Consider the following 108,172-nt stretch of genomic DNA (forward strand, 5'->3'; position numbering starts at 1 on the left):
GACGATGAAAAAAGCATTGGCCTCGATCGGAAAAGCGCTCCCGAGAGCGGCACTATGTCTGGAAAAGCGTAGGACGCAGCGACGTTTCACCGAAATGTCTAAATCTAAATATGATTTCCGGTGTTTGTTTGCGTTTCGGCGAAAGCTCCAACTACACGCTTGCCTTTGGATGCCAAACATCGTCAAATGCAATCGAAATCAACATCTCGTTTCGGAGCAAACGGAGCTGGTGAGACCAAAGACAGTATTCGTGTGACCCCGGCTAGGAACCGGGTTTGACGGCTGCATGGATCGACGTGGCGGAGGCACATTAAGACGTTCGGGAAATCGTTTCGAAGCGGAAATTTATTGTTTCGAATTCGATTATTTATTTATCCGCATTCGCAAGCTCGAAGAAAATAACAAACAAACAACGAAGAAACAACTCCACCAACACCAAGTCCAAGCTTTCGGCCGGCGTGCTATAAAGCATCACTTTTCCATCGCTTGTCCCAGGCGGGCCGAGCTGGAAGGGGCAACATTTCCGCTTCCGAAAAGGCTGGAGCTAAAACTCGTCCGCAGGAAGTCGCAAACACACGGCGAGGAACAGGGAAAACAAAATGAACCAGCAAAGTGGCGGTGTTCTTGAGCGAACATTTTTTACTTTTATTTTCGCCCGCTTCACTGAGTTTGCGTCCCGATTCGAACATGCTACCGTTGGTGCTGCTGATTTTTAGTTTTATTTCGATGCCCAATCCAATCCCACATCGGCTCTACGGAGCGTAATCGAATTGCCCGAATGTCGAGTGAATGAGAAATAAATATGTTATGCCGTTCGTCACGATCCAAGCTACCGAAAGGTAAAAGCCAAGCTGCTAAATGATGCGCTTACTGTTGATGGTAACTGGCTTATGGTGCTGTTGTGCTGGCAAAATGTTGGAGAACTGTACATAAATCCAAAAGTACTTTAACGTAAGCTTTTATTGCAATTAATTAAAAATAAAAGGGGATAACAAAAGGATGAATGAATAATGCAAGTTGCATAAATCATACTGCAATAGGTTTTGTGCAGCAACTATTGATTTTGGATTAAATCGGGGCATTGTGACATGTAATTTTTTCCAAAGTTGAACGCCATAAATGACGACCAATTACTTTCTGGTCGCGTCATTTTTCAAAGTGAAATGATGTGAAACATTTTAACGCACCCTCACAAAGAACATGGGAAAAGGATTTACTTAGGCATTCCATAGAAATCGCAAAATTAAATCGACCATTAAAATGCCACGGAACATAAAGGCTTGATGATGTGTACGTACGGCCGGCGAAGCGGAAGTGTAATCCACGCGATCAAACATTACCTGCACTCGGCGCAACAACCGAAGACAAAGCGCTCGTCGGGTTGCTTCAGTCAGCGCTTTTCGTGCACTTAAACAAACGGCAAATTAACACGGGGATCCTTGAGAGCCGCGTTGTGAAAAATGGTGCTCGGAAGTGGAAAGGATTAAGAACAAGAACCAAAAAAAAAAACCGAGCTGATATCGGTGGTCTTGAATCTTCGCTGCAGCCGAACAAAGCGACCTTTTCTCGCAAGCGGCTGGGCAACTCCCAAATTAGTATTGGTGAAGAAAAATAGATGCCAGGGCGTGATTTATCCTCTTCGTAATGTAACGGATTTTCGGCCGGGGAAATTGCAATCCTACCGGGAAAACCGGGCCAACGAACGAAGCTTCTCGGAAAGGCAGCTGCTATGGGGGGGACGCTACACGAGGGACGCTATTTCCCAGGCTCAGATTCATTAATTTTGGCTCCCACCATTAGGCAGGCAGGCAGGCAGGTTAATTTACCCGCCGTCTCCCGTGGGAAGCCTTCACTTACCGTCCCTTCTCAGCCCCCAAACTGGGCTTTTGCCGGAGCCCGAAAAAGGCAGATCGTCTTCAAGTGGGTCAAATCCGGGCTCAGTACGTCGGAGATAAAGTGAACACCTTGGGGAAAGTGTGCGGAGAATGGTGGCAAAGACAGAAAAGTAGTCTCCATATTCCTTCGGAAAGGAGTTACTTTTTTTTGCTGGTCGGTCCCTTTTCCAACCGGCTTCTTCTCACGGCGAGTCTTACAAAGCAACAGATGCACAGTGCCCCACTCTCTCAATGAGGTAATTAAGTGCCAAAAGTACGACCTCTCGAGGGTCCCCATCGTGATCTTATCCGACAGCGCCGGCATACCCATTGTCCGGCTGGGTCGGGGGTTTTTGATCCTTGTTTTAACGGCACGATAAGATGAGCCCCATTGAACTGCGGAGTCAAGCGGAGGGGTGGCCTCCAAAGCGCGTTCAAGCTGTTGCACAGAGTCGATAAAATCTTTCTCCCTTTCCGGGGGGGCAAGTGTTTGTTTGGGTCCGTGGCAAAAGCCGCCATCCTCAAGCCAATCTAGGCGGTTCCGTATCGATGGTGGTTCCGTGTTTGATGTTGGCGATAGAGATCGCATCCTGTGTGGGACCGAAAAACCGAGCGCGCTGAAATAAAGAAAGTTGATGGATGATCAATAGGAAGAGCAAAATGAAGTCATTAAAGGCAAATCAATACGGATACCACCCTTGAGGATGCACAGTCCGAGCCGGGCCGAGCATAATCAGCAACAACGAAGGCACTTCAATTATTGCAACGCTTACGTTGAGCATGCGGATCGAATGATTGGCCTTACGCCATAAATAGAATTGATAGGCCTTAACGTTGATCCCGACCAAGCGAAAAGGAAGCGAAATGAAAGATGGATAGTATCCCAACGGCCAGGCGGGGGTTACGTTTTCGCCCAAGAATGTAATAATCAGTTGGAGTCGTAAACTACGCGCCAGCTCCCAGGGGTAAGAAAAAAACGGAACACACTACAGAATGCTTCCAGACGATGGTTTGGCCAAGGACGGACGAAGTGACACCCACCCAAAAACCAACACCAGCCCTGTGAGGTTACGGTCGTCATTGTGTCGGCTTTTATGAGGCCCCAAAACGTTCGATTTAATGAGCCGTAGGTTGGGGAAGCCGCTCGCACGTCGGACCACATCACGACCCCCGGATTAGCCAAAGGGTGCGCAACCAAAACCGAACCCAGAACTCCCCGAGTCGGTGTGCGTGCGGGAAAGGCATGGAGTGGAAGAGCCTATGTCGGTTGGCCGTGATTGATGACCGGCTACGGCTAAGCCTTCCTCTTAGCGCTCGTCTTTCTCGCTTGTGTCTTTGCTTGAGACACACGCGGGGTGTTGTGTACGGCCGAAAGCTTTTAGCCGGTGTGAAGTTACTTCCGTTGGCCGACGGGGTTGGGGGCACCCTGGTCGCCCATGCTCGTGGGCGCGTTCGCTTTCACCGCAACGAACGGAAACCGGATTTATTTGATTGGAGAAGAAGATGTCGCTTCGGAGACGGAAACCTCCGACCTGATGCGATACCGATATCGGGGGGGCGAAAACGAATCCCGGTGGGAAAAGGGACAAAAGAAACGGGATGTGGTCAACGGGTTGGGGAGGGAAAATGTATTTCCTGTTGAACGAGCCGTATCACGTTGTGCCGTGCTCGGCCGTGAGGATTTCTTTCCCATGTTGTTGATTTTCTATCGAATCGTGTTTTTTACGGCCAATTCCCGGACCTTCATCTTTTAAAGTGTCCATTAAAGATGGCCATTTGCGATGGACGGGCAGATGCGTCACATCACACATTGGAACTTTTTAATTACAAATTGATGATCAAAATGATCAACTGGTCGATTCAATTACGATGGACCGGCTTTATGTACATACGGTTCCGTGATTTCGTACAAACAGTCAATTATGCGATCCAATCTCGTTGATAAACACAAATAATATCTGAACGAGCTCAACAACGTGTATTCCGGATAATTGTAAAACAAGTCCAGTGATGTATTGCTGAGGAAAAACTTTGGCAAAATCGGGTATGATTGTTTTAAATAGTTTCATGTTCAAATGCGCAGCATGAATTCTGTTAGATTTGAGTGAAGGGATTGTCAAAAACATTACGGATGGCATTCCCAAACAGTATCCTAACAAATTTGATAACATATAACAATTAATACATGCGAATTAATATTCAAGAAAAGTTACTAAAATCAACGTTTGACTCAAGCTTTTGTACAACAATTTGTACAAGTAGGAAACCCCTGGTGAGATTTCTACCTGATTCGATACATCACTTAATAGCTTTTAATGTGACGTGAAAAGCCCGCATTGATGTCTTCCATATTTTTACACCCGAGGTTTATGAGAATTCAATACATAAATGACAAAATGAAAAGTATTGACAAAACCAGCCGGATGAAAAACATTGGGGTTTATCAAAGCTATGCTTTAAATCCGTTCGCAATCCGGAATTCCGATGTTTTTTCAATCTCCCATACTGCGTATGTGTGTGTTTATGAGAAGGTGATTGCAGACCAGGTACCAAACCAGATGGTTATCGTTTCAAGGACAATTGGTCTTATTTCCAACGCCTGCCAAGACCGGTTCCTTCAAAATACGTTGGAATGCGAAGCGCTTGAAGGAAGAAATACTCGCCAACTAGGATGAATGATAATAATGGCCCGAAATGAAAGCATTTTTTTCTCTAGGACGAATTTGGGAAAACCACCACGCAACGAAACGCTTACTACTGTATGGAATGTAGAACAAAAAGAAATCGTGAGAATCAACCACATCATCATCGTCATCCTCGGAACCTACCTGAGAATTCTGTGTTCTGCTTCAGGTCCTCCAGCACCTCCGGCTTCAGTTTGCTGTTTTGCTTGCCCATTTTATGTTTGTGTGTGTGGGGGGGCTGGAAATTCGGGGGACGGGGTAATCGGAGGCGAAAGGTGTACCACGTTCACGCTGAGCACGAGTAAGCCGCGTCCTTGTTCGTCTTCGGTTGGATGCAGGAAGAGAGAAAATAAAGAAACAGCCGACCGGACCGCTGGCTTGGCTGGCCCAACAATCACCTCGAGACTGTTGCTGCTGCCCGCCCTAATCTAATACAGCACAAATAAAAATGATTAGAGCACCCGGAGCACGGTTCAGATGCGTTCTGCGGCTAGCGTCCTTGCGCTGGGTTGGTGCTCCAGTTTGTCCGGTTTTGCCTCTCGTAGGTTGTTGTCTTTCAACGAAGTTTATGCGTTTGCACTGGTTGTTTTGGAGTTGCCCGTGCGTCTTCTTTCTCTCTGCCTTACGCTGACGGAACCAACGTTACACTTTTTAATTTCTTAATTAGAACAGAGCTGGATGGGGCTTATCTCGTCCGCTCGTCCTTCCAGTTCTGCTTCCAGTCGGTTGTGTGTGTGTTCGGAAGCGCTTCTTGGTTCGCCTTCCACCAATCTCCCGATTGTATCGCCGTGCGATGTGTAGCGTAGATGTGGAGTTAATCCGCGTCACGGGCTAGCAGCTTCTCGTAATCGTTTCCAGCAATTTCCTCGCTGCTTGAGTTTAGCCGACAATGATGGCCGACGTTCCGCCGAGCAATGACCGGAAGCGGTAGAAAACGAAGAAAATAAAACGAGGAAACGGGAAGAAAGAAACGAAATAAGGATAAGAAAGCTTGCTTGATTGGTACTTTTCTGTTATTATACTGGTTATTAATGATTTTCTTTATATCCACTGGCAGCTCTTTATTAGTGGGTTTTTTTTCTCCGTTGCTGGATCCTTGGAAAAATAAAAACTCCATCTCCAGTCCTTGGCGAACAACGGTTTTGAACAGGTTTATATTTTGCCCTTCCCCGTTGGTACTCATTACGTTCAACGCGTTCGATTCGGTTCGGTTTGACCTCGTTCCCTCTCCCTCAACCCACCCACGCGAACCGAGTGGCATGATTGCTGATTTTCTTTCATCGTCCATTTGGCTTGTCCGGGAAGCTTCCGTGAGCTTCACGTACTTTACACATCCACTGGCAGAGGAGCTGTCGGTAATTGACCTTTTCGCGTTTAATCATCGTTCGTTTGCGAGATAATGGTTTTTCGAGGAGTGCTCTCCGAGCCACACGAATCCAGCTGGCAACGGGACGCGGGGGTCGGGCTAACGATTTGATTCGGACGATAAGAAAGAGCCAGAAGAGGAGCTAGAGTTCAGGAGTGAATTCAGTGGAAATTATTTCCGTTTAATCTTTAAAGTTGTAACGCTTGCCGGAAAGTAGAAGGCGGAAACGCTTGAATCATTCGAGTACTAAATAACATGGAACAACGGGGAAACTAGAAAAATCCATTAAAGCTACTTCCACGTGCTTTAATGAGACCCTCGCCAGAAGCTTATGACACCATTCCGGTGAACCAGTTTCTAAAGCCACTCTAGCTGCATCAGACGAGAAGTATCTTGGAATGAAAAAGTGTGGAATAAGTATGTATATATTCTGTCATTTCTCATCATCTTCTCCATCATCCCCATGGTTCGGTCCATCAGGAGGACAAAAACAATGACTAGAGCAGGAACAGGAAAATGTCATCAGTTCCTCACCCTCTCTCCCACGATCCACCGTTCCCTGCATTACGCAGACAGCGACCGATGATGGATCGGATGTCGCATCCGTTCGCCGGAGGTGTCGTGGTTGTATGGAATCGCTCCCTACATCATCCGGCGCCCCGCAGGGAAACATGACGGATGCTGTGCGTTTCCTGCACTCTCGCCATCTTGGCCCCGTCATTCCGATTTCCGGTCCCGGGGCTAATATCTCTCCCTAGGCATGCGGCTGCCGATGGGTAGGTTAATTGAATCTTCGCTACAATTCTCTCCCCCCGCCACGGGGAGTACTGACACTCCACCTCAGCTTGTTTGCCCCCCCCTTTGCCCGGGAACCCATCCAACTATCCACCGGTGGGAAGTGCAGCATCACAAATAGCTTCGGTGGGCCTTTCCCTACCCAGGAACGTACACAAAACAAAATCAAAGACCTTTTCTCTCTCCCTCCCTATTGGCCGTTCATTAGGTTAGTAGTGGGCCGGGCTTTGAGCTTTGTGCAGTTGAAATTCAATTTCCACTAATAACAAGGGACACCTCAACCGGGGGGGAGGCACCCAATCAATTGCTAATGCACCCACCCGGGGGAGAGTTGGTGGTGGGCTTAAGGGAAATGGTCGTCCATTCTTTGCTGCTTCAAAGCCCGGCCTTGATGGGAACAACAAAGTTTCGCAGTTGAGTCTACAGTGAGGTACGAACTAGGTGGTAGGGGATAAACTCGGGCACTCGACAAAAGAACAGAAAATGGTAACCTGGCAACTCCCCTTTGGCCGTTAGGCAAAGCAAATCCTTTTAAAAATCAATTATTTTACCACCACCCCCGCGGGAGGGGCGGGAGTTTCACCCGGGATAAACTGATAAACAAACACACGACGAGCCGGCGCGTACAGGTTGTCATTCGATACTGACTACATGTATTTCTCCTCATAAGCCATAAACAGTCGGGGTGTGTCCATTTGGTTTGTTTCCTTGTTTGTTGGTTTGATTAGTTTGTTTTGATGCTTGCCTGCAACTCCAGCGCCCGGGGCGGACAAGAGGGTTTAAGCTTTTATCGCCCCTGCTTTCAACCGGTGAACGATACGATTGATTAGATTTAGTGTTCGCTTTTCATCGCGCGCCCCCCGTGTAGCACCTTTTCGTCGGCATGCCTACCTTTTGCCGTCAACTAGGCTTTCCTCCTATCCTTCCTGGTTGTTTCTTGTTTTTCATTATCCTCCTAGCTTGCCCCATCCCTTACTAATTGGTTTGTATTGGTTTTCGTTTGTCGTAATTTAAATAAAGCATAGCATTACTCAAAGTTTTCGTTAACTATTGGGTGTTATTGTATAACTTATTGTTTGCTCTTAAACGTTTGCCACAGTTCCCGGTCACCATTTAAAAAGAATGGATTACTTTTGCCTGAACATTTTCTTCGATTGCAAATCAAATCGATACAAAACAAACACCATAAAACATGTCATTATATCCCTCTTCCCAGGAAAACAAAATGTAAAACTATGGAAAAACAATCTAATGTGTAAAGATTAAATTGTCTCGTATGTTCTTGTTTTTTTTAGTTAAAACATGTACTTTATTTCGAAAAACGATTGAAAACAGGCATTTATTCGGAAAAATTTGTGGGGAAGGGGAAAGGGATGTCCGTACAGGCGTACAGTAACGAGTAAGTTCCGGAGCGTAGGAATGCTGTATGATTCGAAAACGCTTCATTACATTTCTTTATTTTTTTTTGCGGTTCCTGTTGCTGTTGTGCTGCTTTTTTTCGGGCAGGCGCGAGTTTGCGTTTTTGGTTGGTTAATTACAAGAAAAAGAAAAGAGAGAAGACAACACAGCCAGTAGAAAAATGTAGAAATCCAGCGAAAGCGCGCTTTGTTTTAGGAAAGACTTTCCTTACCATTTTAAGCTTGTTTGCTTAGTTGTATGATTTTGTATGTTTTTTGTTTGTTTGTTTAATGTTCTTCTTTTACTAATGCTTGAAGTTTGTTTCGTTTGTGTACCTGAATGCAGTAATGCTCTGTTCTTAATAGAAAATGAAAACATTCCACGAACGAGTGACAAATCTTTTTTTTTGCTCGCTTATCGCAGGTTATGCACTCTATTTATGATTTTAGTTCACAAAAGGGACTCCGGTGGAGTTTTGGATGCGATTAGTTGTCTCTGGTTTTTTTTTGTTTGTTTGTTACTTCTTTTGGTTTTGCATATTCGCGGTTGACGCTAGCGGTTTACTATTTAGTTACGTTCACACTCCCACACTGCTTACACATACCAACACTAGCAAAATGTTTCGTTTGTTTATCCCTCCTCACACGAAGCTCCACAGTACAATCTCGAATGGAATTTTACACATTTAGAGTGAAGAGAGTGTTTTTCGTTATAGCTGTATGGGTGTGTGCTTTTTTTTTTGTTTAGCTGGGTTTTTTTCTTTTCCAGGAAATGTATCCTGCTGATGCCGGCGTGTTTTCGCTCTGCTAAGTGCTGCCAACTATCGCACCGTCAAATGACTTGCCCTGTCTCAAACGGGAATAAGGGAAATGTTTATCTTTTTTTTTTCTTCTTTTTGCCAGCATCGGGAAAAGGGTATACTGGGGGAAAATATGTTTGCAGTTGCTGCTGCCGCACGCTCATATTATGTTTCTTTGTGCTAGTAGACACCAGTTAAACTTGTGCAAAAATGAATATTTTGTCTTCTCTTGTTTTTTTTCTTTCGTTTACCTTAGTATGAGTTTGCTCTCGAATTTGACATCTAGTATTATCTTTTCATTGTTTCTTTACTGCTTTGTTTTGCTTTCGTACGTGAGTGCATATTTTCCACCGCAGCGTTGTTTTCTAATTGCGTTTTCGCTCGTGACTGTAGGTCGTTTTTTTTCTCTTCTCATTCCATCTCCGGCTGCCTCTCATCCAGCTTTACACTCTATGTTTACACTCTACTTTTTTTCTGCTTAATATAAATGTATCAACAGTAGTGCTCTTAGTTTCAATCTTCGTCCTCCTCTCTGGTGCAGGTTTCTGTTGTTGTTGATGATTACCGTTGGATCTGACTACAATGTTACTTATAAACGTCGGGTGGCTGCTGTTGGATGAGGTGGATGTATTTTAAATGTGGTTATTCGTTTTCGTTTCCATGGGTTTCATTCGGTTTCTACAAAGCTCTATGCGCGGTCGCGGCGGTCCATTTCTCATATCATTGGGGGAACAAATGCACCTTTCGTAAACGAGCGAAGGGAACGGACCGAAATCGAAGCAAATGGTAGTAGTACGCAGCCACAGGCAGCTCTTACATGATACAAAAGTTAGACTAGATTAATGTATTAAACAATCAAACGATCTTGCTTGGAGCATGGCGCTCATTGCTGAAAAAATATTTACATCAAACAAGTGGACTCAAATAATGCTATACACTTGGACTAGTACACCGGCAACTTCCAAGCGCCGAATTACGGGCGCACGGTTCAAAACAATGTCATTGTCAAAACCCAACGTAGTCATTGGGGGTTTAAAACGAAAATTAAACATTACCCACACGCCAAAGGTCGGTATTTCTTGTTTGATTTTTTCTTTCTTTGATGAGGGGCGCGCAAAAATTGGACGTTAATTTTATAACTTCGTCATCACTCAATCATCGCCGTCGACCAAAGCTCGTTAACTTCTCCGTTAGTCCAGAGAGAGAAGAGGGATGGAACCCTGCGAACGATGTGTATGCATATTTCTTTTTAAAAAAATATGAAACACACTATGGAAAATGGAACAATCAAATCAGCTTTTCTTAAGCTCTTCTCGACGTGCACCACCACAAGGGTATTCGCACCGACAGGATCGACGGCCAAGTGGCCACAATTTACAAAATGGCCACCATAATCCGATTACAGTTAACTGCTCTGGGCGAATAAAGAAAAAATCCATTTGGTATGTTCCGCTCTTCAATCTTCTGCGGTGTGGTGAAGTCTTTTTTACAGAGTTATTATTATGAGTAAAATCAATGGCAATCAACAAAATGTAGCAGAAAAGGAGCCGTTCCTCACAGATGTTTACCCTCGCGAAAAAAAAAACTGGCACCCATCGGAAGGAAGGCCCGATTCCATGGGGGGAGGAACGCGCTTGGCAAATAATCACGGTCCATTTTCGCAGTTCCGCTGATTCATGACGATGATATACTTCGGCGGTGCGGTCTTATGCGCCGGGTGGTTCGGAGGGTGGGAGGCCAAAAGTGCGCAATGATGGCTATCGTCCGTCGTCGTAAGGATACTTTCGCATTTCGCGCGATGATTTGTTTGGTTCGCTTCATTGCGCTTGATTGGGTGCGCTCGCGTATTATTTTGCTTCGGCGAAATGACGGGGCCGTTTTATTTTCCTAAACAGCGAGCGCCAACCACATCCTCCCCCTTACCCTCACGATGGGTAGAATTTCTGAGTTAGGGGTTGTTTTTTTGTTTCGAAGAAGTACTCACTCCGAAAGTCGGGCTGCGTTTTCATGCGCTGACAAAACAAACGCCAAAAACCATACATGCTTTTCTAGGCAATTTTCTACTTTTTGGGATATTCTAAGGAGCCAGCATTGTTCATAACGATTTACATTTAAAACATGTTTTAAGAAAAGAAAAACATATTATTTGTATGTAACATTCGTAAAATAATGAAATGAAACAAACAAAAATACAAGTGTACTTTACACAATAGCATACAGATCAGAGTATGGAAATTTTGGCATTTTTATGTCAATGCTCCGTTTACGAATATATAAATATTAATGAACTACGTCCTTCAGGCCGCGCGGAACGAGACAGATAAAAAGTACACAATTATTATTCCCCAGTCACGATCGCCACACACACACACACAGAATTCCGAGCGCCAAAACGAAATGACTTTCTTTTCTCCGGGGCCCAAGAAAACACCCACGCTGCTTCGAAAGGAGTCATTTTGTTTAGCAAGCAGTCACTGTGGCAGAACGCATGCCGTTTCTTTTGTACCTCGAAATATATTGACAGCGAGTGTGCGACAGTCTGGAGCGCCGTGGTGGCGGAATAAAGCAATTGTATATGATTTTCCACCATTTTCCTCCCGTTGGGTGCGTGTGGATGCGGTACATTTGCGCTTATTTTCTCCCAACCGAAGATATTTTCTTCCCATTGCTACCGCAGCTGGAAAAGGAAAACAAAAATTTGGTCTTTATTTTTCCATTGAAATGATTCGAATTCTTAGAATCCTTTTTACGTCCTTCGGTTCTGTTCGTCCGATTAATCGAGATAACAGCCGCTGGCAGGCTTTTGCCGACAGCCTACACACTGCTACGTGGAATGTGTTTTTCACGGCCTTCTGGCCATCACTTGGCGGTGCAGCCCAAAACACTTTTCCTTTCGTGTGGCTGGCACCCGTCCAAACAAGTACCGACTCACGGAGAGCGAAAAGAGGATAGGGAAAACATATGTTTTCACCCTGGGACGACAGTTTGGTCTGGTATTGATGTTCTTCATTCGCTCATTACATGTAATGCCACGATTATCACCACGTTTCGCCGCTGATAAATATCATTCTGATCGATAACGGAGCAATCGGATACCATGGTGCCATTATTTTGTTCCTTTTTCTTCCTTCGCAGGATCCACCCCTCGCCTTCCAACTCACGCAACTAAAGCGATGCTTCGACGAGATGCTTTAAAAGTTTCGATCCTTCATTTAATTCTTCGACACGAAAAGGAAAAACACGTCCACGGTAGGCCCCTTATCGTGTGGCTCGTCCCAGAAACAATTGCGTTCTTTTGTTGATGCCGTTCGAACGTTTACCCTAGATAAGATCATAGCTCTTGTAGAGAGGCATTTTATACCTTTCGATTGACGTACGCTGAAATGTTGTGTACGTGCGTCTGTGATGTTGAATGTGGTGAAGATGTGGAGGGAACAAATTTGTTGTCCTTTCCCCACCATCGACGCACAAACACGCACATACACATAGTTAGTCAGTTTTCTGTATCAAATTCTCATCAATATATCATTACACCGTTGCTCTATCGCCATCATCGTCATCATCATCGTCATGAGCAGCAGCAGCTTTTGGTTGGTTGGTTGGTTGAACGCTTGCTGGGGCAGGAGACGAAAGGTGCCATGACAGCGAAATGGTACGCATAAACTCCCTAACGGACGTCTAACGTCTTCAGCCACCGACCACGGTTTCTCTCTCCTTCCACCCGAAACTTAACGGCCATCAAGGGGTAACGGTTGCATATCAAATGCTTGCGTGTATGTGTGTGCCATGCGCGTCTCCGCGTAGAACACCGAGCGTATAAGCAGTACGGCAAAATTGTACCAATTTTACAATCCCCATCCTCCATCCCGGTGTACATGGGGGGGGGGAGGATTTTTACCCTAATAGCTTATAAGGAATCAGATTGTGTGCAGTTAAATGTTTCTTTCTCCCCCCCCCCCCCCCCCCCCCCATGCTCCTCTTCCCTCTATCGATCGCTCGTCGTCGTTTCGTAGCAGCAGGTTATGCGAGGAGGGATAAAGCAGCAGCAGGATCGCCGCACACAGGGCAGGGATAAGACAAGAGGGAACGATTCTAAGCATCTAAGAGAACAGTATCCGCTCCCGCACGTTGATCGGTTGTTTCGGACGCATTTCTGAGTGTTTGAGTTCTCGCGACGCCCACCCAGCAGTTTCGGCCCATTGTCGTAGGCATTCCTTCTGGTGCGAGTCGCGCGCACTGGTCTATCATTTTGTATGATGTTCGATCGTTTTGCTTCGCTAATTTCTTCTAAATATATATATATATGTGTGTGTGTATATATATCTATCTTTTATATATAGTACTTCATCTCTTCTTTTAATTATGCTTTGCTTCGCCTCGTCGCATTTCATCATTTCACAATAATCTATCGTTTTGCTCCTGGATTGTTTTACTTTTTCCCGACTCTTCTTCATCCCTTATATTTATTTCTTGTTCTTTCTTCACTTTTTTCCGCTTAGCCAGTGCTGTATGCCACCGAGAATGAATGTTGCTTCACTGTACGAATTTCTCCGCATTGTATGTTTCTGTCCGCTCGTTTGATCGTGTTTCGTGCGCTACGATGTGTTGTTGTGTGCAACGACAATTGAAAAACAAAAAAAACAAGAATGATTGTATGGTGTCTTATGTATGGCAATGATGGGTCCGGTACGCAAACGGCCCGCCTTAGGGTGCCAGCATCTTGGAAAGTTCCTCATCCTGCAGGCAACCCTTGAGGAACTCGTCCTGCGTCAGCTGACCGTCGTTATTTTCATCCATCTTGGCGAAGATGTTTTTCGCGCGCTCCTCCGCCGAGTCGGCCGGTTTGTTCGACGAACACGCGCCCAGCATGTCATATATTGCCTGTGGTGAGGGAGAACAAAAACACAGAGAAAGAAGGGGAGAAGGAAAACGTTAGAACATTAGCTTTGTTGTTGTTTTTCGTTGTATGTTTATGACATCATCTAAAAATTTGCTTTTGAAAGGACCATTTCCATAAGAGACGTTGGCGTAAGGTTTTACTTCTGCTTCGAATGCTGCCGCTATCAATCAACTTCCAACTTTTGAATTCGCCCAAACGGTGTTGACCTTTGCGCGGCTAAAGCCGCCCGTTACGGCGACCGAAAGTCAAATGTTCGACATCGAAAACACTATCAGCCCGGTGTTCGCCGATCATCAATCATGGTCGCCATTCGTTCGGTCGTAAGGCAAAATGCTTGGAAGTCATCGAACTGAGCACCCTCTTGTCCTACGGTCGGTCAAGCCTATGGGATGGTAGTCGTGGCGTTCGCGAAACTTTTCTTAACCATTCAACCGCAACCAGTTTCCAGTTGATCCTCCCGGCCCAAAGTCGCGAAAAGTGATGAAAATGAAAGCAAGCGTGCGCAGTACATCATCATCTCCCACCGCTCTCGAATGGCATGTCGGAAAATGTTGCCAAAAGTTTTCCCTAACATCCATAACGTTCACCCGACTGCACTTGACGTTGGCGCCCGTGTCTGAGAAGATGATGCCTTGGGACGTTCCGTGTGAAGCAAGGGAAAAGTATGACTCGATATCGAAGCGTAAGCCCAAAGTGCATTCGTTTGGAGCGGATTTAAAGTGATTTTGAGTAGCAAAAAAGGAGAAATGATGAACGTAGCAAGGAAGCTTATATGTCGTCTCTTGATATGCCCCTCTTATCAGAGGATAACCAATATAATATAGTTCAAGTGAATGGAACTAAAGCCACCAATTGTAGGCAGCCGGGTATAACATTCCTCGCGTGGAAACACGGAAAACCACCGACATGCAGGAAGCACAATTTGATTCGTTGCTAACGGTGCCGATTACCAGCCGGAATGTCGACTTACACGCAGATTATCCCTGCCGGGATAACCACGTAGGGTACCATCGTACACCAATCGATTGGTCGCGTCGTCGTCGTCGTCGCGAGTTGATGGTTTGACATAAAGCATATCCAAACTGGCATAATATCGCGTTCCGTGATTCCCACGGCGTGAGATTCCAAAAATAGGGAAAAGGTATTGATTTTTTGAAATTATTTTTACGCCCTAAGGTAACCAGCGGGCATGTTTTAACGTGTCCAAAATAAACCGAACCCCCCTCCAAAATCCTTTCCGGCAAAAAAAAAAACAAAAACAATGGGATCACTTTCACGAATCATTCACGGAAAACGCTCAAGATTCCGTACATGTGCGCAAAAAACCAGGTCGATATGTGCTGATGTGTGCAAGTTGCACGGAAAATATTGAGGGGCGCTGGAGGATAGGAGGTGGCCGGGTTCCGGGCACGCCAAAACGAGAACCATGATTTATGATCGCTGTTTGTCTTAATTACAGCGCTGCGAAGTGGGGCTATAAGCGAGTGGCAGGCAACCGGTAGTGGGGAACGCCCCACTCGACGTTCATGCCGCTACAATACTTGCATATGTTGTACTTTATAAAAGGGCTTTTTGCAATAAATTTTCATCGTCTTCATCGATACACGTCTTTGCGGGGGGGAAACGGAAGGAGACTGTGACGTACCGGAACAGTGTGGGTTTGCTAAAATGAAGTACATGCTACGAATGTTCCTTCCCGAAGGGAGGTTTCACTTTCCGGAGCCAGCCCGAACTACTGCGGCAAACGAAAAGAGGAGCACGATGTTACAAACCTCCCCTTTTGAGGTCTACAACGCTGAGGGAACAACGCTGGTGGAAGGCGCATTGCTCTAACAACACACAAATAAGTTCTGAGGTTAAATTACAAGCCATTAAAATGTTCGCCGTTCGGAGATTCATCCCTTGAGAGTGCCGACAGATAGACGAATGGATAGGGACCTACACACGTGCGCGTAATGATGACGAACGGGAATACGAGCTGCAGGGCAATGCAACGGACTGGGAGGACACTTTGAAGTGTGCGGGAATGCGATCAGTTTCTTCTCAGAAGACATGCTCACTGACGCTCAAGGCCTATGTACAGTTGGTGATGTCAGAATTCGCTATAACTAAGTTAAATAACGACTGATCATAATTCAAAGACACTCCACAAAAATTCCAAGTAAATGAAGATATCATAAAGGCATTTAAAATCTTGATTTGTTTGCGTGCTTTTGTGCAGTATTTCATCGGTTGGAAAACACGTACCAGGCATGCATTGGACCTACCCTCCGCATTCCACTAATTGGATGAGATGGCACACAGTTAGCAAGAACCACGAGGCAAACGTAAGTAAAGTGCTTTTATTTGACTACCAGCCTCATTCGTTTTAAAAAGTAATTTCCTACGCTCGTTTGCTCGAAAGCATTTATGTACGGCCAGTCACGCAACCGAGCGTGCAAAATCCGGGAGAGTACTTGCCGATTGATCGTATGGATTAAGTTGTTGTCCTCAGTGGTGATAATAGATTTCAACGGTCTTCCCTTTCCGTTGAGGGTAACATTTATTATCAAATTATTATTTCAGTAAGCTGATAACGAATCAACAACACTAACTTATGGATCTCCTGAACGTTCTGAGGAGAAGATGGTATCAAACATCTAGACAATCAGGTGAATCTATAAATCAAAACACACTCCCAAGAAAAAGGCGCCATTTTGTTTTCTATTCCATGATGGGGTTAATAGTGCCAACAAGGCGTGTGTTTGTGTTTTCTTCCAAAGGCCAACCGCAATTTAATGAGTTTCTGAACATCCGGCTAGCGTCACAGTGTGAGTAACGATTGATTTTATTTCTCATTCTAGCTAACTATTCCGATATACCTAAGGTGTTAATGGTGATACGATCGTTAATGGTAAACGATAAAAGACAGATGAGTACAGTCAGCACCAAGCGCCAACGTATGTCATTGGACCATTCTACAGGGATTAATTTACATTTGATAAAGATCGCAGTTCGTGAGACGTCATAAAATGAACAGTCCTTTTCCAATTGAAAATAACGACTTTGTCAACCCGTGTGACGGCAGAAGCGCCATATTACGCGTGGAAAAACAAACCCCAAAAAAGTTTTCATTCCCTTCGAAAAGGGATAGATTCGTTCCGCACAAGCACGTAGAGAATACTCCGCCGGTTGAACCAATCATGGTGGTGCTGTCGTGAAATTCTCCTTCAACCCATCCCCTCTAGGGCCACCGTGCAGAATTGGCCTCAGAAGGGTCCACTCAGTGGCGAAGCTTTTTTTTTCGACAGTTCACAGTTGATTTTATTCCATACTCTCATTTTACCATTTCCTGGTAGGTGATCCGGAGGAGGAGGACCGCCGGAACGGAGGCAACAGAAATGGGACCCCGACATGCCGACATGCTATCTCGCATGGCCGGTGCAATTACAGCCCGTTAGCCTCGGGGTTTTGGTTCTCGGTCCATTTTGCGAATGAGAGTTGTAGCGGATGCCCCCGCCATCCACCGGACCGGCAACGGCGGATCGCCCTCCGATTGAACGAATGTCTCCGTAGTCGAAACTGAAAAATTGAGGTTAGCCCACAGAAGAAACGATCGGGAGAAGTGGGAGGACTGGCGGTTGTGGAGTTTTCGAAAGGGATAAACCCTCACGCCCTTAGGGCAATCTGTGTTTGTTCGCAGTTCAACGAGTTCATGTATGTGTCCAGCGATAGGAGGTTGATGATTTCGGTAAGATGTTCGAAGATTTCCTCTCATCCCGTCTTAAACCGAACCAAAAGTTGCCGGATGGTTTAGAAGAATACATTTGAGTCGCTTTCAAAGTTCATTAATTCCTTGAAACACTCTAAAATAATATTGAAACTTTGAAATAAGATGATCTCAAAAATATATACATGTTGCAAACAGTAAGCTACAAAAAGTAAGCGACCTGTTCAAGAGTGAAACACGTAAAATTATGTATGAAAAATGTTTACCAGCCTCTAGCAGATACCATTACGTAAATTGGCAACAATCAATACATATCCCCACAAGTTCAACGATCTTGCAGAAGAAACAAGATATCGGACCTTTTTCCCATCGGCTTTGTCCCGTCAATCTGTGTATCTTTCCAATACTGGAAGCATATTAAAAGTAATGTTGTTCCCCATAAGAAGCATAAGCTCTCGACAAAAAGTTATGTGGAATGTGGAAAAATGTTTACACAAAAAATACCGAGTAACGAAAGGGTTTGGGTTCTGTTTATTTAGTACCCGGTAGCCTGTGGCTATACATCGGTGCGTATTTTATTTATCAATATTGATTTTGTTTTTCCTTTCAACATGCAACAGGACGACTGATTTGACAGAATTATATGGTATTGTAAACATTTTCTCGAACATTTCACGGGAAATATAATTTCAAGCCGAACATAACAATATTTAATTCAATCTCCGTGTCCGCTCGCTACAAATGACCAGGCTTTGAAGAGAATTTAATTCCAGCATTCCCTCAAAATCTCTGCACAAAACCCGGGACCCATACGCAATAACCTTTCCCGCGTTCGTTGAAGGTCAACAATAAAAGATTCCATCAACGGAAAGGTAGCAAATGCTTCTTTTTCCAAATCGACAACCCCGAGATGCCGGCACAATAATGCCGGAATGAAATTATCCTTTCCTGCCGGGGGTTGAATTCCGCCGAAAACATTTCTATCCCCGCAGCAAACCACCACCCTGAGTAATGGGTGGAAAGTGAAATCCGCAGAAAATGAATTTCTTTCCCTTACCTGGACAAAGGAATAGGAAGGAAGTTTGTTAGTGCGGCGAAATGAATAGTCCTGGCCCGGGTACGACGAGCCGCAGTCACCCGCGAAGCGATGAATTTCAATGAATCCCATTCGATAACGACCGCGTTCGATTCTGCGTTCGTCAGCAGATGCAGTTAATGGTGAAAAAGTAATAAACTAATGAATATTGTACGATTCCAATCGCGTTCTACTTGGATCTTCGAACGACAGAGCCATCGATCGGACTGAGAATTCTGGTCGTTTGCTTGCTTTAAAAATAAATCTATCACCAACCGTCTGACAAACTGCCAGCTGATGTTTCTTCTTTTCTTTTTACGGCAGCCATGTCTAAAGCAACGAAACCTTTAGGGCCCACACGGAGCAGTGGAAAGTGCTTACATCCGCTTTTCCGCACCAACTTTCCATTTTCCATCGCCTCCAGTCACTAGCTGCTCGGTTTTTCACCGGTCGAGGTGAATAAAAATTTACTTCCCTAGATTCTAGATTTATTTTTTTTCTCTCTTTCCCCTTTCTCCTCTGACCAGCCAGTGAATCTCGTATCTTCTTTCACATCGGCACTCTACAAGGCAACGTCTCGCCTCGGGAAAGCAATCACACAGGACTTACGGAGCGGAAGAAAATTCAATAAAACCCATTTTCTCGCCGTTCATTGCTCATGCTAATGTTATGCTAAAAAGTGCATTCTAGCGTACTCGGAAAGTCGCGCTCAATCCGGGAGCTGGGCCTTACTGCCTGCCACTTGGGGCACGCATTCTTTGTGCAGGCCCTTTAGCCGTGATTGCTTGGGGCTCCCCAGTCCGCGGATCGTGCCCTACGTACTACATTTACAATCGTGCGCTCAAGAAACGAATGCATAAATTTTGTAGCATAATTTTGCACGCTGAAGAAAAACGCGAAAAGGGAAATAGGAATGCATTTCTCCACAAAAAGTTCCTTGGGGGATTGGGAACATAATAACTCTTCTCATCGCTTTCACTCCGAAGCTCATATAGGAAGTGAACAAAGGTGAACAAAAGGTACGAACAATTGTTCGTACTAAAGAAGAAAAAGTAACATGCAACAAAGCATAAACAATTATGTCCAGCAGTTGATTGGGTTTCACCTATTATTCGTTCGTAAAAAAATGTTAAGATGAATATTCCCACTCTTTATTAGGGATACAACAACAACGAAAACAAATCATCGATTGGTGCCAAAGTGTTTCCTCGACTATGTTTGTTAACAACTTTTTTGTTCAGTTCTAATCCCTAACGATCGCATGGCTCCAGGTACCATTCTTGATCGCTTGTTAACTTTTGGAAGTGGTCCTTGAGCAAAACAAAATAGATTGCGGCGTTAACATGCTTACCTGTACTATTTTAGTCATTTCTTGGATGTCTATTACGCCGTTACCGTCCACATCGTACATTCTAAATGCCCATTTTAGCTTCTCTTCCGGTGTGCCGCTTGAGGTTACATCAATAGCTAACAAAAATTCCTGCAAGAAAAATGGAGAAAGAGGTTAATGATGAAGAGAACATTTTGCTATCCGTTTCTTAAATTAATTAGTCGCCAAGTAACGAATCCATCCAGGCGAACATACATCACAACGTTCGCGAGTTGTAAACAAAAACCCCTGGAGGGGGTTGAAAAATAATCCACAGAGAAATGAAAGAATGATTTTAATGTATAATCAGGAGAGAGAAATCCAATTAAACGAATTCGCTTTCCGTTAATTAGAGGCAACCACTCAATTATGCAAATGTTACATCTTCGTTTTGTATCTCTGATTGCTGTTTTCGCACAACGCTACGATGGGGCGAAAAGTGGAAACATCGCTTTGCATACTACTTGGGCCGCTTATGGCCTGCATAATGCGCGAGTCGATTTGTTGTTTGTCAAAAACCAAGCCCGTCCAATTCTTAAGCAACGTTTAAAGCATGCAAACCGAGTGGGTGTGATTCATTTAACCCCTCAACTCCTCGTTCTGGCATCTCTCCGATGGTTGGGCGGAGTGTTGTTTGAAAATCGTTGGCAAGCACAATCGAGCAACGAATCTGTGCAAACACAAACTCCACGACCAAACACTCCGGACGAGCATCAAAGAAGATTTGGAAACGTTCTTCCCGGACGACGTAGCATGGCTTCATCCTTAGCCGAGAGGATCGCCCGTTCTTGCCAGAACGCTCGTTGGTTTTCCACCAGACACACGAAGAAACGTTGATTCGAACACGAATCATCCGTCTGTTGTTTGCCATCGAGGTAATGGGCGGCTTGCGGTTGGTTCCCGGCTGCGACGAAAGGCAACTCAGCGAACCGGAGCGCACCAATGGCCCCTTTCATTTGGTTTTCTTAAATTTTCCGCCTTTCTTCATTCACTCAACCAGGCGTAGCGGTGCCCGCAGTGGTTGTCTGTGTGTCACTTCTTCAATATGCTAATGTGAATGTGCTTTTCTCCCGCATCTCCTCCCCCCACCCACCCGGTGCGGGAACGGAGGATAGTCTTGGCTTTCGTCGTAGATCGACTTTTATTCTCCGAATCCTCGCAATGGGGTAATGTCACGGCCATTCGGAAGCATATTCCAACCGATTGAGATATTTGTATGGGGGGGGGGGGGGGGGGGTGGAGAGGTCGAAAGATCGAGCAAATTTGATGTCAAAGACTGTCGTAGAGAAGAGCTTCGACGTCGTTGCATTGCTGGTTCGGGTTTTCTTTCCGCCGAACCATCGCGCGGTGGTGGAAGATAGATTTTTCCAATTTCCGAACAAAGCGTCATTGAGGGCGAAGCGAACGAGGTAAAGTGAGTTTTCGATGAGATTCGATGGTGTGTTATGCAATTTCGATTTGACGATTGCTTTCTCGCTCCGAAACCGTTATGGTGCCGAGATAAGCTGCCGTCTGTTTAGAGGAGTTTTGTTCTAAGAGTTCAACCTGCGTGTGTGTTGGAAAATAAAAACCCTCTTCTACGACGACGCTAAAGAAAATGCAATTTCTTCTACATCCGGATGAGCCGACAAGTGTGTCAAAGTTCATCCGTTTCCCATATGGTGATATTGGTCGAAACACAACGAATGTGTATCGTGGAAATGTGGAACTCAAACATGAATAACCGGGGCTGTAGTTTGCACACCGCTCACCCGTGTGCACACAGTCTCAAGTTTAACGTTGCATATTTAACATTCACATTGCCGGATCATGGAGCATTCTTTCCCGCCTTACTAACTCATACGCCATACACACCGAACGATGGTAGTTATTCGCATACAACGAGAAGCGGGACGAGAGCAAACAGAACGGTTCACAGGACACGCTCGATACAAGATAGTGTTCTGCCATCTGAACGATTCCTGAGGATTTTCCCACCGACGTGAGAGGCATGCCGTCTGGCAAAGGCTGGTCTCCACCAGATGGTGGCAAGCTTTGAGTATTTATGTTTATATTTTTATGCACACATGCGCCTGCATCGGTGGGGGGAAAATACGGACGGGCTTGAGATATTTCATAAGATCATTCTCATATCGGTACCGACGTTATGTTTTTCCAACGCTCGAATGGCGGTGCACGGTGGCCTCAAGTGCTAGAAAAGGAAACCGAAATAAGCTGGGAAAGTATTAAGCCAACGACAACTAATCCAACACTCCCGCCACACTCCACCGGCCGGTGGGAAAACTTTACTTGTTATGTGTGTAGTTCCATCGGTTAGGTTTATTGACTCACTTCTCTTTCACATTCCACCGGACTGCTGGCAGCGCACCGAGCGAGCGTTGACTGTTGGCCCTGAGGATACGTTCCGGATCGAAATATCCGTCCATTCTATCCGACCAATCTTTTTCACCGGGTGCAGTAGTATCGTTCTGGAACATTTTTCACAAACTACTCAGGTTCGTAGGTTCCACACGAGGTAGATATTTTTTTCCCGCCCGTAAGTACAGGCACCCGGAATGTTCGCAGCTGTGCGCTTCGGCCGTAGGTCGTACACGGAAAATAGTTCGGACAGTTTCGGAGAAGCCCTTTCCCGAGTACGGTGCTGCCGGGAAGTTTTCCTCCCATCTCCCAATGAATATAACTATGTGCCACATACATGACCTGCACGTGAAGAAAAGACACAACAGCGTTCTCACTCGTAGCGAGTGGATTTTTCCCCGTGAATCCTTGAGAGCCCGAAGGCATCTGCAAACATGAGCTACGATGGCTTCTCCTCAGTGAAAGGCAGCTGATTCGTGCTAATGGTGGAACCCGTTTACAAACTATTTGGCCATTTTCATCACATTTGGATCGGGTTTTCCACCCACGCTTTCGGAAGGCAAACAAACACGATGTAAATTTTTGAGACAGTTTCCGATTAAAATATATTAGCTTGAACAGGCACCAAAAAAGGAGGATAAAAAACGAGGAACGTGACTTGACTTTCCCTTCCAACCGACGTCCAATGCAAATTGCCCCCTCTTGTTAGCCGATACACCAGCGTCCTTGTCACCTTACCCTCATCGGGTTTCACAGGCGATATTTGGAACCAAAAACTCTGCACCCACAAAGATCAAGAACTCGTGAGAAAAAAAACGGTAGGCCACAACAACAAACCAACGTGTGTGTGGCGCGTGCTAGTTCGAAAACAAAACGTAACTACGCGAACGGATAACAAGCATGCTCAAGAGGGCATTCTCCCGCTTGTCCCGAGAGCCGTGGTGTCGTCTTGTTGCGAGTGAATTTGGAGAATGACTACACCCATCCATCCATCTTCACCCATGCCCCGCCTTCATTGACACGGTCGACCGAGGAACAAGATATGGAACACGACGCCTCAAAACCCCGGCATGCAGACTGCCGGGTGTGCAGCAGAGATTTCCACTCAGGGGCTTTCCACACCCAGAAAGAAAAAGCCCACCCATACCCTGCGCTGGGCTGGGGGATGACTGCTTATTAGCGTCGAGTTGTTGGTTGGACCCGATGCGAAACAACGAGGATGAACCTGACTTTTCACGGTGCCTTCTGACACAGAGTCAACCCCCGAAGCGAGTGGGAGAGGACACCACTCTCATGCCTACACCAAGGGCCGTGGGAAAGCTGGCGGAAATAAAAAAAAAATGTGCCCGCTTATTTGCTAAGAGTGTAAAAATGCTCGAGACACTAGAACCTACCTAGCTCTTCTGAACGGCAGAATTCTTTGGCTACTCGAGAACTAAGAAACGAGAGCATGACCGAGAGGAAAAAAGGCATCCATCACAAGGGGAGATAAATGGAGGTGGGTGGAGGTAGGCGGGAGGGCATTTGTTTTCTTTTGTACCATCGCTCCACACGCGGACGTGGTTTCACTTGTTTTGTTTGACTCCTCCGTTCTATTCTGGCCCGTGACTTGTAAAGACCTTTTAGAGCCTTGCTTGTTATTTGTTGTCCAAGGGCTCTAGGTCGCGGCACTAGAAAAACTGTGTAGTACTGGGAAGGCGAATAATAATAAATATGGTATGTGTACGCCATTACGCAGGCAGTTTTGCTTAGTAACATTCCTCTTCGAGTCCTTGCTTGTCGACTTCTGTTAGCGGATGAGTTTTAAAAAATAAACTGCGCATCTACTACTTCGAAGGCACACGAAAGACCAGAGAGAGGGCAGTGAGTCGGTGTAACATTTTGTATTAAATTGAGTGCTCTGCAGGAGGCATCATCATTAGCCCGAATCCAATCCATTCAACACCGCCGTCCGAAAGTCGACAAGTTCCTAAACGAGGTCCCTTTCCCAAAATACCAATGCAAATTTTTCGGGTAAAAAGAAAACTTTTTCCTTATCAGCAACATAGACGAACACCGAGGGAGTGTTGACTTCACCATTATGCCACACGCAACAACACACCAGCCTGGATATGAATGTCCTTATCCGTCAGGCACGGAGGGGCTCATCGGTGAGGACACATCGGTGCCGGGGGGCGGTCAGTACAAAAACTTGCCGGAAATCCTTTTTGAAGCAAATCTCTTTTTTTACCACCACCACCTGTGCCGTAAATTCCCAATCTACGCGGTAAGGAATTTCAATCTTCGGTCGTGTGCTTTTCCGTTTTTTCGGCTGACACAAGCGAAGAGCATGGCACAAAAAAATGGGTCATCCTGAAAGGTCCTCCCTCACCCAGCGCCAGTGAAGTTAACACGCCATTACGATGGCACACCTTTTCCCTTTTTTTTTTTAGTTCGGATGGAAAGAACCTTCGACTTTTCAGGACCGGAGGAGAGTTTTGTTGAATACTGTAGCTTTGTGGAAGATTATAGAACATCAAGAACTAGAAAGTCGCCCATACATAGTCTGACATGGATAACGCACGTGTGCTACTTTGAAATGAAGGCTGATGTAACGCCGGTCAATTTTAATCCATCTTGTGAGCTTTTCCTCCACCTGAACACAACACGGTGAACATGAACATGGTTTCCTAAACCCGTTGAATACATGGAGATAATTAATTTTGCGTACAGATCAATCCCGGGTAGGAAGTATCAATCTCATAGGTACGGTAGGAGAACTTCCTCTCCAGGACGCTTGTTAACTTTATTTTCATTTCATTCATATGCCCAAAAAAGCAACATAGGCTTTAACATGATTTTAAGCATCCACCAGATGTCAATACAAGGCACAGAAAGTAATAAAAGGAAGTAAAACCTTCATTCAAGATGATCGAGCGTATAAAGCTAGTTGTCAAATCATTTGTTAAATTTTAAATCAGCCAAGAAGAAGTTGATTTTTAGCCATAAATCAATACTTTGATAATTTATAAACTCTGAATTATGACACATAATTCAGAGTTTATAAATTATCAAAGTACTTTAATTAAAACTAGTTTTGTGGTGAGATTGCAATACTAATTTAAAAAATGATTTTTTTTCTACGTAAAATCTCCTCAAAGTAACACGCTTAAGTTTATCAAAAACAAAATTAACTTTCAATTTTAAGAGATTAAACTAACTAAGTATAACGATTGTAGATGATTATATTTTTATTTAAATAAAATATAATAATAATTATTATTATAAAATAGATGATTATATTTTTATTTAATTAAAATATTTCTTTCATATGCCTAAAAAGCAATATAGGCTTTAACATGATTTTAAGCACCCAAAATATGTCAATACAAGGCACAGAAAGTAATAAAAGAAAGAAAAATTTCATTCAAGATGATCGAGCGTATAAAGGTAGTTGTGAAGTCAAAGGATTTAATCACCCAAGAAGAAGTTGATTAGTAGCCATAAATCAATACAATGTGTCATAGTTTAGAGCTTTATAAATGTTCAAAGTGCTTTAATTAAAACTAGTTTTGTGGTGAGAATAGTTCTTAAAATTAAACTTTTCCTACGCAAAATTCTTATTTATTTAAAATATAATCATCAACACTACAAATGTGTACCATTTTTGATGTTTTTGTTTGCAACATCGTACCGTTTGTCGGGCTGCTAGTTTTCTGGAAAACTAAACGATGGTTTCGCACTGAAACCAATCCCACCTTTCGTGCCGTAGTAAGCAGGCGGGTTAGCGAAGCTTCTTTGCCGGATAAATAAACAATCCTTCCCAAAACCATCCGGCCCGAAAGTCGAAAGGGCTTGGCCTTGGAAAACGCCATTTGAGACGCGACCTCTACACACACACACACACAATCACGTCACCTCCAGCAATCGGTTGTGTGATCTATATTTATGAGCCGCGTTTGTTCCTCAAAGGCCTCTCGAATAAAGCAATAACGCACCAAATGTGCGACGTCAGATTGGGTGACGAACAGCGTGCGTGCGGTTGTTACCGATCCCGAACCTAAACCCTCGCGCACATCGAATCGTGGCCGATCGAAAATGGTACTTTTATACGTTCCAAACTCGAAGAAAATATGTCACGTTACGAGTCCTCTTCCGCTGGGAATATTGCTCCTGTCACCAGAAGACACTCACACACGTAGACCACTCCTGGCTACCGACCTCACCGGGGGGTTCCGCTTCGAAGCTTATCGAAAAGTAATAAAACTTTCCTAATCTGCGATTCAAACAGAGGCCGCTGAAAGGGGACCCGGGAGGAGCGCCATTTCTCGAAAAAGGGAAAAACTGCTTCGTTCCTTCGAGCTCAGACGGTACACGATGTGCCTGTAAAAGTTGCTCTTTGTCACGATCCATTACGAAGCCTCATCCAGCCGGGGGGGAGGGAAAGTGCAAAGAAAATCATTCCCGGCCATGGTTATCATTGGCATGTGCTGGATGAAGCGGATATGCTCATATCCTATATCGTCCTTACAACAAAGTGCTTCACCGTGGAGTCTCATTGGAGACCATCATTTTTGGGCAACCACTTTTGCCGACAAACCCCTGGGAAAACTAACGACAAAACTATTGAGAAACTTGGTAAATTTTGATCAGTAACGGTCAGGAAAGTTAGCAGCAATTGTTTAACATTGGTGAGCGCGTTAGGAATCGATAGCGAGAAAATGAGGAATAATCATTCCATAGAAGATTCTAACGCTGAAATCCAATTATTCGTATCTTCAAATTGGACGTTTTCGGCTTTTGTTTCCTGATTGCGTTTGCAGGTATTTCTTCAATAATTTATTTTCATGGCTCATTTTTATTTTTCAAATATGATACCAAACCTAGATACAGAGTTTTTCAGATGATATCATAACTTTAGCAGTATTTATTCCAACTGCAGCACATGATATTCCAACAGCGTCAGTTGATTTAATAACGCAATCATGTCTGTGTCAGTTGAAATCAGAATCGTATCAGTTGATATTATAATCCTCCTGGTACAGCAGCTTGAGCGAAGTACGCAACTAGCGAGTGTAAACGTATCTCGCACGAACGACAGCCCAAGGTGGATCTACATAGCAGGTGGGTTCATAAAGAATTAAGGTTTTCGATTTCATTGGAACGAAACTGCTCACAAATATAAGTAAAAAAAAATGACATGCAGTCAACATGAAAATTAATCAACACCGGTTGTTTAAAAATTCCTTTCGTTTTCTGATGAAATTAAAGCGACACATGCGAGATAAACTCACCTGCTATGTTGAACTACCTTGGAGTCTCATTCGTGCGATATACGTTTATACTTGCTAGTTACGTACATCGCTCGACCTGCCATACCGACTTTATAATATTAACTGCTACGTTTCTGATTTAAACTGACACAGTTATAATAAACATGATTGCGTTGTTAAATCAGCTGACGCTGTTGGAATATCATGTGCTGCAGTTGAAATAAATACTGCTACAGTTATGATATCATCTGAAAATCCCTGTATGTTTTTACTCCATGTCCAACTTCGCGGAATGCCATTTGGCGAACAAAGCACAACGCATAGATGTACCTCTCATGGGTAGGTATTTTTCAGTATATGAACCACACTCTACGATAACATAAAAAGCTTGTCTGGTGGAGCCGGAAAAACAGTTATGCTCCGCGAACACTCTTCGGGCGAGAAAAGATAATCGTCTGGTACGATACCCGAAAAAGTCGTTTTAACCGCCACATTTATTACAGCATCCAGCGAGCGAGCACGATACTTTGCACCACATCGCGCCCCATTTGTCATAATAATTTGTGTAGCTTTACGGGAAGAGTTACGACCAGCGACAGGCTCCCGGTTACCAACCCGGCTGGTGGTGTGTCTGTGACAATCGCGAGTCATCGAAGTAGAACCGGGCGGCGGTGGCGGCGGCAGGCGGTTGTTCGGGGTCATTCGTTTCCATTCGTTTGGACATTTATTTGAGCTTTCCCAAAAAATGGGGGAAAAAAAATAAAAAAACACAAGCGACCAACTCCGGAACCCACCTGGAGTGAATGAGTACGGGGTTTTTGGTGTGATGATGAATGGACGAAACGAGACCAGTCGGTGAGAGTGGTTGGCGAGGGGGGAAAGGATGAAATTGGGACGTCGTTGGGACGTCGTTGCCAAGGGGGCGAAACCTCCGCGGACAAGTCCACCGAGTCATAATTTTCCAATGCCTAACGGCGACGGTCCAACCGGTTGCCCCGAGATAGGATCACGGTGAAAAGATAGGCGGTTCCTTGCGTCCTCCCCATTTCCCACCGTCCGGCGAGATTATTTCCATCAGTTTCCATTCGGCCTAAAATGCGAACATTAAAATATTGTCTACACAACAAGCGCCATGTCTTTCCCCGTCCGCTTCACAGACGCTTTTTCATTCCTTTTTGCAAAACCTCTCGGTTTGTGTGTGAGTGTCTCCATCTTCCCCGCTCACAACAGAGCGTGCTCGCGTTTTCCCTACCGTCGCACAGCGAATTGAATAAATTAAAAGCCCATCCTGGAATAATAAATGGTGATGCTTTTCTGATGGAGCGTTTTATTTCCCGGCAGGCGTAGGCGGACGGGCGATTTAAACGATCGAGAAAGCCGACAGCAGCAGCCCCAGAGCCTTTCCGGTGAAGCATTTCTTCCACCCCCCGGGGCCGCTTGCAAATGGGGTGCGGGAGAGGTGCGCTCAAACAAGAAAACAACACATGGATCATAAAATTTCCTTTGATGTTGTTCCACGAAGCACGGCCCGGCCGGATGCCGAAAATGGGAAACCGATTTAGGCGCAGCGGGACGCTGTGCAGCATTTAGCGCCACGCGCCACACCGGAGGGAGACCAGAAGGGCGGGCTTTTCTATCTTTCTCTCTCTCTCTCTCTCTCGCTCCGCCATTGCAACCCACGGAGTGTCCTTGTCGAGTGATGGCTTTTTGATCGATGTGTCTCAGAGCCACATTATCTTTCAAAGGCACACGAACGTCCCAACCTGGAAGGTCTGGGAAAACTTATGGCGACGGGGAGCGGGGGACAAGCATAGCATAATTGAACGGGGCGAAAATGGGTTGGAAATCGGCGGGCGGAAGGAAAAGCTTTTCTCATCAACGGAATGTTGAGAAAATGTGTTTCGCGAAGCGGTTTTGTGCGTAAACAAAACATAAAAAAGATTTTCATTTACGCTAAACAATTTATCATTAAATGATTTTTTTTAAATATTTCTAATTGAAAAGAATCATTGCACAATATTTAAATAACACATCATTTGCTAAACTTCAATTCAAACGTCGACGAAAACAAATACTCAAAATGGCGGCTATAGACAAATGAACTATAATTCTTTATGGCAACATGTACGACATGCGACAAAAAATCTGTGGAATGTCATTAAACGTTCAAAAAGCATGAAAAATTTACAATTCAAACTGTAGCACAGACTTTTCCGCTCGGATTGAAATCGATACTAAACAAAGCGTCCGCCAGCGACCGGTCGAGTCGTTCGTCCCATCGTAGCTAATTGATTCGTTTTTAACAGACAATGAATTATTTATGGATTATTAAATGAAGATACTGCGGCAAGCCCTCCGGTACGTTGAATTAATGCACCGAGTTGCTCAGTGTCACGAATAGGTTGAACTCCGCCCGGCACTGGTGATGTAAATGCCACCGGAGCAAACAATACCGAATAATGGAAAACAACGACATTGACATAAAAATGCGAGTAAATAATGCCACCATGTCGTCCGTCCGTTACGAGGCGTCGGGAGAGGAGAAGGAGAGGGCCATAAAAGGGGAACATCAACATTTTTCATCGATCGATTCCCACACGACATGATGTCCTGATGGTTTGTGGAGGATAGCAAAAGGACTCCTCTTCTCGAAACATCCTTTCTTTGTGCTGATGTATTGGATGTTTACAAAACACTGTGGGTGTTGCAGTGATCGTAGAAAAAAAGATGGATTGTTGTCGCGTCCCATTGACTTGCACTACCAAATATCTAAGCGAAACTTCCTTAGCATTAGGAACATCTGTTTTACTGCAAAAACCTTACATATAAACTAATGAATATTAAGCTTGTTAAAGTTTCAGACTATCTGTATTCGATTTTATAGCTACTATTACTGAATTTTGGGCACTTGCACATTTCTTTTATCAATTTGACTGCCAATCTGTTTTTGTACATTTGTTTATTACAATCATTGCGGCCAAAATTTGTTCAACACGTTGATTGCCAAGTGTTTTTAGCACACTTTTATAGTACAATCTTTTTTAATAAAATTCTTTTATAACATTTCTTAAACCAACGGTTATTGAAGGCTAAGAAAAAAACTTAGCTTCCCAAGGTATTGATATTAAATATTGCTACAGTTTTTATGTTGCATTTTCATTTATTTATGGGGCTAAAACTTGTTAGAACTTATGACAGCTGGCTATCAAAAATGATAGCCATGGCAGTCAACGTGTTAAAACATTTATTAAACCTGCGATTTTCGAAAAGCCAGTAAGGACAATGCTTTCTCAAGGATGAATTTTTGTAATTATTACATCTTTTATGCATCATACTTTTTCTATGTTACAACATTTAAAACCTCATTTAAAATGACAGCCATGGCAGTCCACTTGTTACAGACACTTATCTTACTTTCGTGTTTTTTTTAATCACCAATTCAGAATATGTTTATCTTGTGTAAACACTAATATTTAAACGAGTTTGGTTTGTTTGGTTCATATCAATTTCTTCATTCCAGAGAATGATCTGAAAAGGAGCGAAATGTGACACTGTCAGACTAAAGTGTCCTTCGGTTAGTTTCTTTTTTACATCCCAATCCATCAGCCAAAACCCCTTTTCCCACATTGGACCGCACTCCTGGCTGCGCCCCCGAAAGTCCAGATTGCGCACTCGAACCTTCCCTTCTTTCCCCGCAGCTCAGAAACCACGAGGGTGGCTCGAGAGCGAAAGATAAACAGCCCAAGTTCGGGCGAACGGAGCGAATTATTATTGTTATGTTGCAGCCGACCACAAAATTAATTAAACTTCTCCTTGAGAGAACTCTCGAGGCAAGATTAGCTTTTGTCGTGGACTCCCCCGCTCCTCGTCTGCACTCCTCCACCATGTTGTTGCTGTCACCCGCCCGGTATCCCATCAATTCCGAGTGCGGGCCCCAAAGTTAGCCTCCTCTCGAACCGGGGCGACGAAGCTAATGGAAGCAACTTTTACTTTCACCACAATCCAGAACTCAAAACGTTGGTTTCTTTTTCACCGTTGTCCGTACCGCCCCCTCCCCTGTCTAGCTTACCACTCTTCTGCTACTAATCCACGCGGGTTTTTCCTCGGCTTGGTGGTTTTCGAAGCACACATCCGTGTCGGTATGTGTGCGGGTGTGGGTCTGCGGAATATGTTGCGGTGGAAAACTTCAGATTTGCGCTCCATCCACTTCGCAGCGAGCGCAAACAACAATGGAAGCGATGGGGAAATAAGTCGGGAATTTTTCTACGAGAAAGCCCTCCACACGCCACAAGCAAATCTCGGACTGAAAATGTCCCAACAGTAGTCTCATACACCACTGAAATGGCTCCGTATGACACAGGCCGATGGTGAGTCTTAAAAGTGTCTGAAGCGGGGAAAAAGTTGGGCTTTTAAAGCAACCATTCGGGGGCAGGCAAAACGTTGAATTAGCATATTTACAGTTGTTTAACTGCCCGCATTAAAGGCATGCTTGGAAAAATTAGGGCTCGAGGCAAGGTGATTTCAATGTTTGAAACACTCTTAACCATTCTTAATGCGTTCCATATTTCGGTTTCGTGCAGTGACGAACAGTAATAACCGCAAACGATGGGTGGTTTTCGGAGGCGTCAAACGAGAAATGGGTACCTGTCACAAAAGAAGGAACACAAAAAACGCGCCATTTTCCGGGAATGAAAAACTCACCGAATCACATTCATTTCACGACCGCATTCGTTAAAAAAAAAAAGGAAAAAGGAAGTAAATTAAAAGGCTCCGAATGCGTGCTGTCAAATTTCGGTTGCGGGCGCGCTCGTCCTAACGCCATCCTATCGGCTGTTCGCAGTTCGTTACCATTAAAAAACCGAGTCGGGAATAACCACATGTGCGTTTTATTTTGTCCAAGCTGCGCGTTCATTTTATCTCGGATGTCATAAAAACACACTTCCGCGAACGGAATTGGATATATTGACAGGGGGATGCCGAGCATTCAGTGCTGCATCTGCGGCTCATCCTTTTCTGTTCATTTTCATTTATTGTATTGCAATTGCAACAGATTCTTGTTTTATTCCGCACACAAAGGCTTAACGGAACGCAACTTGCACACAAGCTGTCAAAACAACTTGTCGTGGTGTGTCCGATAGATACGGGCGCGAGTTATCCACATTTTCCGTCTCCAACTAACGATGAAAGTTTATAAAGAATATTAAAGTGAAAATAAAAATCTCGAAACGCTCGCTCGATGTGACAGGATTTGCAGGTTAGTTTTTATATAGAAAACACTCGAAAGTATCCATTTTCTTCCCGTTCCTGGTTAGGGTTCGTCCCCTCCAATAATTTAACGCCTGCTGCCGTGTACGTCAACGGCAAAAATGTCGCATAAACTTTTATTGCATTTCGTTCCGGCGAATACCACCAACTCCAATCCAAAAAGGCGCGTTTGGCAGCTTGTCACCTTTTGTCCGGTTTTTCCTATTCGCTTCCACCCTCCTCCTTGACTACGGACGCGAGGAAAATAGGACGCGGCGGGACGCGAGAAATACGGTTAACAAATTTTATAGGCCTCAACACCGCCCCCATCATCCTCCTTACCCCCAAAAAAGCTTGATGTAGAGCACCTCTCCCCGCGTCGAGGAAATTGAGGAAGTAAAGAAAAATGGAAACAATTCCTAACCCGATTATGAATAATGGCAGAACAACGATGGTGGGCCTTTGGGGCATCTCTCCCCGATCGCGCTTTCGTCCTCGTGGCCATTTTGAACTCACACACCCACAGGCACCGTGTGATATCATTGCGAGGGGAAAAAACAAATCCCAGTATTGCTTGGGGCTTTTCTACTCCCACCGTTCTTTCACTTGCGGAGTGGTTTTTCTTCCTCCCGCACTCCACCCCCCCTTCGACGCAATATGTATTCAAATTATCCTGGGACTTTGGCAAGGTGTCGGCGTGGCCGGCCGTAGTATCCGATAGAGCGGGTGGAGTTGATGAATTTGCAACTCGACGAAAAATGGTTCCCGTTAGCGTGTCAGCACAATTGCAGCACCGTTTGCTGGCGCCGGTTAGCGCCATTTGCTTTTGCTTTGCCGCCTTGATGAAAGTCATTAATCAACGTAGACGACACGCCGTTGAGTTTGCCCTCGTTCGCAGCGCGGTTGGCGTCAGCTAGCACCAAAAGCCGGAGGTGTCGAAAACAGTTTTCCCACGCTTGTTGCGTCGAAGAGGGTTTCCATAGAAATATTTCATCTTTCTTCAACACAACTTGTCGGTTCTGTATGCCACAAGTACTTTGAGCGGAGGGGAAAAACTGTGTGCGTTAGGACGGGGAAGTTACAAACTACATGTCATAACGATGCAAAATAAACTTTGATGACCAACAACAATATAATTTCTACGTAATTTAAATTATTCATTAACGCCCTTTATTTCGTTTCCTGACATGGAACGCATACTATAAAGATCAGTTTAAGGTAAAACATAAAATTCCATCCACTCACACCAGGTGGGTACCGAATGTAGCGTTAACAGTATGTCGCACACAAGCAGATAATTAAAATCCATTGCGTGTAAGAAAGGATAACATCCCATAGTTCAATCCATTTCCTGAGCACGTCGAGGCGACAAAAACAAGTGAATTGAAAAGTGGAAAAAATGACGCATACAAATACAAATTGAATGGAATATGCATGAAAAATTCAACACCGTGTTGGTAAGGAGTTTCCGTGCACCAAATAGAAAGGAAATATTTTACAGCGAGCATATTGATTTTTTACGATGATGAGTTCATCGCTGTTTTATGACATTTATAATTCATTCTTATGTATCCGTTTCGAATTTTCCTGCCCGGGGTGGAAAGGAAAGTGTCACAGACGGCGACTACGAGGCGTTCGCTGAGGGGTGAAAGTTTTCCCACAAACACACACACAAACAAATACACACAGTTCAGCCGATGCAACCACCACCTGGTCGAAGGATGGTTCGGTGGATTTTTATGATCGTTCGCACCGATACACAAACATCGGAAAATGTTGCACACTTTTATAGTGTCAAAAGAGCAGGAGGAACCTGCTTGGAGGTTTTAAGGGGTGGCGGGCGCGGAAAACATCTTCCATTGTGCCGTCACCTGATGCCCACCCCCCTCCTCCTCCACCTTCGCATCCTTCCAACACTTCCTGCTCACGGCATTTTCGTGCCATTTTATACTGTGTATCCATTTTTATTGGTCGCCCATTTGCACTTCTCGCTATTCGAATAGCGGGAGGAGCAGCAGCAAATTTGCCGGTGCGAAAGTCGTAAAAACTTTCCGGATCATGTGTTCCGCATGTGGCCAAACACTGGCGAGCTGCATTGGCAGCAGGATGTTATGTCGTTTAAAATGCAACCATTAAGTGCAGATGGTGCGCAATCTTTTACGTCATCGTGTTTTGTTTTCTGTTTTCTCTTCTTTTAAGGTGAAACGTTGCAAGGAAACATTGTTTTCCAATTGATCATTCACACAATAAAAGCGTTGAAAAGGAAGCTGCAAGAATAAAATTTGATACAATTGTGACTTACCTTAAAATCGATATAACCGTTTTTATCCATATCGAACGTTCGAAACACGTGATCGCAAAACTCTTCTGCATTTCCAGACGGGAAGAACATTTTGTACATATCTACAAACTTCGCTGGCGTTAGCTTGCCATTTGGACAATCTTGCTGCAAAGAGAACCGTGGAGAAGAGCAGAGAGAGAGAAAAAAACACATTAAACACGATATTACCGCAGGCAGAGTACGGAAGGCGATAGCCATCATCGTTATTTTCTAGATGCTTGTGGAAATTCGCGTTGTTTTTCTTAACGGTCATTGGGCGCGCAGCAGCACAACGTTCTTCGTGGGGGTCGGGTAAAATTCCGGAAAGACAACAAAACCATTTACAACCCCCCCCCCCCCCCCCCCCCCCCCCCCCAGAACCGAATCCGTCCAATTTTCTCGCGCACTGTATACACTTCTCAGTATTTGTCCAATTTCGCCTCCTGCTTCTTCCAAACGATGCAACAAAACAACGTCACTCGAAACACTTTCGCCGGTAGTGGATTGCGCTGGCGGAAAACTTTTGCCTCCAACACTGCCTCCAAACCCAACCAGCACGTAAAAGTTGCGCCACCGACAATAAAACGAAGCAAAACGGACAAATTATTGTGAAGGAAAACGAAACGATGGGCCCGATGATCGAAAAGTTTCGCCCGCTAAAACAACATTTTCGCAACAACTTGCAAACTCTGGATGCGCTGTGTCGGACGGGGGAGGGGGGGTTTTATAAAATTCTTCTCCAACTCAGCTTTCCTGAAAGCATATTCTTGCGCGTTTTGCTCTGTGTCTTTCTTGTGTCGAGCTTTGCTCATGCCTTTTCCAGCGCGGTTGCGCTGTAAAATGAGCCCGAAGGAAATGAGCAGCGTTAGGGTCCAACAGTTCACCGCGCGTGGTTGGGCCCACATTTTACTTTTCTTTACACGAAAGTTTTGCGTCACGATCGTTTGCGGTTCGAGGGTTACCACATCGAAGGGGGAAGGGAGGAAAACACATGGGAAAACACCGCTGGATTCGTTTCGGCAGCGAGTGGGGTCTTGCTCCGGCATGCTGGCGGTTGATAAAAGCGTTGTTTCCAAAAGTTCATAGTTTCCCGCTCGGGTGGTGCTAGGCAAAGAGGTAACCCGCCGTAACGCCTACGGCAATTTTGTAGAACAACGACGAGCGAAGACGCTGCCCTTCGGCACGATACTATGATTTCACAGCCCGCAGGGCCGCTTCCGATGGGGGTGGGCAATTATCTTCCTTCACAATGTCATAATAAATCACAAAGTGAGCAACAGACGCACCCGAAACGACTTAAATTTTGTGCTCAAGAAAATAAACTGCCAAGTAATTAACGAAGAATCCGCCGAAATCCCACTTCCACACGGTGGCAACACGCAACATCCCCCCTCGACGGAGAAGTAACGGTGGAGATAAATTCGATTGGTTGATGTACGGAAACTTTACTGTCCCCAAACTATTTACGTTGAGGAACTTTCGAGGCGCTTCGGATTGTTCGCAATTCCGTGCCTGGCGTTACAAAAGTTGCGTTTTCTTCCTCCTTTTTTTCGTCTTCCCTTCGCCCGCCTGCGCACCTGTACCGATTCACCTTTGCAACAGGGCAGAAGTTGAGTTTAATGTCATTAAGGATTACAGCGTTCACAAAAGCCCGCAAACCGGGAACGTTATGGGGTGATCTAAGCGAACATAAAGTTTTTCTTGTAAGCCAAAGATTGACCTTTTGTCCCGGTCGCAGGGGAGCAATTAAGTTACGATTTTCTTTTGTTTTGCTCCAAGAAACCTGAGCCAGGAAAGTGGAAAACTTTTTTTAAATATATGACCAAACATTCAGTAACGAAAGAATAAATTGACGATACAAACGAAAACAGCCTTAAAAAATCGATAGGGATGACAGCAGAGCAAAATCGCTTAGTGAATGTGTTTTATAATCGAAACATCGACAAAAAGTCGTCTAGTTTATGTTTATCCGATTTCAAAATTGAAATGATAAAACCCACGGAACACTGATAACATTATGTTAAGACAAATGAACACAGATCGATTCCCGAAGTACACACTACCGCAACAAATGTACCGATCATGTTAACAATTATTTAAGCACACGCAACTACAAACAACGGTTTGCCACCAATAACCTCACCCTACGTCACGAATCAAGGACGCAATGTAGTTGGGAACCATTACCCATTACCCTTCCGAGTTCGTCACCCGCACAAACACACAAACAGTAATCCAACCCGATGAGCAGCAAAAACGGACCGTAAAACAAAGCATACATTAACGTACACTTTATTGCGCGGTAAACAACCCGTTGCGCGGGAAAACAGCACATTTGAAGTACCTGTCGGGGCAAATAAATGGAAGCGGTTGGTGTGGAAAAAGGCATGAATCACCTTCCAAAACAAGCGGGGCTAAACACGTGTATGGGGCCGTACAAGAGTCATCAATCAATTTCGGAGTGGATGGTTCGGAAGGCTCACGTTTGCTTTATTTTTGCTCGGATGGAGTTAGCTTGCGTGTTACTTGTTACGCTGTTTAATAAAACTCTAATGTTGGCACAAAATTTAAACGAGCCTTTGTACTCGTTCTAAAAATAGGTTGTTTACGGAAATGGTTTAAAGAAGGATTATTTAGGAAGATATCCGAAAAAGTCAATCACCGAAGCGGACATTGTTGGGCGAGATAATACATGATATATTTAATATATTTACATTTAAATTACGCTTTGATGAAATACCGCTCCCGTCGAGTGAACCCATCAAACCCTCGTCATCGCCCGGTGAGACGCTTCAACCACGTCAATCACGCAATTATGAACAAATTCATTTTTCCTCATCACCACCAGGAATCTGACCTCCTTCGCTTCGCCACCACAAAGCACCCCATCCGCGTACGCAAACAGCGGGAGGGTTCGGTAATGAAAAGTCGGTAGCAGGTTGTTCATCAACTTGCCGAAAAAGCTCATCTCGAACCAGTTTTCGCTTTTGTGGTTCGGTGAAAAATTGTTCGAGAGGGAGCGACAAATAAAATTTGAATAATGTTGATCGAAAAATCCATCTTATTTCTTGTTTTATGCTTTGTTTCGAAAGTATCCATCGCCAATCGTTTCAAAGCGTGAAAATGAGATTGATTCGCACTGGGAACGGAAAAAAATGGAGAAGCAACAGCGGCCGATCCTGGACGGCTATATTTTATTTTCGCACCCTCCGTAAGACCTCATCAGGGCCGTTTGAGGTGCAGTAGCAGTCAATCTACAGGTGCCAACTGGTCGCATGCGTGTTACGCACCCGATCGAAGCCACGAAGAGGGTTTTCATCGCCATATTCCGGAAGCAACATAATCGTCGTCACTCTCGTCGTGTCGTGCCACCGTGCAATAGTGTCCTTCTTCGTTTCGTTGGTACTCCGGAGAAAAAAACAACACAGGTCGTTGGCCGAAGGAGTTCACGAATGCGTTTATCAAAGCGTTCCTGTACCCTTCGGTCACGTTATTGACGACACGCAAACAACCTGTGAAACGAAAGGAAGAAATGCAAACCTTCCTTGCTAGCTTCCTAAGCATCAGCATCGATCGTTTCAGCTCGTGGTACACAGCAGTTTCACTCCACCAACATACGTCATCCGTTTTCCACGCTACTTCATCTGCTTTTCTCACGCACAGAAAATTGAGCGGTGCGAGCGTTTTTCGACCGAAGGTGATTTAGGATTTTCGATTGTGACCTGCACTTGGATACTCAATACATCGATTTTCATTCTAATTTTCTTTTATTGGTCTCTTCTGTCACAATCATTATCTACGAAATTACAAACTTTCATCAACTAGGTAAACAAATTAGTTTTTCCTGCATGCAGCAGATAAATGATAGTGAGTCCATCGGTAACATTTGATGAGCAATGAGATAGGCAGATTCGAACCGACGATTTCTTTAACTACAAATATACAAATGCATCTAAAGTTGCAGATGAAAATGACAGCAACTTGCATGCAACAGAAACTTTCAGTCGACTTCATTTCAGTGGACTGAAAGTTTCTGAACGCATCACGCGTTTACACGACTAACAACAAATTAACGCTTTAACTGTCAACCGGCAATAATGAGTCAATATACAAACTTATTAAAGAATTATAAATGAAATGTATTATTTCATCTCTAAAACTACTAATAATACTCATTTAGCGTTGTGAATCATGTAAGTGAACTTAAATCGCATAAAATGACTTTGTTTATTTCGTTTAACGATCATTTTAAATTGTTTTATACTGTTGACGCCTTCTAAAGCTGTCAGTTGCACGAGCTATCAAGCTACTTTCATTGCTGTGAAATAAATTTCTAGCCCGGCTACATTAAGTGACATTTTAGTTACGCAACTAAAATTGTTTGTTTATTTCACGTTTAGAAGCAGCCCGCTTGAAAGTGCAACCGTTTAAAACGCCTTTAATACTCATCTTAACTAAGTTTCTTTTAGTTGCAAACTGTGTGCAGTTATTATGACCTTGTGGTTTTTTGTAACAAATGCTTGATCAGTTAATCTTAAGTAAAGTAGTTGAAAACCAAATTGTAGCATGGACATTTGTAAGCAATTTGATTCGACAACCACTTGTATCAAAACTTTACAATAATAATTTTAGTTAACAAAATCAAAGCGAAATCCTATTTAAGAGAAGATCCTAATATCCTATAGAAATTCAACTGTTTTATCGTATAATGAATTTATTTGTCTGAAATATCATAACTGCTTGACTCTGGGTGCCGTTCAACGTAGTGTTCAACATCCATCCAATGATGAAAGCACAATTTTAAAACGGGAAACCTCACAAATTGTTCTCAGCATGAAGCGTGATATAAATTAAGCCAGTCAAGTCTGTATGCCGCAGCCATTTTGTTCCCGAAACAGTTTGACATGGCTATTTGGACATTTCCGTTCCGCATGCCAAAGCGAATCCCAATGTGACAGCGACGGTGGAGGGGTGAACAGTTCACAGTGTCGTCACACAAATTGGATTTTGAGAAATGAATATAAAACAAAACGTGAATGTAAGTGTGCAGAGAAAGTTTCACTTTCCCAACATCCGGCCGCCAGCGTCCTAATGGAATGAAACGATGCAACGATGTCCTCCTCCTCCTCCCACCCGAGACAACGTGAACGATGTTCGAAGTGTGAGTGGGCCCGTCGGTGGGCCGGAAACACATCTCAAAGTGCAAATCGAGCATCATGTGCTTCCTTACCACGCCACGTCAAGCATCTCTATCTCTCTCATGGAGCGGTTTAAGCTAGGAAGGAAAAGCCCGGGATAAGGTCCGTGTGTTTCTCCGTGTGTTTGACAACATCGAACCAGTTGGGGACAAAGTTTGCTGCCACCGGCCACAAGGACGACTCCTTTCGCGCGAACCCTGAACGACGGATGGAACGGTCCACATTCAGCTGCACGCTCCCGAGAGCAGCTTTGACGTTTATGATTATCATTGTTTTCCCTCCACGCTTCCGGAGAGCCGGATGTGGCATTCTGCAACCCCTTTGGCAGAAGGGGAAGCGTTAAATGTGTGATGTAAATTAAATAAATCTAATAGAAGCGGTAACCCAGCATGGGACGTCTTTGGAGCGGTCGAGAGGGCAGAAAGGATGTGTGATCGGTGTGGTTTCACCAGTCCAGTGGAAATGTGTCGGCCGACACAAGAGCAAACCTGCGTACGTGTGCAAACTGTGGCAACTGTGTAGGAGAGAGTTTTCCTTTCAAGGAAATATTGCCCAGTCCACATGTCACAGTAAACTTCTTGCCGATTGGCACCCGGCATCCTGAATTTTTGAGATGCAATCCGAACTGAAGAAGACACACTTCGTTTGTGGAGTACCTTTTGATTGAAACCGCACGGACGGAGACCAACAATGGACCTGAGAAAACTTTCACCGAAATTGTCCTTGAACAGTCCTCCACAACAACTAATGGACAAAACGGAACCATAAGACCACATCTCCCAAACCATCTTTTAGTACGGTACGGATTCGATCAAACTTGTCGCCAGTGTTGTAAGTGGTTAAAGCTAACGAGCAAACGTTATAAACAATGTGCCTGCCCAGACTCACACTTGAATAATCCGAAGTTTCTTCGAGTGCGCTCTCCAAACTCCTGATTAGACAACGCCGGTCGTTGTAAGGGTTTTGCAATCTACCTTCCGACACCAGACAACGAGTCGTGTCCCGGGTGTGTGCAGCCAGTTTGAGGTAAGCAACTATGCAATTACATTTTACACCAAATTAACGAGATGGGAAATGCCATCCATCGACACCGACGATGTCCTTGGGTGATACTCCGTTGGGATTCGGTAGAGATAATCCTCTATCTCTCGCTTCGGAATGGTGAAACCCTTGGCAACTATGCAAATTTTATCCTGTTGCATGATTTGTGCAGATTGACCTTAACGAACAATTGGTTTCTTCGTTCTGACACCTCCCAACCCCTCCCAGTCCCAGCGTGTTTATATTGCCCACGTGCGGAACAAATGTTGTTGTGGTAATGTTTCACCCGAGCCATAAATTATTCCATGAAAAGCCATGACCAAATGCAACGGAGCGCATCGACGTGTGAAGCGCCCAGCTGCCAGCAAACCGAACCGGTGGTTTACCAACACAAACAAAAGACCAAATGCCCGCAGATGCTTTTTAAAGTACCATTAGAAGATCTGATGTCACCACCAATGAAATACGAGGTGTACTTTAATTGCAGTGAAAAATATTTAATTACAAAATATAAATCTGGAAAGAATCTTATTTCACTCAGAAGAAATATGTTGGGCTTTATGTAATCTAATTCATTTTAAAATGTATAATCTCGATTCAAAATATACCCCACTGGTTGTAATAAATTAGCCATAAAAGCACTTTAAGTCAAAATACTAAAAAAAGACAAACACCCTCCCCAATAGATAAAACCGGCGATCGTGCAATAATGGGTGCCCTAACGTTGGTCAACTCCGGTTGAGCGTGGCGGCGTTTCTTAATTAGCATACCGTAACATGAGCCCAACTTTGGCTAAATAAATTAAACAAGCAAACCGTTCGCCCCTTACAGAAGGGTTGAACATTAAAGCCTTCGGGTAAGGATAGGAACAAGAAAGAAGACACAGACAACATGGCGGCAAGTACCGGACGGGATGGTTTAAACGTGGGTTTTTTTTTGTGTAGTTAATCATTAAACATTTAACTCACCCAATCCGCGCTTCGCCCGACCACGAAGGAGCGGCCCTAAAGCTGGCCATGCGACTCCGGGTGCTATTGTGGTATCAAATTACATTTAATGCCTTCAACAAACACTTTTTGTGTCGTCGTTTTTCGCCGATCGACGGGTACGGAGGGGGGAGGGCAAAAGATAGAGTTACGCTGAAATGCGCGATGCAAAGTTTGAGTTTAACGCGAACTGCCAGTTAAAACAGGAGGATCAAACCAACTTTTAAACACCTCATCGGGCAATCGATTCTACTTTCAACCATCAGTGGTGTTTTTCTTGCCTTTTTATCCATTTTGTGAGAAACTTTTGCCCGTAAAATTTGCCTCAAAAAGTCCACCGGTCAACCAGTCACTCGGTTGGGCGCGATTAAGGACTTAAGTCTTTACGCTGTGTCTGTGGGTTTTCATTTTCCGTTCCGTTGGCTCAGGTACTAAGGGATTAGTTAAATTGATCCGAAATTGCATTAACGATAGCGTACGAACACAGAATGTTTTAAACGGTTCAAGGGAAACGAATATTCGGTGTATTTTAACCTATGCCTAGAGAAGAGGATTAAAAGAATTGAATATTTCGATGTATGTTAAGCAAATAGCTTGAAATATAACCACATTTTATATGAATTCAATTGAGTTTCAACGGTCAAAGCATTTACCTCAAGTTTTGAAGGTTTTTACTTCAGTTTACTATTGAAATTCCACTCGAGTCTACGACAAACAATGATGAATTTTGTATTTCACAAAAAACAAAACCCCCCCATCGTCAATCATCGACAGCAACAGCTGCAAAAGAAATCCTGAATCGACCGACGCAAAAAAAAAGTATCCCAACCTGAACAGGTCTGGGGATGGGATAGGGAAAAATTAAATTTTCATTATTGAACAGAACGAGTATCCGGCAGCAGTACCACCAGCAGCAGAGCTCAACAGTTTGCCATCTGCTATATGTGATTGCTCTGCCCAACATTTCAACCGTCTGCTTTGCCACTCGTCGCACGTTCCCGATCCGGTTCGATTTAGCATCGCCACAACGGGGCGATCCGATAAGACTCCCCGAACACACCGCCATCGATCGGTTGACATGAAAATTTAATCACCACCTCGAGTACGGCGAGTATCATATCACCATCACCGGTTTGGCGCTGATGCCTCTAATGCCTCTGACCCGCCGTGGAAAACGGACCAACGCGCGCCAGATGTGACGAGGAGACGATGTTGGGATAAACACTCACATATGGGAGTGTGTGCTCGTATGTTCCGGAATGGTTGAGGAAATTTCTGACGACGAGTGACATCCTGCCAGACAAGTGGAGTTTTGGAAACCTCTCAATTAGTAGTTTGTTTGATTTGAAAAAAGGTTTTAAATCAGCTCACCAAACTTAACGTGTATCATAGAAAATAAAATAATTAAATTCGAATGCCAAAAGCTATCATTTTGATCGTTCATAGCTGTGAAAAGTATAAAAGAAATTGCAAAAAAAAAAAATGTTAAGTGGGTAAACAATATAACATCGAAACGGAACAAAAAGGATGTAAGCGAGAATGTCGGGAATTGTAATTAAATCGATTGTGCGACTGTCAGAGATATGAACGCTTTATTGACGAAATGATCAATCTACTGAATTAAAAAACACAAAAAACCATAAAATGGTCGCCGGATACAGATCAAACACAGAAACATCAAGTGGTTACACGTTCATGGTGCGATATACGTTCAATTTTTTACCAACGGTAAAGCGTAAGCAATGAAAGATGAATCAATGAAGAAAAAAGCGTTAAAACTGTTTGCAAAAATTGATCGATGAGAATGAGGTTCAAAAAATTACTTAAGTCCATCAAAAAAGAAATCTCCAACAGAGGGGTAAAGTTCGTCGAGGCATTGCTTTTCATCAAAATTCCATTACAGTTTTTCATTCACCCCGTCACCTTCTTCCACGATTCGAGTGGTAAAGAGTTTGTTCCTGTGAGTTTTTCACGTAAGAAACCACGGACGAGCTGTAAAGCACGGGTGTGAATTGAAAGACTCTAAACCGTGAGGAGAAAAAAAAGAAACCGATCGTGAAGACGACGAAATGGGAAAAAGTTTAATCTTCTTCCCACACCACACTTGTCACCGTACGGATCCTGCAGAGGGTTGCAAAAGTTTTCGATGCTCAGCAGCCGCCCATGTGTGTGTGTGTGTGTGTGTGTGTGTGTGTGTGTGTGTGTGTGTGTGTGTGCAGTGCCCCAGGCAAAAGGATAGTCAAAAACGAAACTTAAAATCATCAGTGCCGCTGCTGCTGAATATGCAAGCAAAACTTTTTGCACCGGTTCCTGGTCTTTCCATTTTAAAATTTAAAATAAACAGAAAAAACTCCTTTATAAAGCTATGTACTCTTCGAGATCGACCTTAGGCCCCTGGCTGGCGTTGAGGTAGGACCAGTCGTACCTGCAGGATATGGAGTACCGTGTTTCCACGCTTTTATGCCGACCGGAAACTTTTACTCCATAAAACCAAACTTTGCGCAACACAAAGCCCAACTCCCGGCGGGATTTCCAAAGCCTGCCGACGCCGTACAGTAATGAACATACTTTTCTGCTTAACCGGAGCGTCCTCACACAGCGTCCCGGGGACCGCAGCCGAGAAATTGCAATCGTAGCGGAATGCGCCTCGCCAGGTGGGAAGGCTAGCCTTCACGCGCTGTAAGCTAGTTAGGTGCGCCCTCTGGTAGCCTTCCGTGCGAACTTTGTTAATTGAATAAGAGTTCTTCTCGCTTCGTCTGGCGAGAACGGATGCGGGACTCTCTGAGCTGGGACTGGCATCATCTTCACATCATGGCTCTACGCTGCTCCTCGCCGGGTTTTGGTTGATTGTGGCTGATTATGTTTGCGACGGTGCACGGGGCCCCTTCCCCGCTGCCAGCGTATCGACACGACACTGAAGGGAATTGCGCAAATAGGATCCGAAGCCGATGCCGAAGCATAAGCCTTTCGCTACCAGCACTTATGGAGAGTCCTCCACGCAATGGAATTACGTTGCTGCGGTTTGGAGCGCGAACTCCGTCAACCGTCGACGACGGTGCAGATGAGAAACGGTGTTCTGCGTGGCTGAAGAGGCCTCTGACTTTGCACAAGAGGACCAAAACACACATCCCCATACGGTGATGTGCGTACATCCGCAAGGAGCGAGTCGTGTAATTTGATTTATGGTTTCAATTAAGTGATATCGAAAGGATTAGACATTTATCGCTGGGATGCTGCGGGTTGTATCACCGAGTCCCGGGGGTTGATATTAATTATTGCGGATGCGCAACTACCAGCTTACGGATATGGCTTCACTTCTCTCGACGCGGCGAGAAAGTTTTTCATCCGTTTGCCACAGCCATACGAGTGCCTCGAGCTTGCTGGTGATGAAATATGACAACCAAATCCCAAACGGCCCAGGCCAACTTCATGCCATACCAAAGGAAACCGACGACACCAATAAGGCTTCGATTAGACTCTTCCCGGGACAAGGAGGAAGAATAACGTCGGTAGCTTCCTTCAGCGCCCTCTATAAGCGAAAAAAAGGCCTTGGATGGGGCCCCAGCTGACGCAATTCACTGACATCTCCGTTAAATGAGGCCGGCTAGCTAGGATGTACGCATCAGGACGTCCTGTATTTGTCCCTTTGATGAAAGACAGTTGCTTCCGTTCGCGCGAAATTCAATTACGGTCGCGACCGGACCGGAGACCGACGCAATCGTTCGTTTCATCTGGCACACGAAAAACGAATTCAAATACAATCTAAATCAAATGAATTTTCATCAGCCAGCTTCTCGAAGGACGGTAAACTCGAACGTACCTAGAAGGACCGAGGAAATTGTAACACAATGAAAGCAATGGGGTAGAGCAAAGAAACGATTACAACACTGTTATCTAATAATGCCTCCAAAGGTTGACACTACGAACGGTTTCTGGAAACGACGAACGTCTACTAGTTCGTTTTTTCCAACGAGAGAAGAAAGTTCAAACACAAAATAGATTAATTTTTAAAAAAGTCATGTACCTAGAAATAATGTTCATTTTATTTTATTATAAAGGAGGAAATATAAAATAGTTACATACCTTGAAGCCTTTGTACCACTCCTTAATCGTAGACTCATCGTATCGAGTGTGCGATTTAAGAAAGTCCATGTCCTCCTTGGACAGCCGGTCTTTACTACCTAAGCAGCCCATATCCTGTGGCATAAAAGGAAAGAGATAAGAAAACCGAAACACGTTAGAACTCAGTTTGTTTGCATTGATTTAAAATACAACAGTGAACAGTACGAATCCCAAAAAAAAAAACTGGTAGCCGAATATATGCCAACAGACACGGTATGAAGAGAAGCAAAAGACGAACTGAGGTAGTGAAAACATAACTTAGTCAAAAAAAAAATCCAAATAACCCAGATCACCAGAACTATTCTTCCTCGGTTTTGGTATAAATTCAACTGAATAATTTCACTCTTTTCAATTTTAGTAAACGCAAACTAAAATAAAACAAACTGCAAAGAACAACCCGAAAGTGCATGCCAAATTTGCAAACGGAAACGAATGCCCAGCATTTTCCGTTAAAGCGTCCGTACTGATGCGATGTTTTTCCCCACCTTCACGCAAAGCAACGAATCATCGTCTTCGCGTGTGAATGGATTCGTGAACGGATTGCCGACCGTCGGCTCGGCGGTGACGTCCGCGACGGGCACGAAAAGAATTGCACGATGGAGAAGCAGAACCACGTGCGGCAGTAACGATGGCAGTAACGCATGTAACGCCGTCGATCGTACAACTCGTCTGGTCGATCCCAGTTTCCCTCCAATGAAAATGTGCATATTGTGCGTAGTAGGCTGAGGGCGGATGGTGAATGTGGTGTGCTGTGGAGTGGTGTGTTGATTATGGTGCGATGTCACGACGTGCACTGGGTTCGTTCGTGTGTGTGTGTGTCTGAGCTATCTTTTTGCTTTGGATTGCTTGCTTGATCAGTTATCGTGTTCGAGGGAAATGGTGAAACGGTGAGCGTGTGTTAAGCGAAACCAAAAACCATATCACTGCAAGAGGACAAGAAAGAGGGAAAGATAGAAGAGAAGAAAGAGAAAGGTGTCAAAGTAAGAGAAAAACGAATCTTCTTAGATCAGGTTAAGCATGGTGAAGGAACAAATACAGTTGGCAAATAAAAATGGTAAAGCAAAAACGGCTCAGGCAAATCAAGAGAATGCGAACAACAAGCGAATATGAAACGTTTTTTAAAATTGCAGAGAAAGTTTATAGCTTTTTTATCACAACTCAACAAAAACACTTTTTGTTTTGTCTAGAATCAATTCAATTTCTTTTGTTCAATGCACATAACAAATGCTCCCTTGAGGCGTTTCTGGCACACCTGCTGGAAGCTTTTTCATTTCCTTTTCGTTCCATACCAATGAACCGGACGAAATGAGGACATTTGAAGCGATAGTAGCCAACCCATCTCTCCCCCTTGCATTGGGCTTACCGAGCAACCAAGATTGCTTTCCCGCCCCCAAAACGGTACGATATCAAACGAAGCGCAACAGTATAATGGGCCCGCTTTAGTGTCGGCTCCTTGGAGACATAGAACAGAACACGTTGCTACGACAAACGAGATCGGATCAGTTTCAACGTGTCAATAACGTAAGTTGCGTGACGTGGCGAGAGGGTACAGCGTTTGCAACATAAACGAGGTTGACGAGGTAGGAAGAGAGCAAAACAAAGCCCAAGAAAAAACCATCTTTGGACAAAGATAGATGTTTTCTCGCCTGCCAGAGTTCGTTCAAACACAGCTGGCTTTCGTAATCGGATTACGGCGGAGATACACAATGGTGTGTTCTGCGTATGCCGTGTTGATCACCACTTTATAGCTCGATGGAAAGAAGCGTTAAAGAATTTGATCGGTGCAGAACAGTGCAGAACTGTTGAAAAGAGTTAAAATAATAAAATAGTGGAAATATGGAGAAAGTTATATTTATGAAAGTAAACTAAATCGCATGCAGCGTAGTGCTATACAAATAGACACACATGTCGAAAGAACTGAAATAATTTCTAGACATCGGAATTCAGAATCATCGCTGCCATTTGCATCTGCATTTTAGACATTTAAGGCATTTTAAATAAAGTTTTAACGCAATAAATAAAGTAAGTAAGTAGTATTTATTTTTATTATTCCTGTCGAACTCGAAATTTTAATGCTTTCAATAGTATAAAGCTTGATTTGATCAACACAAATTGGTACAAATCAAATTAATTTGGCAACAGAACTGTTACTCCACTTTGTGGCATCGTTAAGAACCACATCGGTTCTGACTAATCATGATTTGCGTGGACACAAACACACACACCAAAACAGCTGGAAAATGGAGGAGCAAAATAAAATATTAATCCACTACAATTTGGCTTTAGTTGCATAAAATAAACTCTCTGACACACCAAAACCACCACACCGAGAGAATGATGGTAGTGCGGTGGGTGGTTTTCGGTTTCGATTTGCACTAATGACCTCTGTCAGCATAATGAATTCATCTCGAGCGCCAGCTTTCATCGAACCGTTGACGAAGCGATCGAAGCGGGAGCCGTGATAGATTAAATGAATTACGCAAAAGCAACAGTAGCACACAAAACGCCAATCGCAACGCAAGGCGGAGGGAAAACTAGCACCGCACCGAGTTAGAATTTTCCCGGGAAGGGTCCCCGTGGTTCGAGCGAATGGAAATTAGTGAAAAACGAAAATCTGCTGGGATTAGAGCGAAACACGAACGGCGTGCACAATTTGCGTTTCCAGCAATCTGTCCAGCTCGGCAAAAAAGCACCCGTACCGACTCGGGTCGACCAAACCACAGCCGCAAAAGCTGTCCCAAAGGGGAAACCCGGGCTCGGGCTATGGCGCCGGTTTAAACGGCCCGTCGCAAACCACGTCAAAATGGAGTATGTTTTGAATGAAAAATCGAAACGATTCGTAACGAACTACAATTCATTTTTCAATGGGTCTCCCGATGACCTGAGGTGCATTCTGGAGGTTCGTTTATGCATGTGGTCTCGGAAAAGTCGTTTCGGAAACCCCTCCGGTATCGACGAATCCAGTTCGGAAACTGTTGCAAAATTGAAACCCCTTTCCCCCCGACAGTCCCATCCATGTTCACATCCAACCTGCAGCTGTACATTCAACCGAATCGCCACCAATCAGTGTGCATCCCGCCGCCACCGTCATCCCCCCTCTTTCCACTGTCGATCGAGCGTGGTTGAACCTCGGTCAGCCCATTTGGGATTATCGTAACACGAACGCAACCAGACGCGTCCCTGCACGAGGAAGCACTATCCAATTTGCAAACCGTAGGTAGGTGGACAACGAAAGTTGCTGGTCGATGGTGAAATCAGCTGGGATTTAGTGCAGAACAACAAAACTTAATCTAACCACAGGCTAGAGCCACCTTGACAAGGCGACACTCAGATAGACAACTCTCACATACAACAAAAAATATGCTAACTAACTCTACGTCGAGCGGGGGGGTTTTTTTGGCGTTCCACCACTTTTAACCATCGAAAGCAACTCGTTGTATCGCCCATCACCATTCAACGCACCGCTGTTTTCGATGGTTGATGGCGATAAAAATTCAATTTACTCTCACCTGTAAGCTGCAGCGGCGATCGAAAAAAAAATACAGTTTTCCCTCCTGCAAAATGATATTTTGCTTTGTACGAACCGATGCTCAGTACATAAACCTTATCGAAAAGGTGTATATTTTACTAACTTGGTGTCAAAACCACGTTCAATCCAGATTTACTTCCGTAACAGTAATAAAAACCAAACCTAAATGTGAACCACCAGGCGTCTCCATCACAAACCGAAATGAACATATCAGTGCCAAAGGACATCTTTTAACCAGAAATATTATGAAACGTATAGATTCACCTGTGCTTTATATTAATTCTAACCAACCGCATCTCCAATGTATAAAACTTTGAATTGAAAATAAATGTTTCTCGTGAACGACTAGGCGCCTCCATTTGGATCAAAGTAAGCGTGGCATTTTACTTAAGTTTAATACCCATTTATCTCCCCGAACATTACGAATTTTTAACAACGAATTAAAACAAAACAGCAAATTTGTTGTTAATTTTTGTCTAACAAATCTAAATATAAAACTAAAGCTATTGGATTGAAGGATTATTCATTATCGAGAATAAAACGTCATTTGCATCTGAAGAATAATTTACTTTGCGATTCTTTTAGAATGAAATGATATGCTCTGACAAAATCTTAGCAAAGCTATTGATATGTTTTTCATCCTCTCGATTTGTGGTAATAAACAACCGGCTAGATACTGAAGAACATTTTAGGTAACATGGAATGAACGGAACAATTTATTCTAAACTGGTCCAGGTATCCCCGGTGAGTATCTACAAAAACCTTCTCTTCGCTTCAAACCGAACTCGACCAAAGCAGCATGACCCTATACTTCTCATTAGCATAGTAAATAAATAAACCATCTAAATATCGCTTACAAACGGCACATCCATCTTGATTATCACCCATCCGTAGGGACAAACCGAAAGCAGCACCGGTGTTCGTACCATGAAGCTTTAGCTTTTTCGGTTTAAATAATTCTACGGACCAATTTCGCCTCGATACACCCCGACCCCCTTCTCCCATCGTCGCCTTCGGAGTTTGATCAATCTGAATTGTCGAAACCACGTCGTCCCATGGTGACTTCGAAGGGTTACGCTGTCCGTCTCAGATGGGACCAAGGGTTCCTCCTAATGGCGGGAATGGAACCCCAAACGGCCCCACAATCATCGGGGTTCCAGCGGTGGAAAGGGTGATTAGTGGTAGGCAGGGGTCGGCGGCGGCCATCGAAACCGAAAACATAAATAACCGACACCAAATGGAGCGTACGACCACCCTCTTTCCAGTGAATAGCATATTCCTGCGGTTCTGTTGGCTTCTTTCGACGTTGAAACCAAAGACAAAATGGCCAACTAGAGACCAACTACCCTTTTCCATCGGTAGGTACGCACCCCGGAACATCGTTATCGTGTAGCCGATGATGGTGTTGTTGCTGGACTTCGAAACGGGAGAGAACGGGGTTTCTTCTTGAGATGGCACTCCGTTCCAGAACGATCTCGCATCATTTTCCCGTTCATTTTTCCCGCCGATTTATGCCGATCCCAGCGACCAAGTGTCAATGATTGTACGTGAGTGGAATTAAGCAAGCCACGGGCATGCAAACCCTTGTACTACGAGGGTTAAGTTCCGCATCCCTTCAACTATGTTCCAAGCAGCTCATGAAAAGGATGAAACCGGAAACCAAAATTCTGGCGCCGACCCGTCCTTTGCGGCTAGCCAAGGCTCATGACGGCCGAAGCGTCGGGAAATTTTCTGGCTTAGCACTTGACAATCCACTTGATCGTGGGTACGCCCGGGCAGCCCTTGCTTATTATAATAATGTTCCACTGATGTAGCCGAATGGCGTGGCATCGTAGAAAAAAAAGGACGCAAAAGTGAATACTAAAACACGTCGGATGAGTATTATGTGCTGAATTTGTTCTTGAGCAAATAAATAGGCCTTATCTATGGGATCACTCGGTTTTGAAATAATAATTTTCACTAAAAGGCCCTAGCCATTACGGCGGGCAGGGGGGAAAATATGCAAAAAAAAACTTTGTCCACGTGATGCAAATAAAATAAAATACGTTACGAAACGAGCGGAACCGAGAACGGGCACAAACAGAAGTACCCGGACGTGGCGGATGGTTTGCCCTTTGGCGGTTGTCTGTGTTTGAGCATATTTCAAATTGATTTACACGCGCTACAGTTCCACCGTTCCATGTACGGGAATTTCACGGAGCGGAATGTGTAAGGGACTATCATAGATTAGGGACAAAAAAAAAAACAGCACGTCTCGTGATGAATAGTCGACGGTAAAATACAGGCCCCTCCTAAACGACTCAATGTGGGCAACCCCGGACAAGTTGCTATTTGCATTTTTAAGCAAGCGACGCGCTAATAGTCGAGGATGATTCAATTATCGATGCTGCTCATGTAGTTTCCATAAACATTGGATTTTCCACCAAACAACATGAAACGTGTCTGGATTGGTGGACGTGGATAGAAAACAAACCCGTTTTGTAACCCGTTATAAAATGTAACTAAATCGATAAAATAGTTTTCTCTTTGCAACACTTTTCTATCTCCAGATCATGGCTATAAATATAATCACGTTTGTTTCATACATTGAGGGATTTTTGTGAAAATTTGCTACTTATGGTGCACAAAATTTAATTTCGGAAACATCTGGAACCGAACGGGAAAATATAACGATAACGAACCGAGCGCCATCATATTTTACCATACGACTAGAGCGCTCCAAAGGAAGGCGCGAGCATAAGGTGCATCCGCCCGGAGGCTAAGGTTTCGCATTTTGGATGCATCTGGCAAGTATCGATCGTCGATTAAATTCAATTCAAGTCGATTTTCGGCGAGTTTTCCCAATGGAAACCACCCGGCGAGCGCGTTAGAGAAAGAGGGGAAAAAGATACTCTTGCTCTTTTGGGGGCATTACTTTTTTCGTACGCCACTGGAGTGGAGTTCTTTTTTCAGAAATAGCTTTATCCTGTTTCATGCAATTGTAATCCCGTATCGCACTTCATCGAAGCTATACCATCGAGCGCGGGAACAAGCAGGCACAGTAACGTTGTCTCTGTTGCTCGGTTTCTCTATCTACTATCTTCGATCGTTTCCCTTCCATTTCCACCTGCTCCGAACGGAACATGGTTTTTCCATGATATTTATTTTTGAAACTCACATCAAACCGTGTTTATGTTTTACCCATATTCCAATAAACGATACGGTATGCAACAGAGGTCGCTAGAGTGTGTGTTTGTTTTTGGAAAGATTAAACCAATGTAATCGACCGTAAACGGGTTTCGTTTTCGATCAAAAGAAAAGAAAAAAAGGAGTACAAGCGTTTATGTAGAGTAACATTCAGCTTTCAAAATTGAGTACGATGGACGGAAGTGGGAAAATTCTAGTGGATTAAAAAAATCTAATCTGGTGTGATATAAAATATTAGTCTCAAAAATATCAAAGAAGATTTATTTGAAACGGACTGGCTAAACGTGTTTTTTAGAAAGCAGCGCTTTCATTTCGGCTCTCGCAGTTTCCCTTCACAGCCTCACGATGGTTTGTCGTTTACAGATTTCCGACCAACAACTTAAAACGTGTTGAAAATTTTCCAAAATCCAACCCACGCGAAATGTGTTTCTCTTACTTTTAAAGGCACCGATCAACATTTATTCAACGACTCACGCTCAGATGGAAACAGATGAGCACTTTGTAATGTCGGCGGGCCCGAGTGTTGTGTTGATGGTGGATCGACATCCACTCGTCGTCACCTTCTCTTGGCCGAACGCCAGTGACGAAGGGAAAATATGTATGCCAAGCCGCAATTTTAGAATGCGGTTAGCCGACGCCAAGGTGTTGATTCATTGAGTGGAGTACAACATTTTGCGGCACCACGAATGAATGGTTGTTTATTTCCCGAATAACGTGAAAGCATGAGGGGAAAATACAGAGTAAAAAGTGATTGAATTGATGGCCATTCACGAACCAAAGTTTGTATTGCTCGATTGAATTAGAATGCAACGACAATGCTTCGATGACGCCAGGAGAAAATCTGCGCAAATAAAGCGGGATTGTTTTCCCACTGAACGATTGTTTGGACAATTGGACGGCAGGTGGCACGCCGTCCGAAAATGGACAACTTTCCAACCGCGACCCATGGAAGGAAACTCCCACACCCGCTACCTACTCTCGGCGGGATTCCGTTTAGCGGGTTCAGATTTCTGCTTGCCCACCGTGTGGAGCACTTGTTTACAAAAGGGAATAAAAAGATTTTTCTCCCCAAACGGCAAGAGCCACTTCAAACGCCTCGACCTAGCCAAACAACGTACCAAGCTCACGCAAATGGGTTCGCAGCATAAACAATCCAACATTCGCCACGCGGCCAGTGCTGTGTTGCCTTTACCGTCCCGCACATGCTCAAGTACCGGAATGGACATTTTGGAAGGAACTATTTTATTTGAAAGTACAGTAGAACGACCCAAAAAAATGGCTCAAATAAACGCTGGAAAACATGGTCCAGCAAAGTTTCGTAGCGGAATTCATTCGGAAAAACTGCTAAGCAAACACTGGGTTGGTCGGGTCACGGAAATGTCCAAACATGGACAAAAAAATACGCCGAACGGAAACCTCATAATTGCTCCATGCAGCAGCAAAAACCCCAAACGGAAAAGATAATTCCATCTTTATGCTGCAAGAGTTCGTAAAAATTAACCACTCAGCCTAATGGAGCCGCCGAACAGCGGGAGAACGAAGCACGTAAACATAAAAAAAGTACCAAAGAAAGAACTTCGACAACCATCGGTTGCAATTAGCAGCACGACAGGCAAGTCGTCGACGTTGATGGTGGTGAAGTTATTGATGTTGATGATGATGATGATGATAGTGGTGGTGGTGATATTAATAATATTAGCAATGAGCATTGCAGGCGTACACACCATTGCCGTGTACAGGTGTGGGCCGAGCATGAAGGAAAGTAGACGTCCAAAGGACTTCATTTATTAAACGTTGCTTTTGGTTGCGTTTTTGCAACGAACTATCTGCACGGCAACCAACACACATGATGACGATGGGCAGAAGGACGGGTTCGGTTTTTGTTTTTCTAAGCTTAGTAGAAATTACATTTATTTCTTCCTTTCCTAAAAGTTGCCCAACGTTCGCTCGGAAATTCGCTCGCGCCCACCGGCGAGAAAGGTGGTGCCGGTCGACAACACCGACCCTCCGAGAAAATGGGCCACCCATTCGCGTGAAGTAGCGAGCGAAAGCCACGGTAGACGTCATTTAAAATTAATTATCCACTAGCCTCCGAGCCTGGTGCACGATATTAAATTAGAAGCGCGCAAAAAGTGGATGCTTAGCGCCCGAGAACACTTTGCGGACGCGACCCGGACAGTGACGGACGGCTCGGAAGGATGTTCAAGCCGGTGCTGGAGGGGGGCGCACGAGGACCTGATGAGGGTTTTGCTACGGAAAACATCATGTCACAGCTCCCCAACCGGCTGCCTGACCTCGGATCGGATCGGTACCAAACACCAACACGGCGTCCGACAACTTCATCAACAGGACCTCTGGTAGGGGTACATTTCTCGGAAGGACTACACCACCCGGTTTCTAAAACTCCCCTTATGCGTTACACTTTCACGCCGTTGAGTGGCAGTTCTGGCACTGTGGACAGGTAAAGTTAGTGCTAACGGAAACAAAAACCACACATGTCGATCGTCGGTCGGTCTGGGAAGAACCAGCAGAAGGCGCTTTAAAGGACCCAAACACCTAGAGGAACTGCCGAGAAGGATGTCAACTGGTTGAGTACATCGAGAATGAAACTATTAATAGAATTATTTTTAATTTCTATCACCAACATCTTGCTTACAATGATTTATCAGGGCAATTCAACAGCATCTTGTTTCCATCAGTTCTATAAGCTTCATCCAGGGAACGTTCTGCGCTTCATTGACTTCCCTTTTTTTACTTCATTTAAATTGTAATCTTCATCGGAAACCCTCAAATGTTCCATTATGCATCAAAACCTAACCCAAACCTCCATCCCAACACGGAAAAACCCCAGGCCGTACTTATTCCCTAAACCAACACACTGCCGCCTCCCAAAACCAGAGCCCACCTAAAGGCAACGCGGCGTAAAATTGTCCTCGACAATTGAGGGAAAACTTTGCCAGCCCGAAACCACAAACCACGGCGAGGCGTCGGGGCTCATTTGAGGAAAAACTTTTGCCAACCTCGCAAAGAAAGGGATGAAAAAAGGCACGGCGCTGTGGAAGGATTAAAATGAAGAAAAACCAATCCATGTTCCTTGTGGCTTCGAGTGGGAAATTCGAGTTTTCCTTCACGACATAATTGAAGCTTGGAGAGAGAGAAAGTGCGCGCAAAGTAATTGAATTAACGTACCGAAATTGGTTCATCCCTTTGCGGTTCGGTAAATATTTATCTTAAACCCTTTCCCGCAGCGAATGCTTTTGTCCATTCCCCCATTGGCCTAACCACCCGCACAACTAATTCGGAAAGTGTAAAAAAAGAGCATTAAAGTGGCATTCTAACATCCCATGGCGTAACGCCAGCAGTTTTCCGCAGACTAGCCCCGGCAAACAGTCCGAATAAATTTAAAAATTCTGATTGCCCATTTTCATAATGACTTATCCCGGGTTAGGGTAGAGCTTTTCTTCTCGTTACACACGCCACAAAGACTGACGTCAATGTCGTCCAGACTGTGATCGAACATCGTAAAGGTCATACGGCCGACGATGCCCAAAACTTGTCCCTCGACGACCTGGGCGGTTATGTCGCTCGCCTCAAGCAAATCATAATCCAGCCTTTAACCGGGGACTCATTATCGAGGGATTTTGCGTACGACCGACTGTTTCGTTTTATTTCTTTCTTCTCAAGACTTCCACAGCACTTAAACGAGATTCCCAAGCGTGCCGTGTGACAGTAAAGCAGAGAAAGAACAATTACTTATATATTTTTGGGATTACAAAGTACAAAAAAAAAACGCTTGTAACTTTAACGGCGAGAAAAGAACTGGACAAACTTGGAAAACACCTTCCATAACCCGAGTGACCCCCCGGTAAAGGAAGTGTCGAGGGGGGGTGGGTTTCCCATGAAAAGAGGGAGCCGAATGGAACCGAAAGCAACAGGGAAACGGTGCGAGCAAAAACAGGTGGGAGAATAGAGTTGTTAATTACGAAACACGGTCGAAAAGGCTCGTGCTGAAAAGTTGTGCACGACACAACGAAAACGACTCCTCTCACGGCGGAAGGGCCGGGGGGGGACGAACGGCGCCACGACGCCGGCGAGGCTTCGTAGGCGAAAGTTTATTTTGCGTTCAACCGGGAGGGAAAAACAAATTAGACTAATGAGCCTTTTTTCTCTATTTGCATTTTGCGCCCGAGGCAACTTATTCGTGCGTCGTTGCAGGGGCTAAAGTTACATTGGCAGGCGAATTTTATTCGGTTGCCGTTTTTCCTCTCCATCTTTGCGATCAAAAAACAACGCCTAACGGTTTGCATAAACTCCACGAGGCAAACACATTGCTTATAAGACAACGCAATTTCTATCGGAAGGTGCCATGAACACAACCAACTTAAGTTAAAGAGATTTAATGGATTTAAAAAATCTCCTTTTATAGCTACAGTGAAAATATAATGGGTTTAAAATAATAAAATTAGCAATTGAATTACAAATTACTAAAGGAAAAACATAAAACATTAAAGATTAAGGTTAAACAAGATCAATAACCGATTAAATATCAATCACCAATGTGTTATCAACGCGTTTGAAAGGAAAACATGTAATAGCTATCAATATATCGTTCGTTAGTGGTTGTTTGCTGAAAATATATTACCGATTTGTAATGCTCACAGGACAGGAAGCAACACGATGCTTCGAAGAACACCTCTAATAATGGTGACTAACACTCGCGGGCTCGGCCGTGGAAAGGTTGCCAATAAGACAACACTTGCGTTCTCACTGCACGTTTAATTCAACCCGATAGCAACTTTTTGCATAAACTTTCACGATTTCACTAAAATGCTGTAAGGGAAACAACTAACATGAGTCACTCGCGCTTTTCAACCTCTTCTACTGTGATTTTTCATTGTACTTTGTATAACTGTCATTGCATTTTCAAGGGTCTCAAGTCATCGTTTAACTGCACGATTTTTTTTTCCTAAATTCTTTCCGATTGCGTATCGTTGATCGCTAGGAAAAATTCTTCAAATGCATTATCCAGGTCGTTCTATTTTAGCACAAAAAAAAGCGCCAGTTCACCACCGTTCACCGCACCAACAATCTCGTCCGTCTCGCCGCAGAGCGTCGTCCCGATGTTATCGAAGATTTATTTTTGCACCTTTAGTATTTATCCGACGACCGTACGCCACACAGCCGAGCGAATTCCGGGCACAGGAACGTTCTCTTTCCTTGCCTAAGACGGTTGTTTTTTGTTCGATTTTGTTTTTGGAATGGAAAAACGAAAAGCAGGAAATTGTAGTCGGCCCGTCGGCAGCCCAGGCAGGCTGCAGTTTGGCAAATTGTTTCACTTTTCCGTTCCTTCCGGCCCAAGGAGAGCATAGGCCCGATTCGTGCAGTTTCCTTCGGCACGGAGAAGAAAGCTTGAGGAGGTGAGATTGGGGGAGGGGGGCTGAAAACTCTAGACACCAGAACGCAAACCGGTCGACAGTATGGCGTCGAAAATAGATTAATACCCGCTGCACGCTCCTTGCTTGCCGGGCTTGAGGTGGGGACCAGGCAAAGGCAACGCGCCCGAACATTCCCGGCCCCAAAACTTTTGAGGCCAGTCACGGTTTATCGAATCGCCGTCGCAGTATCAACCTCTGTACTTCTGCCTGGCCGGCCAACCAGTCGGACGGTCTTGGCAAGGCTCCGGATCGTCGTGACCTCATCCTGGACCGGTCTCCTGCGGTGTGCCGGAGCCAAACAGAGATGGCCAGTCGAGGGCACGCGAGGGCACGTTTGGACACTTCAGATGCAATGAAGAGGAATAGAAAAAAAGAAAGCCAGGGGTACAGCAATGCCCAACATGGCTGGATTTACCGCTGGCATTTCATTTGGTAGCGAAGTCTTTGGATATTAACTCGACCAACCACAAAAAAAAACAAGAGCGAAAAGGGAGCTGAATACATAGTTCCGCAGCAATCGAACATGAGTGCAAACAAGGGAAAGCAATCCTTGGGAAGCATTTCTATAGCACGAAAAACGTTCCATCCATTACCTCTGCGCGTCCTAGTTTTGCCAGCTTCAGTGACTTTCCTATTAGTGTGTGGCCTTTTCGGACACACAAAAATTGAAAACGCTGCTTGTTGGCCCAACCGTTTTTACGAGCCTTCTGCTTTGGTTGCAGAGGAACACAGCACGCGAAACGTAGGAAAGAAGACAACATTGTTAAACCCGAAAGGAAGAAAAACAAAAAATACCGAAACGCTATTGGTCGAGTTTGTAATACGGCACGATTCGGAGATAAATTGAGTTCAGCAAAACGGCCCAGATAACGATTGGAGATTAAGAAACATTCTATGGATAGAAAGGACTGCAAAGATAAACAGTTCGGGGGCAGAACCTATTCAATTTCCACTGGCTTTGACAAGGACTCGATTATTTCGAGTTGTTGATCGGATTGAGTTATCCCGAGCGAACCAAACAAAGCGTTAAGATAAATGGAACAAAACGATACAGGTGTATTCGCTTCATTGGTCGGGTAAGTCAAGGTTCATTTCACATGAAATTCCTTTTCGAAAACTTCTTAGAACTAGCTTCTGTAAAGCACCAGTTTATACAATGTATTACCAACACGGAAAAAACCATCGCACAGGCGAATGGAATCACGCTATCCTTGTATACCTCTGCCTCTCTCTTTCCATCAGCGTAGGCGTCACTCTGAATGGTACTCGAAATTAAAATACCTTTCGCTGAGCAATTCAAAACGTCCAGGTTCACGATACGTGTCACATGAAATTTTCGCCATTAAAAGTGCGCGTTGTCCATCACACATCAGCATCCCCTCGGGGAAGTTTGCAGGAGACCACACCAACACCAGGACACAACGCGGAGAATCCTTAGTGTTTTGTCAATCGTCCATGTCTAGCGTACGCGACCCGAGGGGGTTTGCCACCAGTGACGTACTGCTTCCGATATCCCTTGTACCATTTTTTTGTATTTAATTTTTTTTACAAATACTTTCTCTTGTTTCTTGGATCACTCAACATTCTAGATTTTTAATAGTAAAAAATTGACAACATGAATTTTGTTTTTCAATTATTACTTTCTACTTTGTTGTACAATCTACTACATATTTTAAGCTTTTTTATGTATGGAGTTCTGTGTACTCTAAAAACTCAACCAATACTGAAACGTCGCTTCTGAAACTTTTCACACATTAAGGTTAAGTATTGCAGATGTTGTCGAAGGTTTGTTTGATCATTATTTTTTGATAAAATCATCAAAATTTTACAATTTAAACGCAGTTTTAACAGAAACAAAACAAGCATGTAAACAAATGTCAAGGTGTATCCAACATAGTTATCCACAACTAAGGTTTATATATGATGGGGAAATTGATGAAATATCAAACATTTTAAATATGTCGTTATTGTAACTATTGAATTCAAACATATCTTTCAAGTATTAGTTAAAACCATAATTCTTCTCTCAATCCCTTCGCCACCGAGCAACGCCGGGGCGTCAAGCTAGTTTATAATAAATTTTAGATATTTCATAAAATGTCGTTACAAAAAGATATTCTATAGCCTTTTTCGTGACCCATGTACTTTTTTGTAGCGTTTTATTTGATCGATTTTAGATGACGACAATATAATATATTGTTTTCATTTATTTTTTTGTCGTACATCAAGAATATCTAAATCCCGAAAATTCCATTTAACAGCGATACCAAAGAAACCGATTCGGTACATCACTGATTGCCACCATGTCCCTTTTCGTACCGATCTCGCGAGAGGATACGGAAAGCGAGCTAGTTTCGTCCACCGTCGTGCACCGAAGCGTTACAGCAGTTACGTAAGTGGCAGCCCTGGGGCCTCGGGGGCCATCGTGAGTCCCGCACCGTGTTCGAGGCATTCCACAACACGGCACGACACGGTTTTGTCGGGAATAATCAAGTGAAAAGAGAGTGTACGACCCACCTGGCTGCCCAAACGCCCCCCACGAAACGGCACAAGTATGCACGAAGGTGGCGCAATCTGGGTACACTTCAAAGCCTTCTGCACACTCTCCGCGGTCTCTCACTCGCTCTCTCTCTCTTTCTCTATCTCTTTCTATAAAGTCCTGCTGTGCAACGATTTTTGCCTACCGGGTCTTGCGCAATAAATCTTCATCGTGTCGCAAAAGTCCTTACGGTAGTATCTTGCGGGTCCCAGTCGAGCCCATTAGGGAGAGGGTTCCTTGACGATTGGCAGTTGACTTTGGGCGACGCTTACGTGCGCCGAAGAATTTTGTTCAGTGGAACGATAAAAAAAAGAACGGTGAAATACAAAATTCTTCACTGCGCTCTTGCGCTCTTCTGCCGGTCGGACCGACGATGATGAGGACGAATCCATCATCATTCTCCGGCAACACCTTCATGCCGCTGGTGCGGTACGTGCCAAAAGCGGTGACTTTGTCACACCGAAACGAGGCGGAGATACATGCACAAGCCCACGACGTTCCATGCAATAAGGACACGGGCTTGACGGACGGGAAAAAATGTCCCTCACAGTCCAAGAAGCCGGCATACTTTAGCGTGAAAAATAAAGCAAAAAAAGCCCCCGAGAACTGAAACGCCACCCTCGGTGTACATGACGTCGGCGTGCCTTCGGGTGAAGAATGCGGTGGAGGTATTAATGCAAATTTCTGATCGTACCATCCGCCTGCAACCGCTCGGGACTTCGGTATTGTTGTCGGCGATACGGGATTTTAAAACTCCCACCTCACTTCCTTCGTTCGCCGAGGTAGGAAAAGTAATGGGGAGTTGCTCTCCGGTTCCGTTTTGGTCCACATTCACACTGCGCAAAAATCCCATTTGAGAAGGAACCGCAGGAAACCAGGTACCTTTGTTCAAAGACCATCAGGGCGACACAGAAATGGGAATACGCTGTTCGAGACACAATCGTCAACGGCGATGTCCGCGCTTCAGAGCCGGTTGGCCATCAAACGTCTCAGCTTCGCGTGACGGGATTTCGGAGTTGGGAAAAATTGTGTGCCCACCCTCCGGTAATCGCAAAGCTGGAGCAAAGGGTGGGAAGGCTGGGGGGGAAAGCCTGCAACAAGATCGATTTAATTTGCACGCCCGGCTGGTGTTGAATTTTTCATCCGTTTCCAACCTCCATGACCGTGTCCTCGCCACAATAATTTGCTTTCATCGCGAGGTTCTCCTGTTCGCATCTTGATTGTTTGTCCAAAATTAAACAAAAATGCTTATGCTGAATTCCTCCGCATGGAAGAAAAAAACAAACAAATTCACTCAATCGGTCAACGAAACAGCACACTCATTTGCCGGATCAAATGGGCGCGAACCTGATAAGGCACTCAAAAAAAAAGAAAGACGTCGAACGGCGCGCCAAAAGCAATAATTTAAAGTACACAAACAACATCGCACACGTCATGGTTCACAATCGCGGGCCAATCAGGAATGTTTACCATACATGCTCGAAAACCCGAACAACCCGGCCGCCGTTCGCTAAATCCATAAGGTCACGGCAGTGACTCCCCGCTTCTTAACCGGTCAGGTGAGTAGCAGACGAGAGAAAGAGAGAGAACGAGAGTGGGGGCAGAAAAAGTAAAAGTCCCAATCACCCCTCGCACTGGAAACTGGTCAGTAGAGTATGACGCGAAACGTCAAGGGCGAACACAACCAGGCTGATGTAGCGCTCTCCAGGCCAGCCAGTCAACTTTCAACTGACCGGGAACTCACTCCAGTTCCAGACCAGAGAGGCTGACCAGAGGCCGCCGGTCGGAATTGAACCTTCATCGAATGCCAACGACGAATGTCAACTGCGGGGCAAGTTTGTGTGCCTTCCGATTGGCCAGCTCCTGTTACACCGGCTTCTATTCGGTTGGGTAAGAGTAAGACGTTGGGGCACGAAGTTCGCGGTCGTAGGTCAATGGAGCAATAAGCTTATTTCGTGTCGTTGCCTAAAAGTCGTAACCAATCTAGGAACATTGTTCCCGTGCGTGCAGTCACCACCACCACCGTTACGTAGTTAGGCTGCGCGATGGAAAGCAATCTTTTTAAAGGCAAACCGATCCTGCCGATTAACCTTTTGCCGAACTTGAGGGCGGCGGTCCTTTCTCCCATTTCGCCTGCTTGAACCAAAGAGTTCAAGAAAGAATCGATCGGAATCGAGCGCTTCCGTGGCCCGAGGAAGATATTGATAGCGTAGTAGCAGGGTCGTATGCAGGTACACTGGACCTAAAAATAGTGTGCCCTTCCGCGTCACAGCCTGCCTTCTCTTCGAGCTTCCAAACCAGGTCCGTCCCCCTAGAGGAACGCATAGCTTCGGGGCTCCCATTTGGGACATCATCATGCCCTCTCTCAGCCCTAACGGCGGCTTCATGATGTAGCCGTGCTGGGACTTTCTTTATAGACTCCGTTTTCACCATCCCTACCGTTGCCTGACTCGTTGCTTCGCTTCTTCGGAACGTCTTCGATCGATTCCGCGACCGACCAACTCCAGTGTGGACCAATTCACCTGTTCCTACCTCGCCCTGGACTCGGAAAAATATCTTTTATAGATGGAGCCTACACCGCCTTCGAACGTTTTTTGGCGATGGCGCACACATACCCTAACGAGTCGTGCATTAAAAATGGCAAAAGGAACAACAAAGAGGGGGGGTATGAAAAAAAAAACCCACCAACACGAGCTCACTAATCACGAGCGAGCGAAAGGACACGGCGTCCTCGCGCTTACCTTCATCGAAGGTTGTCAACGTTCGATAGGTATCTTCGGTTCCGCTCGGTTCTGCACAGTTTACAAAGCATGACACAAGCTGCCTATAAGGACCACGAGCAATGCGGACCGAAAGTGTGTATCGAGAAAGACAACGGACCGACGAATACTGAGAAGAAGAATGGTATTTGGTGAGGAGATGCTGCTGAGGCGGTCGGTGGACTGAGCTGGAGTAAGAAAAATCAATTTCAATAACTTGATGTAGTGACGCCCGCAGCACGGGACGGTTACCATTCCGAGTGAAACCACGTTCGGAGCGCGGGCGTTCATGTTTAATAGCAGGAGGATCCGCATAGACGATGACTTCAGGCACTCTTTCGGTCCAGCGACATTCCCGTGGGATGTGAAACACAATCGCCGGCACGTCGGAAAAGTAAGCTTCTGCCACGGCGTGGAACGTGACAGGGATGACAGGCTTCCGATTTACCACCACCAAGGACGACTGTGTGCACAGAAGCAGCGCCAACGCAAAGAAGGAATAACGAATACACTGCAGAGTATTTTAAAGATGCATTGTTGGGCTCATACCGACAATAACAAATCACAACAAACCGTTCCCTAGCTGTATGAGGATAGTAACAGTATTTACCATAAGACTTTAATCAAAATCAAGAGGAACAGGAACATCCTCTTCCGACCGGTTTATCCTTTGAACATAGGCTGAAACATTCTCTGATATTACTCCGAACATATTTAAATTAAAGTAATATCTTTAAATAGTATAGGCCGGAAAAAAAGGAATCGAAACGATCCTTCTGAGAGGTACGAAACCTAACATTGGACTTGGTTAGAACTCGTCCCACTGTTCCAATTTGAAAGGCGTAGAAAACATAAAAGTCAACTTGGAAAAAGTACTTTTCATTTCACCACTGAATCATCCACTCTCAGCCTGTTATCTGCTCGGGTCCCAGTGTGACCGGACAGCATCCCTCTCTACGTGGAAACCGAACAACTGTCCGACACCGGACACGAATACGACAGCTGGCAGTACACGCTATTTGAATAGCGCCCCATAAGCCTTTTATCTGCCTAGGAAAGTATTACAGCTGCATGGCATGCAGGCAGGTGGCCATTATCGTCGCCGACCGAATGCCCGCATGAACAACCGAGTTCCAACCTCGGCAGCTGATCAGAAGAATCCAAACCAATTCTGCAAGGGCAGAATGTGAACATCGTACCAAAAGCTCCGTACGGAATGATAACGTCCGACGTGTTCGTCTCCCGGAACCAAAAGGTTGGTGATGATGATTACGTACTCGTAAAGGGAGAAAAGAAAAAAAACCCTGTTCAGAACATGTGAATGTGAATCGAAATGAAGCCAGCCATTTCGAGGTCGTTCCACATCCCGAAATGAACCAAATCAAAGGGAGTTTCTGTTTGATGGGTTCGAGTCACCCCCTTCCCTAATGGCGTTGTTCTGGAGGAATATGGATATCAATCAACGACTGATCTCTGAAGATGGTGGAGAGAACAAACAAATGAGTGAAGGATTATAGACGTCCACCATCAGCGCCGCCACCGTTTAAGCGCGCCGACGTAATCTAAACGCTACCGTCCAGAGATCCAGATCGGAGAGTGTTGCGTGGGCATTCCGGTGCGTTGGGGGAGCCGCTCGGGGAGAAGAGGGAAGACCGCCGCTACCCAATTGCCACGCGCAATACCACAGACAATAGCGCGGAAAGTGAGGTTAATTGAGGGCACTTTTCTCAGCCCTCGGCGCGATAGGCCGGAATCGGGAAGAGGCACTCTATATAGCGCGCGCGCTCCTAACCTCGAACCTGTCTACTATCGCGAGCCGAAGGCGGCTAATTTATGGTCGGTGGTAGCGCAACGAAAACAAAAAAACGGTTTAACGACCGTAACAAATCGCCGATATAATGCTGCATGTGTTTCGCATTCATTCAGGTTTGGTTGGGCGGTAGAGCTTCTCGTCGGAGTGCTATCAGGTTTGACCTAGTGAAGTTGCTTCAGGTTACCCGAGGAAGCCTCGTTCGAATGTCACGTACTCAGCACCGAAAGTACCTGTGGGCACCCCGAAAGGAGTATTCAATTATGCATGGCACACCACCATCCACCCACACACACACACAGTCCGTGCCGTCATCCAAGGGTAAGATGTAGCCGACACCTTATGGCGAGCCAGTAACGTTCGCCTGTGGTTATTTTTAGCCACCAAAGACCTACATTCGGACACTTTGGAGTACAGCAGAAAAATAAAACTTGGAACCATGTGCGTACTTGATCGACTTGGAGGTGGGTAAAACAATCGACATACACACACACACACACACACACGCACATGCACACACCTGGTGAGCAAGTATGTAAATTGTGGAGGAGATCGGTGTTCGATTGGATTTGCGATCGATGCACAAAACCGATAGCAACACATGACCGGGGTAGAAAGGGTGGGTGAGCGGCGTGAAGTTGTTTATGATTCGGAACCCTCCGTCTTCGGTGGTGTGGGGGGTGGGAAATGGATTCCACTTCCGACCGATGGGGGTGGCCGTGGGATGCACACCTTTCAGTGGCGATACCATCTGGCGGAACGAATCGAAACAGATACGTCACCCTCGGGTGTTTATCGCCGGCCCTCGTCGGTCTAGTGACACATCCGTCAAATCCGGCCCGGGGAAGCATTGGGAGCACCATACCATTACCATTCCGCAAAAACTCTCTCTTCCAGTTTGCGTTTGATTGATAGTATCTTCGAGGGCGGGACTACTATCAAAAGGTAAACCCGTTCCCGTCGGCTCAGGAAAGGAGAACCGCGCAGTGAGGGTGGGAGGGTGCACTTGAACTTGTTGGCTGTGAACATCTCCAACGTGCGCACCGATCAAAAAAGGGGAGCAACAAATTACAGTGAAAAAGCGGCAATCATACGCCATCCGCAAAACGTTGATCGTGCCATAAATCACCCCCTGCTTAAAATCCAATCAGGGAATCCACAACGTGGTTTTCACTTCGCGGGCTGGGAGGAAACCGGACAGGAGAGGAAAATTTCGAGCCAGCAGGTGGCCGAAGAAAATGCTGCTGCTGAAATAAACGGTGATAACATCTGCCCATTACAAGAGGGTGCTTTTGCAAATGGTAATGGCGAGCGCTACGCGATCTATCATAATAATTTTATTACAATTTACTCGCCCCAAGTCCGGTTGATCACATTCAAATACCGTCGTGCTTAGGAAAAAAGAACGAAAAGGTTATCTAAAATCAATCATACTGTAGAGTCACAAATCGTGGCTTACAAACGTGAATAAAAACCCTTCATTCGCAATACTAGAAATCGTGCATCATTTACATACATCTCTGTGGGTAAAAATTAAGTGCAATTATACCGAGCCAAGCGCAAGATACCATCGGAACGCGTAATACGTCATCATTCCACCCACCACCCGCTCTCGATGTGAGGCGACCTTTGGTGCAATTGCGGAAGGAAAGGGCACCGGTCACTCATCGACACTTCATCATATTACCGCTCGGCAATCAAACGTCAAACGATAGCGGTTTAACCCTTTCACGACCAAGGGCAATATGTTTTCCCATCTCCAAACTCGTTACTGTTTGTTCAACTATTATCAAAACGATACTTTTGAAACGAAACATCAAAGAAAACATTATGTCAAAGGTGGCAAATGTCTTTCTGAACGAATAAACAAAAAAGAACTATCAAAATGAATTGCTCCAAAACCAAACCGTTCGTGCGATCAATCAACAACAACAACTTAGTATTTGGGAAGTTTATTAGACTTGATTTTTATAGAAATTGCTAAAATCTTTTTTTTTTTAAATTTTTTTTTATGTAATTTTTATTGGAAAGCAAATAACAAAAATTCCGATATCATCACTATACTCGTCATTTTTTTACTTTTATGGTTCATAGGGAAACATATTTTCCATCAAATTATAAAAAAAACCTACACAGACTGCTAGGTTTTTCCTGCTGACATTCTCTTATTTTACACTCCAAATAGCCAAAATATTGTGTTTTATTACCAGTTTTAGTCTTCAATAGCTTTTGGTCCTGAAACGGTTAAACGACAACAAATTACGCTGGGCTTTTGGTCTTTTTTTCCTACAACCTACCGACGGTCGATAGATAGGGGAAAGGTTGTTTGCGGTTGCGACGGCTGATTCAGCATCGGTTACGCCATCGTTGGAATTTTTTTTTCGGCGAACCACCTTCCCTTATCTACGCGCGGATCGGAAGCAACCCTCCGATGTATTACATCTTAGCGACACACGACGCGCGCGGGTTTGTTCGATTTTTTAACAACACTCCAGCTACAACTGTCTGCACCCCAAAAATACCGAATCCGGGCAGCGTAATCAGAACGTGTGCTCCACCATGGACCAATTTCGGGGGGTGAAAAAGAAAGGAAAAACCCTCCCTATCGCCAGGCACGCAACATGATAGTTGACGATAGGCAGCCGATAACGATGCGTACTCCGCCGCCTATCAAAGTCGAAATCGCACACTCGATTTGTCCGCCGAGGCTCATAAAAAGGTTCGCTTCGGGAGGGGGTGGGTGCGGGACGTTTCATAATTAACTTATTCCGTGTTTTCGGCTGGCCCTTTATCGCCCAACGGGGAGCTAAGGCTAAGTGGAACGGAATCGGTCCCGTTGAGCACGAAAGGCAAATTAAGTTTGCCAAATCTGTCAGTGGCAGACCAGAAGGGAAACTTTCGGCCCTCAGGACACTCCCGGGGAAACGAAATAGGGAAAAAGAAATTAGATGTGATCGAAAGTATTCGCCGAATGACGGTTTGGTGTCGAACAAAGCATTCGCATTCCAAGAAAATGGTATAGGAAAGAACACAAGACAACAAAACACTTCATTTTTCATGGATTGTCCAAACAAGACGACGGGATGGACCAAAAACGCAGAACTTTTATGCGAACAGCGCCAAATAATTACTTCCGGCATTGTTCGGGCGTAGCATTCCTGTTTTTTTCCGAGACGTCTGGATAAGACACAACCCCTCAATGGTTGTGATAAGCATTGTGTTTCCCAACACCAACAACCGTTCCATCGTCGATTTTCGAATCGATCGAGCTAGACGCGGTGGTAAATGGGCTTTGCCGAAACCCCGTTTCGATTATCGCGCATTTCTTTATCAGACAAATAGTCTTGGGCTGCTTGTGTGGTAAGCAATCGATTGCTCAATTAACAATCGTACTCAAATTGAGTAATGTTGTCGAATCATTAAATAGGTTTCCTTGGTCTAAGGTGAAGTTGAATACAAGTTCCCAACATTCCTAAAACAAAACTTTGTTTCGATAAAAAAGGGGCCTAGTGAATAAAATTAAAAATATTATGTAAAGGGGAACAAAACACAGAAAACATTTACATCATACACACACATACAACCTATGAGGCCATAAACAGCGGGGCGCGTGTATCGACCCTTCCGATACGAAGGAGCAGAAAATTAAAATATGCCACAGGACGGCCGAGCCTGTTAGGGAGCCGGTCGCGGAGTAATTTACACACAAAGTGATTTAATTTTGTTTTATGTATTCACCACCACCACCATTTCCCTCGCATTTCCACTGCATGTTATACCACCGGAATGAAAAATCGATAGAAGAAACATTAATTTTCTACTTCATTGGCGATGGCTCGGTGGGCTCGGGGGGATCCCGGAGGGAATGGGAGAAAGAGAGCGGAAGAAAAAAGAAAAGAAAAATACGAAGGGGGAAAACCCCAGCCAACATATCACACCCGCCATAATTAACGGCACGGGCGGGCAAAGTCCTGGCAGGTTGAGCAGGTCGAGGTTTGACAATAAAATATTTATCGATGTCCGACTGCGCTTTCAGTTATTTATAATGAACCGTCGTGCGGTGCGGGTGGGTTTCCACCATTTTGTCTGCTCGTCCGGCGACAAGGAGAAAGATTTATCCACCCTTCGGGGTGCCCTTCCCGTATTGTAGACCTCCTTTTCTCCGTCCGGCTATCGACCCGGGCGAGGTACCACATCCGGTCGGAGGCAAGAGGTAGAAGCACACATCACAAATCACTCTCGCACACACCAAGCGCCTCCATCCATCGCCAGTGGCCTCGGGCTGCCAATAATCGTCAAGAGGGCAGCGGCCAGCAGCGATGAACAACGTTTTTTTTTTTTTTGCTCGGTTCTTCCAATCGCTTCGGAACACGTTTCACTTGTTCGTTTGTTTTCTTTTGGAACATTTTCTCCTTGCTCGCTTCGCTGCCTTAAGGACTTTGAACGGAACGGATCGGCACATACACAACCAGGGCTAGAACTAACGTACACGAAGGCACCTGTAACAAAAAGGGACCAACAGGACGGAGGAAAACACCACACGGCGACACAAGGATATTTGTTGTTCCAGCGTGCCTTCGCGAAGAAGGCCAACAGTTGCTTTGGAAGTTTGTGTGTGCGGGTGGGTGTGTGTGAGTTTTGTTTTCCTTTGCTTTGTACGTCCACGAATCCTACCAGCAAACCGATCGGTTCGATGGAAATTCGATATAAACGAACGAATTCAAACGATATTCAAACGGTGCACACCTTTTCCTTTCTTTCAGGCGTTTTCACTCCACCTGGCGCTGGAATGAGGCGTCGGTCAACGACTTTTCCGCCAAAGACTGGTCGCTGGGTCGAGAACACGGGGGAAGGAGGTGGAGATCGGAACCACTTTGCACAGAACGCGCACCGAAAGGAAAACAGACACACGACGAACGAGCAGCAGCAGCACACACCGACCGACGGGTTTCACCGACTAATGGACGCTCCAGGCCGACGCGTACAGCACAACGCTACTGTGAACACAGCTCCGTCCGATGCGAAACCTCCTCAAAGACTAAAAATAAAGTGCGTACCGTCGTCGGCGGCCTGCCGGACGGCGTCGCGGCTTTCTCGGAACCGAACCCGCGTGTGCCGCCACATCGGTAGGTGTGTGTGTGTGAGTACGTTCTCCCGCTCGCGGTTATCGGACGCTGGAGGGGGGTAACTTCACACAGAACAGCCCTTTCAAGCGAAATTGAGCTTTCCGAGTAGTAAAAGAGTAGAAGACCGCGAGAGTGAGAGAGTGAAAAGTTAAGTGCACGGCGAGAAGTATCAGAACAAATCGAGCGGAGATTCGTAAGCTTTCGCGAACTTCTGAGTACTACTCTCTGTAGTACATTTCGCGTGCCGAGAAAACGGCTATTGTTTGTATGCTCTCTTACCTAGCTACTTAAGGGAGCAGGATAATTGAGCACACCAATACACACTCACAAATGACCACCTCGGCAGGAGAAAACTTGGAGAAAATATCCTGCCTGGAAGGATCTCTCCACCAAAGTCTCTCAAACGTAAGCTAGGTTTTCCTCGCCGTTTTTAAAAAGCTTTTCGCAAACAGCAAAAAAAAATACACGGGAAAGGAGAAGCATTTTCCCCACCACCTCAAAGCGAGGGAGGGAGGAGAGGGGCGGCACGGGAAAAAGCGCATGCAAACTAGCAATGAATCACGAACGGCTAACCTTTGTGGAGTTTGGCGATGTATGATGATTCCGTCACCGATTCCGTCTTCTGCGATCCGAACTGTTACTTTGACTGGTTCCGTCCGGATTTTTCACGTCTACAACAGTTGCTTACCCTCGCAGAATGTCGATCGCAGATGTGCTCTGTGCAACGGAGATTGAAACGTGGATGGTAGCTAACAAACCGAACCGTCGTAACCGTACAACACCAGACGAGCCGAGGCGTACTACTGAACGCGGGCTTGTGCTCACGAATATTTCCAACACGTTCGCCACGAACCCTCGACACACGAAAGCAAACTGTGCCGCGCCAAACTGTCGTCGAAGATGTACCACACACACACACACACAACAACGGCAACAGAAACTCAGTGTCGGCTGTGCAAATATCCAGCATCTGGGCGCATACAACTACCACCGTGCCAGCGTAAACAGGACGTGCTTTTGCTTCGTTGCCGAAAGTCTCTCACGAGAGCAACGATTCCCCGAACGGAAAGGACGAATTTTCCCCCACCGCGTGAAAAGCGTCCCCGATGTGGGAGAAGCTTTCCGGGTTCGCGTAAAAGCTGTAGGAAAATCTTTCTGCCTGACGTTTCGCGCGACTGCGCAATTCCAACGTTGAACCCCCATCCACCACCTCCACCCTATCGTCCTTTCGATTCGAGTTCACTCGTGCGAAGCCGTGTTTGACGAATGTCAGGCGAAAGCGAAACTTGGAAAAGAAAATGACCAGCTTTTTTCTCCCTATTTCGCCCTTTTTTTTAATTTTTCCCCAAACACAGAATGAATACCTTGAGCAAAATAAAGATGGTGCCATTTTTCGCCGGTGAAAGCTTGTCCGCTGTTGGGAAAAATGAAAAGCTTTCAGCACCTTTCCTTCGCAAAAAGCCTTTTCGGGAAAAGGCTTTCTCTGAGTTCCGAGGTTTTGTTGAGCACCGATCCGTTCGTGGAAATGGAAAACGAGGAATGTGGTTTTGGTAAATCACATATTTCTTCTCTTGTTCAGCTTAAAATTGGAACATTGGAAAAACCAAACAATTGATTAAATTAACAGAAGTCCATTTGCGCTCGGAAAACGTTGTTAATATAACCATAAACCTCCAAAGCAAGTCATTTTTCATCTCAAAACTTCCCAACTCAATTTAAATCCATCTGTTTTGTGTCACGTTTCGGGTTGGTGATTGCTATGAGTAAACGGAACCACAACTTTACCAGCACCTCCTAAGCGCCCGGGCAGCGTAATTATGAATATAATTATAAATTCAATTCAAATGGTACCACAAGAAAAATGATTCCAGCTACACACTTCGTTCCTACCGCTTCCCTCCCCCCCACAGCACGGGCTGGTTAGACACTTTAGCCAGAATGTTAATTATACGATATTTGCTGAAGTAGTGCAGCTTTTTAACCAGTGGTTGCGCAGCTGGGCGAATGACCAGGCACCTCCACCATCGTCCTTCGTCAGCCGACCAAACCAATCTCGCTCAGCCATTCTACGGCGCTGTAATGAGTCGGTCCGACCGAGGTGATGATATTTCAAACTTTGCTAATGTGTCTCCGGAGCCCACTGGCGGTATTAATTTTATTAGTGCCCACGTGTCCGGCACACGGCAGTAACGGGACCGTCCAGCGGTTTGACTTGACTTCGACGTGGATTCGTCTGCAGACGGATGCTGGGAGCGAGAATATTCTCCCCGGGGTGAGTTCGATCGGGCACCCGAAGGTCCGTCAGAAATTGTTCAACATTTTCGAACCGAAGCAGCCGCTTAAAACGACTCAAAATGGCCGTTTGGAAAGCAGGACTTTTCAAACAGTATGGAGCACAAATGTGTTTAAAAAAAAAACATGAATGAAACCATTAGTGGGTATTTTTCTGTTTTTAGTCGAAAACTTGGACAACACTACAAATACAAACAAGAAACCAACAGATATGACGCTTAGTTAGGATTTGTATGCTTCGATTTTGAACTGGAATACTTACACATTATATGCATGAGGTCAGTAGAAAATTTTCAATATACACATAACGGACAGTTCCCCAATATTTAATAAGCACCTGAGTCTGCATTTGATACAAAATTGATTATAAAGCATTCACATTGCAAAATTTAAAGAATTTTCTATAACCAATAATATTTACCGAACGGGAACCAGAAAAGATGCATTTGGTGTAAGTGATTCATCATTGTCGGGTCTTACCTGAAAAAAATGTAAAAATATTTATTAAAACCACTTGTTTAGACCACATGAAAAGAAAAACTAAGCGAAACAACAGGATGTGTGTGATGGACAGATGAATCAGACATATTTATACATTTTTTGCAGAAAAGAAATAAACCAGTAAAATATTTCAGATTAAAATCGCTAAAATAAATTCAAACCAAAAGGTTTTCAATGTATCTGAAATAATCGATTAACCTGGTGATAATAAATATGATTGGAAAGAAAAACCATACACTACCCTAAGCTGGTATCAGTGCATCTAACGTTGAATGGAGATTTAATGCAAGCACCGCCGAAGAGACCTTCCGTTCTATTTAGATAGCTACAACACAGCTCGATTGACCAACAGCTTGTTGGTTGGTTCGGCCAACCGCAATGATAATGATGTCATCGAACAGTATGCACGGTATGCATTGCTGATGAATGCAGCACACGACATAACACGTCGCAATGCCGCCAGCATGCACAAAACCCACCCACAACCGGGCACTGGGTTTCAATGCTTACGCCAACGACAACGACCAACCAACAATGGTTGCCGTGAAAGTGTCCCTGGCGAAGGTTGGATGTTCAAGGCACTGATTGATATGCAGCGGGAGGCGCCTGGAGAGTCGTTGATCGTCTGCCCAACACCCTCACCGTCTTCCGTCGCTTCCAACTGTGCATGCGGTCAGCCATCAAACAACACGCGTTCTCTAATTACGATGCGTGTCACCAACCGACCGGCCAGCTGCCATACCATGCCCGAATCAAGACTGACCTCCTCCACTATGGAATCGTTCCCTTGCCCAATGGCATCCAGACAGCGTATGTAAACCATGGCTGCATTTATAACATGATGTAATTATGTCCGCTCGAAGAAACTATTTTACGGCCCGTTAATGGATTCTCTTCCCCGCGTCCCCGACCAGCGTAAAACCAGCGGGAAAAATCAGCAGGCCATCAGGCCATGCCACGCTGGAAACTGTAAACCACGTGAAATTTTCTTTTTATTGAACATAAACGATCAAACATCAACGAGGACATGAAACGAAAGAACCGCGATGACGTTTCGTCAACCAACGACGGGGCTTTAATGTCTCGCTTTTGAACTTCCCTTCTTTTAGTGCATTTCGATTTATTCTCGTTTGTTATGCAACAAAACAAATATTTTTTGTTCAAACCATGTTATTGGCATGTTTGATAAATTGGTTTAAACAAATGTATCAACGTAGTGTACGCACACAAAAATAAAACAAATCGAACAAATTAATCAAAACATTACATTCACTTAGAGCCAACCGAACCAACCAATCAATCAATACAACTAACGGACATTAATAAATGGACGGTACAACATTCAACTACGTCACCAATCCCCACAGATCCCCCTTTCTCCATTCCCTTTCCGATAACGCACCGGCCGACTGCCAAATAGGGAAAGCATAAAGAAAAAGTCACTGGCCACTAGGTTTTTTTTTTGCTGGCAATTGATCAGACGACCGCCGCTGTGACCATGAAAATGGAAAACTCACAGTAAATCTCCATTCGACAGCGCCGACAATGGAGCCGACGGGGCGAAGCATAAATCGTTGTCGATAAATTTTGTTTTACAAACGACAAGCTGAAACAAAACCACAACCACAACACTATACACGGCAGGGTTTGAAGGTGTGCAGCGGAGCGAGAGGACGCCGCTTGCGGAACCCATCGATCCTGAGTCCTGTTGTTTTTGTTTTGGTTTTCTTATTGCTCGTCCACCGCAAGGTCCGATTCCGGCACATGGTGAGGAAAAGTGTATGAATGAATAAAAGAGTGAAGCTAGCAACTCTAAAATATGGGTGTCCATAATCACACGAGAAGCAAGTCTCAATAGTTCTTTTAAACTGAAACATCCCAGAGTACGGAGTGCGCAGTCGAAAGCGAACCCGCCTTGAAGGCTGGCGTAGAAATCATGGGAAAATAAATAACCGGATGAAGGTGGCTTTAAATGTCAGCTCCACTACGAAAACAGCAAGCAGCCGGGGAGGAGGACGGCAGGAGCCGAGTGTATTCCCATCCATAAATCGTTATTATAAACCCCATGAGTAGTTCCAGAAACGATGCAATTACTTCACAAAAGCGAAAAAGGGCAGAGCACAGGAGGGGAGATGTGAGAGGCGACAATTAAGTGGAATCACCATCACCATCATCAAAACCGACACCGAAAGGAAACGGCCAGGAAACGAAAGTGACACACACACACTTGGGAAAGTTGCGGCGAGGCACGCAAACTATAAACTTTGACAAAACATTGTCAAAAACAGGAAAAATTAAGTGAACATCGAGGATTTTCCACCGTCTTGGAGCATGGGCTGGTTTTTGAATGGAAAATAAATTCACGATGGAACAAACTTAGGAGCGAATAAGGAAGAGGGAAAAAATCCCCAAGTAACTTCCCCTAATTCAACCATCACCAATTAACTTCCGCCCTCTTTTCACCCTCCCCCCCCATTCGCATCCCTTTTGCTGGCCGTGATTTCTAGTGACTTGCACGAGAGCTTAATCAAAACTGTCCACCAGTAATCCTTCGGTTTGCCTTCTCCTGGGGCCGGACCACCATCAAGGTTTACCCATTTTACAGCGCTAATTAACATTCCGGGCTGTAGTCGTTCTAGGGGGGCTGGCGTGGAAAAGCCTCTCCTGAGTGACCTCTCCGCGAGGGAGGTGCGTGCCTCAAGGAGAAGGTTGAAGAAAGTTCTCAAGGATGACGGAAAACCGCGCGCCACGCTGTCCATCATTAGTGAGCAGTAATAATAATTTAAATCAACCTCTCCGGTGGTGGAAGGATTCGCTTGGTCGCCGGTGGAACCGTTTCTTTCTTCCCGTTTCTTGTTTTTTTTTACGCACGGGACACACAAAAAAAAACCTTCGCTGAAAAAACCCTTCCCAGTCCCACAACGAGCTGCCATCTTTGGTGCGTTCGTTCGAGGAAATCCGCTTTGGAGCGAATGTTCCTACTGCTAACCACAATTAATCCATCAAGCAACGCGTTCCATCGGTCCATAACAATCGGCCCGGTTTTTCGGAGGGAGACGATCAGTCAGGCGATGACAACCGTCACCCAACCCATCGACACCATCGAACAGAGAGAGAAAGAGAGTGGGGTTTGTAGAATCCAACACCGTCGAAGGAGCCATGATTGTTCTTTGCTAAACCGTGCAACCACAGGACCTCCCCGCGGCACAGTGGTTCAGAGTCCGGTCTATTGGTTTGACATTTCATGAAACCAATTTTCAAAATCTTTCGTCTATATGAAAAAATAATAGTTCAATGAGAAATTTCCAGAATATTACTAGTTTTAAAGCACAATTGCGAGAGCTATCACCCGCGAAAGTTGCGCAAAGTGTGAAAAATCAAGTTTTCTTTCAAATATTTGCATCATTTTGCATATTCAATTCAGATTATTTATAAAATGTTTTCTCACACATTGTTGCAAAGGAAATTTCGTAGGTTTTCTTATAAAATTATAAAAATTAAATTTATCAAAATATACTGTCATTTTTTTTTAAATAAATGAAAAACTCACACAATAGGTGGAATCGCATACGGATTTGTTTATTTAACCATGGTTAAAACTGCCGTCTAGCGTTCATTTTGGATGAACCGCGTTCATTTGTCATTCATTTGTGTCAAATTAAACCATGGTTTAAAACTAAACAAACCATTGTCACGCACCCTAGGGTTCTGCGGGTAAAAATTTCGAGCAGTATAATAAACCATCGTTTCTGGCATCGCATACGCTCTGACTTCAGCGTTGAAGATGGTTTATTATATGATGTGTCTGGGGTAGTTGTTTAATAAACAAATCTTCCGCGCAAGATATTTTATTGTAAAATATCCTTAGGGAAGTCGATATTTTTGTGAAACTAGGCACAAGAATATACATTTTTAAAATTGAAGAGGATGAAAAAGCATTAATAAAAAAGTAAAAACACAAATAAATACCGGTTATGTCGCTGATGGGCAAATGAGTGTTTAAAGAACATTTGGCAATTTAACACCTAAGTTACGAGGGGTAGGATTAGTTATCGAGCATCTTTTTTATATTTATTAGCTTAACGAAAAACACATGAGTTTTTTTTAAACAGATTTGGTTGGATTACGTGGCTTAACGAACCGAACTATATCCGGTTGTATGGCGAACGAAGGCAAAAAATGGCGTATTCCTCCTAATTTTTATAATAATTGAGAGATGTGTATGTACGTTATATATTTTAGCATTTATTTATAATTTGAATGCAGTTTACAGTTGAGCCAAATGCCTTGCTTCGATACGAATCAGTCGTTATAATTTTCTACGATATGGAAATTCACTAGAATATTTTCTGTGGCTAGAATTAGTGGCAGAAGATTTACTTTGCATTAATTCCCGTTGTAAAATGTCCCACCTCTTGTGGGTCAATGGCCAATGTTTTACGAATTACACTAGGTAAAAGATTTCACAGGTTTGTGTTTTCCTTATCGTGTTGTTATTTGTTCATTTGTAGTCAATAAAAATGTACCAATGCCAAGAAAAAAACTAGTAACAATTTTAATTAATCGCCGCTGCCACACAGACCGCGTTCCGCAGCGCGTTGTCAAATTTGACAACGCAGAAACTACTCGATTTGCTTGATCCTAGCGCGTTTTGCGTAGCCGCGAAGCCTCTCGCTCTATCTCAAAGATGTCCCGTTCTACCGAAAGCTCTGATTTGTCTTTTCAAAACAATTCAAATATTCAACGTTAACTATAACGGACAACTAAACGAGTGTTCTAATATTCTCGTTTCAATGATAGGGAAACTGTATTAGGTCGTTATAAATTTACACTTATATATGCGACGTTATATTTTCCATTCTAAGAAGACATTCTACAACGTTTACTGATAATGGTTTTATTATATTGGTAAGACGTGAAGGAAAGGAACGGATGGAGACGTTGTAGTCAAACAGGTGGCTAGAGCTATTGAAGGAAGACATGGTGCAGACGAAATGGATCATTCTGGGAGAAATGAGTACGGCAGGTGGGAATACCTTTGGTGTTCCTGGGTGGGGTGACCTTTCCAGAAGGATATAGGAAGGGACAAAAAGAGGAATATTGGACAGGAGTTTCGGAGCGTCAGGGGAGTGCAGGAGAAGTTGGGCGATGAAAGTAGCTTGAGTGTTCCAGTGGCGAGTCTGAATCGTGGATAGCCCCAACAATTGACACCGCGACTCGTAAGCCAGAAGGGAGCAGGAATTGCAGCCGAGAAGACGCCTTACGGCTCGAGGCATTGCAGCCGAGAAGACACCTTACGGCCGCCTCTGAACCCCTCACACCGTCCCAACGCAATGACACCTGTTGGGGTCCATACCACGGAAGCATACTCAAAGATCGGTCTGACCCAGCAACAGTAAAGCGCCAGCAAGCAGCGCGGGTCCCGCACCTCCGACGCTAGCCGAGAAATAAGCCGCAGCGTATGGTTGGCCTTGAATACCTTCAATCTGCACGCAGAAGGAGAAGGTGACGTCCAGCCATACCCCAAGATCCTTGATAGCCGACACCCGCGACAAAGCTACGCTACCAATACAGTAGTCGTGGTGGGTCACCCCAGCGAATCGACTGAAGGATATGACACAACACTTCGATGTGCAGAGAGTCAATCCATACGCGGAGCACCAGTCGGAGAAGCGGTGGAGGGATTCTTGAAGGAGTAAGAAGTCGGAAGGAGAGGATATGGGAAGGAATAATTTTACATCGTCAGCATACAGCAAGTGCCTGTTATTATGCACCACACCAAACACCCTCACTGATCTCCAGCAGGTTGCAAGTGAGAATGTCACGGGAGGTATGAGCAAAGCCCGTAGGGCCAGGGGCCGCCGACTAAGCCTGGCCAAAGAAAACGCTAGGAAAGTGCGTGGCGAAAAGTTTACAGAAGCCTTGAGGAGAGAAAGCGGTCCCTGCGGTGAGAGACATGGAATGGGAAAGGCGGGAGGAACCGCGCTGGGTGCCGGATGTTAAAGTATCCCCAAACAAGAAAACACATCGAGGGAGTTAAATAGTTTCTAGAAGTATTCCTTCCATCCTTTTCACCATTGTCAACACGGGAAAGTAAAATCAAATTAAGAAACATTTATTATTCACATGGAATTTTGGAATAATAAACAACTAAAAATATCGCGAATAATGAAAACCATCTTAACACGAACAATAAACAATAACATGGTATCGTTTATTGAATAATTAACTTCATATCAATAGTTGTAACGTCCCTTTTTTTTAAATTGAAGGCATTTCTGGCGTTCAAAAAAGTGCTCGGTCCAAATTTTTTGACAGCGCGCTGCGTTGTCATTCCCATACAAAACGAAAAAACCCACCATTTCTGGGTTGAATACTTGACGCGGTTTAAAAAGCTCTGGAGCGGTAGAGCTTGAGATGCTGCGGCAACCGCGGTGTGTGTGGCGTGCCCGAATAATGAATAACAAAAAAGGAGTTTTTTTTTATCAAAAATTGTTTTGAAAACGTTCAATTCAAATTGTTTGTAATCAAAGCGTCAAAGTAGGCTTTGTATCAATGGTTTAACATTTAACCATGGTCAATTGAAACAGTACGCGATACCAAATTCGAGCGGCTAAAATAGACCATTGCTTAATTTAAGCCATGGTTAAAATTAAACAAATTCGTATGCGATCCCACCTAATATTTTTGATTTATAATGTTTCATAAGCCAGTACTTTCTTGGAACTAAACGGAACTCTATGAGACCATATCAGGGCATAGATATAACATCTTAAGAAGACCCCTTCCCACTCTTTCTTATCATTAAACTATCCCATGATTCCAAACTTTCCCAAAAATGTAAACCTAAATTAAGATAGAGACGAATGTCGCCCTTAAGGCGCAAAATCTCTTAAATAAAAAAAACATCTTAGGAAGATATGCTGAAAAAATTTACAGCGACTATTTGCGACTCTGGGAGATATGGGTCTTTAAAGTTATAGGTATTTAAATATTACACTTCAACTGTGTTCTTGCATACAAAGCATTACTGTATGTTATGGAACGTTGTACGGGTGCAGAATTGACGCAAAAACGTACATGAAAAAAATATTGTCAGGTGGATGTAGTAATAAGGTTGTCTGGCGTAAAATTCTTGCCAAAATCATAGTTAAGTGGACGGTAGCTGCAGGCTTGGATCCAGATTGGAAAAATTTAATTCACATTCTTGGTTAATTATTTTCTTGAAAACAACGAAAATCTGTATACAAAATTTGGACGACCGGATCGCCGCTCTAGCCTGAACCACTGTGCGCCGCCTCCGTTTTCACACCGAACCCGCGCGCACGCGAACGTTTCAGCGACGATGATGACAATATTTATCGTCACCCAACATGAAACATCAATAATCCCATCCTGTCAGCGGCAAACCGTGCGAAAATGGCGTGGAAAGGACGTGGGGCGCGACGAAGCGGGAAGGCATCAAAAGACTTACGTGGCGTACCAAAGCTTTGTGCTCCTGCTTGTATGGGGGGGTCGCTCTGTTCGAAGTTACACTACCATGGACTCGCTGTCCATTGGCAGGATAAGGACAATCCTTCCATGCCTTTTACAGCAGGCCTTTTGATAACTAGAAGGGAGGTTAGGTTAGTTCAGTTCCACTGACATGGATTGTCTTTCCGTTTGGTTCCGTCAGGCAGGAAGAAATAAAACGCTGCATCGAGTACTCCCCCGTGAAAGCCTGTCAGTCGATTGGCGTCGGTCCGATGGGTTGTGATGGTTTAATTGGTACACCATACTGAATATCATCGTCCACTGCAGCCCGGAAATTGACAGCGAACGATGGTCCCCCTTCCATCTGTAGATAGTTCCATACTTTCAAGTGTTCATAGTGAACGTTAGAGTGCACCCAACCTGGGTGTCAGTTATCCCTTTTCATGCATTTTTCGATGGCATCCCGGGCGCGTTCGGTCCATTCCTTCCATCATCCTGTCGGCTCAAATCCTAGTGGGATTTGTTTCACACTCCAAGTTGCTGGACCAACTGGAGCTATACAAACAGCGCGCCTTGTGCACCTGGGCCTAACGAACGAGAACGGGAGCCATTACAGCCAATCCAATTGTGAACTACCCTAGCAGCCCATTTTGGCATTCGAGTTGACGAGCGGATCTTCATTTTGATTGCATTATGCCAAAATCAATCGACCTCCCGGTCCGATTCGTTCGTTCGAACCTCGTTGAGCCAATTTCGACCGGAGACTCGTGAAAGCGTAACCGAGGTGCTCACTAGAGACGGGGGGTTGGCGCCTGCAACCGTAGCTGTAAACACAATGGATGCAGTCGACTAACCGAAGCCCAACGCTTCCCACCCAACACGTTCCTCGCGTTCCGTTGCATAATGCGCTCCCCCGCGAGGTTAAGAAAGGGTTGGTTGCTCGTACGCAAGCAAGCAAACAAATGCGCACGTCTACGTACGCGCCAATGCTAATGGGCGTTGCACCTTCCGATGGACTGCGTGACGTCGGCTTGGAGGACGGATCACAACGGTGGCGTTGGAGTTTTGGCTACCGAAGGACACTTTGCCCTCCCATGACGTAAGCCGATCCATCCGCCATGGACGCAGAATGGAGCGATTAAAATACATCGAATAAAGTATGATAATGGATGGGGTTGATGCCAACCCATAAAGGGCAATCGGTGGCGCATCCGTTCGGGTTGGTTTGTTGTCATCATCCACATCCCGGTGACGCATGCTTCGAACGTGGAGGAATTCGCATTCAGACCCTGCCAATGGAAGTATCTAGGTGCGGGTGATAGTATCGATGTCTAAAGTAAACTTTTAATTGTCCATTTTACGCCACGTTTCACCTGCCCTGATTGAATAATCGGAACAGACACAAGCAAAAGTGGAAAACAAATGAAACACGCATATGATTTAGGGGAAAACCAACAATAATTCAACGCCGGAAACCAACTACATGACATGGTCAGGTAATGACAATGTCGAGAAATTAGCTACTTCCTGCTTACCCTAACATTAAAATTTGATTTTACTCTTTACAAACTAACTCAAACAATCATTGAAGTCATTTTTAATTTAATCGCTTTTATCACACAAAACTATAAGGAAGTACAAAAATGCATTCGTTACTCGAAAATAAATCGACGAACTAACTGTTGCATACATTACGGCGCATGCATTTAAACTTCGTTTCCATATTTTATGGCCCTTTTTGAGTTTATCGTCAAGATTTAAGTTTAAAACAACCTTATTTATAGCTTACCATGACGACTGGAAGTTAAACCAATCGGGTTTATTCGATGATCGCAAATACCAAAAAGAAAAACTGGTCAATTAACCCTACCCAGGAACGATCCGTTTTCCAGCAGCTTTCCGGTTCGCAAAAAAACGAACAACGCTAAAACGGAGTGTAATTGATTTCTAGCCGGGAAACTTTCGTTTACAACCGTTGCGCCAAACTCACTGGTCAAAGCAAACAAAAATCGCACAAGATAAACACACAAGTTAGCGCGCCGAAGAGTGGATAAAAATGACGCCGAAGTCAAGCGGAGTGTGAGGGAGAGAGAAAATGCTGAACTTGAACTGTCCGATCGACCGAACGAACTGAAGCCCGGGGAATGGAGAAAGATTTACATGTACGCTGAGCAGAAGTTGGAAACTTGACTCGCGCACACCCATACACACACACACATCGATGTGACCCCTGGGGGTTGGTTTCTAGAGCACTCGCTCATACTTTCCCTCTCCTTTTCGCGATCTTTATTTTCCAGCGCGGTGTGTGTGGGTTTTTTTTTCGTGTTTTCTCTAATCGCCTCGTTGATTGAGGAAAAACGGAGTGAACAAGGCCATTCTCCAGCATCTGGATCCCCCCCCCCCCCTCCCGCTTCCTTTTCTCCACACAGGCGACGAGAGGGAACGGGGCTGGATGTGTGCGGTCGTCGGGCGGGGAGACATACTTTTGCCATTTTCCACAAACCGCGAGCAGGCCGAGGCCGCCGGCGGGGTACAAATGACGCGTCGCGCACATACACAACAACGAAGAAGGGTCCGCACGTGGGAGGAGGATGTTGCTATCGGGCTTTTATTTCATGTTTTTGTGTTTTTTTTTGTTGTTTGGTTTTGTTTTGCCCGCGCTGATACACATTACTACTATAGGTCCGATCCATTCGTTCGAGTGACGAGCGCAAGCTCCCATGCCCCCCCTCTCCCCTCGAGCCCAGCCACTGCCGGCGCCTCATCATATTAACGATTGTTTCGGATGATGTATGAGATGTGAGGTTGCCGGTTCATCCGCCTCGGGGGATGATGATTTGGCACACGATAGGGGTACACGGGGTCCCTTCACCCCCTCCTCCCCTCGAGGGCCCAATAAATACATCATGGCAAATACGACGAACATGAACAAACGATGATGATGATGATGATGATGTGGTGGGATCGAAAACGAAGTACGGCGGAGGACGGCAAGCCTACAAATGAGATAAATTTAATCATCAACCACAACCCGTTACTGTGAGTTGGTAGTCTTGAAGGATCGACATAAGAGCACGCGGCCCTGGGAAATGGTATCGCCAAACCCAACTGGAAGTCATGAATGCGCCACATCCAACACTCACTTAGCCGCGTGATTGCAGTCGACAAACGGGAAAGTCGTCGATTATGGCGTAAACGTAATAGCGCGACCGGACTGCGGAGGATCCTCCCGACTAAACTGGCTCGTAATCGGCACCTGATTGATTGGCCACTTTGTCGCTACACTGGAGAGGAGCAGCGCACTAATCGCTACGGTCGCATGAAGTTGTCTGAAAGGCGTCCATTAATTATCGGATTAACCGCAGCGGAAGATGAGTCCGCGGGGTGCGGAAGGGGTGACACATTGGTCTTCGCAAAGCCGTTGCTCATATGAACCGGATATGAGATGATCATTTTCCTAACCGAACCGGGTAGTGAAACCCTCGGTATAGGTCACAACGACACGCGTACCGAAGTCCATCCGAACAACTCCTAATGCATGATTAGTTATCGGATAGTCGGAGGCCAAATTGACCTTCATTTCCTCCCTCCCCGGGGGTGGTTGATACCGAACGTGTTCTTCAAATGAGTTAACAAGATGCGAACATATCCGAACAGAAGCATTAGAGCGACCGGGCGTAACATTTACGTCGTGTAAATACCAATCAGCGATCGACTAAAACTAAACATCCGAGAACAAACTCGGTCGCAAACTATATCCCTGCTGGGACAATAATCTTCCCAGTTGCTGTTTTAAAGTGAAACAAAAAAAACCGTTGGAACCAGCGTGAACGAGTGCAAAGATAAATAATGATAATGTTCTCTTTACTCGGTGTACTAACTGGAAAAAGAATGGCAAAAGATAAGCCGCTCGAGTAATTCTCCCATCGAATAAAGAAGGCAGGAAGCTTGGCATTTCAAATGTGCAAAGTATAACGACATCGGAATAGAAAACATTAGCAATTTCATTCACGATGTAAGAGAGTGAATTTCCGTGACGATTCGTAACTCGGTGAGTATGTTCGTGCAGTAAGAACGCATTTTCGAAATTAAAATTGCATTAACGCAAACAAATCGTAGATTAACGATATCGTCACGCAATAATTCTTCCAAGAAATGTTTTGAATCGAAAATCCGTGCCTAGTAGGGTAAGTGCTCCTATAGTGGTGCTAGTACTAATAGTGGATGTAGTGGAATAAAATCTTAACTCTACGACGAAATAAGTACAATGGAGATATTTGTTCTTCTATGAAATGTTCTTTGATCTTTTGCGGAGTGTTCAGAAGATGAACCATCCCATTCCATTCCATTTTCCGAACAGGTTGTACTAATATGCTGGATTTCTTAAGAATTTATCAGCTATGCCATGATTTCCTTAAGGCTATAAATCACTGCCAAATGCATTGGTTTATGAGAGTTCTTTGAGGCCAATGCATTGGTCTATGAATATTTTGGCCATTCTGTTTTAAATATTCTTCAAAAATAAGTCACAGTCAAAATATATTCAGTCATTTCCAAGTACTACCACCACTATAGGAACACGATACCACAACTATAGGAACCAAAACCACCATTATAGGAGCAACCAACTCGGAAGAAATAAACGCTTTTTCGTCTATTTTTAATGTTTTACGGTGAAAATTGATGTTTTACAGAAGAAAAGTCGTGTTTCGATCATAATTGGTACAAATATGTAAAATATTGTGTGCTTAACACTTATAAAGCACATCGTATTGTTAGTTACATTACTAAGTGCACCACTATTGGTACCGTTACCCTAAACGACTTTTGAGATACGATAAAAACAGCAAAGTAAAACAAAACTATAGGCAATGGTAATTTCTAGATGCCCAATGTATGTGTATCTTTACATTTTTGGTATGATCATCTTTCTAAACCTACTAAAATCCATGTTACATCTTCTAGCCTTGTTAATAGGCCATCTTTTTCTGGCTTAACAAAAACCGCAATACAACCAATAAAATTACGGTGACATAAGACCCGAATATCAAATCGTCTCTGGATCGTCGTCGGCGAGCTCTAAAAATAATATTGCGCACTCCACCGTGTCAATGGATGCACGGATGAGAAGTCCGACGGTAAACCATTGTGGTCTCGTGATTGGAAGGAGGTTATTTTTGTCACCGAGCTTCGGCCCCGTCGGGTTGGGTGAACTTCGCTATGACCAAGGGGGGTTGAGGTTCGTCAGATCGGTGCAGTTGCACTTTTCATGCACACTTCGACACTGGCGTTTTAAGAGCAATACAATTTTAAGTGGGATTCCCCAAGAACTGCGTTTATTTTGGAGACAACTTTTGTTTCCACACAACGTACGTATCTTTCAAGTCATTTATCGCTCAACGGACGAACCTAACCTACATCCACGAATTCGCCCATCTTCTTCACGCGGTGGAATATTTCTTATTCCGTTGTTAACTGTGCCACAAACCGATCTTTCTGCACCATCATTTGCTCATGTTTTGATTTGTACGAAACAAATGCATTTTTTCCGAACCACGTCTCCCCTTCACTTTCACACACACACTGCTGATTTTCCTTTGTGCACCCCCCCTCGTACTTTGTTGGGGAAAATATTTGCAGCAAAATATTTGCCCCGCATTCGCCGCACGAACTGCTGCAATTGGTGAAATTGCAAGTGTTGTGTTAAAAATAGTTAACAACGATTTGTTGTTGATGATGTTGGTTCTTTTTTTCTCTTTTTCTTACATTTTGCTTTGGTTTATTGCGAGCCGCATTTTATCGGTCCCGCTCCGCGCCGCGCCCGAACCGCCCTAAAAATAAATCCCACCACGAGCTCAATGAACCACGGGGTTTGCAACATTAACCCTCGGTGGTGTTCCATCGTGTTGGTGTTGCGCGGTCGAAGAGAGGACCGGAGGCAAGCGGGCAGGCAGGCATATCTGAAGTGGTAATAAAACGGATTTTATGCCGTGGTTTTGTAGCATGCTCCATTGTGGAACAGTTCGCGAAAACAAGTGTTTGGGAAATAGGTTATTACTTCCCCTTTTTTTTTGCACTTCTATGCCGTACTTCCGGTACGGCCAGGGCCAGTTATCAATGGCGCAACCCTCCGGCATCGATCGGTGAGTATTTAGGAAACATTATGCAGCAAACTAATGAGCTAGAACGGAAGAAAGAAATTCCATTGTCCGCCGCGATAACCAGCATCCGCAATCCGAACTGCGTACGAAAAAACTCGAAGGGAAAGTACTTTTCCGGCGTGTCGCGATCGAAGGCCCGTTCGGACAAGCCCAAACGCGGCGCCAGCAAAACTAACCAAGAGCAAGAGAAAAGAGATACGGCAGATTGGGTGCGCGCGGGCCCAGATGCCAATCGGGTCGCCGTTTGTTTCGTTGCCGGGTTTTTTTTATTTTGCGTTCTGTGACTTTGGGTGGCGATAAGAGGAAGTGCTTTTAGGAGTTTCAAGGGAGTGTAGGGTAGGAGGACACGATCGTACCATTAATACCGGAGCAATCGTCGGCTTAGATAACGCACGTAAAGGCGATAAATCCCGGGGTCAGACCCCTAGTGGTTCCCCTTTCCAATCCGCCGCTTTATAAGCTGCTTCACAACACTCCGAGAGATAGGCTGGTGGATATTCTGGCTTTGGCCAGGGGCTCACAAATTTAACTTTCGATAAAATTACAAACCTCCCCGGGGAGGGGAATTTCTCCACAACCTTCCTCCATCCATATCCACCGAGTCAGTTTATGTGTGTACGATTTATCATTTTAGGTAATTTCGATTAGCCCAAGTGACAACACAAATTGGTTGTGGAGCTCGCGGCGCCTCGACCCCTTTCCCGGGGGTAGCGGAGTTGGCACGGGGAGGCACGACCGGAAGAGATAACCGAGGCCGGGAGTAAATATCTCTTCATCAAATAGAAATACACACCACCCCACCACCCTCGAGAACCAGAACGAACCTTTGAAGGGACTGAAGGCTAGCGAGTGGTTACCTGTTCGAGGCAATACATTCAAAGTGGTTCCATCAGGTTACGCAGTTCTTCACGGGAAGAAGCAGCTTTGACGGGCCGAACTCCATGAACGTCCAAAAACCGATGACAGGTGTGCTGGTCGTGACCGCAAAGCCTCTTACGGTGGGCAGAATCACAAATTGCTTTCCACTATTTATATCCGGCGGGGTTGGGGACCGGGCGTTGTCCCAACGGGAACGTTAGGGGAAGCTGTGACAACTCAAGGACACACACCCGTCCTCAACTTCTGATACTGAAATTGTTTTACCAATCTGGGAGACGTTTCGGTGGTCGACCGGAGAACCTCCGATGTGCAATATTGTGCTTCACTACTTCCGAGAGGTCCAGAACGAAGACACCGTTAGGCCTATCCTGATACTGCAGACATCAGGGAGCACGAGCCACAGGACGTCGTACGTGCCCTTCCACAACTAGTAGTAGTGTGATGGCCGTCTGCTAGTGGTTACCAATTGGATTATCGACCTCCAACATCATCCAACACCACCGGATGTCCTTGACATCGCAGTCGATGGTCTGCATTGACTACATCGCTTAAACCACTACAATCCCAACAATGGAAGCACTCTAGAGGGACATTCTTCTGGAGCCTAAATTCCGTATCGTGTATTCTCGTCTCTCTCACTTACTCCCTATCTCTCTCTCTCCCACACACACACTCTGTGTCCTTTCAACAATTTAGCAACTTCAAGCGTACGAGCTACGTGTCCATAACATCCGGCCAGAGCCGGTGCGCCGATGCACGCATTGCTTCTGGGGATATTTCTGATGAGAAATTCGTATCTTCACATGCCATCGATGAAGGCTGAGGCGATGCTGTTAGCGACTGGCCATGAACGCAGCCATGTACATGACAGATCCACTAACCAGTACCACCCCACCAAACCCCGCCGGCCAGCCTGTCCTCGGCTAAGGATTTTGCAAATTTTCCGACCAACACACGCACGCACGCAAAAGGACAAAGCGCAGCAGGACGACACTCTGCTCTGTTACTCCACTCCATCGCCCCCACTCCCGTTTGGCACCAAGGTGGTGATTACGGTAATGACCGGGGGGGGGGGGGGGGGGGGGGGGGGGGGGGGGGGGGAGTTTAAGGATCGGCTGGCCGAGGAAAAGGTAGAGAGATGGTAAAGGCCAGCGCGCGATCCGGAAGACCGCTTTCGATTGCTGGCGATTTTAATTAACGATACACGACCCGGCCACGTACTGCGCGACCAAAAGGGTAAGGATAATTTATCGATTGTTGAAACTGTGCAACAACCTCCCACGTCCTTCCCCATGTGGCAATATTAGGACAATCACGTTTTCGGGGGGCGGCAAACGAACGGTAAATATAAATAATGCTTACCGATGCAAAGCAGATCCCACAAATCAACGCTTCTCCATAAAACGTGCAGCCCCAAAAAGGCATTAACGCGTGTTGTGATTTATGGGAGCGAAAGGATGCAACATTCAAATAGCCGGGATAAGCACATAGGATAAGCCGGGAGGTTAGATAATTGCAAACAATTACATTCTATTCCGTAGCGGGTTGAAAGAAGACTCTCTCGCGCGCACGTTTGCTTATGTTGCCGTTTTTCATTGGCATTTGGTGTGGCTTTTCAATAACGTCCTTTCGACAGCCATTTTCTCGACAATTTATTGGTATCGAAGTTAGTTTTTTCTTTGGCTTTAGAGGCTGCACATAACAGTCGAGGGCCCTTTTTTTGCGAATCGATAATCGAGTGATTATTAGCAACACTTGAAAGTGATCGGCTGTCGGCGCTTTCTCCAATTGAAAGCGTAATCAAACCGAACCATCAACACAACGCTCTGGACGATTGTGACGGACGGTGGCAAATCTAATTTAAGTCTAACAAATGCGAGACACTTCACGTTGGTAGGCCCCCGAACGAGTTGGGAGGCGAAGAGCGGGGAAGCACTTGTGCAAATAAACGAAATAGACAACACACTCGACTCGACTCGGGTGGGCGGGGAGAAGGCACGGTGCTTACTTTCAAGTACGGTGCCCCCCTTCCTCTCCACACTTTGCTGGGAAAATGAAATTTCCTTCCGCCCCAAAGGCAATAAAAACAACACGCATGCACCAGCGTCATTTCAGCGTTCGTGGCCGTTTCTAAATTACTCACTTAAAAATTCATTCGTGACTGCCTTCGAAAACCAATGCAATGACGAGGTGTTGTTTGGTGACGTTCCGCCCGGCCCCACACGACGCTCCAAACCCTTCCTAACGGTGGCAAGTGTATGTGCAGAGCATCATTTCGCGTGCCATTTCAACCCCGGACGGTATTCACACATTAGCGCACAGTGGGGAATCTCCATCCAATAAACGGACAAAAAACTAATCGTTTTTTTTTGTTGGCATTTTTGGTTGAACATACCGTATGCGTGATAATGTATGCACCATTTAGCAATTACAAAATTTGAAATAACCTTAAAATTGTTAGGATGTAGTTTTTTTCATTTTTTTTTCTAAAGCGACGTGTTTGTCGATATTGTTAAGCATGTAAGTCTTCGATTGAGTTGCCATTCGTGGCCAATATAGTCTGCATGCGCTTGCGGAATGCACAGCAGGTCATAAAAATGTAGGTTAGATCTAATTCTCTCCAAAAACTGGTCAATGTTTTCCGGAGGCTTGTCATACATACGTTTAGAGTAAGCATTGACCTTCATAAAGCGCCATATTGAGTAAGCCGGAATCCAGTATGGTGGTCACATATCTTTCATCCAAAACGTAAGCTGGTCCTGACCCTAAATTTGGGTGACTTTTCGAGGGATGAGACGGAGCCCCATGAATAGTTATCCAAACTTATCCCTGTCCAAGACCTTTTCCACGGTCCACCGGGATATTCCTATGGCATCGACAATATGGTTTTACGCGTGTAACAAATCGCGAATACACTGCTGCTTGGTCATGGTGCGGGGACTATATTAGTACGATGGTGCAAACATTATCACACATACGGTAAGTAAGTTTGTCAAATGAAAGTTATTTTGAAATTACAAAATGGAACCCGACATTTTTTGTAGTTTACAAAATTAAAAACTCTAATATTATACTGTTAGTCATAAATAGTTGGAAAGTCCTGATCAAACGCGCAAGTACCCCTGTAAATTGAAACTAGCAATAAACATAAAGTTGGAGTGAATCAGAAAACTGTTACTCATAAAGCCTCCAAGATTCGTTTTTCTTCCAGACAATGTAAATATCGCCACTTATACTTGTTATCAAAATTCTTTGTTTTTTGTATTTTACTCCACCAATCAATCCCACTGTTCACAGTCGAGTGTTGTGTGCAATAAAATATTTGCAAAAAAGTATATAGTGTAGTGATGAAGAGAGAGAATGCCGTGCCCTTCTTTTTCTGTTGTGCTACTGCCATTGTGACGGTACTGTGTGTGTGTGTGTGTGCCACTCGGTCAAGTGTCGCGTGAAGCAGTGGTGCATCGCAACCACTTGCACTATCATCGGTCCTTTCTCGCTCAGCGACAGTTCTCGTCAGCCCTCGAGGATCATCGTCCGTCACACACACACACACCAACCGTTTCGGAAAGGGTTTAAGCCAGCTCGAGCTTTCGAGTGCTATAATTGCCACCCGCCTCACGTGAGCCGAGCACCAAAGTGCCCCATTCTGTGCCCCTTCCTTCCCGCTTCCCCATCGGACGGGAACGAGAAAAGATTATAAAGTAGTAAATAGAAAGCCTTTCGCTCGCGTGACAGTCGCGCTTTCGTCATTCGTTTCGGGCCGTGGGAACCTTCCCCCCAGGACCCAGGGGGGCAGGGCAGGGTGAGATTTGTTTTTCACAGAAAACAGTGTCCAGGACCTGCTTGTGGCCTACACTAGAGGGCATGCCGTTGCAAAGGCAAAAAGAGCACGGATTTGGGTATTCGGATTCAGCGACCCCCTTTGGTTTGTGTTGAAGAATTTTTTTTTGGTAGTCCAAAAATGTCATTCTTAGTTTCACTCACACCATGCATACAGTTTAACGTGACGTGGAGTATCCCGAGTTCATGACAAGATTATTCCAAACAACTGATCCTGCCCCGGTCCGAATCCTTTCACTAGTCCACGCCGTACGTTCACTAAAGAGGAATGAAGTAAAACGTAACTTCTGCATACGTGCAGTGAATATACGTTGAGCACTTCGCATTCATGTAGCAGAGAGAAGTTCTGCGACGAGGGACAAAACCCTCCGCTATACTTTGTCGTCGCACCATCCTTTCTCATCATTATATTGTGCTGATGATTCAAAAGGTTGTGAAGGTCCTATCGCAACAAAAGTTCTGCATATTCTACCAGTATTTGTGGGCAACGATTCGGCTCCATAATTCCACTGGAGCGAGCTGGTAAAGATCAGCGACCAGCTGAAGAGAACCGCGTCCTGGAATCCTACATTCGCCCGAACTCCTGGGGTAGAAGATCCCGGGGGAAAAGAAAATCCAGACTGAAACCAAAAGCCTCCCCGTGGACATTCGCTAGTCGTTCCCTGTGGGTTGGCTATAAAACCGACCAAAGGATCTCTCCGGCTGTCCCGCTCCCCCCCCCCCCCCCCCCTTAATCCCGATTCCATTGATTCCGTTTACCATGCCCGGATGTTTTAAGGCAAAACGACATACCGTTGTGCTGTCCGTTGCTAACGCGCTTCGCTTCATCTTCCCCTTCGGCAAAACGAACGGGAAACCAGCACGGGAGTTCTCGGGCCAAACCGTACGAAGCAATATGCTCATGAATAACGATTATTAAATTCGGTTTTCATTTGCTTGCTTTATTGTATCCTTTTCGGTTGGAGGAGCAGGTTTTTTCCTGCCAATAGGACGACGATTTGCATTCGACGACATAGCAGCAACGGTCATAGCGCTCATGGGCGGAAATATGACTTTCGTGTGGTTTCCTTTAAAAATGCTGCTACCTTAGAGCGCCGCCATTTTTGCGTTTTATTTTCAGAACTTTCTCCGAGGGACTTTAAACTCGTTGAACTTGTTGTTTTTGAAATGGTTTGGGACAAATTCGGTTGTCGAGTCATCCGGACTTCATCAATCAAACCAATTCTTCAAAGGTCATTCGCTAAAAGTATATTTTCACAAACAATTTATAGGTACATATCAACATTAGCAGAGTAATCAATCTGGTACACGCAGATTTAAGTTTTCAAAGAAAAATGTTACAGTATACTACATTTATGGAAATTTAAATCTCCAATCAAACGGAGCGGTACTAAGGCTTCAGTCGAGAAGTTTTACCCCCATTTTGTTTTGTTCTCTCGCCAAGAAAGGCCATCGCAAAAAGCATCATATATGAACCGCCCAGTATTAGCGTACCAGAACCAAACTAGTCTAGCATTTTTTTTCTCCAAAACCGTTCCCAGCCAGTTACTCGCAGAGCCTCCATTTCTTGCTGTCGACGTTTTTTTGCGGGGAAATCCTTCTTGGCCACAAACGACCTCCCCGACCGAATGCGGGAAAGTTTTTTCGATACACATTCCGGTAACGAGCGTCCTCGTCGTCGCCATCAAAGTGTTTCGATTTGAGTTGAAACCAAAAAAAAAAAACAGAAAGAAATACACACTACAAACCCATAGAGCGGAGCAGGGATTATCTATTTGTGCCGGCAGAACACACATGACAAACATTGAAAACAGCAATTTGGTGGCGCCCGGGCTTATACACCAAAGCACTGCTGCAAATATCCTTCGCACTCGAATGTGGCAAGGCGGCAAACATGATTGAATTAATCAAGTGGTGGAAGTTTCCCGCTTTATCCGATTCGAATTCAAATCATGCCACTGGTTGTACTGCAATGCACACAACAGCGCGTCGATCTCGTCCGATCGCTAGGACTTTTGCCTTTACCGTTCGCGAATTTTTCCAACATGCTGCACAGGGTGTTTGAAGTCGATGTTTGTAGAACGGACCAGGGACGAAGCCCCTGCATAATGTAGCGATATTTTTAGACATCACCAGCGATAGTGCAATGCCAAGCGTTAAAAGCTTTCCCCCAGCAGCTCGGGGAGAGATATGGAAAGGGGTGAAATAAAATTACTCCTATGGACCAACTCCACCCCGAAAGGTCCACAAATCTCGCCCACAACGGAGAGACCGAAATCTCCCAATCCATAAGAAAAGTGAAGATGAAAACAACGACCAAAAGGAGCATCCTGTTTCTTTATTAATTGTATTCGTCTCGCCATTCATAGCACGGTTTGTTTGCTACGTATCCATACACACGGGGGAAAAAAGATTGGTTATGCGTTGGCATGGTTCCTGAACCGAGGTGGTACAACATTGCCCTGGGCACGGAGAGGAACGCTCGATAAGATACGCCTTGGAAGTTCAGCAGTTGATCCCTATTGTCGCAGCCATTATATGAAAAGCGCTTGCCTCTCTCTTGCGAAGGTAGCTGGAGCCAAGGCATCGGTTCGCCAAACAATGTTATTCGCTCCGGTAAAGTCTATCGAATCCTCCTCGCATACACTTTACCTTCGACAAAGAAAGTTCCCGCTGCCAGCGCCGCCTTGAAGCACGAAAGATAATACAATGCCTAAGAAAAAGGGTTAGGAGAATATAAGGGAGTCCACTGCCAAAAGTATTGCGCTCACGAAGGTGGCTCACAGTTTGGACCGAACGACTTTGCACATCATCGACGCCGGAGAAGAGTTTGCAGCGCGCACTTGCCCGAAGAAATTTCCTTACCTTTTTTTTAAGGACTTAGTTAGGATGCTTGCGGGCGCTGAAGTGCACAACACACACGCGTACGCGCGGCCGTCATACAGGGGTTTTCGAAAACAAAACTAAAACTTTGGCCACCATTGGTGCAATTTTTGGACACACTCCAACGCGATGGGAAGGCCAAAGAAAGGGTTCCAGGACAACAGCGGATGAGAGGACAAGACACGCTCGAACGTACGTGCAGATTACCTTTCGGAAGCTGTATCAAAGTCAACCGGGCGCCAGAAAAGGCACGCCACAATGTCGCATAATCTGGCACCAAAGGCCATCAACAACGGGACGGGGAAAAAAATGGAAGATGTGACTTAATAAAACATCTATCAACTAAGAATCTTGGGTTTGTTCTATATCCTTTAGCTACAAACAACATATTAAGATAAAATATTAGAATCAAAAACAAAATAAAATCAAGACAAATGATCATGTTCATTTTATCATCGCATGTCTTAAGGTTAAAAAGATTTGGAACATTTAAACAAATAGTTTTCTTATCAAAACCTCAAGCTCGTAGTTGAACCTTTTAACAGATGAGTTAACTTCTGGAACACGCCAACAAATCGATACTGGAAAAGTGAGTAGGCCAAAGGGTGATGCAAACCATGCGTGTAAAATTATAAATGTTGTTTTTTTAATGTTTGCTGCAAACTCCATTAAAACTAAGCTCTCGTTGGGCTTAACGGTTTTACATGCGCACCTTCTAACACGCACACCTTCCAAAGACCAAGCGGGCTAAAGGTCATATGTGGCCACCAAATTACCCTACCAATCAACACGGAACCTACCCCCGGGGGTAACCAATACCCGCCCCAAGTCATCGGGAATTGTAATCTACCACGTGATGTCGTCGTCCAAGCCCAACGGAGCCCTACGGAAAGTAACCGAATGTGAAAGAAATTGCTGCACCAAAGCAAATCTCACTCGTCGTGAGGATCGTGTGCAGGGGCAAAATTATGCAAATAACCAATCACCAACCATTCGACTATGCGCCGATTTGTATGCTGCAAAAAAAAAAGAAAAAACGGGACCAAGTGGGGTGCGTGCATGTGGGAGCGGCGAAAAAAAACTCTCCGCAAACAATTTTCACGCACCTTTCCAACCGTTTCCCCACACACGCATGGACGTGAAACAAAGAAACACTTACTTTGCGGCGCAAACTTTGCCCTTTTTTGGTTTGGACTTCTTTCTGGCGCACGAAAAAAAAACACTCCACACGCGGAGTAGGTTTTCTTATGTCGGCTCCACCCGGTCTGCTGGAGTTTGGGGTGCGTTTCGCTGCGAGACGCGCGCTAACATGGCCTCAAGGATGTCAACGCAGCAGGACCCCGGCCTGAAGCCTTGCAGAAAGCAGCAGCATCAGAAGAGAAAACCCCAGAACGTTAATATGCTGCAGCGAAAGCAAAGCGCGAGTTGAGAACAAAAAAGGGAAGGAAACAGAATCTAAAGCTCAACGCTAAAGGGTTGCCTCTCGCCCGGGGTAAGGCAATTCGGGCAACACACATGCGAACATATCGCCCTTGACCGGCTTACCGGAGCCACGGAAGGACTTTACTGGCTCCGACAATGGCCCCTCCCGATGCTCCGCAGGATATACCGTCGTGCTTCGACCGTGTTCCGGTGGTAAAAAGTTGGATTAATTTTCTGAATTATAGCCGCCATTAATTTCCATATTACGTAATTATACGCAGAGGATATGGAAGCGAGCAGTGAAGGAAACATTGGCATATTCGCACGTACGAGCATATCATCCTGCCCAAGAACACCCTCCCGGAGCGTATCTCGGTATCGGTATGTGAGCTGGGAACCGGCAATTTCTAAACTGCATTCTAACTGGTTCCGGTTGCTGCTTTCGGTTTCGAATCACGCTGCGAAAACATTTTGCTGCGATGAAGTTGACTTGAACCCGTGGCAAAATCGCACGATACCGCGATATTGGGATGGGGAAATGAAACCATAGAAATACACACACGAACACGCCACAACAATTATTTGCGTGATAAGTTGGCTGAGAGGGAATAACATTTTCGCTATTGCTAGGGATATTATTGGGTTATAAGAAGTGAGAGCGGAAGAAAAGTAACCATAATAATAGCTCTGAAGGAAGCAATAAGTTTATAACCTTCTACTTTACGACTTAAGATTTTTCTTTACTTACAAGCGTGAGTGTTTTATTTAGTTCTTTTTGTTGACGAATTGAAAAATTCTATCCATTCGTGAAGTGTTGTACTCCGAGACACATATTTGCACAATCAGTATGTGGAAATAATAATAGTTAAGCTCCCTTCTAAGCTAACTTTGGAACAATTGGTTTGATAAAATCAGTAAATTTTTATAAAATCATTAACAAGCTGTAAAGGTGCAGATAAATCACAGCAACTTCCATGCAACAGAAACTTTCAGTCGTCTTCATTTCAGTGGACTGAAAGTTTCCGAACGCATCACGCGTTTACACGTCTCACAACAAATTAACGCTTTAACTGTAAACCGGCAATGATGAGTCAATAAACAAACTATGTAGAATTATAAATGAGCAGTATTATTTCATCCCTAAAATTACTAATAATACTCATTTGGCGTTGTGAATCATGCAAGTGAACTTAAATCGCATAAAATGACTTTGTTTATTTCGTTTAACGATCACTTTAAATGGTTTTATACTGTTGACGCCTTCTAAAGTTGTCAGTTGCACGAGCTGTCAAGTAAATTTCATTGCTGTGAAATAAATTTCTAGCAAGGCTACGTTAAATGAAATTTTAGTTCCGCAACTCAAATTATTTATTTATTTCACGTTTAGACGTGCTAAGTTGGGTTTCACATGAGTGAAATGAGTGTTGCTGTTAAATGAAAGTTGCAATCGTTAAAAACGCCTTTAAAAGTCGACTGCTAAACAGATAAATATGCAAGTACTTGTTACACACAATTAAAACTACTGTAATGTTTGAAAACAAATGTAGAAATATGTATAACACCGGTTAATTGGACTTTAACCCATTCGCCACCGTGTGCTAAATTAAGTTCCGCTTCATCGAAGCACATCCTTCCGTTTTAACTTATCGTCTCCAATTGGAACCGACTTTCGATATATTTTTGTGTTCCTAACACATCCCGGTCACCTAATTCTGCAGCCGGAAGCAATTTTCGGATGACCAACCAACATCCAGTAACCGACCCGACATGGGTTGTTGCCCATGCTAATGAAATTGTCATTCAATTAGAAATGGAATTCACAATAACTATACGGTAGCATACACAGAGGAAACGACGATGCTTGTTTGTGTGATAGGAGCATCGAAGTCACAGTTCATCGCTTCCGTTGGTTCACCAAAGATCAGTTTCGGATGTGAGTTCATTGAACGACGTTCGGTTTAGGGAAAAAAAAAAAACTTTAATATGAATTATTTCCGAGCGAGTAGAAAACCTGCAACGAAGCGTATTTTCAACAGAGCGTAGTAAAAACTTCGCATGATCCACGATTCCGCTTCGCATGGCATAAATCGAAAATAATACCGTTAAAGCATGAATGTCTATATTTGAATCCAAAATTATTGACTAATAAACCTTGTGGGCGGAAAATTATTTAACCACTGGCACACCCTTCGGCTGCTCGGATCGCGAACAAACTTTTCTCCATAGAACTAGAGAACTTCGCTCCGCACGACGGGAAACCATGTGGAGCATTCGAGGGGGAAGGGAAAGCAAACGATGGATTAAACTATTAAACCGTCACACGACTCCCCGGGCCGGCCGTGTAAGGCTCTCCATGTCCTTTCATTCGTCCTTCATCGTATCATTAATCAACATCCCTCTCCGCTTTTTTCCACCCTCTACCCGCACCGCGAACCATCGAGGAAAAAACTTCGCCTAAGGAATAAATATAAAACAGTGCCACCAGCGGCGGAGACAATCTTGATAAGCGACACGCAAAACTTCCGAAAGCTTCCGAAGCTACGGCGGAACAGTAGCATTTTCCTCCCATGGGTTTACCATTTCCCCCCCTTTCGCTTGGTTTTCTCGAACACACTCTCAAGGCAGGCTTTTCTCCAACGTCGGAAAAGCAAGAGAAAGGCGATGGAATTTCCATGCTTGCCGAAACTAAAGCGAGTCATTTTTTTTTTTTTGGTTCAGGGAAGTCCTCCCTCCGTTGCGTCTTTGCCCTTCACAATTAAGCGATGGTTGGGGAAGGGCAACGGAAGGACGCGTCGAGTTTGCCAACCCACCCCAATTTATGCGTTTCGGCAATGTTTCCGTTCGGGGGCTAGATTTAAGAACCCGATAGACACCAAACATTCTTTGGGAGAAAGCAAACCTCGGCCCGGAAAAGGGGGAAATCCCCGAGTCGAAAGTTCACCGAACAAAAGGTTTTTGGAGGTTTTCGAAGGGAAGATACTACTCCCCCCATGGCACGTGGTTTTCATTAGCATATTCCAGAGTCAGAAGCTTCTTGAACCGGCGAGACATGGGACAAAGAGACATACTCCAACTCTTAAGCAAGGCAGTACTTTTCCGATGTTAAAAGAATTCAACCGAATTGTTAACACACAATCCACTTCTCTATTAGTTTAGCCGATTCAATCAAAATTCTTGTTCGTCAAACATGTTCCTTTATCCGCCTCATCGATGTTTTGGCTAAACCAGAGGTTCTCAAACCACTCTCAGGTGTTAGTTTAGCATATGCCTATGCAAATTTACGAACCAATTTACAATTGATAAAAGAGACGTCTTCTATCGGTCGCCTTGTCATTTTCAGATCGAGGCTTGACAGTTGTCAAGTGTCACCTGTCGTTGGAGCAGCTCCAGCGGGTAAACATAATTTACTATGACTACTAACAAAACTAATGGTTAATTACACAGTTCTAGGAGCAAAATTCTTAACATGCTCAATATGCGAGATTTCACCCAGTAAACAGTAGTATTTTCACAGCATTTGTGGAAAATGTTTTAGAAGACGTACTCCTATTGGGAACCGCTGGAACCTAGAATGAAGAAAACCCTCCAAAAATTCATAAAACTATAAAACAACAGATCTCCAAAGAGTCTCAACCGAAATTCTGGCACATTCCACACCTCACTATATCACTCGTTAGCTGAAGAACAAGCCAAACCAAACCGAACCAAGTGGACTGTTCCCAACGAGAATGTGCTCTATGAATTAAAATAAATAAACCGTCTTCCGAACCACCCTCCTCCCTTGCAGAATCGGGCTGAAAAATAAAGGCCCGGCAAGGGCGTGTTACGAATCCATTCCATTCGAAGCAGAGAGGTGGTGCGAATAATGAGCGCGATGAAATATCGTAAGTATGTAAAACTATTAACTCACCTGCGAGGGATCGATGGGCTTCGGCGGCGGCGGCGGCGGCGGCGGCGGCGGCGTGTGAAAGGGCGATGGCGTAACGGAGGCGACGGTAACGGAGACGGGCGTGCAGCAGTCGATGATGTGGATGGATAAAAATAAACGACGGTCACATAAATCACGAGCCGTGAGCCAAGCCGTGCGACTTGGCCCCCTTCCGGTTGCTGACGGCGTCGGTGCATCGTTAGCTTCACGATAACGACGACGATGGCATCGTCGCGAGCCGAGATGAGGAACTTTGCAGCAGGATGCAGCGGCACGCGGAGTGTAATGTGTTTTATGAATGCTTGGTGGAGAAATTTCGTTTCTTCGGCGTAACTTATCGTCTATGTACGGAGAAAACATCCTTTTTTTATGCTCTTGATATCCCTTCTTATGCTTGGATAAATTTCCTCTCGTTCTTTTTTTTTTTGTAGCAAACCATTCGTTTCAGAATAATATAAATTTCATTTTCCTTCTTCAAACTTCTGTTTCCTGTTTTTCATTCTCTTGCCTACCTCTCACTTATGCTTGATTGATCCCTGCTTTTCATCTCCACTCCTCCCCGAGACAAGACACTTCCGACTCGCCCGGTCATAATCCATCACGGATGGCGCACATGGCAGCTAGTAAACCCAGAAATGGAAAAAAACGAACTACGATCGTGGAACGCGTTGGGTCAAGTGAACGAGAAAAACAAAACGGAAGCAACCGTTGATGAAGTATTTTAATTGGCATCAAATTCCACCACCGCACACGTCCTGGGTGTGGGTGTGTGTGTTACGAGAGGACGGAAACGGGACAGTACCGCCCTGTTCCGAGGGTGATGCTGCTGGCCACGCCAGCAAGGACCGCAAAACGCACAGCTGATGTGCAAATATGGAAGCGCGCGAATGGAATTTAGAAGGAAAGCAAAGGAAAAGAAAAATATAGAATCGAAAACCACCACTTACGGTATTTGAAAAATTAAACCAAACTGACTTTCAATCCGGCCTTCCGACCGGTGGGGTGAGGTTACTCCTTGCGGGGGAATGTATTTTAGATGTTTTTTGCTGATTTTTCTTCCTTCACTCGCAATTCCCTTATCCCACCGTCGTGCTCAGATTTATAATCCCGGTCTCCGCAACAAACTGTGCGGTTCGTTGCCAAGGTCCGTCGTTTCAGAGGCCTCGATTGGCCCAGGGCCAAGCTGATAGAAAATTTGCGAAAAAAGAAACACTCCAAAAGCAAGCAAAAGGCGCGCAATGAAACCCACCTCCCCTCCCACCTTCGATGCAAGTTTGGGAGGGAAATTTAAGCCGAAATATACGAAGGATCACCAGGAAGCAAATTAAAATGCACAAGTACGGTACGGACCTTCGCGAGTGGGAAAAACGAGTAAATAAAATATATTTGTGCATCGAACCGGAACAGATGAATCGGCGTCGGTAAGTAAAAGACTTTTGGATCAACCAACCGAAAACAAGACAAGACACCAACAATTTAGTGTCCGTGAGATATCTCGAAAGCTCGAACGGGATGAACTTACCAAACCGCCAAAACAATCGAATCCCGACGGGGAGTGTGCGGTAAGGTTTAACGCAATTAAAACATTTCACGCTACTAACTCGATAATGATGGCGGACGGATCGGCTTCGTTCGGCCTCCACCTGGAACACCGACACCACCCTCCGGTAGGGCGCGAATGCAATTAGGTGGGAGTTGCTGGTCCCCCTCTCCCCGGTTGGACCAAGCAGCAATTAGCAAAGTTTTTATTCTCCCGTTATATTTTGTCCTCCAACCTGTTCCGGTTTGTCGCAAAGACGGTACGATCGACTGCAACCGAGCGGAAGGGAATGGAATGAGATTAACCATCGTGGAAATAATATTGAACAATTGGCACTAATTGTCTTTCGATTGGGAACTTTTCCTTTTCCGCAACGGAAAAGTCACGATGGTAGACATTCTCCGAAAAAGCCCTTCCATGCAAAGATTTTTTTTCCCCCTCGAAATCTTCAAACGGTTTGAAGCCGGGCGGCAGAGGATAAATTATGGGAGTTTCTCAAACTTGTCCCCTGTCCTCCCCCTCCCACCGAGACTGATAGTTCCGGAAGAAATGGAACAAACTGAACCTAAAAAAAGGGTTTAACCGTGTGCACGTCACCTTTTGCTCGAGCCCCAGACGTGGACGGGGAGACTCGAAACACTTTTATCGGAAAGGAAACACGGAACAGAGCATACCAATTTTTGGCAATCGGAAAAACCCCGGTCCACTCGAAGGAAAAATCATCGATCGGACATAATAATCAACAACAAAGGAGAGAGAGAGATATATTGGGAGAGGGTGGGAGAGAAGAAAAATGGCTCGCCGCCAGCTAGCAAAGGAGGAACAGTGGCATCCCTCCATTGTCGGACTACGCCGAGGGTCCTTACACTTCTCTCGTGATGGGGGGGAGGGGGGGGAGCTCGGACGCCCGAGCTGAGGGGTTCGATATGGCTCCATCATGCAGGATGACGAAAAACGGGCACAAACGTTCGATAAGGCCGGTCGAAGGGAAAAAGGCGGCCCAGGTTTTTCGTTTTCTCGTTGCTTTCTTTTTTTTTCTTTTACTCCTGGCGACATTTTTCCCAATATCTCTTCTTCTTTACGAGGGGCATGCGGAGGGGGGTGGTGGGGAGGGCTCTTTCCTTCCGTGTCTCTCGCGGTGACTCCGGGACGGAATTAGAATGCCACTGATTGGAGCCGGATTATTGATGTTAACTGGGGGTCGTCGTCGTCGTCGTCGTCGTTGTTGTCGTCGTTGCCGGGCCAGCGTTTTTAGCTGCTCGTAAAGATGATAAACGGAAACGGGCAACGTCGGCCCGGGCAGCTTCTCACTCGTTCGCACCGACCGAGATGATCCCGCGCGAAAACGAAACACAAATACCATCTCATAATCCAGCGGGAGGAGTGGAGATTCCGGACAACCCAGATCCGTCCCAATCCAATTCGTCCTCGGAACGGTGAGGTCCTCACCTTCACACACACACACACACACACACGTGCGCACACCGAGAACTGAAACATGACCTCCGACCCGTCTCCCCTCCGACGGGGATCGAAGGCGAAGGACGGATCGAACCAAAAAATCAATTCCCTTTTCACACATGTGATGTGATTTACGTGCGTGCCGCATTTTCGAGTCTCTAGTTAGGACCACCCCCTCCCCTCCCCTTCCCCTGCGACTCCAGCATTGACCCAAACGCCATGGCGGTTCTCTTTTCTTTTCTTTTTTTTTTTGGAAAATGCCTAAATAAGCCCTAGATTTGGGGTGGCCCTTTTTGTTCGCCCCCACCAAGGCGGGATGCTGCGATCGTAACCACATTCGTATTATTGATTGATTATTTAAATTCGCAACAAATCTTTTCGCCCTACCACCTGGGCACCGGGTCGACGTCAACAGCGGTTATATCTTTTTAGAATGATATGTTGGATTTGTCTGTACTCTTTTTCTTTTTGTACAAGAGCGTGAAGTCACGCCTCGTTCGGAGTTGGAAAAATGTAATGCAATATATTTTCTCGAATTTCCAAAGCACAAGATTAACTATATTTTAAAACGCAACCAGCTGCGAGCACCAGAAATGTTACATGTATAATAATTAGGGAAAAAATGAAATACTTATCAAGCAACAATAAATGTATAATGTTATCAAAAAAGTTGTGCATTTTTTAACAACTAATCAAAACACTGTAGACGCAGTATTTTTGAAGTTCCCTGAACAAAAGAATAACAAAGGAAAGTGTTTTGTTTTACGTAATCCGATGGGCATAGTAGCAACATGCTTTCAAACTTTGAATTCCGATGGAAGCTAATCTCCACCACTTTCAACCTATCGAATCGAATCGGGGATATCTCGTTTCCATCAGCGGTGTTTAATACAAAGTTAGCTACTCTCGGCGTGGAGTAAAGATGAAAGGATGGTAACCCAAAGCCACGAGGGAGAGAGAGAAAGAAAGCAAGAGAGCCTGAGTGGAAAGATAAAGAACGTGGCGGGAAGGGATGATTCGGGATCCACGTCCACTTACGGACCTAATTATCCAGGGAAAACCCCATTTAACCGTTAGACCGGTACTAATGAAACGTCAACATGCGTCCCGGGGCACAAGCGGAGGGGGTTCCAGTTCACTGGCGGGCGTTTTCGGATTCCAATCGCATCCACTCCGCCGCCAGACACGGTGGCACTTTTCAGCGGTTTTGCACCATCCGAATCAGTAAAACATTGATGGATAATCCCAACAGGGACTGGCGCTTCAGTCGTGTTCTCCTCCAAAACGTGCACACCCCCACGGCCCCTCCCATGGGAGGCTGATTTTGGGGGCTTCTTCTATGACCAGCGTGGCGTTAATGCGAACCCTTCGGTTGCTTTTCCCGTTTTACTCACTTTGACCGATCCATTCCCAATGCAGTGTTTCATCCATTTCCTTTTCTTGATGCAGTGCGAAGTTTTTGTTTTACTTTCATTTCTTGTAATCACTCTTGTGGTGTTTAATCTTTTGCTTCAACTTAAGCCTTCATTTAGCAGCGATTACTCGTTTCGCTTGTACATTTTTTACGACTATTACTCATTCTCGTTTTATCAACGTTCTGTTGTTTTTGTGTACTGTTCGTTCTTGTGTACTTTTCTTCTACATATAGCTGATGTGTTTATACTTTCTTTTTACTTAATCGTATTTTTTTCTACCACGTCATTTCATCTCATCGGTATTAGATCTCATATTCCACTTGCGTTTGATTTGCCCTAAGCGAGTCGGTTCGAGAAATGTATCTCCTTTCCTTTTGCATTGCCGGCAGGATTTCTTGTTTATTATCCTTCGGTTTGTTTTTTTATTAATACACTTACACATTTTCCATTTCCCATTGCCTCGTTCTAAAACCGCGCTTCTGGTACCCCCCACACCTTTCCCCCGAGAAGTCATCAGAGTTGGGTGGCGCGCGCTCATGTGACTGTCGCCTGCGGCCCGAGAAGAAAATTACTCCATTCACCCAACGCACCCACCCACCCTCCCTTTACCTGCGGCGCTTTCTTCTCGCGCGAGTTCCAACACCCGGGCGGATGTTTCAATATGTGCCCGGCCAAGCAGAGCGCTATGCCCTCGCGGAATTAAATGGTCGAAACGAAAATTTGCTTTTCCCACCCTCGCTGCCTTCGCTCCCTCCCCATGCGGAGGGGCAAACCCAAGCGGGTGGTAGTCGTGGTGGTTGTTGTTGTTGCTGGTGGTGGTTCTTTTGCACACGGGGAAAACCCCACTGGCTGCGCTCTCATTCTCACCGCAGTCATTTTTGTCGCCGCCGTTTGCCGGCTAAGTTTAATGTGCACTCTCATTTTTCCGCCACCCCGCCACCGAGTGCGGCAGTGCACCGCGGCCACCCCGGCCCTCCCCTCGTGCGACTTATTGGAGTGAGGTTAGGGAGGCATATTCTTCGCTCTTTTTTTTATTTATTTTTGTTTGGCATGTCACTTCCTTGGGGCAAACTGCTGCACAAGACGAAACCGGCGGACGAACGACGACGACAAAAATCGACTATGACGATGACGATGATGATGATGATGATGATGATGAGGATGAGGATAAGGTCGAGCAGGGAGGCAGGGTGTCCCGCGGCGGCATGCGCCGTTCGGAATCGGAGGTTGGAGGTTGATGTTGCTTAAAATGAAAAAGAAATCAACCTAACCGACCGCTCCTGGCCAACCCTCGCCACGACTCCCTCCGGCAGCTCCCTTTCTGCCAAACACCCAATAGGCACCCACATACATACACACACCGAACGCACACATACAGGCCGCCGTAGAGTAGTAGCAGGCGCAACCAAAACACGAAATTTTCCTTGATAATTATAGAATTGAGCGAAAAATTTCTCTGTGACATTTTGGCATTTCGATAGCGCGACACCGAACCCCCCGCGACCGGCGACCACCGGTAGGTTCTGGGGCCGTTTTGTTTTGTGACCCCCGTGTGAAAAATTCGATAAACCACTGGGCCCCGACAGTGCGAAAGGAGGCGGTATACAGATATACGCCAGTGATCTACCTTGCAGAGAGGATGGAAAAGCTGCCATGGTTCTCCATAAAGCAACCCCGCGTATTTGGGGAGGGCGGGATGTCGGGCGCTATTATAGTATTGTAGTTTATTTTGGGGTTCTACCCACACCTACAGAAACAGGAAAGTGCCCCAACGCGGAATCTTTACACATGCCACCGGATTTATCGAACATAAGTAAACATGTGTCTTTGCATTTATTTTAACGTAGTAATTCGCAAGCGGTTGATTTGATCGCCAACAATTAATGGATTTGCAAGACCTGTTTTTGTAGAGGACTTTCGATGTAATACTTAACCGAACCGAACCGAACCGGACCCGGAACCGGAACCCGAAACAGGACCTCGATGTGGATCCAGCAATGGAAATGGCCCGGCACATAGTGTTATCCCTTTTTTTGTGCCGACGTAAGGGAAAAGTAAAGAAAAGCCGCGAAAAACTTACGCTGCAGCTATGCATGCACTGACGCATACACACACACACACTCACGCTCACAAATGCGTTTTGTTTGTGTTGTTTTATGTTTCTACGCTCCTCCTTTTCGTAGTCGCCGTTGACTTCTGGCTGCTGTGTTTGCTTTTTATTTTCTATTTTATGTTTTCGTTGATGCTGCGGATGGTGATGAGTTTCGCAATTCGGCGGTGATAAGACGGCACACTACACTTTACACACAAACACACACGCACGCACTCGATGCACGGAACAATACGCGAACCGAACAGAACACCCTGGGACGAGAAACGCGCGCGCGACGATGGAAAACACTTTTCACGGACAACAGGGCGGACGAGGGTTCACACAGTAACGCACTCTCACTGGGCTGCAGGGGAAGAAAAGAAAAAAAACAGGATACGCAACGTAAAATTACACGACTCGAGCAGATACACAAGCCCTCCTCCGGACCGTGGCTGGTACGGGCAATCCTGGGCCTGGGCGGGCTGGTGCCGCAGCAAACCGAGGTCCCGCAGACAGCGAACCGAGCAAAAACACAAATCCCCGGGCCGTACGGTGGTACGGGACATCATCTTGAGCTGGTGCAGCCAGCAGCAGCAAATCGAGGCCGCCGCGAGTTGAGTTATTTCGACGAGATGTTTAGCTATGTCACCGTTTTGCGACAGGCAGCAGCCGGGCTAGTTTTTTCAAGATGTTTCTAAAACTAAGTAGCCCGGATTTCACTAATGTGGATTTGTTATGTTGAACGAATTTTGCTCCACTTGGTGGAGTCTCCCGCAATGGCCCTACTTTTGCTTTTTCCTCACAACATCTGTAACAAATGTGTTCAAGTAGGACCTGCCTTTAGTTGTTAATACGAAACAAGTTGATTTCTACATTCGAGTGGTACACAATTTAACTGAGCAAGGCAAAACCTGATAAGGTAATGGCATCTTTCATGTCGAAAGGCCACCTCTCTTCCGGATGGTTTGCCAGTAATGGGCGAAAACTCGATATAACACTTGCCCCAGAACCCACCTATGAAACGACACAAACCACTAGACACTGAGACACCAGAATAACTAGCGTAGATTTCTTATTTTGAAAGAATTTCGATTGCAAATGCACATTTTCTGCTCCGCGTTATCCAAGCTTCACAACGTTTATGTGAATCCCACTAGTGTTGGCAGAATGGGGATTCGGAAGATTCGAAGATTCGATCCCTAGACGGATTATAATGATTCGAATCCCTTTTGACAGATTCTAAAGATTTGATTCGATTAGGATTCGAATCTGATTTGAGTCCAAAGGGACTCGATTTGATTCGATTCTGCTTGATCCTAAACTCTTTGAATCGACTCACAATGATTTGAGTTGAATTAGTCACATAACTAGTCGATCTAGAGACAATGTAATTGATTTAAGTTTACTCAAA

The 108,172-nt window shown here is 45.0% G+C and overlaps 2 protein-coding genes across 2 annotated transcripts in view; both read right to left on the reverse strand.

Moving 5' to 3' along the window:
* The window catches only part of LOC131293251 (neurocalcin homolog), an 8,798-nt gene extending 3,491 nt beyond the window's left edge, over nt 1–5,307 (reverse strand). Inside the window, exon 1 of the mRNA XM_058321334.1 lies at nt 4,703–5,307. Within this exon, the coding sequence (XP_058177317.1) occupies nt 4,703–4,772 (70 nt within the window). The 5' untranslated portion in view covers nt 4,773–5,307. The remainder of the gene's footprint in view (nt 1–4,702) is intronic.
* Nucleotides 5,308–13,286: 7,979 nt separating this feature from the next.
* Nucleotides 13,287–100,247, reverse strand: LOC131281227 (neuronal calcium sensor 2). The gene is made up of 5 exons (XM_058310494.1): nt 100,236–100,247; nt 46,452–46,565; nt 35,126–35,269; nt 19,952–20,080; nt 13,287–13,797 (listed from the first exon to the last, which is right to left on the reverse strand). Exons 2-5 carry the CDS (start codon nt 46,560–46,562, stop codon nt 13,621–13,623), a joined length of 561 nt encoding a protein of 186 aa, XP_058166477.1. The 5' UTR covers nt 46,563–46,565; nt 100,236–100,247; the 3' UTR covers nt 13,287–13,620.
* Between the last annotated feature and the right edge of the window lie 7,925 nt (nt 100,248–108,172).

This window comes from Anopheles ziemanni, chromosome 2 (assembly GCF_943734765.1).
Source record: "Anopheles ziemanni chromosome 2, idAnoZiCoDA_A2_x.2, whole genome shotgun sequence".
NCBI classification, from domain to species: Eukaryota; Metazoa; Arthropoda; class Insecta; order Diptera; family Culicidae; genus Anopheles; species Anopheles ziemanni.

Coding starts and splice junctions, on each gene's coding strand:
- LOC131281227 (XM_058310494.1), bottom strand. CDS start 46,562: ATGGGCTGCTTAGGTAGTAAAGACCGGCTGTCCAAGGAGGACATGGAC. Junction 35,270..46,451: donor AGTGGTACAAAGGCTTCAAG/GTATGTAACTAT, acceptor TTCTCTTTGCAG/CAAGATTGTCCAAATGGCAA. Junction 20,081..35,125: donor ACGGTTATATCGATTTTAAG/GTAAGTCACAAT, acceptor TTTTTCTTGCAG/GAATTTTTGTTAGCTATTGA.